We start from the raw sequence: 109104 nt of genomic DNA, 5'->3' as shown, positions 1-109104 counted from the left end.
CCCATATCCATTCGTGTCAATTTGAAGTCTCACTATCTTATCGCTTTCTCTTGTTTTCGCCCACTCTCTCAATTTCATCTTTCGCAATCTAACATCTCCGTAAGAAAAAGGCATTGTCTTCGTTGCCCTTTGCGCTCCTGTCCGTCGCCTTGAGCAGCATCGCTCGTCATCCATAGCCAGCGTGTGCGTGCTGTTGGAAATCCTTGATATCATCTAATGACATACACGCAACGAAAATACAATCAAGGATAAGATCTAGATTTATAATTACACTAATGTGCACTACTAAGATATCCACATGTATGTAGACTCGATGCAGGAGCAATTTTCAGTGCACGACTCAATCTCCGATTGAATACTATAAGTATTTTCTCTCTTGTGTTTTCACGTGTCTGACAAAAGAAATATATTCATATATTTATAGGAATAAAACCGCCTCTAACTAATTAATAGACCGGTCGGATTATTCTTTTGTCTCCAATTAATTAATTCAATAGTTCGACTGCTTACTAATTAATTATATCTTATTAGAATATATCAAATATATCCTAATCTAATCTATAATATAAAAAATGAAGGGTAATGTTTCGATTTTTAGATTTTCTTTTCATGAGAGTTTGTTGTGTCCCTCATCCGTTTTCTCTTACTTTAATTTCTTCATCAAAATTATCTCCACTTCTTCTTTCATACTTTTTTTTCTTATTTCTTCAAGCTAATCTCAACCGCCAACCCTAAAACCAAACATCTGAATCTCTTTCCACATCCATCGAAGTTTCATGTGAGGGCTCATCATTTTGCCACAATTAGAAGTGCTGATATTTTTTGTCTTTTATGGCCGTATGGTTCTTACTCAAGTAAACTAATTGAAGTTCTCATGTACTAGCTTGTCACAAAAAATCCAAACAAATAAAATCCTTAATATCCTTCCCTTCATCCTCTTCCCTTAATATCACAGAGCCACTTAGTTTTTTCTCATTTCTTCGTCTTTAACTCTTGTCATCGTAGTTTTGAGTGGTGCTGATGATTGCAATAGTATAATACTGGCGGAGATGACAATGAGCAACCATGAATCCATGATTGCCTTTTCATTGCGAATTTCATCATATTTATAGAGCCTCCAAACGTGGAGGCTACGCCTGCTTGTTCTCTAAGAACAAATCATAAAGTGACCATAGAGATTAACATATTACAATTTATCCAATAAATTTTCAAGGTTTTTACTACTTATTTGAAAGGTAGTATATTCTTAATGAGCAAGTTTTGAATGGAGAGCTTAAGGAGGTTGGTAATCCAGTCGATAATACGATGATTGATTAAATGATTGACTATTAATCTGGGATTCATATTACACATTGGACAAATGATGATGATTGATTGAATATTAATTAGTGGGTTTCATAGTATAAATTTATAACAATATGATCTATTTGGGCCTAGCAAAAAAAAAGATTTATTTGGGCCTAACAAATACAGTAATAGTAGTAGTATGAATCTGTGATTGAGAGCGTCATGGTGACATACTGGGTTCCCTCGAGATGCGGATTGCAACTCAACGGCTCTCGGCGTGGTCGGCTGCGGCATTCAATGTGTGGGCCGACGGGGCGTTAATGGCTCAGCCAGCCGTCGTCATCGGTGGAGTGGGTCCCACTCTGTACGCTGCTGTCAACTTTACGTGCTGTGCTGTGATTCACGACACGTGGACTCTAACAGCTAGGTCAACGCCAGTCGTTACACGCCGAGTGCTTGACTTGTGCTTCCGTCTCTTCTCGCCAACTTTTCAGTAGTCTCTCTTCATTTAGGAGACGTTCGATTTTTGAATCAAATAGTACTCCCTCCGTCCCATGAAGCGTGACCCATTTCTTTTCGACACGGGAATTAAGAAATTGATATTTTGTGTGTTAAGTGTGGTAGGTGAAAAAGTGAATAAAGGGTAAATTTTTTGCTATTTTTAGACAAGGTCAGCTTTCGTGGGGACAACCCAAAAAGGAAAGTGGATCACGCTTTGCGGGACGGAGAGAATAGAATTTAAAGATAATTAAATAATTTATTTGAGTTTCAAATAATTATTAATTATTTATATATATTACTATTAACTAATTTATTTTGTTGAGTTTTTTGTTTTAACCAATTTATCAAGTTTAGTTGGATAATTTATTCTGTGAGATGAGTTTTATTGAATATTATATACACAGATTATATTCGTTGTATGTATGAATAATTAATGTTCACGCTAGCTACTAGCTAGGGTCGAACTCAAATAAATAATCATTAGATCGTGTTAGTAAAATGATAGTACTTTAATTACTAATTATTATTATACTCTAATTTTTTTTATTAATAATAATAATAATAATAATAGAACACTGATTAACAAGTTTGTAACTAAATTTCTAAACCAAAAAAAAATCAGAAAAATAAGAAATCAAACATGAAATGGTAAACAAGTGGATTTAAAAAAAATATGCTTCATTTGTTCCATCAAAAATATATTTTCAAACAAGTGGATTTAAAAACAAGTTTCTTAATTTGTGTGAATAACGAAAACAAACTACTCCATTAAAAAGAGAAAGAGTAACTTAATTATACCTGCATGTTAATATGTTATTGCCATTGGAACATGAATCTTTTAATTGAGAAAGTTGTACTTGTAGATGCAACTGACTAGTGTATACTATTTTTTTTTTCTTATTATGGCGGAGCCCCTCCCAAATTTTGAGGCTTTTTTGTTTTTTTTTTTTGTTTTTTTTTTTAATAAAGTATATATATGTCTATACTTATTAGTATAACTGAATTTTTGTCATATAAAAAGTTGATTTATTTGTTACATCCCCTCATATATATTTAATTTAATTTTAATTGTGTTATTTAAAACTATATAATCTATAAAAATGTTATTCACTATTATTACTATTATGTTTTTCTTTTAATAAAAAATGCCTAAAATGTACGGAATGCCCCCAAAAAATTATAATGTATTGAAACTATATAATTTGTGAAAATGTTGTGCGTTATTATTACTATTATGCTTGTCTTTTAATAAAAAATACCTAAAATGAACGAAATGTCCAAAAAAAAAAAAAATCCAAGGCTATCGCCCCCGAACCCCATACAACTTCAGTCCCCCTGAACTAAATTTTCGGCTCCGCCACTGGTTAAGAAAGCATCCTTATTTTAGATACTACTATATTAAGAGATAATCCTAGCTAGTTTACGCTTTTAGATAACTTGAACTAAATATAAAATTCAGAAATCTGAACATTACAAAAAAAGTTTCTACTAGTGACATGAGATTTGGTAGCTATTATGCATGTCATAAAAATTAGTGACATTTGAAAATGTAACTATTAGTGATTAGCTACACCATCAAATGCCACTAATTTTTATGACACGCATAATAGCTACCAAACCTTATGTCACTAGTGGAAACTTTTTTTGTAGTGGAACCATGTAAAATTTATTGGAGATCTTCTTAATACTATATAATAGTGTTTGGAAAAATAAAAATAAAGCTATCGTTGGAAATCGTCTAATATAAAATATGAGTAATTGTCTCTAATTGCACGATGATTCATCAAAATTTTGTGTATATAAATTAAAGATGACATTTAAATTATACATTACCTAGATTTGCCATTCGCACGAAAAATATATTATATTTTTAAAATTTTAAATTATATTTATATAAAAATATATGAAGGGTGTGTGTAAGGAACTTAAAATTATATGAATAGTATAAATGTGTAATCGTGTAAGACATCTAAAATTATAAATTTTTTGAATTTTGATAGAAAATCTTTATATATATACTAATCAACTTATTGAATCTATTAAAAATTTACCAATCTTTAATTTTATAATTTTTGGCTAAATACATGGAAATATGTAAAATGAAGGCTTAGTACTAGGGCTGTCTAATTGGTTATCGGGTTTTGGATAATCCGTTAATCGAACCGAAATTTACGAGTTTGGGTATCCAATAACCAAATTTTTTGGTTATCGGTTCGGTTTCGGGTATCATTTTTAGAAAAATTTCGGGTATCGGTTAACCCAATAATCGAAACGGGTTAACCGAAATAACTGAAAATTATTTAATAAATTATTTAATGTATATATTATATATATTTTAATTATTAATTCATTAATTAATTTTTTTTTAATCGAGTCTTAGCTAAAATAAAATTATGATATATTACAAGCTTTAGTCAAGTGGATAATTTGCTTTGTGTATTTTCTAAAGACTAAGATTCAAATCCTCTATCTAACAAATTATTTAAATTTAATTTTTCAAATGGGTATTTCGGATACCCAAATAACCGAATTGGGTAACCGAACACCTAAAACAGTTCGGGAACGGTTAGTGAAATATGGCAATTTCGGGTTCGGGTAATCGAAAATTCGGGTATGGGTAACCGAACCCGAACCGATCGACAGCCCATACTTAGTACATAGTAGCAATCACCTATAAAAAAATTAACGGTTGTGGCCACTAATGAACGGTTATTTGTTTACATAATTAATAATTAATGAATGATATTAATAATAAATTTTATTAATGTAGTTATTTGAATTTTACATAAATTATAACTATAATTTCTTCATAATTTACAAAATTGTCGTCTAAATCAATTTAAATCAATTTCAAATTGTAAACTCCCTTTTTAATATAGTATAAATTTTCAATCATTTTTATTTTTCATGTGATTGCCAATTGCTTCCAAAAATACTAATATGAACGCTTGAAATGTCTATATAACTTAAATTGTCGATGTATTAAACAATACAGTTAGGATAAATTTATTTTAGTTGTAAAAAAATTATTGAAAATTGATGGATAAGAAAAGATGAAAAAATATTACATATCTTGTTATCATTTTTTTTATCATATATTTATTTTAGAGATGAAAAAATAGGAATATATATATATATATATTTTTTGACTTGGGGGTAGGGATGGCAATGGGCCGGATCTGGACCGGATCCTGCTTGGTCCAGATCCAGATCCGAATTTTCTTACTTAGGTCCAGATCCGGTCCAGATCCATTGGATCCAAAAAAATAAGATCCAGACCCAGATCCATTAGATCCACAGGGTCTCGAGTCCAGATCCAGATCCATACTTTTTACTCTTTTAAAACATTTATAAATTTTGAATTAACTAAAAAAAATTGAATTTTGTCTAGAGTATCAACAATTATTTAAAAATAAATGTTAAATCATAACCTATATAAAAATATTAGTATAAAATTTCATAATAAGTAAGAATATGATATTCAAGTACTAAATAATATATTAGTAGATACACACTTATTTTAATTGTATATATAAAAAGGGATGAAAAATTAATTATCATATCATTACAATCAATTTTATCTCTATCTTCATCACAATATTCAGTAACAGTGGAACAATGTGTCTTCCATTTTTACATTGGAAAAAAAAATATTATCAATATAAATAAAAGATATAATAATAATAATAACAACAACTAAAATTTAAATTAAGATAAAATAAAATATTATTTTTAACAGAATTATATACATTATTTATGAAAATAGATGTTTAGATTAGTAATAGATCTTTAAGGTAGAGTTTGATAAAAATAAAATAATATATATATTTTTTATATATAACCGGATCCGTGGGCCGGATCTGGGTCTCAAAACTTTTGCTCCAGATCCAGATCCACAAATCTTAAGAGTAATCCAGATCCGGTCCAGATCCATTGGATCCATTTTTTACAAGGTCCAGATCCTGTAAAAAGGATCTGAACCGGGTTCAGGATCCATTGCCATCCCTACTTGGGGGAGTTGGAGAGGGGGAGCAGTGGGGTTTGAACCCGGAACCTCACTGTTCACATACAGGAGGTCGCACCGCTTGGTGTCCCTTAAAGATAAAAATAAGAAAATATTAAAAAATATTTTCACACCACTATCAAAGACAATATTGTCTAACATTAAAGAGAACTGACCCTTAGTATTTCATCATAATTAGTTTACAATAATATTAATTCATTGAAAAGTGATAATTTTTTAAAATAATCAGACTGTTAAAATATATATTTTTAAATATATGATTTTTAATTTATTTATAAAATTAAAATTCATGTAGTATAGCGCAATTACCCTATAAAATATGTCGAAACTTTTTTAATTCAACAAAGTATCTAGAAGTTGAAGAACCGTTTAGCTTTAGTGATTTTGATAAGATGATTACATAAAGCTTACGTCGGCCTGCCTATTTAGTATTTACCGAAAAAATAATTAACTTTTGAGAAAAGAAAATACACTAAGGAAAAGGACAAGTTCTTTTTCCATAAAGAGAAACAATATGGAGGAAAAAAAAAAAGGTTGACTTGGTAAAAGTTGCAACCATAAACAAACACAACTCAAGTGTAGCAAATCAAATGTGTTCATGTAGCTTCACTCCAACTAACAACCGACTCCTTTTTTCCTCTGTGTTCACAAATCACAACCAAGATTAGTGCGTGTTGATTATGTGTGTAACGCTGTGTGCTTTCACAATCACATACTAATGTCTCGAGAATTCGACTTTTGAGTCTGGCAAGCTTCCCACACACGGCACCAACAAGACTCAACCATCATTGTCTTTATCTAGAGAGAGAGAGAGAGAGAGAGAGAGAGGGTCGAAATTTACAGGAAGTGTGGGAGAAAGCTCGAATTGTGGAAAAATTAATGGAAAGCACACTTGGCGTTAAAGAAAAGGTTTTTTTTCTCATGAGTTTCTTTGACCCCATTTCTCGATAGCTTCTTCTTCTGTTCAAATACTTTGACTATTTTTTCCAATTCTTTACACCTTATTAACTATAACTAGTTTATTACAGTTTGCATTCTTCGAGATGTGTTAGAGAAGTGGGATTCTGCTGAATCAAGGTATGGTTTCTGAATTTCAATGATTTTTTTTTTATGATTGATGAGTTGATCCGTTTACACTGAAACGGGTTTTGGTTTGACTTTAAAACGGAATGAGAATTTCTTCATTTATGCATTCTTTATTGCAGTGTGAAGTTTGAATGTTTCTGTTTCGGTGTTGTATCGAAGTTTTGGTGAGTTGTTGATTTGAATATATTCGGAATAAAATTGAAGTTTCTTTTCTCCAGTACCCTTTTGAAATCTATGCATAGATTTAATGTGGTTTTAATTAGGTGCTGATTTTGCTGTTCAAACTGTGGTGGTTTTTAGATGCATAAAATCTATACAGATTAATATTTTCCAAAACTGTGGTTGTAATTGTTAAGATCTGTGATCTGTGGTTGTAATTGTGTTTTTTTATTGTAATTGAGTCGTAATATTTGGTCTGCTTTACGTGCTTCTTTCTTCTCGAGTGCTTCAAGGGCAAGAAGCCAGACGTTGTGTAGGAAATATTGTTAGATAAATCAACAAAATCTAGCTGGAGATGCTTGAGCTGTGAGCAGAATATTAATTTAATTTGCAAACTATTTATGAAGACTGTATTATCTTTCACTGAAGCCTTCCTTTAATTTTTCCTACTTCTATATGATTATGTAATTTGTGTGCTTGGTTATTTGTGGGACAGAATAGGAGACAGTGAATTTGACGATGTCGAACTACACCTTTGAATACTTGATATGATCACATTCTTTGCTGTCCTTGCTGTTCTCATAGAACACCATATTGCTAAGTTGTCAATCGAGATTTTGGTAAATTGGAATCATCAGTTTGGGATAAGGCCCTCTTGTAGTCCTGTAGTAGTATGATCTACAGTTTAGGTTTCTTGCCATCCCTTCCTGAGCTTTCAGGCTCATTTAGTGTCTGAATATGTTCTTTGCAATATGATTAAATAATTCTAGTGGCGTGCCAAATTTCAAGGAAATACTAGGAAACAACGAGTAGTTTACATAGAAGTACAACAGTTCTTATGCCCCTACTAAGTATGCCACTTCCCGTCCAACTTGCATGTGTTAAACATGCTGCCAGCATTCATCCTGAGTTAGAAGTGATCTTCCAATGAAGTTTATAGTCGGATTACTTGTAGCTTCCTTGTTTGCAGAGATTTGGATTGACCCTTCGTTCCAAGGCATTACTTGTATTCATGAATCATGAGCTTCATATTTGCTCGGAGTTTGAAATATAGCCATCCCTGCCCCCTCAAATGAGAGTTAGCTTCCACTCTACAATAATCCAGATAGTTCTCCCGGTGAAAAAACATTAGACATTCCCTCTTCGGAAACCAAGACCTTTGATGTTATTTTGAACTCAATAATTGTTTATATTGCTTATTGTGAACCCATGAAACCTTTTAGATCTCATATACCAAGTATAGAACTTTAGCCTATAGTTAGCTTAGTACCATTCAAGGATTCCAACGGACATTCAAAATTCTTGTTACGCTATTCCTTTCAACTCACATCCCTGCTTTCTAGATTAGTCGATATTGAATCAGTCAACCACACTTCTAACACCTGTTCTACTTTTGGGGAGCCATGGGTTATGCTGCCATAATCACATGGGAAGAGTACAAAACAGTTGCTAGTGGCGCCCGTTGCTGTCATTGTCTCGCCACTAGGCATTACCTTATGCATACATAATATATGTTCTTTGTTTCCAAATTCCATTACCAGTCTCCAGGTCTGATTTTTAGTATGTTTTCCTTGTATCAGAATTTGTTTTTTTGGAACTGCGATCGTTCGACTGGAGTGAAGTACCAGTGAAACATGACTACTCAAGGGAATGTACAAATTCGATTTGTTAAATGCCCGAGGTGCCGAAAGATTCTACCAGAGTTGCCAGAGCTTCGAATGTACAAGTGCGGAGGGTGTGGCATTACTCTACAAGGTAATTGTTTTACATATCTACTACACATATTTAGGTGATTCTCCTTATTTCTTACTCACATTCTTTCTGTAATTCATCCATATGCAGCTAAACAACGAAAACCAGAGACTAACCACACTGAATTACCCTCACAAGAAACAGATTCTGCAGACGAAGACCGGAAGGATAATGTTTTAGGAGAGACGGAAGACAGAAGCTCAAACGTTGAATCTTCGCCAGATGAAGGCGAGATACGGCGTCAAGATGATTGTGACGGCTCTGTGGTACTCTCTCACAACAGAGGTGCCTCTGATGGTCTTTCTGGCTCACCCGACATTACTAGTCCTAGGAGTGAAGGTTCTCCCTCAGAAGTTGAACAATCTTGTAAAAACAATGCGTTGGGCAGAAACCCTGAAACATATCGAGGCAAATCTGAAGATGAATGTGATGACTCTGTGGAACTCCCTCATTACAGAGGTGCCTCTGATGGTATTTCTGGCTGTGAAACTTCTCCCTCGGAAGTTCAAGAATCATTGGAAGACAACCCTTTAGTTGGAAGCCCTCAAAAATATCGAAGCAAATCTGATGACCATGAGGAGTGGATTGCAGGTTCGAACTCTTTGGACGAACTGCCTAGCTCGGGAGAGATCAGTCTTGAGGGTGAAGTATGTACCCCGGAAGCCAGTGAATATGTGGAGCAACACAACCCGAGCCACATGCATCTAGAACACATGGAAGACGGAGAATCACAGCGAGTGTGGCCAAAAGGTGACAACCTTGTTGATGAAGTCCAGAATTTGGCTAAACATGAAGATCAAGAGAGTGACTTGCCGGAGAGTAATGAGGCAAACAATGTTGTACCAGAAAATGAAGGAATGACTCGGACCAACTTAACCGATCAAAATGGAGATTCTAGTGGCGAAATTAAGCATGTCGGACCAATTTCACCATCTGAGATGATTTCTCATGAAATTGGCATCACATCATCAGCAGCTGATGATGGCTCCAAAGGTCTTCCTGTTTCTACAAGCCCGAGCACTGAGAAGAGCACAAGTCCAAAAGCCAGTGATTCTATTCATGCCCCTCAGAGCCCCTCAAAAGGGAGCCTCGTGTCATTCTATCTTACGTCTGATGATGAACAGCTCTTTTATTCTCCAAGGGAATTTGCTCATAAGTTTGAGAGATTTAGCTCTATGGACACACTGGGAAGTTCACATCTCGGTGAACATAGCTCCGAGCTCAACGTTACACATGGATCCACGGCTTATCATCCGAGAAGCAGGAGCTACTATGCTTATGATGGTAGTGAATCTTCTTACGATGGAAATGATGATCAAGTCCGCAAACATGTTTCACATCCCTCCAGAAAAGACAAGGATATGAGACACATCAGAACCAGAGAAGAGCTCAGAAAGAGTGGATTTAGTGGGAATAACATGGTGCAGAGTGAAGCAGAGAGGACTTATCGGGCAACAAGTCCCTTGCGTCGTGAAATGCACCGCCCTTGGAACCGAGGTAAATCTACTGAGGCCAATAGGTGCAGTGACCGGAATAGGATGAGACTCGATGCACAGGAAGATGTCTCGAGATTACCGTTCCCTTCAAGAGATCACACTGCTGGCTGCAGAACTGCAGGCGTTTCAGTTCGTCGGCTCAATTTGCTACCACCCCATCCAGCTTTCAACTTATCAGACAAGTCGTCGTACTCGGATCCGGAGAAAATCGACCTGTTGAGAACAGTACATCATCTGAAGGATCAGCTTGAGAGGATGCATTTCAATGCTCTTCCCTGCAGTCTCTTAGCAGCTGAAAGGGAAGTGTATGCAGATGTGAGTCGTTCAGGTCCATGTAACCGACGACACGAGCATGCCAAAGGCTATGGTGAAAGATACAACGAGCGAAGAATGGCTTTTTCCGGAGAGGCTGCACATTTTCGACACCAAGCTAGCTGCTCTTGTGTGCACTGCAGTCCACGAGATTGGCATTACCGTAGAAATGGTCACCATGCGATCCCCTCTGATCATAATTGCTACGATAGCTCCAACTCCCTGAGTCCCCACCACTATGCAAGCTCTGAGCCCTCGCCATGGGGCCGTGAGACGAAGCCTGACACCCACAGGCTTGATGAGATGAAACGGTTACACTTAAGGGAGAAATACAGCACGGCCAAGAGACATCTCCTACCCATAGCTGGTGGAGCCCCAGTTATTGTTTGTTATCATTGTTCAGAACTGCTCCAGCTGCCACTGGACTTTCTCCTATTCAAGAAAAGGTATCATCAGCTGATGTGCAATGCTTGTAGGAAGATTTTGAAGTTCTCGCTCCTAAAGGGAACTCGTCTTGTTCCATACGTTGCTGATACTTGTGCACCTCCCCCCAGTGAGGCCGATGACTACAATGATGCTAATGGCCGAAGAAATCTGGAACCGGCATCTCACCCTAGCTCCTGCCAACATGTTGAATCTGTGTCATGCTCTGATGATTACGGGCGATCATTCTGTAGAAGCTGCTCTACGGAGGGAGATGCGCCTGCCTCCTTACCTTCACTTGGTCAAGTCAAGAGAGACTCTTACAATAGAAAGATGTCGTCTGGCAATTCTTATGTAGATGAGAAGCTGAAGGGCATCTCAAAGGAATCTGTTGGATCAGTTGGCCCTTCATCAAGAACGGTGACTTGGAGAAACGTAACTACCTCAGCCTCGGAGATAGAAGAGCTGCCGCCATTATCAAATTCTCCACTACATCGACTAATGGGGTATTCGACACCTAGCCAAGTGTTCAAGAGATGATCCCAAAACAAGAAGTGGTCATCCAAACTCAGCACGACGAAGGACTCCTTGAATTCTTGGCCGTGTTTCTTTGAGTGAACGAAGCAGAAACGACGTATACAGCAAGAATACGAAGCACGAGCTAGGGGTACCAATGATTTGGTAGGAATTAAGAGCAAATGGTGAGTATGAGCTGCAGTGCTGGTGACTGAGAGAACATCGTGTGTATTGTTTCTTGTAATCTGTATTGTGTCTGTACGGTTTCCTGCAGCTATATAGTAGTATAGTGTGTTTGAGTCATAGTATAGATATAAAGCTGGAGGGATTTTATGTGTACATATTTGTCTCTAATAGCATATTGCATTATTTATTTATTTATTTCTCTCATAGATATATGGATTTATAGATGATGAAATAAAACTTTTGTTTTTAGTATATATGCATACAAGGCACATAGATTTATAGGGTATTTGGCTGAAATTATAAGCTTTTTGAGAAGTTTTCTTTTGCAAAATAAACTTCTAAATACTTTATAACTTCTGAAAATAAGCTGACATTTTATAAGCTCCTTAAATTATAAGCTCTTAAATTGAATAACTTATTTACTTAAAATACATCTAAGTATCATTTTATTTATTTTATATGAGAAAATTCAATTGAAGAACCTATTTATTTCAAAAACATATATACTTTTATTTAGGTTTTCAAATATTGAAATCTAATTACAACTTTTTAAGATTTTGAATTATGAAGTTTAATATAAATTTAATTTGAAAAACTATTGCAAATATAGAAAAATGTGAAAAATTATGAAAAAATATTTACTTTTATTTGAGCCAATGAAAAACTATTTATTTAAAATATATACTACTATAAGTAGTTTTTTTATCTAGATATTGCCACGATAAAATTTAATAGAATATCAATGTGAAAATGATATATGAGCTAATCTATATGTGTATAAAAGTACAATCACTTACATAATAGTAAGTTATATTTTCTCGCGAAAATCACTTTATTATTTTAGAAATAACTTTGTGGTGATAATGATGGTTATGTTGGTGATAATGATGGTTATGTAAATATAGGAATTAGGAATGTAACAAATGTTGGTGATATTGGTTAAATCATTTGAAGTTCAAATAAAAGACAATATTTCAAACACTTACATGTCCTACTTTAACAACATCCACGATAATTTTTATTTGAAAGAACTGACAATAATTGTTCCTACCAAAAAATTGTACAAAAAAAATATTTTAAAATTCATATAATTTTTTAAAATAATATAAAATCCATATAACATTAATAAATAATTGAATTTCAAATATAAAATATATTTTAAAATAATATTTATTGTTAAAAAAATAATGTCTCTCGTGCATAGCACGGGAGCAAAACTAATGTATGCATAAAGATTGAATCTTTTATTTAGATTATGAATTGTGAAGTTTAATATGTAGGATATGTCACCTAGGATTGGAAATGGATATAGTATTTTCGATATATATATATATATATATATATATATATATATATAATTAATTAATTAATAGATGCTAATCAATAACGTGTGCCAAACATCGAAAATTATCCTTTAGAAAATAATTTTAGCATCTATAAAAAAAAATAGCATCAAAAGGAAATTACCCAAATTAAAAATGGAACTGAAATCACCTTTTTTTTTTTTAAAAGGAAATGAAAATTTTGAGAATTTGATTTTAGTATTGGGTACCACAACCGACACAGCCACCGTCGACTGTCGTAGCGAAAGTAAAAGAAGAGATTTGATTCCTCCCACAAATATTACCCAAATTAACGAACTCTTCATAAATTCTAGGTTTCACTCAAACAACCCTTTCTTCCACACACACAGTTTGTGCATGTATATCATGAATTCCTGAATGCTCACACCATGTACTTATTAAAAAGAGTAGAAAATTGGATACTTGTTGGAATTCATTACTAAACTGAATTGCTTGTTCCACGCATCGCATTATTAAAGCTGCTGTTTTTATGTTGTTGAGTTAGTGATAGAGTGTTTTTTCTTTTTGGCTGTGTAGTCATGGGTAGGAGGAAGCAAATTCGGCCACGTAGAACTGGGAGAACGGTAGAAGGGCTGACATCTGAATCAGAATTCAACAAAGATGGCGTTGCACATCACGGAAAAGATGGATTGGTCGCAGTTGAAGAACCGTTTTTTGTCGAAATTGATAAGTCTAGTTGGGTTTGTGAGGAGCATTATGATATCTCTGAAATTGTTCTGAGGAATTTGACGGTGAGTGAGGAGTTTTGCGGCTACAACTTGTCTGAGGAGTTTTACAGTGATTCTAGTTGCTTCTTGAGGTTCAAATTGAGCAATGTGAATGAGCATCTCGTTCGTATGAAATTAGGTAATTGGCCGGTTTTGCCGGAGAGTGATATATGCCTGCAGTTCGTTATGAAATGCTCGGTTGAGGAAGCGGAGAGGGATGTGGTAATGGTGTCTGGAACTGTTGATGGGAGTGATGAAGGAGTTACTGGGCTTGTGCATTTGGCTAGTTTGAGATACTTGACTGTTAGGCCCATTTCAGGAATCAAGTTTTTGAAGGGCATGTCATCTGTATCTATCCGGGTTGAGATTCTAGGGAGTGTGTTTGATGAGTGTGAATCCCTCCTTGATAATACAAGGCAGCTTTGGAAGAAAAGTATGATGAATGTTATGGCGTGGCTGCGACCAGAAGTTATGACTTCGGAAGCTAGATATGGATATAATGGTTTTACAAATGTGGAAGTTGATGAACTTCTTGTTGCTGATGATGATCCTTATGCATCAAGACAACAAATGAAGTTTGAAGTCTCCAGCTTTTATGAAGCTATTAAGCCATCAAAGTAAGTAGTTATTGATAGTTGGACTTTCTTTTATGATGGTTTTAGTACATCTCTTCTGAAGTTGACCTGATTCATTTTCTTGCGACAGGGACTTACCAATGCTGGAGGATCACCTTCCAGACTTGCTTCCCTGAACTACGACCATACCAGCGTCGTGCAGCTTATTGGATGGTCAAGAGAGAAAAAGGTGATTTTGAGCATTTAGGGTGGCAACGAAAGAAGTCAGATTATTACTCCTCTATGTATGCCTGTAAATTTGATCGACACATCTAGAAGAATTTATTACAATCCTTTTAGGTATGTTCCTCAGTTCCTCAAAGAACTTCATTTTCTGTTTTGATGCCAACAATAACAAAACCTCTTGATTTCGAATTTTGGGTAACTGGTTTAGTATTACTCTGAAAGTTTTGTCTCAGTTATCTGGTCTGTATAATATATATAACACAGGACTTGACTTGCCACAATTATTACGTTCTGCTAAATTGTTTGCATGTGATTATTGTTATTATTGTTATTATTATTATTATTAATTATTAATTTGCTGAGACTTAGTAACTAATTGGGTGTGATTTGGGGGGGGGGGGGGTGGAGGACTTGATGCTACATGCTACATTCTTGTAGTCTGAATCAATCTGCTTCTCAAATATCATACCACTTACAGACCTTGTTCATGTGGCTTTTGTGTACTCAATACTCTAAAAATGAATATCCTTATAGAAACATCTAGAAGGAATCAGTGCATAGTAACATCTATATTCAGAACTGAAAGTTCTACTCTACTTTGCAACCTTGATTGTGCAAATCTTATTCGAACCTGACTACGTCATCAATGTGTATGATTCATGGAACACATTTTGACAACTGGATTTGATCCTTTTAGATTCATATTTCAAGCCATTTTTTCAAAACTAAACAAGTAAGATGTTTTAAAACTAACGCAGAAAGGCAGTTAAACTGAGAAAATTGGCTTACTGTTCATAATCATTGATATGTGAATGCTTAGATAAGTTATAATCATTACTTTAAACTGATGAAACAAATCATTGCAATTGAGATTGAGAAACATGGTATCTAAATTCAGTTAAATGCTTCATTTCTGAATATGTCGTATTTATGATATAAATTGAGTTAAATTTAGATTAAAACTTTCAATTGGGGAAGAAGCTGGATTAGAAATTGGGTTCGTTGCAATATAATTCTAAATGTGGTTTTTGAACCATGGACCTCGGTATAGAGTTAAGTATGATTTTGTTTATACAGTATGTCAATTGTCCTGAAAAGACTCATTTGAAGAATTGTAAAGTCGGTAATTTGGCAACCATTTTGTGCAAAAGTGTAAATTTAGTGGTTTGTGTTTTTCCAATCTTTGTAATAACAAAATGCCATAGACTTTAAGGTTTTTAAAACGTTTGATGCATGCGATCTCTATGTTTACCTTTCTTTTTCGTGCTAATGTACCTCGCGAGTAATGAATGAGAGCTGCTATATTATGCAGTGGAAACATTTCATTACACGCTACCTGCTCGGCATCATATGTTTCTGGTGGGATTCTCGCTGGTATGTTAACATTCTAAAATTGTATAGTCACAAATGAGCTAATACTTATTTACTTCAGTCATGGTCTTTTTTCTTTCTTTTTTTTTTTTGTTTTCTGCGAATCTTTAGGTTTTGCAATAGGAATACAAGCATGCACCTAAAGAATCATACCTATAACTTTGATGAGTTGTCTTTTTGTAAAAAGTTCCCTCTGTACATCCAGAATTTAAATCCTTTTGCAATTCTCCTTCTCTACAGAATCATATTCTTTTTCTTCATTTTCATAATCGGAAGGTTCCTGTACCCAGGTATCTGTAAGTCTTTTCATGGATGGTGCTTTCTACATGCTTCTCTTTTTCCTAATTGGGGCATCTTGTATAGAAAGCAGTCTGAATATGCACCTTTTTATTTTTTATTTTTTATTTTTTTGTACTGCACATTCTCATTGTTTATGGCACAGATTGATGATAGATTTGGGCTTATTTAGTTATATTAGATCTTTATGTTTAGTTAACAGTCTGTTTTTGACAAACCCTTCAGGATCATTATAAAAAAGGGTCGGCTTATTTTTTTTTTTTGGTGGAGGGGTGAGGGTTGTTGTACCAAATTTTGTTGGTTTCTTTGCCTTGAAAAGAAGTTCTTAGACGAGGTTTAGGATAAGGTTAAGGGTTGATTGGTGGGCATCAAGCTTATTTTAAAGAGCTTATAAGCTCTTGGAGCTTATAAGATGTTTTAAGAGCTTATAAGATGTAGTTTCTTAAGATCTTATAAGTTGTCAAAGTGTTTGAATAATTGAGCTTATAAGCTAGAAAGAGAATTTTGAGTTAGAGAGAGAAAATCGAAAAGAGATGAAATTAGAATGATATATAATGAAAATAAAAAATCATAGTTGAGTTATTTTTGTAAAATGAGTATTGCTTATTAGAAAATGAGAAAATAAGTTGGGGCAGAGGAACTTATTTTTTGGGGAGCTTTTACACCTTATAAGCTCTTTAGTAGCTTATTTTGCCAAACACTTTGAAGGAGCTTATAAGCTCCTAAACAGCTTATAAGCTCAGCCAAACACCCTCTAGTGATTATAGGTATGTTAATAGGGTGGTTCTCAATATTCAACTCATGAACAGTTTCCCCTCTTCTAATGCAATTTTTATGTTTATAATTAAAAAAGAATTAAACTCTTTAACTAGCATTTTAGTGTTCAATTTAAAAGATGTACATTTGATGGAAAATAAGAATGACTAATGGGTCTGCGGTCGTTGTTGCTAATCCCAAAATATAGATGAGATGGGCCTTGGGAAAACTATTGAGGTGCTCTCTTGTATTTTCGCTCACCGGATGCCATCATCTGAAGCTGCTCCTAGTTCTGATAATCAAATGCAAGTTGAAAGATCTCAAAATTGTAACTTGAAAAGACTTAAAAGGGAGCGGGTCGAGTGCTTATGCGGTGCTGTTACCGAGAGCTACAAGTATAAAGGCATGTGGGTGCAGTGTGACCTTTGTGATGCCTGGCAACATGCAGATTGTGTAGGGTATTCAGTTAAAAGAAAAAATTCAAAATCTCCGGGAGCTGATGGAGGAGCGGAATGTGAGGAGGTCTCAATTGGAAACTCAAGGAAGAGTAGGAAAAGAAAGAAGGAATGCTGAAGTAGTTGAGATGGATGAAGAGCACATATGTCAGACATGCTCTTCCCTGATGCAGGCCATAGAATCTCCAATTGCTGCAGGTGCAACTCTTATCGTTTGTCCAACTCCAATATTGCTCCAGTGGCATGCTGAAATTCTTCGGTAACTGTTTTGTTCTTTTGCCCATGCATGTATTTGAAGTTTGTGTAATATAACTGCAATTTGTGGGATTATAACATAATGATGTGTGTTTACATCACACGTTTGTTCTGAAAATGATGTGTTTTACCTTAACTTAATTTGTTGAAACACTCAAACACTCTTTACAAGATGTATCAAAGAGTAGTTATTCATATTAATTTTTAGTTGCTCTTGGTGCATAGGATGGGACATTCTCTCGTGTTGAAAAGCTGCTTAATGTTTTCCTGTCCGGCTTTTCCTCGGATATGGTTTATGAAAAACGTCTTTATTTCTATGTTTATCATCCAGTGTTTTGAGCAGTTTTTGTGCTTTCTTCCAGATAAAATCTATTTATTAATTTATTAGTCAAAACTAACTAAGACATTGCACTGTGTGTTGATTCTGCATTTTATTTGTGACTCAATTTGAAGAATTCATCATACATTCCTAATTAAAAAAGACTTGTTTTTAATCTTGTCTTTCTCACTCTCTAATTTATATTTATATTCATTCAAGTATGCTAAATGTGTGTTTTTTGGGCCTCTTTAACCTTGCTCAACATTTAGCTTTGACATGTTGTTTTGAGTTTTTCCATCATAATATTGCTTTAAATTTAGGTGAGTGCTTTTAAAGACACTTAGTTTAATCTACACTGACTGGAATATATACTCCACAACAGAATGTGATTTGATTGAACTATGGCCTTTTACCCTTGCTAGAATCAAGAGTATCCCATACACTGAGATTGCCTGAATTATTACTCTAATAATTACTGAAAAACTTAAATTATTATTGCTCAGTCTGTCTGCTATACCAAAAATCTCCTTGGAGCCTGGTCTTCTTCAAAAGGTAATACTATGTGTTGAAAGATTGGGCATGTCATTTTACTCTGCAAAGAATCTGAGTCAGATGAAGATGTTCTGTCATAATATAAGCCATAAATTTCTCAATATTACCTTATTCCTAATCAATTATAGAATGGTTCTATGATCGAATCACTTCAGCTGTAGATGGAATACATGTCTTCCTCTTTGACGTTCATGGAGTTTTAGGATGGTGTATTACTTTTACTCAGCTGTAACATAACTTTATTTTTCTTCGAACAATTGACTGATAATTTGATTTTATTTTGCTTTCTCTTTGTTGCTTATGTTCTATTTTGTTGTCTTCCATTGCCTGAACAGACATACAAATCCTGGATCTTTGAGAATATGCATCTATGGAGGAGTTAAGCAGACTTCTTTCTCCAATGAACCTGTTATTGGTATAGGTGAACTTCTTAGCGCTGACATTGTCTTGACAACTTATGATGTTCTAAAAGAGGATTTGCCGCATGATTCTGAGAGACATGAAGGGGACCGACGCTTTATGAGATACAAGAAGAGGTAATTTCTGGCACAACATGAAGTAGTATTCTCTAGGTAGATTGGACGTTAAAAGGCCTAGCTTCTGCGTCCACCACCTATAAAAATATGCTCCGAGCAGTTCATTAACTTGAGCTGCATAATAAATCAGTTGTCTGGAAGTGACATTGTGAATCTTACGTTGAATATCTTATAGGATGATATTTCAGTTGCTCTTATTTGCCATTTCGGAGGACATTCGGTTCCCATATCTTCACTGAGAGTTTTCTTCATCTAGTCACATAATTCTTGTAGATTTTTTTACTGCATTTGTGCTTGTGTTTTCACATGATAGTCGTGTCCCACTTCTTTCTTTGTTCTTGCTGCTTACTTTTCTTAGCATTATTGAATGTACATTGTTTCAATGAATAGAATATCTAAAAGACCATATCAAATGACGTCGGTCTTGCATTCTGCTAACGCTACATGTACGTTAATGCAAATGTTCAAAAGATAAAGCCATCCGTTCACACCCCTTATTTCCAGATAAGATGTGAAAGTGGAGTGGTGCTCTGATGACATGATTACATGTTAGAGGCAATTATCTGATAAAATTTTAGCAATGTAACATGATTTCACATTTTCTGCTAGCAGAACTGTTAAAGACAATCATCTTTGTTTCCATAACTCTTGTGAGCACCATAGCTGAGGCATTGCCTAGTCAACCATAGATAATTATTTTTTAATTAAAAAGAAAAATATATAAAAAACACTCTTCTATGGTATCATATCAACATTTGAGAGTTTGTCTTAGAAATAAACTTCCTAGTAAATAAATAAGAGATGCTCTCGTCAGTTCCAAAATGTATAAATCCCAGTTGACCAGCCTGAATGACCTATTAGGATTGATGATATCATCTTGTGGCTTAAAGCTTTTATTGATTGTGACGGCTTTCCTTCTCAGAATCTCAGTACATCCTAGCCTCGGAAAAATATATTTTCTAGTACTCGTATATTTGCAAGAGCGTGCTATTAATCTTTTGCTTTTGGTAGATAATCCACCATCCAAGGTTCCACCTTGGCCTTCAATATCTTCTCTCTTCCTATTATTATTATTTTTTTATCTAAGGGCCCAATATTAATTGTTATCTCTCTCTCTCTTGCTTGCCCGCTCGCTCTTTTAGTTTTTAGTACGACCTGCATTTTCTTTTCTCTATTTAAGATTCTCTGGCATTGGCATCGCGATTTTGTTGGTTACATTATTTGCTGGGTTTCTTTCGCAGATACCCAGTTAGTTCCAACTCTTCTAACCAGAGTTTTATGGTGGAGAATATGTTTGGATGAAGCTCAAATGGTGGAGGGCAATGCTGCTGCAGCAACAGAGCTGGCATTGCGTCTACATGCAAAACATCGTTGGTGTATAACAGGGACTCCCATACAACGGAAACTTGACGATCTATATGGGCTTTTGAGATTCCTTGGATCAAGTCCTTTTGATGTTCTCCGATGGTGGACTGATGTTATTTCTAATCCATATGAGGTATGAAACACAATATGATAATGACTCTTCTCAATGAAAATTGTTGATATGCTTGACAGTAATGCTTTTCACAAGTGGCAACACACTATTGGCACACCTTACTAAAAATTACTTTTAGATATCAAGCGTATGGATTTTTTTTTTATCACATTAGTAATGCACATTTTTGTTTGATGTGTGGGCCTTGTATTGTGCTTGTTTGTGAATATCTCATGGTGATTGTTGTTGCCAAATTTTGTGATTTATAGTTTTGTTCTTATATTGCAGATGGGAGATGCTGGAGCTATAGCTTTCACCCACAGCTTCTTCAAACAACTCATGTGGAGGTCCTCGAAAGTGCATGTTTGGGATGAATTACAACTTCCTCCTCAGGAGGAATGTGTCTCTTGGCTCTCTTTCTCACCAATTGAAGAGCATTTCTACCAGAGGCAACATGAAACTTGTGTGGATGATGCCCGTGAAGTTGTTGAAAGCTTCAAGGATGATGTTGGAAAGAAAACAAGTAAGTAATTCTCTTGTAGATTATGTTATATGAATGAAGACTTGTGAAGCATTAGGTTGTGAAGTAAACTTTAGTTCTTCACATATTTTCCCACCCTTTCTAGTTTCAACCAACTCGATTCTAATGATATTCCTGTCCAGATTCCATGTCATCTGATGCTTCAGTTGAACGTTATATCACCAATGTGGAAGCTTCCAAGCTGTTTAACTCACTCCTAAAGCTTCGTCAAGCTTGCTGTCATCCTCAAGTCGGAAGTTCAGGTCTACGCTCTTTGCAGAAGTCTCCCATGACCATGGAAGAGATACTGTCGGTGGGTTTAATATGAGCACAAATTATCGTTTTATCTAAGGGCCCCTGCCTTATTACTATTTACTTTTAGTCTATTAGTTCTTTTCTTTTTCCTTTTTTTTCCCCACAGGTTCTTATTGGAAAGACAAAGGTAGAAGGTGAGGAAGCCCTCAGGAAACTAGTTGTTGCATTGAATGGACTTGCCGGCATATCGATGATCAAGAAAGATTTTCCTCAAGCTGTATTATTGTATAAAGAGGCGCTGGATTTAGTTAAAGAGCACTGTGACGATTTCCGCTTGGATCCTCTGTTGAATATTCACATTCATTATAACCTTGCTGAAGCATTACCGCTCACTGATAATAGCTCACAGGAGAAGTCTGTTTCACAAAACTGTGAGAAAGTACTAAAACCTGGTGTTGAAGAGAAAGATAAGGATATTACTGAAATGGAAGAAACGAGTAGATGTAATCCCAGTTTGGGAGTAGTATCTGATGATTTACTTAATGTTCCATCAAGCTTATTGAGAAATGGTGAAACAAATCCTGAAATTCAGCCTCATGTATCACTACATATCCAACGGTTGAGAATAGCGTGCGAGGATCTAAAACATAAATTCTTGTCATTATTTACTTCGAAGTTAACGCTAGCTACAACAAGAGTTCAAGCGGTCATATGAACAGGTCTGTATTCAAGATATCTTATTTCTACAAGCTGATATTAAACAAATTTCATTCTGGGAACTTTGAGGCAGGGGCAGCCATTGTTGTGCAGCGGTGGGTCGGGATGGGTGGGTGGGTGGTGGTGTATTGTTGTATATCTCATCGATGATGGCTTGGTGCATTTCCATTTCCTATTATATTTTGGTCACCATATGTGATATCACGTGCTGTGTACCATTCATTTTTCTCCTTGCTGACTATCCTTTTCCCTATCTGCTGAAGGTCTGTGAAGCTTTTACAAAAAGGAAACATCAGCATGCCACCTGGTGGCTAGATGCCTTGCATCACATTGAACAAAATAAGGATTTATCTAGTATGCTGATCCAGAAAATAGGAGAAGCGCTTTCTGGGAATTTGAACAAGAAATCAAGGATTCCAGCCTGGTTAGTGATGGTTCCTCTTCCTGGTTGGTTCTACATACTTTCTCTATAGCCTATTTAACCAAGAAATTTTTGTTGCTCGGGATACTAGATTAGCTGGAACAATGTTTACCATGAATAGGTAGTTTTCTTCAGGTTGTTAAGAATTTTAAATTAAGCAGGTTGCACTGACATACATCTGTGCTTGTCTTTTTGAGATTATTAATCAAGTGGTTGGATTCTTCCATTGAAGCAAGATTCTAGCTCTGCTTAAAGTAGAAAATGGAGATTTTGTTGCAAAATCCAGGCATAGAACTGCCATTGTCTGTGGCATAGAAAATTTCAATGTATTAGGAGTCATTAGAATGACTAGGATCTTACAAGAGTTGCTGCTCTGGAACCTAGAATGTGACCTGGCATGAGATAAAGGAAGTTGCCATAATTTTTAATTAGAGCTCATCGCTCAAGTAGTTGCTGAACAGGCTTTAAGTGATATTGATGTGACGGGTGGGAATCCAATAATTATAATATTAATAAAATGTTAGTTGACATTCCACATTTGCATCTCTCTTTTCTTTTTTTAATAATAATCAGCTGCCTTTCTCCCTCAAATGAAGAATTTATTGGAAGAACATACAAAAATACTGAAGCTAATTTTGATGACACCTTCCCTTAATTCCCAGTTTCAGCTTTGGCTTGTGATTTGGTAACCTTTGCAAAAGTGAGTTTGGTTTCACCCCACCTTATAGTTTTTGTCACTGAATAGCATTGGCTGTGTGCGCACCCTCGCGGGCAAGTGGTTGTTCTACCCCATAGTTTCAATTAACAACTGATACACTTATTGGAAGTCACATAGCAGGAACACCTTAGATAAAACAAGGAATAAAATACAACCAAATAAAGAAATTAACGGGGCATATAGAAGTACATTCAAATAGAATACTGAATACTCCAAGAACTTGGAACATAAATTCATGCATCTATAGTTGAAAGTTAAACTCCTCTAGCATTAGTATGAATTAATTGTTTTATCAGAAGTTTGTTTTGGGTAGATAGCTTATCCACTAGTTGAATAACAGTGCTTGCATGCAACTAGAGAACATGTCAAAATTTGCATTTTCTAATTTCAGTTTTGCCTTCCGATTGCATTTGGAGTTGAAAAAATTTCTCCATTTGAACATGTGCGAGTATTTACGTGAAAAACAAAATTTGCTAGTGGTCTTTCATAAACTGGAGATAAACCAAGAGTTTCCTAACTCTGATACAGGTTGAATTCATATCACTAATATCCATATTGTGTTTCCAACAGCTTCCACAGCATAACAACTCTAAAATATTACATCCAAACTGGTTTGGATGCATTGGAAGAGTCAAGAAAGACTTTACTTGATAGACTCTTGGAAATTGACCAAACAATGGAAAATCCAAGAGAAGAGGACATTGCACGGGTGAGATACTGTAAGAAGTGCAATTCTAACTTTGATGGTCCTGCATGCACACATTGCGAGTTGGATGAAATATTTCAGGTCTGTAATTTGAATAACTTGCCTCATTTCACTAAAATATTATGGCATGCATTGCCTTGTTACTTATTTCATAATTTCATATAATTGCTTCTATCAGGTTTATGAAGCTAGGCTTTTCCGCCTTAACAAAAGTAATAACGGGGAGGTGATTACATCTGTAGAAGAGGCAGTGAATATGCAAAAAAAGCAATCTGCTCTAAATCAGTTCTACTGGAACTTGTCACGAGAAGACAGGAGTTCTGATTACCAAGATAATGGAAAGAAAAGGGAAATGATGGAGAAAGTGACGGTTCGTTGTTGCATTACTTAGTTTGTCAAATTTTTGTCTGACATTAAATATATGATATATGAAAAATAAATGCCTTTCAAAAAGACTCACGTGAATCCTTTTCCTATTATGTAGTCTTAGCTCCTTTCTGTCCCTTGCGGTAGCTAAGTAAACCTCACTTGTTGAAGCACTGTTGCGTGCTAAGTGCTTGGGTTGGAAATTTTTGTAAGAAATAAGGCCAAAAATTCATTCAAACTCGATTGGAATTCTTGGACTACTACTCTGTCTTCATAAATGAAACAGCTCCAACTTCACTTCGTAATGAACGGTGGTGCAGCTTGTTAAAAAAACTACACTTTTTTGTAAGAAATAAGGCCAAAAATTCACTCAGACTCAATTGAAATTCTCGGACTACTCTATGGTTATAAATGAAACAGCTCCAACTTCACTTCATTAGGTGGTTCAGCTTTTTAGAAAAGTTACACTTTGTCCTCTAGAATATTCTAGACTTCTAGTGGAATATTTACAATGGAGAGTTGTAGAACCTGTTCAAGAATCTCTCTACACAAATCTTAGGAAGTTCTATCTACTAGTGGGCAATGAATTTGGCTCGAGTACTTGGGCTGCTATGGGGCATTGGACTAGGCTAAGTGCATGACATGGTGGTTGCTGAGTGTGGAAGGGGTTTCAAGGTAAAAGAAACAATATCACTACTCTCTGCAGAAAAGGTTTTCTAATCTCCTTTTTGTTTTTGAAAAGAACATTACACCAATTACTCCTCTGGTGTCCTGTTTTTCTTGTCTTTTCTTACAATCACATTAGTTGAGAAATGATCAATTGTAAGAAAGCACCGGTATATACTCATGATACCACCTTTTTCTGACATCTTTCAGATTTGTTACAATTTATGTATGTAGGCACAGGCCATGAGTCGCATCATATATTGATATATTGCTTCACTGATGGTTTACATGGATGCCATGATTTTGATTCAAGTACTATATCAGCATGGAGACAACTCTTCCATTAAATTCGTCATAATTTTTTTCTTGCAGGTCTCTAAGTCACCTTCCGATACGGAGATTGCACTGACAATAATTAGAAACAACTCCAGGGGATTCTTAGAAAGAGACAACATTTCAGCAGCCAGAAAGCAGCTTGATCTTCTTGAAGTATGTCATGCGTACCTCAGTTGTCTATTTAATCTGCATGATATAAACCATGATTAAGGGTGGTAGGACTGTATGATATACCTTACTAAATTTTTCATACCTTAAATCATACCTTTACCTTCGGTTGGAAGAAATCTCATACCTTTACCTCCTTAAATAATTACGGTATGAAGAATATGCAATACCTTTACAGTACACTTGTTTCGGTATACTGCACTTTCCTGGTATACCAAAGTAATTGGTAATACCGAAATTGTCAATTTTATACCGAAATTGTAGTATTCTCGATTTAGAAGATCTAATTGAAGTTTGGGATGTTGTGAGTTTGTGTGTGCATCTCTCTGTGTGTATAGTGTGTGTTCGTGAAGAAGAAAGGTATTGCATACAAGAGAGAATGTATATATAGGTAAATAGAAGTGGTGGGGAAAAAGAAAAAAAGCTGATTCTTTATTACTCCCTCCGTCCCTGAAAAAGTGAAAATTGTGACTTTGTTACTATATTGGTATGTCCCTGAAAATTATGACTTTTCTTTATTTGGAAATGACCCCACCAACTTCCCCACTTCAATATTTACAAAAAAGTGTGGGACCCAATCTCCACTTAAACACAATTATCACACTTTTTCTTAAATTTGTGCCATCTCCATTGGGTCACAATTTTAGGGACAGAGGGAGTATAATTTTGATAATAGTCCTAAAAGGGGACGGCACGAGTTTTAATGAAAATGGTTTAGTTTATTGTGAGTGAAAAAGGGGTCCACTTAGAAGGTAGTGCTAATAATGATAATTAATTTTATTGTGAGTGGAGAATAGAGCCCCCCATGTGATAAATAGTTTTCAAAAATAGAAAGAGATTAATTCTTGTGGACATCCCAAAATGGCAAAAAGGGACTAATTTTTGTGGACGGATGGAGTATTATTTATGAATATATTTATCCTTTGCAAATTAATGAAAGGTTATTTCAGTAAGTTTGTTGCTTAATCTTGATTTTAAACTTGTTTACCAAACAACCCTTCTATACTATTTACTCCCTTCGTCCCACTTATCTTGACACATTTGCTTTGGGCACGTAGATTAAGAATAAGTTGTTAAGAGTGTAAAGTGGGTAGGGACTACTTATTTAATGTGTATAGAGAAGGTAGGGACCACATACTATTTTTGAAAAGTGCCATTATAAATGGGACAAACTAAAAATGAAAGTGTGCCAAGATAAGTGGGACGGAGGGATTATATTTTATATCTCTTCTACCATACACATGAATACAATACCGATCTTACTTTATCTACAATCCATATCTTAGGTTTTATCTATATTGGCTTATCCTAACACGGCTACCATACATACCCTAAAGGTATATACCGATATGTACCGGTATATACAGAAAATTGCGGTATTTGATGGTATATACCGAAATACAGTATGTACCATAATATCGATAAATATCGTTGATGCGGTATATATAGGTAAACCGGTACATACCTTGTTCTGGTATATACCGGTACATACCTTGTTCTGGTATGTACCAGTATATACCTTTGGTATATACCTTTATTGCGGTATTTATTGATTTTTTCGGTATATAATGCAGTAACGGTGTACACCGGTATATGAAAATCCTATACCTTTATCTTACCAAAATCTTCGGTACGGTATTATACCTCACCGAAAAGTTTGGTATTTTTCCGATACGGTAAGGACAATATACCGGGTTTTCGGTATATCTCCTCAGCCATACCCATGCTATAGTTGAAAATTCTTCACTCAGCTTTGATGTTTGGAGAGCTTTATCTAGATATTGCTGCATGTTCTTAAACTACCATCCCTTTGTGATGGTGGCATTTCTCTCGCATAATGCACACAATATGAACTTTATTTGGATGCATATTAATATGCTTTGTCTTATCATGGTTAGGAAACTCATATGGTTTTCTCTCTCAAAACTTTCTTTTCATCTGCCTTCTCAGTTACTACGCAAAGAGTATGCCCTAGCAAGGTCTTTGGCTGTCTCTCAGGCACATGTTTTGCGTGCTCATGATGAAATAAAGATGGCTACCTCAAGGTTGCGCCTTAGAGAAAATGAGGATGATAAATCTATTGAGGCTTTAACTCTAGAAGAGCTGGATACAGCAAGTGTTGAAAATTCTGGTGAAAAATTTCTAGCTATGGATTCATTGTCGCGTATAAAAGGACAGCTTAGGTATTTAAAGGTACCTACGAAGCCTTGTTTTCTGGCAGCATATTCAGTTGTAGTTTTTTCTCCTAGTTCCTACTTTGATAATCAACTTCCTAAAACAAACTGTTGTGTTTATGATTTCCTTATTAACATATCGATGCTATCCAAAATTGAGTCTAAAGCATCATATAGTGAACAACACAAGTTCAAATTATAATTTTATGGTTTAGAGGACTGCAGAAAGATTTTACAGGTTATCTTCCAGTAAAAGTTCCTTCAAATTATTTCGATGGTGAGAGCACTGATACTTCGGTAGATTATCCAATCCAGGAAGTACCTAGTGCAATTTCTGCATGCTACATGTCCTACTAGAGTTGGATATTCCTCTATATTTGGAGTCTCTACCTTCAGGAGTTCTGTTAATAACCGATGTTTCAAAAATTGATTGCTGGATTAGTTCAAGTGGTAACAGAAGAATAGTTCGATTATGAGTCATTGTGCAATGAGTTGGTGACTTTGATTATGCAGATTAATGATTCTAATGGTGTGTGACGATTTATAACCATGAGCATCGGAGCAAAAACATATACTTGATATAGCTGTCACATTTACCATAAGCAAACATATGCCAAACTCATTGTGCCATATTGGAGTTCTTATTGATAGAAAGCTGATATGTATACATTTGCTATTTGCTTGATAGGGTTTGGTACAATCTACGCAGAGCATCAAACCAGAATGCTTTAATGCTTCAACTGTAGCTGAAGTCATAATACCTTCAGAAAATGGATTCACTAGAGAGTCGTGCCCAGTTTGTCAAGAGCAGCTTGGTAGTCAGAAAATGGTTTTTCAATGTGGTCATGTCACTTGTTGTAAATGTAAGTCTGCATCAACCATATTCCTCTTCGGTTGCGTAAACATTGTTCAAGCAAGAATGATGCTTGCCTTTTCTCATCTTCATAAACTTTATATAGAAGAGCTAGAATAGTAAGTATTTTATGATCGGCATATATAGATAGTTAAATCAAGTATAAGTCTCAATCAGCTCTTTTTCTCTGTTCACAAAAATTCTGCATGATAAGAATGTCCTTGTCAAGTATTACTCTCTTTTTTCATAATCTGGGACATGTTTATAACAGGAAGCACTCTAACTATCTCATGACAAATAAATGAGTTCAATGCAGCTACTCATAAGCGTGTGCCAAAACTAAAGCAGCAGTAGTGCTGAGTTTCTTAGCACTAAAGAAAATTGAAGAACTGAAGGAATGTAAGACCTAATAGTATGTAATACTACAAGTGGAACTTTACTATCAATAGACAACCATTTGTTATACTGCTCCAGTCATGAAAATATGTATGCTGTGCAGTTCTGTAGGAATAGCAGACTTGTTAACTCTTAAATTAGTTTTCTGATATATATTAGTATTACGGGGACTCACAGTAAAAGGGTTTGAAAAATGACATTGAACTGAAAAGCGGATGTAATTAGACTTCATCTAATTGCATGTGCTTGTGTTGGAACCAGGGACTGCATGGCCCAAGTACCATTAGATCCCAAATCATATACAAACTCATATCCTAAAACAAGTTAAAACGTTTTCCTAAATATCAAGATCTTTTTCACATGACTGAGGATAAATACTTTGCTGATAGCCAAGTGCAGCACAAGTGGAATAAGTTAAACGGTATAAGATTTAGTATGGGTGGAAGTACTGGTTCTTAGTAGATTTTTGCATTTTACATTAGTTTATAGTTAGCTCACATTATTTCTCATTTTTCATTGGGAGAACTTGTTTTTCTCATTATAATCTTCCTCGAACATAATTGACTGCTAAGGTATGAGTACATTTTCTGATGTGAAAATTCTGGATGTGAAGTAATTGTTTAAGAATAATGTGGGACTCTCTGGTACAGGAAAGAGAAAAATAACACTGAAAAGATTGTTGGTTGGTTGAGAAAGATTGCATTCTGATTATACAACCGTTGTTGGTGCACCTTATAATGATGATAATATTAAATTCATCCCAGGTTTATTTGTGATGACGGAGAGAAGGCTGATTTCACCTGGAAAATTTCATCATGGTGATAGGGTAATATGCCCAACATGCCGGCGTGCCACTGATTTTGGAAATATTGCATTTGCTGATGATAGACAGGATGTAAAACGTCAAACTTATGACAAAGCTGAAGCTTCTATGACTGTCCAAGGTTCATACAGTACAAAGGTAAATGTCATTTATAACCACCTTGATTGATATCAAACATGCCTGTCAAGCTTGTGCTTGATTTGGCCTTGTAGTTGCAAAATTTGTTTGGCTTTCTATTTTGTTCTGTTTGGTAATTTCTTTCAAATTTGTTTTTTGCCTGGCAATGCACCACTGTCTTTCGAAGATTGAAGCAGTGACAAGGAGAATTTTATGGATCAGCTCTACTGATCCCTGGGCAAAGTTCCTTGTTTTTTCCAGTTGGAATGACGTCCTTGATGTGTTACAGCATGCCTTTGCTGCCAACAACATAAGCTTTGTCAGGATGAAAGGAGGAAGGTAGATGCTTCTCCATGTGCTTTTTTGGTCAAAGCTGTTTTTGGCAATTCAAGCTATTTGATACTACGCACCTGATTTGTCATTTGGTAAACCTATAGTCCGGTCGTATTTAATCTTTGTTTTTTTTTGGGGTATCTTTTGCATGGCTAAAATTGCATTAAGTGAATAAGAGTTTTATCACATCAATTTCGTGTCTGATATGCAGTGTGTCAAGTAATTGCTAATGAGCAATGCAAGTCATATTAGAGGATCTAGTCAACATTAAATGCACATTGATGCTTGATTTCAGAACAAAGCATCTTAACTTATTATGGTTTGTGTTGCCTAATACAGAAGTATCTAACTAATCTTTATAATATTTATATTTCTTTTCTATTGACAAGTCATTTAAAAATCATATCTGTCAATTTCATCTCTATAATGCATATAATTCGTTTGGAACACAAGTGAAAATCCCATAATTGATTTCTAGAATGTCTTGTAATTCTCATACATGAGTATCAAGTTCCCATGGGGATGCTCGACATGAAAATGTCACTTTTTTCGGTATCTCATTTAGTGTCTCCCTATCTTGGCAAGAAATTTGGTTTTAATTGAATAAATTGGTATTAGTTGGACTAAAAACATAAGAAACAATTCATATTGGATTTTTGATATATATGGCAGCTTGGAAAATCCTAAAGAAATTTAGATAAAGTTCTTATCTCATGTCCAAGATGATGATTTCTTAAAGTTTATAAAATGTGTATAAAAGCAAGAAAATCACTTGATTATGGTTCACTTGATTACTTTCTCATTTTAATTTATCTTGGTATGACTCTCTAGGAAATCACAAATTGCTGTCAGAAACTTCACGGGACAGAAGAGCAAAGCTATAGAAAGCAATAAGGAGGCTGGAGATAATACAGATACCAAATCCCCCAAAGTGCTACTGCTCTTAATCCAACATGGAGCGAACGGGCTGAATCTTTTGGAAGCTCAGCATGTAATTCTGGTAGAGCCGCTGCTGAATCCAGCAGCTGAAGCACAAGCAGTTGGTAGAGTACACCGGATCGGACAGGAGCATAAAACACTCGTGCATCGTTTTATCGTATGTATTATCTGCTCTTATACTCGATAATTACAAAAGACATGCCTATTTGCTCTATTGCTGGTCCTTGTGGTGTCGCTTTGTGTAACATTATCTCAATTATACTCATGGGGAGATCTCTATCTGATTGCTTCAAACTGCGAGTGCTTATAATATATTTCATGAGTGGACAAATTATCTCCTCGTGTTTGCCAATGGCCCCAGGATTTTGATACAATACTCGCATAGCTGCTTGTGCTTGATATGAAACTGAAAGTGAACCTCCTGTCAAACTTAGACCCTTCTTTAGGTTAAGTTAATTATTGGCAAGGCTATATTATGTGGTATTAGGGTTTTCTTCTTTGCCTCTGAATTCTCATTTTTGTCTATATGAAGACAGAATTGCAGAAAGCAGAATGCCATTCAATATTTAATTTGTGCAGTTGATGAACTTCTTGTGGATATGATATTAGAAAAAATCTACTCCATAAAATATCTGTTGTCAATTTTCTGAAAGAGATTCTCTATGTGCATCTAACCCTTCTTGTTTACTTATGGACAGGTTAAAGACACTGTCGAGGAAAGCATATATAAATTAAATAAGAGCAGGAATACGAGTTCGTTTATCAGTGGGAATCGAAGGAACCAAGATCAGCCTTGTTTGACACTCAAGGACGTGGAGTCCCTGTTCAGAGTAGCACCCGCTGCTAAAAAAGAAGATCGGACGCCGTCTGGAAGCTTGAGTGATCTTCCAGCTTCAGTTGCTGCTGCCATTGCTGCCGAAAGAAGATTAATGGAGGCAGAAAGATAGCAGCTGTGATTTATACAGGTATTCAATCCCAATTGTTCAGATCACCTGTGTAGATAACAAAGATATGATGCCAGACAGTGCTAAGTTTAGTGTGTAAATATGGTAGACATATATGGATTTTTAACATATTGTAGGAAAGGTCATATTAATGTTAGAATAGACTTAGTCGTAACTGTAGATTTGTACAAATACATGATAACATACTTTAGCTATATAGCGCCCGTTTTAATATAAATGTAAAACGTTAATGATTATTCAAGATTTCGTCATGAAAAATATTTCTTGGAAGATCTTGGACAATTAATGGTTACCCACCAAAAATATTTGATGAACTATTCTTTGTTTTTTACATGTTTGTTTTCAGAATTGCTATTAGGGAATTCCTTTTCACTCATTCTTGTTTTTTCATTTCCATAGAAATAGTAATCTTTGTTAGAATTACGGATTGATTTATTTTACTTAAAGCGATGTTTATTTTTATCGTATGTATTTATGTTACACAACATAAATTCCTAATTTATTTATTGTTGTGACCATAATCGTAGTATAAAAATCAAGACAAGAGAATTAAGATTATGGATAATAATTCAATATTAAGTTCGTGATGAATTTATTTAAAGTATGTGATCTTTAATTAAAGCATCACCGGTTTCAAAATAAAAATAAAAATTAAAGCATCACCAATGCGACCCCCAAGAACTTCTGAATGTGACCGTTTGATCTGGACTATCGATGTATAGACGTAGGGTGATGCTATTCATAGTTTTCAATTCATTTTCATTCACTGTAATCTTCTATATAAAATAATAATAAGAAAATAAAATTTATTATTTTACATTATAGTCCATAGCTCCTGAACTAAATGCGATTTTTCCTAATTAAATTTTTTTACTTTTGTATAATCCTCGACCACATGCAAATGCAACTCAACAATATAAATTATTCTTAACTATTTTTATAGCCAAATAAAATTCTAAATTTTATATAGCCTCCAACCATATAATGCAATCGAACTTTGCAAGAGCTTGACTTTCATATATAATGCAATGAGATTAGTTTGGCACCAAGTTATGACAGACAAGCAAATTACATATATACAGCAAGGCAAGCAATAAGTTCAGTGAGTGAGGAGATGCATGCTTGTAAGAATGTGCAAGAGAAAATATACCGAAGTACAACATTGCTATAGATAAAAGCAATAGTAATACACAATGTTTTTTGCCTTGAGATTACCTCAATATATGATACCAGTTGTTGGGGTATGACTATACTGACAGATTCTCGTCTAAGTTACTTGAGGTTGACAGATGGAATCAGCATAAAAGATATTTAAGACCTAACCTCAAGGGAGATGATTGGTATGATGGAATGGAATAAGGGTGGAATGGAATGAGGTTAGGAATGGAATGAAGGGGGGAAAGGAATGGCAAACCTTGATCATTCCTATGCTTGGTATACATAAGGAAAACAAGAGGAATGGAATTGTAATTCCTTGTTTGATTCCATTCCTATGATTGGTAGCTAAAAATAAAGTCTTTGAATGGAATGAAATTATTTTATTTTACTAAATTACCCTTTACATCATAATAGATCAAATTTGTATTATTTTTTGTGTTATGTTTGTAGATACCTAAAAATTATGCAAATTTAAAATTATGCAAATTTTCCTCTCTCTCTCTCTCTCTCTCTCTCTCTCTCTCTCTCTCTCTCTCTCTCTCGAAAGTATCATTATCTACATGTATGTTTAAATTATAACCCTTGCTCCTAAACAAACTTTTCTTGATGTAATGCCTCAAACATATTCCTAGATGAATTAGAAGTGAACTTGCGATTTTTTAACATTAAATCACACTTCTAATCCTAGATAAATACATATAAAAATCAATAGAAAATACATATAAAAATCAGTAGCTAAATTAGAAGTGTGATTTTTTAAAACTTACGAACATAGGAGATACATATAAAAGTCAGTAGCTAAATTGATATAATCAAAATCACTAGCAAGGAATTAACCACTTCAAAATAGTTTAACATTAACGACAATGTAAGTCATTCTCAATCATAATATCCATCTAGCATACGAGTAAATTAATCTCCAAACTACCAAGTATAAAAGATGATAACAATGCATATAAAAAACTACTCAAACTTCACCATTTAATATAGCTCTAACCAACTGCTCTTTATTTTCTTCTTCCATGCTGAAAAATACATCAATCAACTCGGGATGACTTGCAATATGACATACTGCTTTGATGGCTTCCCCAACAGTGAGATTCGGGATCTTTTTTATCTCAGAATTTATCTTCTTTCTTTTTTCAGAAATTTCAGCATCAACACCAATAGCTTTACTAAAAAGTTGACTAGCTTTGGCAATTTCACTTGCAATAACTGAAGCCGCTTCTTTTATATCTGCTGTCATTGGCTCACCAACTTTTCTCTTCTTCTTTTGATGGCTAGTTCCTTCACTTCTTGTAGAGTGCATAGAAGAAAACGAAAAGGAAGTATCTGAATCTTCACCTATATCAATACTATCCTCTTCATTAGTGTTGAACTTCTCTCTTTGTATCTCTTCCATTATATCAGTTGGATTTTCAGCATTACTCCCTGTTGCACGATCTTTTCCAAAAATAATAACCAAATCATCGTAAAAAGGGAACATCTTGTTTCTCCAAGCTGAATGAGAAGGGTGACTCTACAAAATAAGGATAAAAAAGAAATACATATAAGTAAGCATGAAAACTCATGTAATGACCCAACAGAAAATGCAACTGATAAATCCAGCAAGTTGGCAATATCTGACTTATCAAGGTAAATGAAATTCAGAAGGCAGTTCATAGGAATTGACATATTAATCTGGCAGTAATATCAGATTCAAACCTTTCCTATTTTCCAAGTGCATGTTTCTCAACTCCAACATACTAGTTAATATCTTTCCTTTGTTAAAACATAAAATCTGAAGGTTAAATTTCATATAGACATAATAGTGAGGATAATTAAATGAGTGAATTATGGTATGGGAAATGGGTACAGCGTGTTGCAATGTGGAGTCATTTCATGTAAAAGTAAAGTCGCGAGAATCAGAGAATGAGAACTACAAGAGGGGAAAAAGTGCAGTAGCTGGTGAAACAGTTGGTCAAATTTTTCATACTAATTCCTCAACCTAAATTCAATACCAAAGAAATATGACAGTAAAGAAACTTGCAACTTTTCAATACCTGAATATAAGCATCCCACACATCCTTTTCAGCAGTAACACATTTCTTATCAGCGTCGTATCCAAAACCACTTGTATTGTTGCCATTCACCATGTCATAAACAATGTGGAAATCTTTCTTTAATGTCTTGATTCTCGATTCAATATGAGGCTTGGCCTTCAAACCAGAGTTAGGTAAAGAAACTTGCAACTTTTCCTCAATGAAAGATAAATAGCCGGGTTTGAATCCATTGTCAGCCTTATATGCTCCAATGTTCACCATATCAAGAAGTGCCTCAACAAGTTTAGAATCTTCAAAATGATTCCATTTTCGTTTATTTCTACCCGGACCTCTTGCATCTTGACTTTGAAAATCCATTCTTTTCAAGACGACCATATAACAAACAAAATATATATAGTCAGGTGCAAAAATCAGCATATTCATAGAGTGCTCAACTTAAGATTCAAAATATTAACAGACCTTAACCATTACAATTAAGAAACAACAGCTAATAAATATATTAAAAGTTGAACATTCTAAATCAAAACTCTACACTTTATCTACTATTTCTTTGTGATCTCCAAGTATTGAACATGTTAACAGCAAGATTTTTCCTAAAATTCATCCATTCATTAGAGGGTTCAACAGAAGTAATGGATTCTCCATCATCATCTTCATTGTGGTCTTCTCCTTCAAGTGGGATCTCATCCTCATCATCCATTTGATAGCCACCCATTTCATTCTTTATAAAATTATGAAGTACACAACATGTGAGGATGATCCGATTGTGAAACTTTATTGGATAGAATGAAGGACTTCTAAGGATACCCCAACGGTTCTTTAATAAGCCAAACACTCTTTCTATCACATTTCTAGCTGAAGAATGCTTCATATTAAATAATTCTTCAGCAGTTGTAGGTTGGTGTCTATCACTCCAATCATTCAAATGGTATCTTTGACCTCGAAATGGTGCAAGAAATCCTTCACCATTTGTGTATCCAGCATCCACCAAATAATATGAACCTTATCAATCATAGTCATGTGTTAGTTTTGATTATTTTTTGCAGAATGCTTTTACATTTTTTAAAGTGTAATCATAATCTTACCACGAGGAACGACTAAACCATTTCTCCTAGTGATTGCATCTCTTAACACTCTCCCATCAGCCGCTGATCCTTCCCATCCAGATAAAACATAGATAAACTGCATATCCGGGGAGCATACTCCTAACACATTGGTAGCAATTTCATTTTTTCGTGTTCGATATCTAGGCTTGTCTTCTCTAGGGACACGAACCTTGATATGGGTACCATCTAGTGCTCCTAAGCACCCCTACCAAAATTCATTATATAAGTATATTGATTTTACATATAAGCTAATTTAGAAATTAAAAGTAAATGCATACCTTAAACCATTTCCATCTCTCGTCTGTACAACCATCAAGTATTGGTTCGGGTTTTTTAAGCAACTCTCCTTGAAGTGAAATTATAGAGTTTATCACTTGTCTAAAATTTCTAGAAATTGTTTCCCCAGAACGCTCAAAATTAACTCCTATTGTTCTTTGCTTTTGGTGATGAGCTAAAATATGTAAAGTTATAGCAACTTGTTCATCAACCAACATATTTTTGGTACGACGTACTATACCAGTGGCTTCAAGTCTTGAGCATAAACGAACAAATGTTCGCCTGTTCATCCTAGTAATACTTTTGCATACACTATCACTAACATAGATAATCTTATTCATATATTTTCTTCTCTCAAAAAAATTATATTGATATCTATCTCTTAAGCTAATTCGTCTGGCATGATTTTCTAGGTGCTTGAAAACAATCCAAAACCAATTAACCAATTGCATTATGCTCAACCATAATGAGCACATTGCAATATATCTCTTTCTCCTCAGCGATACATTTAATCTTGCCATCGCTGCAAACAAATTAAGAAACCATCACTAATCTCAAAACTAAGATCAAAATTATTTTAACTATAACTATAGGCAGACTCAGGATGCCACCATTAAAGCCAAGCAAAACTCACCCCCCCCCCCCCATAAATCACATCCTGCCATCACATCACCCCCTACCCTCCCACCACCCCAAGCAAATCCAACCCCATCAAAACACTTCTGCAATAAAACAGCAAAATATATGCTACTAAAACAGCAATCTTTATCTTGACATCAATAAATATATGGTACTAAAACAGCAAAATATAGTGCTAGTCATTCTTAGTACCCCCATCATTAATGCTACTGCTACATGCTTACATTCATGAAACAGAAAGAGATACAGATACACATATACAAAATCTCTAGATACACATGTCCAGAAACAAAGTATACTAAAAATCTCAGTGCACCCACTGAATTCCCATAACCCTTTAATTAATTTTACAGGAATAATTAAATTCTAACAGCAAATTTTAACAGGAATAATTAGGAGTACAATTTTACACTGAATTGTAAACAGATAAAGAATTCTTCTCCTCTGCCTCAATCTAGATATATAATGAATATTGGAGGGGGAGAGAGGGGAGAGAGAGAGTATATACCTGCCAACTAAGAAATCTGGAATTATAGACTGCACAACGATCGGTCGTCACTCTAAAGCGCCACAGCTTGCCCTGAACGCTAACACAAAATTTCGAAGAAAATTAGGGCACCATATCTCATAAGCTCACTACCAGGATTCATACCTAACTTCAAACACATAAAATCGTTCATATTTTATACGAACATGAGGAAGATAAAAACAAATTGAGATTGTCGTGGGCAGTGAAATCTAATTTCAGAAGCCACAAATGTAAATTGGTTTCAGCTAGTTTAAGAAACAAAGTTCCAAAAGCCACAAATGTAAATCTAATATAGACATCAATCGGTACACAAACGAATTTCACTTCTTTTATTTCCTCATCAATCCCAGATTTCAAATAGAAAATACAAAAATTCACCGTAAGGTTCAAAAGAAATTCTAACCTATGCAGCAACGACAAGGGGATCCAAAGAGAAGACGATGATGGAGGCGGAAGTGAGAGAAATGGACGATAGTGAGAGAAGAGTGTCTGAGTTTACAATCCCTAGCAAGAGATAGTGAGAGAAGGGAAGAGTGTCTGCGTTTACAATTGCTAGCAAGAGATAGGGAGAGAAGGGGTAATTTTGTCAAAACCTAAATTTAGGGGAATTAAAATTGGAATGGAATGGGTAATACCATGTTGGAGGGGAAGAATGGTGATTCCCATGTGTATGGGAATGGTGATTCCCTTGAGAATGGTGATTCCTAAATGAAAGTTATACCAATCAAAGGAATGGAATGGAGGTAGGAATCACCATTCCATTCCTACCCCCATTCCATCATACCAATCATGTCCTAGCAGTCATTGAACCTTTTGTATTGATGGATCAAAGACCTTGATCTGTTGACATCCTTTGTTTGTGTGGTCTTGATACCATTTTCACCATTCACATTCTGGAAGGAACTGTGTTTGTGTCGAGCATTTTCTCTACTTAGACCAGCTTTGAGTTGAGCTTTGGCAATCTCTGTTTCGTGATAGATGTCACGGTATTTGTCAACAAGCTTGTTCTGACTTTTCTCCTTGTCGCTACTGATCTTGTAGTACAGCTTGATCTTGTACTTCAATTCAGAGTTTGCTTCCATGAGCTCTTTGATTTCATCAATATGGCTGTCTTAGTTTGTTGAACTTTTCATTCGGATAGTCAATCTCATGTTGAGCTTGATTGAGTAGATTGAGCGTGTCCTCAAGATCTATATTGATTTGCTCAATCTTCTCATTTTAGGGATAATTCTCCCTAAGTCTGCTTCCTGTTCAGAGACAATAACAGTTTTAGATTTAAACTTAAAATCTTAAACTGAAGTTCGGATGTTACCTCTGGCTCATTTAGTCTGTGATCAAGATCAGTGAAGTTGCTGTCTTGATTACTGATTCATTTGTCATTGGCTTTGTTGGTAAAGAGGTTGTTGCCTTCATCATCTGAGCTTGATAATTCATCGGTAGCCTTGCTGATCCTCAAGGGTTACAATTTTCTTAATGGAAACTCTTGTATTTTTTGAGTTTCAATTTCATCTTCTCAAATCGCTTGACCATGAGAGTGTATATCTTTGTCTGCGTCTCAGCAAGTTCCTAGTACGACAGTTTATTCATAAAGCTTTCAGCTTCCTATTTAGCGTTTATGTCGGATATCGTTTGAGCTTTCTCTTCAGTTGATGAACTTTTGATTGAGTGTTTCTGATCATCATTCACCTAGAGGAGGTTTTATTTTCTGCATGGCAACAATGAATTCATGATCACAGTTTATGCACTAATGGATGAATGAGAAATCTTTTGTAAAGGAAATTTTCAAGAAGACTTTGAGTGCAAAATCAATTTTATGATGAAAAAGTTTGAACTCTAGTTTTGAAAAGTTTTTGTTAGATCAGTTTTGAAAATACCTAAAACTCAGAAGCAGTGGTCTTTAGAATCTCTGTTATGACTGATCTCAACAGAGTTAATTTTGAAAAGCACGTTTTGAGCATAAGCTTAATAAGTTTGAGAATTGATTATAAAAGTAATTGCTTTAGGAGATTCACTGCTAGCGGAGAACTGGGTCTGATCGTCTTGTTTGGTCTTCTCGCTGTGATGTCCCTTGCTTTTGTTCTTCCCTTCATCTGTGATGGTTGGATCTTTTGCTCCTGGGTTAGGTTGGTGCTTGTTTTGAGGTTGTGCCCCTCTGGAGTTCAACCTGTACTGAAGTTTGTTTGGTGGCCAGTTTGTCTTGTTTGGTTGGGTCTTCCCTCGATGGGCTGGGGCTCGTTTTGTGGTGCTGTCCCCTCTTTTTCCTTTTCTGTGTTTGTTTGCTCTTTTTTGCTGTTTCGGTTTCCTCTTCCGTCGGTTGTTGATTTTTGGCAGATCTGCGCTTTTTCCCGTTTGCGCTGATGCGGCGTCTCCAGTGGTTCCGGAGGTGACCAGAGCAGGGAAGATTCATGATGCGTTCGATGGGCATCCTGTGCTGCCCGCTCGGCTTGGTCCGGCCACTGCAGATTTCTCTGGATGGCCAGTGCTGCCCCCTCGGGTTTTGTTGTTGGCTCTTTTGTGCTTGAGCTGTGTTTCTTCCGGCTTAGGGGGACGACTCGCCGATGGGTTTTGGTTTGGCCGTAATCTGTGGCGGCGAATTTCCCGTCCCCCTGAACTGTGGTTTTGTTTTTTGGTTTTTCGTTAGGTCGTGTTGCGCCTTACATTGGTCCCTTGCTGTACTGCTTTTCGTTACACCGGTTTTGTAACAACTTTTCTTTCTTTCTTTTCAATAAAATTTTTATTTCAGCAGAATCTCTGTTATGACACTAGTGGCTGGCATCAACATGTAAAGTTCTATCGAGCTAAAGCTCAGCTAGGGCTGGCAATTTTCGACACGACATGAAAACACGACACAAAATCGCACGAAATTAATGGGTTAGTAACACGCACGATAAGGTTTGGGTCCTTATCGGGTCGACCTGATAAGGACCTGATAATTTCGGGTCAGGTTCGGGTTGGGTTCGGGTCGGATTCAGGTAACCCGATAGTGATATTATTATTTTTATTAAATATTTATTTTAATTTTTTAATTTTTGATTTCTAATTTTTTATCTTCACTTCAGTTTAGGGTTTCAATATCTTCCATTCTTCCAACTTCCGCCGCACACCCAAGTTTATCTTCACTTTTGTTTAGTTTAAGGTTTCAATATCTTCCATTTTTTAACTATTGTTTCTTTTATTATACTTTTATACCTCATTCTAAATTCCTCTTATGTCGATTGGATTTGTTGAGCATATGTGACGAATCTTGTATTTTTATTATTATTATTATTATTGTTGTGAATGAAACAAATTAAATTTGTGTTGTTATCAGGTCGTAATCGGATCGTGTCGTTATTTTATCGTGTCAACCCGATTCAAATCGTGTTGTTATCAGGTCGTTATCAGATCGTGTTGCTATCGTGTCGTGTCAACTCAGTTCAAATCGTGTTGATATCGGGTTCGTGTCGGGTTCGGGTTTAGGTGTATCAGGTCGGGTTCGGGTTGGGTTCGAGCATTCCCTTATCAGGTCGGGTTCGGGTTTGGCCTTATCAGGTCGGGTCGATATCAGGTCGACCCGATAACGACCCGACCCGCACGATTTGCCAGCCCTAAGCTCAACTACCTTTATTGGTCCCGGGGTAAGTATGTACTAGTGTATGGCGGGGGGAGTACACCAGTTAGCAAAATTATAATCATTTTGCGCTTTTACAACTTAAGTGTTTTAAGGCATGTGCACTGAGAATGAATCAATCTGAAAGATGCAGATCGGCTTACTAAGGTATGTTGACTGATATTTTGAGAAACTCCCGCCTAACATGTAAGTGGACTAAGAATAATCAGTTTCAAAGATTCAGATCAACTTAATTACTGAGATATGCTGACTGATGTTTTGAGAAACTCCTGCCTAACAGAGAATTAGTTGTCTATTCTGCTGACTACTCATCATCAAGTCAATTAGAGTAGAAACTTAAGCGTGTGTGGAATATGGTGGTATGTTTTAACTCGCTTCGAAAATCTTTAATTTATCTTATCTTTTCAGCTAATGCAGAGTTCAGTTTAAATATTAATAACTTGAGTTATACTAATAAAACATTAAAGATCAGCTTCATGCATATGCTGAGTGCCAATGCAGGTGGTCAATGTGCTGAAGGATATGTCAAGTACAACAGCATTGAACTAAAATACAAAATACAGATCATAAAAACACAATCAGTTTGTTTGTTTGAAGGTCTTCAGATTGTTGAGGAATCTGTAAAGCAGTTTATACAAAAAAAACAAAATTGAGTAAAAACATAATGTACAACACGCAAATATTTTAACGTGGTTCGGAAAAACTCCTCCTATATCCATGATCCTGATAAATAGGAGAATCTCTTAACCTTGGATTTCTTGTTTTATAACTGCAAGTCATCTGACCAGTCAGTTTACCTTAGACTGATCAAATGGGTTTCACAACCATAACCATTGAGCAATTTATACGGTTACAATACTGTACCGATAATTTACACGGTTTGTCACCGTACTATTTCCTGGTAGCACTCATTGCTTCACCTACTTTCAGACTTCACACTTGAAGCTTACTTGCCGATTTCTCTTTACTTCTACACCTATCTTTTACAATGAGTGAGAGTTACCGATGGGAATTTCTCCAACTAAATGAACACACTGTTACAATGAACAACAATTGAAAGGATTCAGTGTGTTCTAATCTAGGCCTATGATGTTTACAATGAAGAACGCCTAGTTTAGGAACTTTTAATGTATTTTCAAGTTTGAATTTGAAATTTTACAGTGAAGAACAAGTTCCTTTATGGGGTCATTGCTATTTTAAAAGAGTAACCATGATGGTATAAACATGAAGAACACAACAATGCCGGAGAGCCTCCCACAACGTATCTTGAGCTTCCCGTTGTAATAAGGAATGATTATGATAGCTGGATTTGCACATCTGTACATTAATGTTGATATTCAGTAGACATCCTTGTACTTTTTTCTGAAAAGCGAAATTCACATTTAATGTGAACTTTGTAGCATTAAATGTGTGGAAGTTGACTTTACTTTACTCGGAATGGCTTGATATGGTTTAAAGATTGACTTTAGGACTGACGTGGCATCAGTGAGTCTAAACAGGTGCCATCTTCGGTTCCTTCAGTCAATCAGCTTGAGTAGACCGATGCTTTTCATGTTTTAGTACAACAAATTTTTCGTGTTAGTGGACTGCCCCAAACTTGATAAGCTTAGTTGTCTACTGATCCTTCATACTGGTATTACTTCATCAATCTGGTTCTCCTTCAGCTGGATCGTCTACTGAATTTTTTTGGCGGATTTATCTTTACATGAGATTTTAGCACCCTTGACTTTTTTATAGAATTTCTCTTTATCTTTTTTTAGACTTAAAATTCATCATTTGTATTTTAGTCAGAAATTTCCTTATCTTTCAATTAATTTTGATAATCACCAAGATTCATGTCGATGAGTTTTGACATTGATCAAAGTATTAATTTTATGCGACATATACTAACAACACTACTATTTTATTATTTGAATACTTGGCATCACCTACTATGTACTCGTCGCCTAACTTATTTTCAATGAACCGATTTTGTTGAAATTTCAATATGGGCAAGCTTCCATAATAGATTTAGGACCAATTTTGTTAGAATTTTAATTTATCCTGTTGAAAAAAAAAAATGAGACAAAAAGATTGGGATGGAAGGAGTAACATTTATTGTCATCCGATAAAGATATGGAAGAAAATTGTTACAAATTCCAATTAGAGGACCAGAATCTTCTGGAATGCGTAGCTGAATTGAATTAGCTTTCTACTAAAGTGCAGAAGAATCTTGCAAGCAACAAATAAAAATACAAAAGTCAAGTCTCGCCCTATACGTCACGCATCAAAATCCGAATCGATCCTTTGAAACATGAAAGCAACGTGTTACCTACACCCTGGGGCCACGCGGCGCCAAACCACCCCACCCCAAATCCCATAGCTATAAATATCCAGACCTGGGGTTTCAATTTTGTAACTGAGCTAGGTCAAATTCATCACTTCCTATTTGCAGAAAAAAAAACAACCATGGAAGCTGCAATTTCTCAGTCCAGAATAACAGCGCATCAGTTTTGTGGCTTCTCGCCCAAAATTGGGGCGGTTGGCCCTAGTGTTTTGTCGTTCCCGGTTCGGATCAATGATTCCCTGAATGGACAAGTTCTGAAATGCGCGAAGGCGGATTCAGCTCCTGCGTGGTCGGAATTGGTGCTGGAGAACGAAGAGGAGGAATTGAGGAAATTGAACGGAAAATGCGGAGGGATTGGCGGGATAGTGGAATTGATGGAGTGTCTAGAGAGAGAAGCGATAATGGGGGAAGATGAGGGGAGAGAGCCGACTGATTACAACCGGAGAGCCCTCATTTTCGACCGGAGTTCTAGAGTGTTCCAGGCGCTCAAACAACACACGACACCACCTCCGCCGCCTCTTGTGTTTGATTAAACATGCTCTGTTTCTAGTTATAGATGAAAAATGTAGAACAAGTCGATTACACTGTGTTGAATGTAGCTTCATGAATTTCAAGTAATGTTTCGTCTTTTACCCTTTTAAACTCCATTTTAGTAAAATGTGGCCTAATATTTCAAGTTCCAAGCATCAACGCCAGAGCCTACATGGTTTACAATCTATTGGTTTATCCCGTGTGTGAGGATATTATATACTTTTGACCACGATTATTAAAAAGAAAAACAAGAGTTATTAAAGTATAAAAGTCATGAGAGGTGGTGGAATTCATGATTTTTTCGGAGATAAAATTGTTTTCTTTTTCAAAATAAAATCAAATGTGATTAGTATTGATGCATCGACAAAATTAAATACTGAGATATTGGAAGATCATACTCATGTTAAAGATAAACACGATACGAGCGAGAATACCATAATTTGCACCATTGAATACTATTACACAAATGCAAAGCGGCAGAATTCAGAATCCATAACTAAAAATGACGCAAAGTAAACATTATGGTTAAGATACAAGGACCAAAAATGTAGTCCTCCTCACAATAAGGTCGTTCGCCTCCTACAACAAATGAGCTCTGCTCTAAAAAACCAAAACCCTAAGAAATGAAACAATCTAGAGAGCTGAATGATGAGATCAGCAGAACTTCCAGTGGTTATTGCAGTTTACACAGGTCACGAACGTCGTCATGGGCTCATCGGCACTCCTCGTCTGCATCTGATAGTAGGTGCATTCCTTCTTCTTGCACCGCCCGCATCTAAACTCGTTCGTGCTAGCCTTGGGAGCAGCTGCTCGTTCGCTGTTGAACAGCGCCTTCTGCTTTATCTCTTCGTTCTCCATCTGTCTTGCATCGCTAGCCATCTGTTCAGGCGTCAGCTCTAGAATCTCGAATGGCTTGAACTCCCCAATCAGGACTTTCCTCCGGAAATCCGGGTTGTTTTGATCCTTGATGTTGAACATCACGGACCTGTATTTGAACTTGTGCGGGCCGTTAGACTTGCCCCACTTCTCAAACATGGCGCTCTCCACTTGAACAGCAACACGATTTGGATCATGTTGATCAACTCTATCTTTCAGATCGGCATCAGCCTCACCGGATACCTTGCACAGCGCTTCAGCAAGAATTTCCCGGACTTTGTCCCTCAATGGGTCTTTGCAGGATACCAAAGAAGATAGTTTTGGCGGGGCAGTAGGAGTTGACTGTGGTTTACGCACTGCAGGACTTGCTTTGACCTCTTCAGCGCCATTCTTTGTTTTCTGGACTTCGACTTTCTCAATTTTGGCGCTGGAGGAACTTCCTGACTTCATGGATTTATCAGAGTTATCGACCTTCAATTTCTTAGGCGCTGGAGAGTTTTGATCCGATTTCATTGAGTTTGTCCTTTGAAAATTCTTAGCCCCATTAGCTTCTGAACGAGGAGACTCGGTTTTCACGGAATCACTATTTTCACTATTGCCATTCTTCTTGTTTTTCATTGTTTCTTTGACAATTATGCTTTTCCAAATATCAACCACATCAGAAGCCAGTGCTTTGATCTTATCACTTCTATGTTTAGTCAATTGGCGGAGACGTTTCCCCACCTGAAATAAGTTAAATAATGGAAGGGCAATCAAACTATAATTTTAATGCCAAATAAACGATGACAAGATCGTATGGTGCTCAACAACCAGTCAATTGCAAACTGCAAAAGGAGTAATACTGCTCAATCAAAAGACTGGAACCACACGACTCAGAATCCGTAAAATCACCTACCTCACTATGATCTGCTGTGAGTATGCGTGTGTGAGCAAATGTACCAAATGCATCAAGAAGAAATTGCACAAAGAAAATAGTAAGGTCTTTGAGCATTTAAAGCATATACGTGTGCTTCAGCTTAGGCAGCCATTCAAGTGCAAACAAAATGCACAATGTCTATATTTTTTACAAATCATACTTCTTGGTTCTTAGCCAATTGTATTTGTTTTTTCTATGCAAAACAAAAATGTATTGCGTAATGTCTATACTTCCATAAATCACAATTACGCCTTATAAGGAGAAAAAAATGCAAACTTAAGGATATCAGCATTCAAAAGAAAATAAGTATTGAAACTCTTTATGTTAGGGTTCACAAGAGACAATATATGAAGGCATCTCTATTCTTTTCAGTGAATTACATAGAGCAATCAAGGACAATAAAATCATGACTTTAAAAGACATTTGTGAGGTGCGACCGTAAAACATCTCGATGTAAGGCCTCGCAAGAGGAAGGGTTCTACCTATTTTCCTTGTTCGTTATTCATTTCAAAATATATTTCTATTTTGTTCATCGTTCTTCATTTATCTCAATCACTTCACTCTATCAAAGGTAAATGTTTCTGGACCTTCAAATATTTTACCCAACTCTGAAATAATCATGGAATAAATTAGGTCACACTAGCCATTGCCACATGGAATTGAAAAGTGTTATTAATCCTTCAGTTACAAAACTTGGGTCGAAAAGTAACATAATTAACTCACACACAACAAATTGAAAGTATCTTGCCAGATTAGGTACTGAAGTAGAAAGATATCACCTTCAGAGCAATATCAGCAACTAAAGTCAAATAGATCTATTTTTCAAACATTCACAATATGAATCACGGGGAGACCTGAGGGTAACACGTTTGAATGAAGTAGGTCTAATCTGAAGACTGAATGACTGATAATAAAGGAGAGTAACCACATTTGAACCATCCAATATGTTACCCTCAACTTTTGAAAACTAACAAATATACTAACTAGCCAAGCTTCTTCTGAATAAAGCCGGCAACACGGAAAATGGTAAGTAACCCTTGCTGTGTGGTAAATGACCATTAACACTTCAATAAAAATAACATTGGAAATTCCATAAGAAATTCAGACTCAACAGATTCATAATAATGTCTTAACAAATAATGTCAAAAGGTGGAATCACATTGCCTGTAAGACTATAATTCTAACCAAAATCAGATTCTTTGGATTGAAATTGAGTTTCAAAGCGATTCAGCATGTGATCAGATTAACAACAACTCAACAGTCGGTCTAACCCATTTACATTTTAGATTAAAGAACACATGATTCTAAGCTAATATCTCTGAAACGTGAAAGATGTAATAAAATGAAAACCCACAAAGAAACGCACGCAGCAGCACAATAACTCGTGCATACAGTTCTGCATTGACAGGATCATCATAACATGAAAAACAATATTAGCCAATACATTAAAACAGTTAAAATACCTGTGTGGACACAAGGACTTGATAATTAACAGGGAACTTCTTGAGCTTCTTTAATTCATCAAGACATCGATCCTCTTCCCCAGGTGAGTTCTCAGCCTCATCTGCAGCTCTCTTCACCGACTCAAATAGCTCACTTAGCTCCTTCTCCATTATTCCTCTCTAAATGAGATGTAAAAACATAACCATATAAAGCTGTTTTCATATAAATAAACAAAAGAAAGGACCATCAAACTACAAAACAAAACAATCCAAAAGATTTATTTTTTAAAAAAATCAATACATCGAAGGGTTATGCCTCGTAATGTTAATTATTCACCGTAATTCTAATTAACAATGCATCTTCAAATTACCCTAAATAGAGCTTCCACAAATATATAAACAAGCATTTGACCGAACAAAAATCCATTCTTGCAATTGATTACATACTCCGAAATCTTCAAAACCATAAATCTGGAAATTGGTTCAAAAGAAAGATGGGAAGATTAAATCAAACAAATAAATCGCTGGGTTGTTTGCAAGAATTACACGCAAAACAGACATAAAATGCAACAAAGAAATTGAAGAAATAGATGATCGTTGTCGAACCTTTATTCAAAGGAATGCAGCATTCAGCTATGGCTTCCGACGAAGCCGAAACCCTAGTTTGGGTAATTGGCGACTGAAGTCTTATAATGTATTGTGTTTGTGTGCGCGCTATTTTGTGGATTTCGGGGAGAGATAAAACAAGGTCGTTGAGTTGTGTTTTAAGATACATATATAGACGGCTGTGTTTGGTCCAACGATCTAACGGCTAAGAATCCTTCCTTGTGTGCGTGCAATGCATTGATGCCCATTTCAGATTGTACTTCGCACGTGACTTCATAATTTGTAGTCTCATCACTTTATCACAATTACACTCCCTTCCTCTTTCAAATATCTTCATAAAAAAATGACATGAAGTTGAATAAAAATTAATTATATATTTAATAATTGAAGAATGAATCCCACAAAAAATAAAGATTGTAAAAGTAATTATTAATGAAATTGTTTTCCAGAAATAATTCAGAAAGATATTTGAGAGACGGACCAAAATGAAAAAAAAAAGTAAGATGTTTGAGGGACGGAAGAACTAAATTAGTAATACTTACTCTATCCCACTGAAATGAGCTACTTCTTTTGGACACGAAAATTTAACAAACTAGTGTTTAGTTGTTTAAATATGTTTCTAGTTGTAGTGGTTAAGTAGATATCTAAATACTGCCTTCCGTCCCATGAAGCAAGACCAAGTTCTTTTCGGCACGGGAATTAAAAAATTGATATTTTGTGTGTTAAGTGTAGTAGGTGAAAAAGTGAAAAGGTGAATAAATAGTAAATTGTTTGCTACTTTTATAAATTGGTCTTGCTTCGTGGGACAGACCAAAAATAAAACTTGGTTTTGCTTCATGGGACGGAGGAAGTAATTAGTAATTTTGAATTAAATTTAAGTCAAAATTTTAAAATAATTAATATTTTTTTAAATTTCAATTTATTAGTTTAATTAATTACTCCCTCCATCTCCCACAAAGTGAAATGTACAAATAAATTAGTTATTATTAGTGATGAAGTAGTGTCTCAAAAGGATACGAAATTATTTGAAGGACGAGAGAGTAAAGAAAGATAGAAAAAGAGGCTAAGGCATATATTTAGTGGACGGGAGAGTATTTGGTAAATTTCAACGGTTGAAGTTATAACAATACTCCTATTTGGTACATTTATAATACTCCCTCCGTCCCAAACGAAATGTCCTGTTTTCCTGTTTGGGCTGTCCCAAACGAAATGTCCTGTTTCCTTTTTTGGCAATGCACTCTCTCTATACTTAATATTTAAATAATTTCCACCAACCCACTTTATCTACTTTATACACATTTCTTAATCTCCGTGCCGAAAAGAAATATGACATTTCGTTTGGGACAGATGGAGTATATAATAGAAAAAGAGGCTAATGCATCTTAAGGCACAACTTGTGAATTGCCTATTTTACTCCTATTATATATTTTATTTTAAAATTATTTTACATATTACTCCCTCCGTCCCGTTAATCAAGTCCCCTTTCTTTTGGGCACGGGTATTTAGGAGAGTTAAAATAGATGTAAAAGTAGATGGCCCCATGTGTTTAGTGTATTATTTAATGTTATTTATACATTGATTAACTTGTTTAACTAAATGCCTTTAAAAATAAAAATTAAAACACTCTCTTCTTGGCCTTGGCCGGCTGCCACCGCACTGAACGTCGGAACAGTGAGACACCGGCTCCTCGGCCGACTGCCACCGCGCTTAACGCCGGAACAGTGAAACACCGGCGAGCCCATCGCAAAAACAAAGAGACCCAGAAATTGAGCTTGTTATGTCCATGAGTTTAAGCTTGTTATGTCCATGAGTTAATTTCCGGTTATGTCCAAAGAGACCCAAAAACAAAAAAAATAAAAAAATAGAAGTCTTTCAATTTTGAGAGAAACAGAGGAGATGCTTAATTTCCGGCGAGGCGGTGGCGGGCGGAGATAGCACGAAGTGGAATAGAGGGTTGCAGAGGCGGTGAGGGCGGAGGCGGCTCGAACGGTGGCGTCCGGAGGGCGGAGGCGAAGAGGCGAGAGGCGGAGGCGGAGGCGGTGGCGCGATAGTTCTCGGCGGATTTAGGGCTTAGATCTCGATTTACAGAGGGGGAAGGGCTTAGATCTCAGTGAAACCCTAGCTCCCTAAATCTGCCCCTCAAGCTTCGATTTCCGACGTCCGCACCGCCGTTCCTCTCTCCGCGAATCGCCGCTGCTGTGCTCGATTTCCGGCGAGGCAGCAGGAGCTTCACCTTCGTCGCTTCCCCTCGGCCAGAGAGAGAGAGAGCAGAGGGTGGGGATGAAATTGGGTGTTGAGATGGAGAGGGCGACGAGGCCTACGAATAGCCGTGAGTGTCGCCGACGGCGGAGGAGGGAGGCACGGTAGAGGCGCCGGAGACGAGATTCGCAGAGGAGAGAGAAAGGGGGAAGGGGGAGGTGGTAGAGGGAGAGAGAGAGACGAATAGTGTGTGAGGTAGATGGGGGGATTAAAAGGAATTCATGTTTAATTAGAAATTAGTTGCCCTTAAAATTTACCCAAAAAGGAAAGGGGACTTGTTACATGGGACGGCCCAAAAAGGAATAGGGGACTTGAATATTGGGACGGAGGGAGTATATATTTATAAGAATATATTAATTCATTAGATATTTCACTAAATCTATGTGATATATTTCTATAGCTATTGATAAGGCTTATAAATAAATATATCCATCCAATAAATTATCTAATAAAAATAACAAATTAATAAATTTTTTAAAATAATAAATTATTAAATTAAATAACATTAATTACACGTACAATGTCTAATTTTTTAAAAATGGATAAAATTGATAAAAATCAATAAAGGTTGGGATAGATTTTGTTGTCTCTGATCAAGGTTCGGATAGATTTAACGCCATCTCATTTAGTTGGGTGCGCTCTAATATTGCCAAAATAACTCATTTTTCCAGCTTTGAAGTGCTCGACAACATCTGCTAGTCGAAACAGTCTTAATTTTATCCCTTTTCTTCAGCCATGAGTATGAGAGCGACAAAGCTAGAATTGGAACAGATGTTAATGCATTTAGTAATAGAAGACAATAGACAACTTGATCTGAAATTGCACAACTTACTCGAAGCCATTGGCAGTATCATCAACCAAAAAATGTTTCTAGGCACTTGCCCGTTGGCCATTACTACTAATCAGAGAAAGATGTTATCCAAAACTAATTTTAAGGGTGCGTTCACTTTGAGGTGTAAGGGAGAGATAAGCTATATTTACCACCTTATACCTCGTTTACTTTGATGCATGAAAAAATTCGGGCAGGTGGTATAATTTTTCAAGCAGCCCCGTATCCCTTGGAAAATAGATAATTTTATACCTAAGAAATGGTGGTATAATCTTATACCACATATAAAGGGAGGGATAAATGTACATCATTCAAACCAAACAAGATATAAAATATGTGGTCTCCACTTGAAGGGATTAATTTATACCTCCTTATATTATCCCTCCATTTAGAGGGATAAAAAGCAAACACGCCCTAAGAGGGATGGGCATAGGCAATTGCAGCTTTGAAATCTGTATGACAAAAACAAGCTTTGGACTATCTATTCAGGCCCAAACATCTTGGCTGAGAAATGGGATATTAACACTGCCTACATATTGCCAAAAGAACTCAGGAAGTAACATAAATATATCTGCCATTATATTAGGAAAACATAAAACACCATTTCAACTACTCAGTATTGTGCTAAGGAGAGAGAGAGAGAGAGAGAGATATCAAAATCAATAAATTGTGCAAATTAATCCAAAAAACCAGTACAATGTAGCTTTTTCCTGAAAAGCATGATTACATAAAATCATTATTATTCCATAAAAGCTGGCTCAGAGTTGCATCAGAAAATCATATCAAAAAGGTTGAATGTGAGATTAAACGATTGCTCTTCACTTCTCTTCAGACTCAGGTTTCTCAAAGAATGTCTTCCTCAACCAGTCAAAAGGCTGCTCAAATCCCAAAAACCAATGAAAATAAGATTGCACTGACCAGGACTTACAATTTACAAATGCTTATGTGAAATCATATTACTTCATTCAATGAAAAAATCATATATGTAAAACATCTCATCTAGTACATGCCGGATTGATAGACAAGGACACGCATATATGGGCTGACAACGATTGCCAAAACAGATCTCCAAAACGAGAAAAGTACTTAATTCCAGCCAAAACATGATGAAATCACCATGCACATGTTAGGTGCTTGCTACTGTAAGCAGATTTAGTCCCGTGAGAACTACTTTTACCCGATTATGGTCCCATTTCTACAAGATAGAAATATAAGTTCTGAAACAGAAGTGTAAATCACATAATTTTAAATTATTTAAAGCTCAAGCTACCAAATGAAATGGAAAATAAAAAAAAAAAATCTTAAAATTAGGGAAATAAATATAAAAACACCATACTAATTTTATTAGATTCTAATTAAATAAATCTCAAATTATGTAAAGAAGGAAGGCAAAAAGATGTTAATATTTTTAAAAACCAATTAGTACATTTTCAGATTTGCCTAAATAATTTTGAGATTTTATTGAAAATATTTTACTATGTGAAAAAAACATTATTTTATTTTATTTTATTTATTTTAGATTTTGTTTTCGTAGATTTCAAATCTATTGACAAAATTTTCAATCTTATTTGTACACTACTATACTTTCAGCTTCTACTTGGAAATTTTTGTACTTATCTAAATATATTATATAAATAATTAAAAAGTTTTCAAGACTTTATTTCTAAACATTTTGAGTTATTTTGTACTTTTCTATATAAATTTTAGTATTTTCTTAATCTTATGGGACAAAAAGTGAAAAGGGGCCAAAAGTGTGATAGGGCATGTCCTGCAAAAAAAATCTCAAAAAGCAAGTACATTGATGATGTAAGACTAGATTGTCGAGAAACTTATCAGATAATGTAATGGAAGGGCGAAAAATGACTATGAGTTCTCTTATGCGGCTAATAGTTGAAACAACAGTCCCAAAAGTGTAAACAAGCAAACAAACACTATCACATTAAGGTAATTTATTATAAATAACACATCACAGTGCAGATGGTTTCTTTTACATAGAAGTAAAACTAATGGAATTACTTATTGGTGAGTGTATAGAAAACCAGTTGTGATGAACAGCCCAGTAATTTTTACAAAAGTGCATCTATCAGAACTGGACTTCATATGATTCTTCTAGCATTCAAAACTTACGAATTACTAACACTATCTTGCATATCTTTCATCAATATTTCAATACATAACTAACATATATAGCCAATATTAAGCATGCAGACACTGAAATAACAGGTAACTCTGCATTTTGGTTTGCATATTCCACTTCAGATAACATCAGGCTCGTCGAAACTTACAGATCTAATCTTGACAGTAGCAATACTTTCAGATGTTAAATTAATAGACAAAGTAACTAATTAAACACTACTTTTACCACATACTATGATGACGACCGCCAAAATAAATCACCATAGCCCATAGGTACTTTTGGCAGTGACACGAAAAGATTTAAAGATGTGTAGAACTGAAATACATCTAATCATCTTGTATGACACGTTCCAGGATAGCAACACAAGAACGGATGAAACAAAAGGTAGATGAAAATTGGGAATTATCTTCAGCTTACTACATATTTTAATGGGTTATTAGCATGTAAATACACGAACTTTTTATATTTTCTGAAATTTAACATGACTTTTATTTTTAGCCCACAAATACACGAACTTGGCATTTTTTCTGATTTTTGACATCGACAAGAAAAAATTCTAATTTACTATTAACGTGAAGGTCGGTATACCATGTCATCCACTCTCTAATCAAAATAATGAATCAAATTACTCTATTCAAGTGCATATTTCGTAGTCCACGTCATGTGTTCCGACCTCCACCTCAACAATAAATAGAGTTTTTTCAAGTCGATGTCAAAAATCAGAAAAAATACTAAGTTCGTGTATTTGTGGGCTAAAAATAAAAGTCATGTTAAATTTTAGAAAATATAAAAAGTTCGTGTATTTACAGGCTAATAACCCTATTTTAATTGAGTTAATAAAGGCCTCACGATGATAATTGCCCAAAAGAGTCTTCTCATATTTAATGCTCTATATTTACAAAAATAAAAATCAGTCTATTTGCATCTCTCTTTCTTATTATTTGCATATATCCGTGATCACATTTCATTTTTGCATCTTAAATGAACAATGGCTAAGAACTCGTAAATTTTGGACCCCATAGCATCTTTCTATTTTCTGTCTGTGTGGGGAGAAAAAGAGAGAATGTCAATTTATGCATCCACGGAGATGAGCAGATGTAAAGTGTTAGGCTCGAGATCTACTTCAAACAAAAAATAACACACATGACTATATACTAACACGCGATTACAGCTTCTCAAACAAAATAACACGCCATTACAGAATCAAATTATATAAATGTTCAAACAAGACAGGCACCAACCGCAGATCGTAAACCACCAATAAATAAATAAAAATGGTGGGAAAGGGAGATATAGGTACCTGAACAAGGTAGATAGCGGCGGTGCCAGCGGCGCCGCCCCACAGAGCGGCGGCCTGTATGTTGGTGAACTGGGGGCGGAGGCGGGCGGCGAGACCGGATCGTGCTGCAGCAGGTGGCGCCATAATTGAAGAAGAAGAAAACCCTAAGATCGATAGAATTATGAAATAGAGGAAAATGGTGTAGCGGAAAAAGGACAATTAAAAATGGGATTGTTCAATAGAATAAACAAGGTCGTCGCTGAAGCACTTGCCGAAAAAAATGATATACTATTGAAGTGCTGCGTTTTTATTGTTTTGCCCTTGTCACCATTACTTTTGATTAATGGGATAATAATAGTTCTAATTTGTAAATTTGTTCTCGCCTACTTTAAGTAGTTATTAGATTTTAATCACAACTTTAGATTTATAACAATACATATTATGGGGTGTTTTGTACCCTACGGAATTTTAGTAAAGATATTTCTGTCTATTTCAATTCAAAGTTTTGAATATTGTAGTTTTTATCTTGCTTGAATTCATTGTTTCATTATTTCTTCTTTCTTCTTCTCGCACGTGATTACTCCATGCGATTCTTCAGTGTTTTTACCTTCAATTCTTCCACGTGATTTATAGAGGGTGTTTGACTAAGTTTATTTAAAGAGTATAAATTTTTAGAACTTACAAGATCGTTGAGTCAAAAATGATACACAAGATCGTGTCTATAATGATTATTTTCAAGAAAACAGTTGTACTCTTTCCTTCAACCAAAATTTGTTCCATTGGAGTTTTTTAGTAAGGTTTTTAACGAGACAACATTTTTTTTATACATGAATGGTCATTTAAGAATAAGTATTGTAAAAATATATTTTTATATCTCTTCTAATATAAAATGATGACCAATCCCTAAATCCTAATTTTATAACACTATAAATAAAAACATGTTGTCCTTATAATAATACACTCTTGCGAATAATTTATTCTCTTTAGGATATTCTTCCTTTTTCTCCTCTTCCCTCTACTTTGCAAAGGCATGCACAATTATTGGAAACAGAACTTTGGGTGTATTTATGGCATTAAATGATTCATAGAAGTCGACATAAATAATACGACAAAAAAATTGATGGCAACCATGCGACAAAAAAATTTAGAAAAGAGGAGTTTGGAAATAAAATCATACGAAACCGATGGTACTGAAATAAAACGATTTTTTGGCTCTAAATTCACAGTAATCTCATATTGAGCTCGACATTTGCTTGCTCTCTCTAACCTCAGTCTGAGGCGTCTTGATTGGTTTCCGGCCTTTGTGTGGACCTCCGATGATGCCGAATCTCTCGAACTGCCTCTGCCTCTGCCTCGCCCTCTCCTTCTCCTCCTCAGACTTAGAAGAGTAACAATACGGGCAGCAAACTCCGTACTCCCATTCAGGAGCTTCCATGTCCGCATCACTCACCGGTTTCTTGCATCCATAGCATAGTTTATACGTCCCCTGCACCAGCCCATGCTCCACCGACACTCTTTTATCGAACACGAAACACTCCCCCTCCCACAAGCTCTTCTCCTTGGGGACCTCCTCCAGGTATTTCAAGATCCCACCTCGTAGATGATAGACCTACAACCATTTCACCAGACTCAAAAAAACCTAGAAACCTAATTGTCTATAAGAATAGCGTTAATCATAGTTTGTGTTTCCAATTTTCAGCATTTTCTGAAAAAATGTCCTCAGCTTACGTTTTCACTTCATAAACCCTCAATTTTTGAAAAAAAATTATTAATACAGAACCCGACAACATAATGGCAAGTCACCTCGACAGATTCTTAGGTAGATTCCTAAGGTTTAGAGTTTTTTCCACAATTATATATTGAATGATACTGATTATGGCTAGGTGACTCATTATTCATCGCTGAATTCTCTAAGAACTCTTTCCAAAGTTGAGGGTTTTTGAAGTGAAAACGTATAGTTGAGAATAATATTTGGAAAACGCTGAAAGTTAGAGACAGAGATTATGAGTGACCCTTAAGAATATCCAACCTCTTTGAATCCTCGGCTCAGGAGGAAGCTCGAGGCTTTCTCACACCGGATCCCACCGGTGCAGTACATTGCCACCCGAGGCATCTTCTTTTCCATTCGCTCATCTCTGGTCTGTTCTGAATCAGCAGCCTGGCCGACCCCATCATCTGGTTCGTTTAATTTGAAACTGTCATCCACCCATGTAGGGAACTCTCTGAATGCTGTCGTACGAGGATCAACTGCCCGCTTGAACTTCCCTATTCTAGTTTCATAGTCATTGCGTACATCTATCACCACCTGACAGTGCAAATTTTACAAAAAAGATCGAATTGTTAGAGAAGCCCCATGGAAGTGACATTTAACAATGTTAAGTCAGTATGATTTTATTTATTTATTTTTATTTGTTTTCTTTCTACACATGATTTCATTGAGATTAATGAATTCACTTGGTACCATAAAAAATCCATAACCAACTTCATCTGCAACTCCTTACACAAAGAAGAAAAAACTACCTTGCTTCAACTATTAAATTCAATAGATAATACCCAGGAAGATTTGTAGATTTCAAGTTAAGTTCACACGCTTTGGTGCATATATATTGATTCTCGGACAATATGAAGTTTTGCTGATCTATACTTCCATTGCATTTCCTCCACAAAGCCCAACTTTTACATCAGTTAACAAGATTAAAAAGTTTGGACCTGAGTCGAATCTTGGAACAACTCCAAACAGAATAGGTGAAGAAACTTGGTATGCAGTCACAAAATTATATACTCTGACAAGGTAAAAAACAAATTAACCAGTAAAGATATAAGTACTGTATCTGGATCGCTGATCAAGTTGTTCCACTCCCTGGGGTTCACATAGGTACCAACTCTCTCAGTTGGTGATACAGAAGGCATTCCTAGTGTGACTATCTGCAAACGACAAGCAAAAGTTGTAGGCAGCTTCGGGTAAAATTTTAATTCCAATAACAGGCCAATATTAGCTCCAAATAGTAAAGGTACCTCTTTTTTCAGCTTGACTCTCACATGATCCCATCGGAAGGGGGCATCTTCCCCGGCAGCAAGAGGAGAACTCTCCATATGTCCGTGGTGGATAGCTTCTTCTTCAGGACTTACAGGGGACTCGATACACCTCAGCCCCTTTAACCGGTCATCAGCTTGGATGAAATTAAGCACTTCTTCCACAGAATCACAGGTTCCACATATGCTTCCGTTGATCCCTTCTGGTGCGAGGATTATGCCCCCTGACACACGCTGAGGGTATCAGCTTAGTGAGGCATGATTCATATAAGAAAGGTTCCTTCATTATAAAGGTAGTAACTTAAAAATGTCATAGCCAGAAACATTGTGTGCCTGCGTCAGGTGGGGGAAATTATGCGGGCAGAAAAGTACATGAATGATCTAACACATTGTTATAAAATCATACTCACTTTGCCTAGACGGTTCGTTGCACCAGATAGAGTGCAATCAGTCAAAACTGCAAGAGAAGATTTTCTTGAAGGCCCTCAGAGTATTCAAAGGGGAACACACATTCTTGAAATCGACTTACAATCCTAACGAAATTGATACATAGCAACACAGAGTCTTCCATTTAAACCTCGAGATAGCATTATCTCTATAGCAAGCATATGCAGTATCTTCCGAATAGAGCAGAAATTGTCCATTATTCTCAAAAATTGGATACTATACAAAGTCAGTATCTTCTCCATCTATCCTCCCTCAATTATCCGTAGCAAGGGTTTTACAAAAGTACACATTGATTAACCAAGCATTGTTATCAATTGAAGTTCAAGAGCACATGGATTACATTCAAAAACTCAAATAAGTAAGAGAGAGAGAGAGTCTACCAGCCGCTCACAGAGCTGTTTCAACGGCCTCCGTAAATCAGCATGGTCCGGAAAATCAGCAAACTTGTAAAATGAGACCACCACCAAGGGACACTCCAAGCTTTCAGCGACGGCGGCAGTCGCGCCAACTGAGATGCTTCTGGTAGCGGAGGTGCTAGAGAGAGAAAGACTCTGCGAGGCGAAAAGGGCTTGAACAGAATCGGGGAGAGGGGGAAATTTTGGACATTTGGTGGATACTTGTGTATTGGATTTTGTCATGGCGGAAGGGGGAATGGCGAGAGAGGGATTTGGGTTTATTGAGGAGGTAGAAGAAGAAGAAGATAGCATTCTGAGCGCCGCCGCAGAAGCAGTTCTTTTGTTGAGGAGGAGAGAGTAGGGATGTATCGAAACATGGTGAGCTAATAAAACCATTCTCTTGTTGGTAGATTCCAATTGGCCATGGCTTCCATCAAGATCTGCATACTACACTTCATATTGGAGGCAAGGAGAAACAATAGTCGGGTTTTGGAGTCTTCGCTTCGCGTCTGGGCCTCTGCAAAAAACCGGACCCATCGACCAAATCAATCAAATTGGTCGGTTTTTGGTTGGCTTTGAAATGGTGTTTGGTCGATTCGAAAATTTGTGATTTCACGATCGATTTAATTTTAATGAATTTAGTTGGGTCGAAAATTGAACTGATCGAATATTATTATTTAGAGTTATTATTTTTATTTTTATTAATTTTAAATTGTAAATTGTAAACACCTAATACAAACTCTAATTTCCTCGCACAAACCCTATTTTTATTTTTATTTTTATTAATTTTAATAAAAATTAATTATTTTTATTTTTATTAAATTTAGTTTATAAATTTGCAAATGGGGTGAATTTAAAAGAGACGAGGGTTGAATCTGCTAGTTGTGTGAATTTGCAGATTGATGAAGATGATGATGGATGATTGCCTAGACTAGATCAACTAACAAATTGATTAGTTCCAGTTATTCTATTGGATACTATAGCATCACTAGTGAATATTGAAAATTACATGATAACAGTGATGGAGTTGTCCAAGAATTTGTATTTTAACAGCAAATATGAATTGATCGTTGCAGTTGGGTTGTGGAACATGAAGTAGGGCAAGGAATCTTTCGTCACCAAATTAGACCATAGATGTATTTACTTCAAATGCAGGCATTTAGATAAGTGCCCCTTTAAGCTCAGTGCATCATCTCAATATGGATTCATTCGAGGTGTGTATAAATTTACGGATGAGCACACATGTGACTGCGAGATGGGTCGGGTAATGCGAATAAAGGCCCACACAAAAGTTGTTGCAACATATTTGGCACGAAAAATGCACGACGATGATGAGATCTTGAAGCAGAAGTCCATCCAGGTGGAGCTGCAAGTGAGTTCGGTGTCCACATCAAGTATGATGTGGCATTGCGTGCTCAAAATCAGGGGGATTGAGATGGTATATCGTCGACATGGTCAATCTTTCGAGATGCTGCCTAAGTATTTATACATGCTGAAGCAGTCGAACCTCGGTTCGTTGGTAGAGAGGGAAGTTGGCCCTAATAACCGTTTCCGACACTTATTTGTTGCTCTTGGAGCTGTTGTTGGTTGTTTCATGTTCAACTTACGATCAATGATTGTAATCGGTGGCACACACTTGAAGGGCAAGAATAAGGGTATTCTGTTTGGTGCAGTGACCAAGAATGACAACGAGAGTGTATTCCCACTGGCGTATGATATTGGCTCGAAAGAAAATGATGAATCGTGGATGTATTTCATGTCGCGCATCCGACGAGTTTTTGGGCAAGCCGACCCATTCTTGATTGTTTTTGATCAGCAATCTCCATTGCCAATGCTATCAGCAATGAGTTACCAGATGCCACCCACGACTTATACTACTACCATTTGCAAAATAACATTAAGCATTACGGTAAGACATCGGTTGAATTGTATCGACAAGATGCATATGCATACGACAAATCTGAGTTCACCATGGCTATGAATGCCCTAAGGGTCATGAAGATTGACGCGTACAATAAACTAATGAAGCTTAGAACAGAAAAGTAGGCTCGTTCGATGTGTCCTGTACGACGATACAGTTATTTAACGTCAAATGCTGTTAAATTTTTTAATCCAAGATTGTTGTTGGCAAGAAGACTTTCTATATGCTCAATGGTAGAGGCAATCATACTTGTTATTCTTAAATGGTTCAATGAGCGACTTGCAGCTGCACAATAAAAGTGATGAACAATTGTCCGTTGATGCTCATCGAATGGTAGTTGTTGAAGTCCAAAAATGTTTTGGAGTTATAGGTTAGAATTTGACCGGGGACAACAATTATGACATGTAATCTAATGTTTTAGTCATCCGAGATGGGGCTAAAGCTAGGTGTGAGATTGACCTAGATAGTTAGGTTCATCATAGAGTTAGTTAATATAGATTGAAGTTCATTATGATCCATCGAAATTTATAGTCCGTATGTTAGCTTTCTTTCGAGTTATTCCCCAATTGATTAACTAAGATTATTTGTTATTTTGTTTGCTTGCTTAATTTAGCTTTGTTATAGTTATCAACATCTCTTGAACTATGGTTGTCTAAATAGATTGAAAACAACTTATTAATAATATTTAGAAGTTTGAATTCATCAATCATTGTGGGATACTTGTTCCGTAGTTAAAAATAATAGCGAACAATAACGTACAAACGGGCCACAAAACCTTGAAGGTAGATCTCGACAAGAAAAAATGTGAATATCGAGCATTTCAGCTTGACCAATTGCTTGTTCTCATGCAATCACTGCAAAAAGGTGAGATCGTTCCTCTTTTAGTAAGTTCATCTAATTTTAAATATGTTTTAATATGAGCCGGATGACCAATGCATAGTCTTCGGTCGAAAAGTAGACTCGTACTCCGCACAAAAAGAACCACATCCCATCTTATGGGTCAATATGTCTCAATAACACTTGGTGCAACACCATATTGCTCTTTATGTTGGGTCTCCAATCAGTGAAATGTCTGAAACAAGACGCTCTAAACCTTCCCACCAACTGTGTACCGCCGAGGCTCATCAACGTGGCCATCAACTTCGGAAAATCCTTCTCCTTATAGTACATGCTGATCACCACATCGTAGTTAAAAGTCTCGGGACGAAAATATGGGACATCTGCCTATTCATTTACAAATTAAATAATATTAAATTCAATAAAATAGTAATAATGGATGAAAGACAAACTCTGATCTGCCCCAATAGCACACAGTCTCATGTATTACACATCCTTGAGTAGGACTTCAAATGACGAGGTTCCACCAAAGGCAATATAAGTAATAGAATAGGGACCTTTATATGTAGAACCAAAGGCCACATGAGATTATTCTCCCCTTCTTCTTTATTAATTTATAAACTTATTACATGCGAGTAATTGGATCATCAACCCATGAATCTGATCCCTTAACAGATTGGTTCACACGTATGCCAAATCCTCAAGCTGAGCCTTCTATTGTTTAGCAAAATAGTTACAACCATCATAATTACAGTCAAATGAGAACAATCATAAGTCAGTTAAAAAATCTTCACATATAATTACCATAATATAAAGCATATGCAAGTAAAAATCTAACAAAAATCCATACCAATAGCATTGTTGTCTCCAATATATTCTACCAATAAAAGTTCATCCAGAGAACTATTATTGATGAACTTGATCCAAGAACCAAAATGATGAGAAAACAATAAATGTAACTCTTACATTAAATGACAATGCTCAGAGAGTGTCTACTAGGTGCACTATATTCCTTGTCAAATTTAATAAATGAAACCAAGAGAAATACAAAGTTCCCCTTGTCAGCAATGTCTACCTACATTAGTATTAAAGGTAAATTAGGTAATGTTACTCATGTACAAAGCAACCAAATTGAGTAGAATTAAAAAGAAGAATTGAGGAGATGTTGAGATGATAATATACATTTTTTTATCTTAAAGTATTCAAATCCATAAATATCCAGGACTCCAATTTGTAGGACTCACGATATTGTCCAACAGATCTGTTAATCTTGTTAACAAGCCCGAAACAAAGATTTATTTTACCTTTAGATTAGTAGTTTTACAATCATGAAACAAAGATTTATTTTACCTTAACCTTACTAGTTTTACAATCAAGAAGGGATGGGCCGGGTGGCTTATTATAAAAAATCCACAAGAATGATTGACAAATGACAATCAATCTATTTCCAAGAGGCAAAATAAACAGAACCACATTAGTTATTAAGCAACCGAAACAATAAGAAAATGATTGTTGGGTCCCGGAGGGTTACAGAACTGGTGTATGGGGGGGGGAATACACCAGTAGGCTATTTTTCGAAATTCTTTTGATTGACTGAAAAGAGTATCACTGATACTGAAAGATGTCGATTGAAGTCCACAGTCAAAGTAAGTTTAAGTTAAAACCGAGGTGTAGACTGATACTGAAATAGCTTCAGTATTTTGACTTCAGTTAGGCACAGAGCTTTAACTAATAATCCACGAAAGGTTCAGTCTAGTATATGAAATCAGATAAGTGTTATGAATCTTACTGACTATCCAATGATTGATCAGTTAGACTAATAACACCAGCAGCGGAAAATTAAACTTAAGAAATAGCCCTTTTTATTAACACTTTGTTAGATTTAAATTTCGCTTTTCAGTTTGTCAGTTTCAATGTAAAAAAGAGGTTGTGCACAACAAGGAAGGTAAATACTGAAAGTCACAAACAACACGAGATTTTTACGTGGTTTGGAAACAAGTTCCTACGTCCACAGTCAGTTGATCACACTAACAATCACTCTGGGCTTGTGCTTACGGGTGCACAACAAACCTTCAACTAAAACAAGGTTTCAATGCTAATACACTGGATTGGACTTCTCGTCTCCTACTCAGCTCGCAGTTGCAAAGACTACACTCGCCTTGCTTGCGGAGGCTAAGAACTTTTGAGTTCAGACTATTGTCTCGAACTCTCTCTCTCAAGCTCTCTTTTCGCTCAGTTGAAAAGGATTCGATATACCAACTAGATTACAGAGAACATGCTCTTTGTAATCGAGAACTTAGGCTAGAGATTTTACAAGGAATTTGCCTAAGGATGTAAGAAAATATATGTAATCAGTGAACTGGTTTGGACTTTGAGTATTCTCTTCTTCGATTCAAACTTTGAAGACAGTAACTTTGAAGACAGTAAATAAGTTGAGTCGCAATTTTGGCAGATGTTCAGCTTAGAGCAACTCCAATGCTTGTGTCTTAGAGGGGTGTCTTAGGAGTGGGCCCCACCTAAGACACACCCCTCTCCAATGCATTGTGTCTTAGGTGGGTGCTTAGATCCTCATTTCCACAAAATTCATATTTCTACACTTTTATTTTTAAAATTCAAATTTTATTAAAATTAAAATCCTACATTACAATAATTTAAAGACATAATTTAAATACAATAATAATAAAAAAATTACAATAATTTTCTAGGGCTCAATCGGACCAAAACGAGACCAAATGTGCTCCTTCAAGTCCAATTTTAAAATAAAATCCCCAATTCTACACTTTAATTTTAAAATTTCAAATTTTTATTAAAAATAAAATTCAAACATTACAATAAAAAAATATTACATAATTTAAATAATAAATTAAAATTAAAATCAAAATCAAAATCAAAAAAGAAAATTTTAAAAGCCCTACCCCACCCAGCCGACATCCCCTCTTCTTCCCCAACCCACCCTCTTTTTTTCTCATCTTTCCCCCCATAGTTGCACTGCTTCGTTTCCTTTCTTTCTTTTTTTTCGCACTCTTCATTTTTTTTTATTAAATTGGCGCGTGTAGCGCACGATTTCGTCAAAATCTACCAATGACCCGCGTCTTGCCTTCGACGCCGCCTCGCATCACGCCGCGTCTCTAGTGCGGCAGCTCCCTCTTCGCCCCGCGTCGACCCAGCGCTCGACACGAGCGCTGGAGATGCTCTTAGTGTGTACGTGGGTTCCTTTTAACTTAAGGTTCAGTCTGATGAAGAATGTCAACTAATACTTGACATGTGTATCAGTCCGCTAATTCCACGTGGCCAACATTAGTTGTTCAGCCATAACTGAAACTTCAGTGAAGTCTTCGTCGAATTAAATACTTCAGTATTTGACTTTAGTCTTTTCAGTTGCGGTCTTCAGTCAAGCGGTCTTCAGTCTAGCTAGTTAACTTAACTCTAACACTTGAGTTCAAAAGGATCTAGTCTACTTGAAAATAAAATCTAAGGTGATGGCTGGTATGCAGGAATGGAATTATAAGTGAATGGAATGGATTTTGGAATGAAATGACAATGAGAATGGAATGGAATGAAATATAGGATTCCCATGGTTGGTATTTATAAGGAATGAATGGATCAGATGACATAAAATTAGCATAATAATAATAATAATAATAATAATAATAATAATAATAATAATAATAATAAAATAATAATAATAATAATAATAATAATAATAATAAAATATAGCAAATAATAATGATTATTTGTTATATTTTATTATTATTATTATTATTAATTTATTTTACTATATTATATTATTATTAAAATTATATTATTTTTTTATAATTATTATTATTTATTATTTATTTATTTTATTATATTATATTATTATTAAAATTATATTATTTATTTATTTATTATTGCATAATCTCACAATAATAATAATAATAATAATAATAATAATAATAATAATAATAACAATAATAATAATAATAATAACAATAATTATTACTCCCTCCGTCCACGAAATGAGTACCCATTTGTGGACGGCACGGGTTTTAAGAAATGTATGGAGTGTAGTGTGAATAGTTTAAGGGTCTCACTTTTTTAGTGTATTAATTAAAGAGATGTGTGGGGTACACTTGCCAAAAAGGGAAATGTGTACTCATTTCGTGGACGGATGAAAAATGAAATATGGATACTCATTTCGTGGACGGAGGGAGTATTATTTATTTATTTTTTACATTTTATTATTATTATTATTATTATTATTATTATTATTATTATTATTTTATATTTTATTATTATTATCATTATTTAATTATATTACTACTTTTATTTATTATTTTTTATTATATTATATTATTATTATTTAATATATTAATAAAATTAATTTTTTATTATTATTTAATTAAAAACAAATAAACTTTTATTTTTTAGTAATATCATATCCGTGGGAATACATAATACCATGGGGGAGGGGAGGAATGTCTAATCCCATATGCATGGGAATAGGCATTCCATCGGGAATGACGATTCCCATCTCAAATACCGTACCAACCATAGGATTGGGAATGGACGCAGGAATCACCATTCCATTCCCATTCCATTCCTGCATACCAGCCATGCCCTAAGAGTTTTTGTATCATCAAAACTAGGGCAAGGATATTTCATTAATTTTTCAACAATGATCGAAATTCTTCAAACACTTAAAGAAGATATCAAATTTCACAGAATCTGATACAAAATCTTGTTTCACAATTTCTAGTCTTGGATGAAGCAGAAAGAGTAGTGGACATTAAATTTCAATAAGAATTAAGAGTTATCTTTCAGTGCTTACCTTGAATTAGAGGGCGGCGGGCGACGGCGCGACGAGTGAATTGATTCGACGTGGATGCAGCAGCCAAGCATGGGGTGGTAGCAGTGATAACAGCCAAGCAGGGGGTGGCAGCAGTGCGACGACTGAATCAGTAAGACATAGAACTCGTTCGTCTGTATGTCGCGGCGCGGTGACAACGGCGAGAGGGAGGCGCGGTGACTAACGGAGGAGAAAAGGTGGGTGAGGCCGTGAGGGAGAGAGAGGTTAGGATTAGAAAGTGTGTGAGAGAGCGTCTGTGTGTCGCGGCGCGGTGACAACGGCGAAAGAGAAGCGCGGTGACTAACAGAGGAGAAAATATGGGTGAGGCCGTGAGGGGGAGAGAGGTTAGGGTTAGAGAGTATGTGAGAGAGCGTCTGATATAATATAATTTAATGAGTTCTCTCATAGTAGTTTTTTTTTTTTTAAAGGTTGCAATTTCATTATTCTTTCATTAGTTTTTTTTTTTAAATAACATCATACATATAACCATGGACTATTAAGTCCAGTGTTATAGATTATTTTTAACCTCCCACTCATAACAACAGACACATAAGTCCAGTGTCTATTAGCGTATTTTTATGCTAAAATACCACAGACAAACATAAAACCACAGATAAAACACATACGACCACAAACTTTGACAAAAACCAGTGTCGTATGTGTGATGTGGTATCCCATTTTTCTTATAGTGAGAATACAAGTTAATGCAGATTCCTTTTTGTAAAGAATGCAAGTTAATGGAGACTTAGTTTACTACATAAATGAAGAACCTTTTGAATTCTGACACATACCAAGCTATGCACACTGCACGGAGCACACATCAACTATGCAGCCACACAGAGCACATACCAATAAATGCAACCACATAGAGGCTTAAAGGCATCAACAAATAATGTAGCCACACAGGGCACATACCAACACATGCAACCACATGATAGCTTAAAGGCACCAACACATGGCCTATACCAACAAACATCTCATACAAATAAGGTAATCATAGATGTGTAATGCAGCCACACACAGGGCCAATAAACATTCACAAGGCCGCACAGAGCCTATACTAACAAACATCTCATACAAATACGGTAATCATAGATGTGTCAAAAAACCAAGCACCTACTGAGCACAATTCTATGATCTCAAAACAAATTATACATTGCCCACATAACTCAAGCATATTCATTCACATGTACAGTAGCAAAAAACAGAGACTAAAAAGAAAGATATCACCAAAAACAAAGTCGACAACATGGTCTTCATCAATGCAATATGACTCGGTGAATAACCCCTCAAGCCCGAACATATACCGGATTTGCCTCCACATCGTGAAATTTAACCACGTCATCCTAATTTTCCTCACATAAAATGAAGAAGGAACATAGTTAGTTACATAATTCGCAATATAAATAAATGACTCAATACTTCTAAAATAGTGTGTACGGGGGCGGAGATAGATTGGAGTTAGGCCCGAGGGTAAAGCTCAGCCTCGTGGACACTCACACATAGCTTCGATTTCCTCGACGTCGATCGACGCATCATTTACCTTCGAGAAAGTGGCTGACCAAGGAAAATACACCTCCGGCGGTGGCTCTCAATTGGACATTGAGTCTTCAGAGTCAGGAACATACTCTCCACTCAGGTAACCCTCTTAACTGGAGTTCATCACGGTAGTGGAGACGGATTGAAAGGATTTAGGGTTTAGATCCGTGATTTATAAGATCTGGGAGAGGCAAGCAAGGGCGAAGCCGTGCGTGTGATAGGTAACAAGATGGTGCGAGCAAATTGACAACAAATAGGTCACGATGGCGAGAGGAGAGAGCAGCAGACCCTCTGTCTCACACCTCGATGGTGGATGAGGCACAAGCGTGAGAGACAACAGATGTGTCACGACGGCGATGAGAGAGAGCCGATAGGAGATAGGGCGGCGCCGCTAAGAGAGCCCAAAATTAGGGTTTTTGGAGAAGATTGAGAGAAAGAACGGCACGAGGAGAGAGCATAGTGGAGTGGGGCGTGTGTTAGGTTAGGGTAGGATTTATGGACTTTATAGGTAAGATTAGTAAATACTTCCTCCGTCCCCCAAATAACTTCCTATAGTTATTTTTTGGGATGTCTCTCAAACAACTACCTATCCATTTTGGGACATTACTCCACCACTAATAATACTTTATGTATTCTTACTTTTCAACCTTTCACTATTTCAATACTAATTATAATATATTTCCACTACTTTCAATATATACTACTCCCTTCGTCCCAATATTCAAGTCTCCTTGCTTTTGGGCACGGGTATTAAGGAGAGTTAAAGTAGATGTAACAGTAGTAGGGACCACATAATTAGTGTTTTATTTAATGTTATTTTATTAACTAATTACATTGACTAATACAATGCCTTTTACATTAAAAATAAAATATGCGTACTACCTATTTTTAATAGAAGCACTTAAATTATTAGACTTATGTATGAAATAACATTAAACTAAAGCAATACATGAAAAATCTGCGGCAGACCACAATAGTCTCCTTTTAATGCATGAAATAAATAAAGCAATACCTTAAATTATTAGACTTATGCACTTAGCTAAAATCTGCACAAAATGTAAAAAATGGCAAACCACTTAATAAAAAAAAGCCGGCAGAACTAAAAATTGGCTCCAAACTTTTGCATTTCATTCCCAAAAATTTCAAAACACATCAAAATTCGTGATTCCTACAGCTATTAAAAGGGAGCTAATATTTGCTCACAATTCTTACATAGTCAAGTGACCAAAAGAGAATAAAAAAAGGGAAACATGAGAAGAAAAGATTTAACGACAGAGGAGAGGTCTTCTATGCTTCAATTCCTTCTTCTTGAAAGAAGAAATGGAAAGCCACCAAGAGGGAAAATGAAAGCTATGGGGGAAAAGTTCAACGTCTGTCGGCGGACTGTTTCTGTTAGGTCCTGAGGGTCTCGAATAGGTGTATGGGGGGGGAGGGAATACACCTATAGGTTATTTTTGCACAATCTACTGACCTCAATCAGAGGGATCTCAGTCAGAGATCAAAATGAAACTTTGCACGCAAACAAGGACTCCTGTTTTACTGAAATCAGTTTTGACCAACAGGGTTGACGACTGATACTGAAAGCTCTTCAATAATGAGTTATCAGTTAAGTTGCTGGAACTTAACTGATGCAAATAAGGGCTTCAGTCGTGTTTGCTAGGATAGAGATGATATCACTCTTCCTGACTATCAGAGGATAGTTCAGTCAGATCGATATCATGCGCAACGGAAATTAAACTTAGTTTCGTAATAGCCTCGGTGGAGCAGGTTGTTGGATTAAGGTTTCTCTTTGCTGTTAGTCAGTGTTCAGTTTTATCAATTGAAATAGCACAAGTAAGAATGTAAAACTGAAAGCTGTAAATAACACAGAGACTTTTACGTGGTTCGAAAAAACCCTTTTCTACATCCACGGTTGGTTGATCAGACCAACAATCCACTCCGCAAGTGCTTCACTGGTGCACTGCAAACCGTACCCGTGTGCTTGCCTGGTGCACACAACCGTAAACTGAAGAAAACCCTTCTTCAGCACCCACACAACCTCGCGTAGGATTTCCCTGCTAAGCACACCTCGTGCTCAGACTTTTCACTCAGAGTTCAGAGTACCTTCCTGAACTCTGAACCACTCAAACATTCTTATGGGGGGGAGGTTTGAACGAGTGTCAACTATACTTACAAAGAACAAGTTCTTTGAAGCAAGTTTGACCTTTGGCTTCTGGGTAAACAGATAAATGCCTAGGGTCTAAGAGAATGTATGTAATCAGCAGTGACTGATTTTGGCTTTGGAATTCTCTTCTTCGATTCAAGCTTTGGGGAGGTTAAGCTTTAGGCTGAGTAGCAATTTTGGCAGAGCTTCAGCTTATGTCGTTGAATCGGTGAATGTTGAAGTGATCCTCGAGCGCTATTTGTAGGAGAACTCTTGAATAGATCCGTTGGCGTAAATCGTCCTCAAGATTTCTTCCGTTGGAGAGCAATTCGAATTTGGGCTGAGGGTTCAATCTTCGAGGTTCCTTGTCTGTGTGGAAACGGCTCTCTTTGATGGACAGGAGATGTGACGTCTCTGAAAAGTTACCACCAGATAGGAATGACCTCTGCAAAGATAAGTTATTCTGATATCTCTGCATTTAATGCGGTTGTACTTGTGCGTACGTGGCTTCCTCTTAACGTTGGAAGATCAGTCCTATGAGGAATGTTCAACTGATACTTGACTTTAGTATCAGTCCATTGCGCGCATTAAATAATTAGTCTTCAACTGATTCTTCAACTGATACTTCAGTTGGTATCTGCAGTCTTCAGTCTTCGACACCGCAAGCTAAACTAGAAACGAACTCTAACACTTGAGTTCAAAACGATTCTAGTCTATTACATTTAAGTCCTATGAATTTTGGTATCATCAAAACAAGGGTTAGGATATTCCACAAGGTTCCCAACAGTTTCGCGCATTTGGGCTGATGCAAAACAACAACAAAGAGAAGGTCAAGGTATAAACTCAACAAGTAAGAAGATATCAAGACCAAGGAGAAAAAGAGTTCAAATAGACATAGAGCTAATTGCAAGTTTAGAGTTAACAAAGAGGTCCACCGTAAGAAGACTAGCTAGTGGCATAAATTGCAGCAAGAGCACCGTAGGTCGGTGGATAGATCAAGGTTTGATCAAAGCTCACACGAGTGCACTAAAACCTGAGATCAGAACGGAGGAGTCGGACTCCGATCTACCACATACTCTCCGAGCTCCTCGCTCTCTGACGCGCCTAGACCAAACTCCTCGGGCAACGTCTCCAACATGGAAAATGGGAAGTACACCAACGACGGATCACCCCACAATGGGCGATCATCTTCAGTGTCGGGCATCACTTCATCGCTCAAATACTCCTTCCAACCATACGAAGGGTTCATCACGGAGGAGGAGAAGAATGGAGAAATGCGGCGGACTAAAAGCTATGGAGGAAGACGGCAAGCCTTAGGGTTTTTCCCTTTAGGAGGGCGACACTTGATTTAGAGAGAAAAGGCGAAGAGAGAGAGTGATAGATTCGATAATAGGCTAGGGTTAGAAATAGAAAGAGAGAGAGAGAGAATTGTTAGTAATTAAATCCACTAATTGTCTCCTAATTTATACTAAAAAGGGAAATGAGACTAGTTATATGGGACGGCTCAAAAAGGAATACGAGACTTGAATATTGGGACGAAGGGAGTACTTTTTCTTCACTACCAACACACTTAACAATTTTTTCTTAAAACTCGTATCGTTTCCTATTAAAAAGTTATTTAGAGGATGGAGGGAATATTATATAAATCCTAATTAAAGTTTAAAATAAAAATTAAATTGAGACAACTCAAAAAGAAAAATAGATCAAGATTATTGGCATGGGGACGGGGGAGTAATAAAAAATAAGTACTCCCTCCGTCCCAATAATCTTGTCCCACTTTTCTTTTTGGTTTGTCCCAATAATCTTATTTCATTTCCTTTTTAGGTAAATTTTAAGGGCTCATTAATTTTTAATTAAACTCAACTTAACAAATTCCCCTTTATTAGAGGGAATCATATGTCTCTCTCTCTCTCTACCCCCTTCCCCCCACCTTCCCCCTCTGTAAATCCACCTCCCCATTTCCCTCTGTTTCGCTGTCACTGACGTCGGCGCCGCCTCCCCCTTCCCCCTCTGTTCCGCCGGCGCCGCCTCTCCCATTCACCAGGTACCGCCTGTACCGCCTCCTTCACCTCCAACAGGGACCGCCTGTACTGCCTCCTCCAAAATTTAGTGAGGTGAGGTTTGAATAAGTTTAGGAGAAAGTTTCAAAATTGTTTGCTGGAATCTGAAGAAATTTACAGAGTTTCAGAATTGCTTGCTAGAATTTGCTGGAATTTTCAGATTTGATGAAGAGGAAGTCGTATTGTTGAGGGAATTTGCAGAATTTTGAAGATAGATGATGAAATTTGACTACTTTAATTTTGAAGACGATGAAGCTTTTAAATTGCTACGTTTCTATTGTTGCTTTAATTGTTGCCTCAATTTTCTCTTGTTGAAGATGATGAATAATTTGTTGAAGACGATGAACAATTATGTTTGTTCCACCGAAAGTCTCCTTTAATTTACTTGATTTATTTTTGCTAAACAAGTTCTTAAATAAGTGGGCCATCACCTTTATATTCCTCTAATCTAGTAACACTCTTTTTCCTCTAACTAGTATACGCCCATTCGTGCAATGCACGAATCGACATCGAAATTAAACGATAAATTTAAACAAATAAATTTAAACAATAAAAAAATTAAATATAAACAAATACAAAATATATTTTAATAAAATATAATAGTTCACACCAATTACTCAATAAAATCCTGAATTTAAAACTGTAAATATTCAATTTATACAAAGTGTAATGATAATTAAAGTTATTAAATAAATTTAAAAATTATTCGATATTGAAAATTTGCACTATGCATATATTATTCATCATAATAAATATTTTTATACAAACGTAAATAAAAAGTTATAAATTTTTAATGAAGAGAAAGAAAATAAAATATTTTAATATTTTCATAACTTATTCATTTTTGATGATTTTTATACTATATTAAATGTAAGATACATATTATTTTTTTTTCATGATCAAATTTGATGATGTTTAGAAAATAATTACAAAATATAATAAGTAAAAAAAATAATAATGAAAATTTTGGTGGAAGAAGAGAGAGAAAAAATAGAGGGAAAAAATAGAGGGAAAAAACTCCTCTTTTATATATTATATAGATTTCACACTTCTTCATCTCTGTACTCAGGGCCTGTTTGATATGGGTTTATAGGTAGGATAAATTAAATTAATACAAATTAGTGTGATGTTTGATATCATGTGCAGTTAATATGGTCAACTCCTACTTAATCCTACTTCTCCATGTTATTTCGTGGGATTAACCTATACTAATAATCCGCCCACCCCCCCTCGGATAAATTTAATACTGAGAAGTTGGATAAAAATTCTGCTACCCTTCCTCACGCATATCGATGCAAATGCCCAAGTAATGATGGACACACATGATATTTTTAAAATTATGTGAGGATAATTTTGGTATTAGATAATATAATCCAACATAATCCTATGGATATCAAACATAATATAGGATTAAGTAGCCATGATATCAAACACCCATGAAATAATATAAATCCACACTAATCCACACTAATTTCTCAAGATAATTTTAATCCTAATCAATCCTAAACTGCAAATCAAACGGACCCTCAAAAGAAAGAGGACAATATTATTGGAAGGGAGGGAGTAATTCAAATGTTCGATGGAATCTTGATGTTGAGAGCTGGAAATATTTGAAATGTAAATGGAACGAAAAATACGATGACGATAAGATCCAGTGCAGAAAAAATGAAAAGGAAAAAAGGATGATCCACCAGCAAGTAATTTCTTAGTGCATTATTGGTAGCATACAAATATAGTACAGTTTTATATCGCAGATCTAGAAAACTGGTCCACCAATACCCACACGCCGTTGATCCGTTTCCCACAGCTGCACTCAACGGTCACGATCGACGGACTTGGAACTGCCAATCCCAAACCCGGAAAAACAGATCACCTCCAAAGCAACGTCCGCACGTGACGTCGGATACCTCACGTCACCGATTCCTTGTCTTTTTATTTTTTTCCTTCTCCCATTTTATTTATATCCCAAACCCTTGAAAACTTGGAGCGTTTTTTCCATCTGCTTTCCTCTCTCCTTCCTTCCTCCAAAACCAGAACCCCTCTTTTAAAGCCTTCCTACACACCACCAAAATAACACGCACTGTGCGTGTTTTCCATATACTATATTGAAAATGGGGAGCTTGAGTTTCGATAATTTTCATGCAAGGAAGAAAAAAGCTATGGTGGAGCTGGTGAAGGGCAAGGAAATCGCAGTCCAGCTGCAAACCCTACTCCACAAACCAGTTTCGGATCGCGGTCCGGTTTCGCCCAAGCAACTCGCCGTCCTAATCTACAGATCCTTCTCCGATACTCTCTCGGAGCTCAGCTCCTGCACTACCCCGCCCGACTCGGACCAGATCCCGGCCGCTGAAGGCTCCTCCGCCTGCTCCGCCGAGAGCCCCAAGAAGAAGCGCGGGGTCAAAGATCGGAGGGGTTGCTACAAGCGGAGGTGAGCTTAATTATAATAATTTAATATATTAATGGCTTATAATTATTTTCTTTTTAACTTCTAGTTTTTATTACTCCGGGACTACATTAGGTTAGGGCTGAGATTTAAATGGAACAATTTTTTTTTTTTTTTTTTTGAGTGACTATAATTAATGAATATCATAATCTTTTTTTTTTTTCTTAACTCGACATGAATAACAGTGATTTATCTGGAAAAAGTAATCCAACTATATATTGATGTGATCTACACATTTGATTTAGTATTTAGTTGTGTCACGTTGATTGTGTAAACTGGAGGAATCATCAAGTTGATGAGAGTAAGTCATGATGAATGAGCAAGTAGATAGAGTAGAACAAAACAAGGGGTCGCTTTTTGTTTTTTCCTTTTATATATATTACACTTTTTCACTAGATTTTTTACCCTGTACTGAGTACTAACAAGAAAAGTTGTTGTTTTGCACTCATAATGTAATATTTTCATACTTTTTTGGAAGAGTAGGACATGTTGTTACCAATTTCGGTATGCTTGCCTTTTGCTGTTTCAATCCTGAAATAAATTTGTAAATCTTTAGGTTTTTTGCTTCTTTTCTTTTATGATAATATGCTCCATATTGGATTCAGAAGGACCTCAGATTCATGGGTAACTCGATCTCCAACTATCGAAGATAATTATGCTTGGAGGAAATATGGACAGAAGACCATCATGAATTCCGAATATCCCAGGTACGTAACTCTCTTCAAATTATTTTTTAATATATATATATCCTCATTTAATCATCAAGACTAATTAAGAAATAGCTTTCATATATAATCGTGCAATCCTATTTGTCTATATCTCAACTTCATTCAACATTATACATGCCTGCTAGCTTCTTTCCAGCATCAATTGATTTATTTATTCTGCTACTTTCTTTCCATCATCCATTCATGATTTATTTATTGTTTTGGGAAAACAAATAAAGGATTATAATTAATTAATTAATTAATACATTTAATGAGATAAGAAGTTGACAATAATTGAGGATTGAAAAAATTCTTTAAGATTAATTAGTTTCCATCACATGACTTTATTATATATCAACATTCTCAACACAATTACTTGATTCTTAACATACATGGCTCTATTAATGCAAACAATTAACACAAATTTCTCTTTCTTCCACAACTATATATATATATATATATAGTTGATTAATTCTATGTTTGTTGGTATTGTATCAGAAGCTACTTTAGGTGCACCCACAAGCAAGAAGGCTGCAAGGCTCTTAAACAAGTGCAAAGAATCAAAGGAGATGAAATCATGTACCAAACCACATACTTGAATCACCATTCGTGCAAAGAGACACTAAGGCCTCCACCACTCCTCGTAAATTCAGACCCTATTGACCCCAACCTAATCAGCTTTCAGACACCCAAACAAGATCAAATTCAATCCTCAAAAAAACTCACGGTGAAATGTGAGGAATGTGTGAGCGAAGGCGCGTCCAATGAGGCCAAATCGACGTTGGAGGACCCATGGCACGACATCACCGGCCTCGACCCGTTGGGGTACAAGCCCCTGTGGTTTCCCTACCAAGATGAAGTCGAATCTGCTAGCTTGCATGGGCTTGATATGGAGGTTAATCAGCTTTTCGACATACAGAATTTCCACTATTTTGATTAATTAGATGTATTAGCATATGATCTTGTTATCTCCTTCACTTGATTTTTTTTTTCCCTAGTGTAAGTACAAACTAAATATTACAGTACATTGTTGTGTAATAATTAATGTTGGCTTCCTCAAATGGAAGTTCTGTGCGCTAGCAGTATTTTTGTACAGTTTTAGATTTTGATAATGTAAGTGCTTCACTTTAGTAGTACGTCATGGGGAATAAATTAACTGATTTTTGATAACACTATATATAGTAATAGTAGTAATATATATCTTATCTAAGTTTATAAGTCAATTCGATGACATGTTTGAGTCCATTTTAAATCTGATTTTTAAGTAGCTGCTCTTTAAAATTACTACAGAACTTTAACAAATAAATGTGTGTGGTTTTCTTTTTCTTCTTTTTTACTTCTTTTTCCTGACCTAGACGCACAGATAAACTAAGTCCAATACATAATTAAACTTTAATATGTAGCTTATTATAAGCGAATTGAAGATCAGTACTAATAATACTAAGTGAATATATATGGAGATTATTCGTATATATGTATTAATACATATATAGTAATATATGTTTACTTTTGAGAATTAGCTCAGATAAAAAAAAGAGAATAGATTAATTTATTTGTTTATTAAGATAGATTTAAATTTTAGAATACAAAGCTCTTGAAAAATTTTATCAATTTAATTAATTTTACTTGCATCGATCCTATCTCATTTAGAAAATAAAGTTGAAGAAATCCTAATTAATTATACAAATAAAAATATTCAACTATAATCTTATCCATTATAAAAAGAGAAAAACTGTCATCGTATCCCTAAACATAGATGTAGTAGACAAAACCGTGCCTACTACATATAATGAATGTTAATATGAATGATAGCTCTAACAATCAATAAAAAAAACTACAAGTATTACACTAGTACTGTACAACTGTTTTCTGTTTGGATCGTTATTATTGGAACTAGTATGTAGCCCGTCGAAACCACTTTATATTATAATTATTATTATACATTACTTTTTTATTATAACATATGAAATGATCTTTATATAAATTATTTTTAAATTTTAATTTTATTTGATCAAAATAAATTGTTGGTACAGTTTAAGCATTTTTGTTTGTTAGAATACGTTTACTTTGATGGATAAATTTATCAATGAAAAAAATGGATAACAAAAATTTATGTCTTTAAATATCTCATATTTCTTTTCCCACGTTTTACATAAAAGATAGCGCATCATTTTTTCTTCCTTATTTTCACTTCAAAGATGAATAACATTATCACACCAAAAATGGAGGGATAATATTATCCATCCTTGAAGTGAAAATAAGGAAGGAAAAATAGTGAACTGATCTTTTGTGTAAAATGTGGGAGAATAAAGGAGACATTTAAAGACATAAATTTTTGTGATCCATCTTTTTCCATGGATAAATTCATCCATCAAAGTAAACGCACCCTTATATGTTAGTTTTTTGTTGAAAATTAAAATAGATTGCATTTTTATATAAATTTTTATTTGATGAAATTTTCGTAAAAAGTTGATGTGAGGTTGGAGATTTTAGAAAAGTAATAAGAAAAAAATTTAGCTTTATTTGACATAGAATATAATGAAGGATTGACACATCATATTTTTTGTTAATCGTATAGGAAAGATTTACTAATTTTATAGGAGTGTAATTTTTATAAATTGATAGACAAAATTTAAGATCACATTTTATATATGAACATCATCTCATCTGAATCTTACAAGACTTTTGAGCATCATCTTGTCTATAGCTTGAAATATCACATTTAACTTTTGTACGTCGAACTTTAATCATTATCTTATCTGAAGCTTGTTATATGAGATTTGGCCTATGAATATCATTTCATCTGCAACTTGAAAAGATAAAACTTGACTTGTAAGCATCATCTCATTTGGAGCTCGTAAGACCATAACAGAGTTGTGAGAATCATCTCGTGTGAAATTTGAAAGACCATAACTGACTTGTGAGCATCATCTCGATTGTGTGGAGCTTGAAAGACCATAACTGACTTGTGAGCATCATCTCAATCGTGTGGAGCTTGAAAGACCATAACTGACTTGTGAGCATCATCTCGTGTGGAGCTTGAAAGACCATAACTGATTTGTGAGCATCATATCGTCTATAGTTTGATAGACCACAGCTGAGTTCTAAGCATCACTGATTTGGAGCTTGAAAGACTGGAGCTGAGTGCTAAGAATTATCTCATTTAAAGTTTCAAAAGTCATAATTAAGTCATGAACATCATTTTATTTGGAACATGACAAACCACATCTAATTTGTGACCATCATATTGTTTGGAGCCAAAATACTCGTAAGACCATAACTGACTTATGAGCATCATTTCGTATAGAGTTTGAAAGACTATAATTGACTTGTAAGCATCATCTCATCAATAGTCTGATAGATCGGAGTTGAGTTCTAATCATCATTCATTTGGAGTTTGAAAGACCGCAAATGAATGCTAAACATTATCTTTGATTAATTGAATTAATAATAATTATTTAAAACATTAAATGTAAGCAAAGAGAATACATAATACTTGTAGAATTCAAAGAGTGTAAAATAAAGAATTATGAGAGTGCCACATAGGATAGAGAAAGATTGTGAACTCTTTAACATGTATCTGTTTTATATATTAATAGATTATGAATTCAAGAGAAATGGCGTGTATTTTAGTTAGGAACAAATATCATGATTTTGTAACATAACTCTTGTGTAACTGGTTGATCACAAACAATCGTGAGTGTGAGTGTGAGTGTGAGTGTGAGTGTGTTTATATAATATACAGTACATAGTTGCCTGTACATCAAAAAACTAAAATGAATGAATAAATAAAAGAATAAAGAAAAAAAAGTATACTTTTATAAAAAAAAATATTTATGCTTTACTCCAATGATTTTATCTTTTCCTCACTTTTTTCATTTTGATAACTTAACCATTAAACAAAGAAATTTAAAGATTATGCTACGATAAATTTGAAGTTAAGATTTTTAATTTTAGACATTAATTAACTCCTCTATCGCAAGGTCAATGTAATCACTATTTTCATCAACTTTAAAGCAAACACTAGTTTGCAAACGGATAAAATCTTCAAAAACCAATAATTGCAATTCCAAAAGTTTCATTTTAAAGAAAATCTTAAATAGGCAAAATTATAAAAATAGTTAATACATCAAAATAATCCCTTTCATATTTTAAAGATTAAAAGAATATCCAAAATTTGGCCTAAAGTACGATTTTGTCATTAATTGACAAATTAAAGACTAACACAACCAAAATTATTCTGGGTAATTAATAATTTTGGTCGTAAATTATCCAGATTATGTTTTAAGGGACAATTCACAATGAAGAATACATTTAATCGTTAACTAACCATTAAATTAATAAGACGATTAAGGACTGAACTTATTTTAAATTGTGAGTTGTCCTAATAAGAACAATTTACAACATAACCTATTCCAACTACCTTATTAGAAATAAAGACTATTTTTATCTATGTTATATTAATAATTAATTTCTATTTTTATTACTCTAATAATTTTTTTAGCAGTATTATTCTATAATAATTATTTTGTTAAGTAGCACCCACCAACGCCTCTTGTGTTTTCCTTAAAAAGTGCACGCTCTTCCACTTGTGCAACTTGGATCTCAGTCGGCAACCTAACCACGTGCGAATAATATATAGTACTAGTATTAATCTTTCGGGTAAATTGTATTGTAACTTTTTTTGTTAATTTAATATCATTAATGCAATTTATAGTCAAGTTAATGCTGTGATACTTATGAAACATAAATATATATATTAACACGAAAATCATGAAAAAAAAAATACTATAGTATTAATTTGAAACAAATGTGAGGAGCTCAGATTTTTTTTTTTTTAGGTAGAACGAGAAACTATATTAAATCACGAGAAGCAATATCTGTGAGCCAAGCAGGAAAGCTTGACTTCTAGATCATTACACCAGAAGAAGAAGCGGCAAAGTTCGCCAAACAGTGTGCCGCCCGGTTAGCTTCTCTCCGGGCATGGCAAAAATCAAGGACAATGTGGTGTTTCGCATGAGCGAACGCCGCAAAAAGGTCGTCGCAAAGAGAATCAGTTCCTCCTCGATCCTCATGAACCACGTGCACAGCAAGAAGGGAGTCGGTGAAGACCAGCAGCGGACCAAGCTCATTCTCCAAACAAAACCCAATGCCAAGCAACAAAGCATGGAGTTCTCCCATCAGTACGGTCTCCGTCCTCCCCACACGGTGAGCAGCCGCTGCAACAATCCTCCCAACCGAATCCCGAACAATAAAGCCAACACCCATAGCCTCCCCATTCCCATGGATCGAAACATCTGAATCCAACCGGAGCACACCAGCAGGGGAAAGTTTCCAGCGCCTCTCACCTTCAAAGGGCAGCAGCCCACCTTGTGACAGCACGCTTCCACGAGCCTCAAGAAAAGAGCTCAAGAAATCCGAGCAACCTGCTCCCAAATCCAACTCCAGATTGCAATCCGAATTGTGTTTGATTTTGCAAAGCCAACACCATGTCCACCACATCGACACACAAAACAGATCAAAACCCGCCGCGTCGGAACTCTCTATCACCGCCCGACAAATATCATCAAGAGGAAGAAGCTTTTTGTCTTTAAGAACTAACCACCTCTGTGTTTTCTTCCAAGCTTTTCTAGTTTTATCACAAAAAAAGAGACAATGAGCCGAGGATCCCCAATTCTTAAAGCACCACGAGCAGATTCCCGAAGTCGAGATATGTCGCCGGAAGAGATTTAAATCCGTAGCGATCAAATCTTGGGAAGCCCTCCACAAAAAGATCCTCACTTTAGGAGGGATGTTTGTAGCCCAGATGTAATTCCACCATTTTTTTGACTGTTGGAAGAGGTCGAAACGTGCTCGGAAAAGAACCCCACCTCCAAAAGATAGCCAGATTTGACCGAATAACGGCCTTTCTCGTCGAACTTCCAGAAACGCTCGTCCCGGTCCCCCGATTTTTTCCTATCAATTGTCAAGATCGCAGCAACTTCATGGGGGAGAAAGGAGGAGGCCAACTTCGTGGTGTCCCAGCCCCGCCCCTCCTTGAGAAAGTCGACAACGACCACCGGAGAATCTCCCACCAACTCCCTACCAGTCGACTGCCCAGAGACTGTAGGAATCCAAGAATCACCAAACGCTCTAACCGCAAGCCCATTCCCAATCTTCCACCTTAAACCTCCCTTTAGCAGCCCGCTGCCCCAACAAATAGATCTCCAAGCAAAAGACGCATTACAAGAAATCTTCGCTTCCAAAACATCACCTTCCTTAAAGTACCGTCCCTTCAAAACCCTTGCGATGAGAGAGTTAGGGAATTTGATGAGCCTCCAGGCTTGTTTAGCGAGAAGAGCCCGATTAAAAGCAACAAGACGCCTGAACCCCATGCCCCCCTTGGATTTCTGAATACAGAGCTTCTTCCAGGACATCCAATGCATGGAGTTCTTGTCACCTGAACTGCCCCACCAAAACTTACAACAGTCCCTTTCAATATCCTGACAAATCGCTTGGGGAACGCGGAAACAGCTCATTGCATACGTGGGCATTGCTTGGATAACGGATTTCAAAAGAATTTCCTTCCCTCCAGCCGAAAAAAACGAATTTTAAAAGAATTTCCTTCCCTCCAGCTCAGATTAATTGGGATAACGAAAACTTTTAAATTGTGGAGAAAAGTATAAGGTAATGAGTATATATGTACGGACTATGGAGTAGTCATCTACTTGACTACTTCCATAAACCAATCACGAAACATTGGGCAGATTGTCTTAATTAGTGCTTAACCAGTCTCATTAATACAGCTAATCCTTTCCACAACTTGTTAGTTATAGCTAGTTTATAGAAATGCTAGTGGCATTAATGCCTTCAAAAAACATTGAAAAGATAATATAAAATATACATATTCCACATCATTGCTCAATCAATGGAAATCATTTTCTTAATTTTTAAAAAATAGATATACTGTACTATTCTTGGTACAATGTCTCGAGTGGTTTTTGTTTCTCTTTTCAAATAGATTATGTTACTTTAATAATTACCCAAACTATATAATAAGCTATAGAATATTTAAATGTGAGCAATCACTTAAAAATAAACCTATTTTTCAGTCGCTAGAAAATGTTGGACATATCTATATTACCATAAGTTGAAAAATGATAGCTTTCTAGCAAGCATGTCCAAAACTGAAATCGTGTCAAAATTGGTGATTTTTTTAGCAACTAACCAATTTAAAAATTAATTATTTGTATATAACGCGAAGTAAGGGTTTAATTTATTTTCTTCTTATCTATTACTTAAAATATTCGCTCAATAAGGTTTTGTAAAACAAATTTGAATTTATAATTTTTTATTATCCAATATATGTAAATATACTTGCTAAATAATGTTGTAGGGTGTGTTCTTTTGATTGAAAAGGGTGAAAAACCTATATGTTCACCCTTTTTCACTATTTTTACATTGTTTCTATGGTGGATAATTTTTCCCAAGCAGCAAGGATTTTTATTTTTTTTTCATAGCCCATTTTTCATCATTTTTAACTCCAATTCATGATAATATTATCATGAATATATTGTAGTGATAATATTTTTTCCCATATATCCTACAAGACATGAGATAAAAGATATGTGGTGAGATAAAAAAATCATCTTTTCTTATTCCTCGTTTTTTTATGATAAATTTGCAACCAAAGATAATACACTTACAATAAAAATCATATTTCTACTACAATCAAAATTAAAGAAATTTAACTCTTACAATATTATAATTGTTTTAAAGTATAATATGTTAATTTATACATTTTTTTTAAACTGGAACCCCCCAAACATAGTGTGGTCTTTTTTATCATTTTAGTATTTCCGTAATAAGTTTCTGGTACACATATCCTTTTATTTTCAATCACATTTACATTCATTATTATAAAATTTCATCTTAGAAATTATATATTAATTAACTAACAAATCAATTTCTATAAATTTCTTTTTTTACTTTATACACATATTTCAACCCTTTATTATAAGTTAAAATCAAACCACGTAACACTTTTGATAGACCGATGTAATATAATTTAGTATTTAGATACATGTTTACAACTTTTTGATTATATAAATCAATAACTTTAGTGTTATCTAAAATCACAAGTTATTTAGATGGAGATAAGTTTAACAAAACTGATTAATAAAGTTTATTACGCATATAAAACTAAAATAATGGCAATATTTATAAAAATATCATTTTTCCTCCCAAAGGCACTCAACTCATACTTATCCAATGACTTTTCATTACCATTGTCCAATAAACATTCAATTGGTTATCATACATTATTATTCTCACTATTCATATTGCATTGATAATTAATATTTCCTTCTTTCATAAAAAATATGACAATTTTACCACTGTTAGCGTCCACAAAAACTAAAATAATTTTCTTTTTAGTATATAGCACCACATTTTTTTCTTATCTTTTACTCTTATAAATACCCTTTATTAAAAAAAAAGTAGACTTACACTTAATTCAACCTCAACCACTCATTTCATATAATGGTGTGACCATTTATCCACTACATAGAAATCATCAAATATTGCAGTAAAACTTGCGCCCACCAAAGTTGCCCTACTTTTCATGGATGGAGAGAGTATGTTACTCCCTCCGGCCACCAAGATTTTAACACATTACTCGTTTGAGCATCCACAAAGAGTGTAACACTTTCTTATTGAAAAATGACCTCATTTTCTCCTTTTAACTACAACCATTCACTTCACTTTAGCACACATCTAGCAATTATTTTCTTAAAACTCGTATCCACCAAATGTGTTACACCCTTGGAGGGAGTAATATTTATATATCAAGTAAAGATGAACAAACATTTACAAATTTAAAATTTTATTATATAGTACATATAGTTTTTTATATAGTTATATGTAATAAGAATTTTATAATGATGAGAATTTTATATAGTACACTTTAGGACTTACAAATTGTCACCGTCTACTATTTCTCGGTAGCACTTGTTACTTTGCCAAGCTTCAGACTTTCACTTGAAGCTTACTTGCTGACTTCTCTTCATTTTTACACTTATCTTTTAAAATGAGTGAGACTTTCACAGGGGGTTCTCCAACTAAGTGAACACACTGTTACAATTAAGAATAGTTGGGTATGATCAGTGTGTTCGAATATAGGCTTAGGATGTTTACAATGAAAAATGGCTAGTCTAGGAACTGTTGATTTATTCACAAGTATTAACATTGAATTTTTACATTGAGGAATATAAGTTCCCTTTTAGGACTATTGTTGTAGTTTAAAGGTTTAACCGCAAGGGTTGAATTATGAAGAACACAACAATGTTGGAGTTCCACCACACTTATCTTGAGCTTCCGTCATATATATAGATATGATATTGAATAGAGCCGTTGGATAGAGCTTTCTTCAAAATCCAATATGTTGTTGAAATCTTCTCGTTGTATCAAGGAATAGTTGTGATAGTTGGATCTGCACATCCATACGCTGATGTTGACATTCTACAGACATCTTTGTATGTTTTTTTGAAAACTAAGATTCACATTTAATGCAAACTTTGTAGCATTAAATGACCGGAATTGCTTGACAAAATTTAAAGTTGACTACGTTTTAGGCTTGTTGACTTCAGGACTGACGTGGCATAAGTGAGACTGAACATGTGTCAGCTTTGGATCCTTCAGTAGATCAGCTTGAGTAGACATCTTCAGCTTGGTGGTGGCCTGACACGAATTTGATCAGCTTGGCTGTCTGCTGATCTTTCAGACTGGAATCTCTTCATCAGTCTGGTTATTCTCGTTAGTTGGATCGTATGTTGGTTTTCCTTCGCAGATAGATCTTCAGCCTGAATTTCAGCAGCTTTTGACTTCTTCATAGAATTTCTCTAAGTCATGGTTTCCCGATCCTTCAGCTGATTTTGGTCATCATCGGAGTTTACATCATTAGATTTTAGCATTTCAAAACATAGAATTTTCACAACAATTTCTCCATTTTTGATGATGCTAAAATATGAACCCAAATTGATGTGACTAATTGAGATTTGATACCAAAAGTTAGAATCAACAACTTGTCTGTTCAGTTTGAAGACCAAGGGTTCTGTCAGTTGCTTACTATGAATAATAGAGCTTTGTGCAAGGAGTTTGTGATTGTGAGTTTGAAGTATTGCATTAACAAAAAAGTTTTCATTGATCAGAGTATATCGGCCAAAGATATAAAACAAAAGTAGATTGAGACTTTGTTCTATATTTATTCTACTGAGTATCTTCACTTGATCTTCCCAATCAGTTTCTTCAACACTTCAAACTATTTCTTTATTCCATAATTGCTTAGAGCTTCTTCTCCCGACGTCAGTTGCTTTTGTTGTTCATACTCTGAGACCAGCTTTTCCTCATTATCAGCATAGATCGATCAGAGCATGTTGTTGATGCATGGGCTGAACTTTAATTAGTTGTTCCTTCGATCGTTGATCTCCTCCTTAGTTTCTCATTTCCCATTTTTGGTATTTATCAAAAGGAAGTTCAACGATGGCGATCATGAGGGGAGAGGAGATGAGACCACAACTGCTTCATCATGCTGATCACATGGATGATTAACATGGTCATTTGCTCGCTCTAGGTATTTAGCTTTCCTGAGCAAGGGGACTAATGGTGGGATGAAGAGATAAAGTATTGGAATTTCAGATAGCACAAGAAATAATGCTAGACACAAACTGAGTGCAATCCTCAACACAATGTATCTTTACTCTCCATTTGGGACCATATTAGGATATCTTCCAACGCAATAGTAGAGGAGGATGAATAATCTTTTATCCATCTATTGCACGACTAGCTATTGCATTGCATCATCGTCCTTTTCCACTGGGGGTGCTCGGGGCTCATGTTGGTCTCGGGGCGAGTATGTACTGGTGTATGGGGGAAGAATACACCAATTAGCAATTTTTTGATATTTTTGCTCTATTTCAACTTGAGTGTTCTAAAACAGGTTAGTTGATAATAAGTCAGCCTAAAGGATACAAATCAACGTACTAAAGTATGCTGGTTGTTGTGCATAAAAACTCCTGCCTAACAGATGATCGGTTATCTCCTCTACTGATTACTTGTCATCAAGTCAGCTAGAATAAAGTCTGAAGCGTGTGCAGAATAATGGTGGTAAGTTTTTAACTCCCAAAAAAAAAATCTTTTGTCTTTTAATTTAAGCTCATACAGAGTTTAGTTTAAGTATCAATAACTTGAGTCATACTGATAAAATATTAAGATCAGTTTCATGCTAATGCTATGTGCAATGCAAGTGGTCACTGTGTACTGAAAGGGTTAGGCAGTTAAAGCAACACTTATCCAAAACATTATAAAAGCACAATCAATTTGCTTGGTTTGAAGGTGTTCAATTTGTAGATGTGTTTGAAAAGCAGCTTGAGCAATAACAACAAAACTGAAGGAAAAATATAAAATACAATACACAAGCAATTTAACTATTGTTCAGAAAAACTCATGCTTAACAGATGAATCTACTCTACTGATTACTCGTCAGCAAGGCAGTTAAAATAGGAACTGAAGCATGCGTAGAATAATGGTGGTAAGTTTCTAAATCGCAAATAAAATCTCTTGACTTTTCATTTAAGCTCACAACTGATCTGATTTTTATTGAAACTTACAGCTCTGAATATAAAGATTTCTTAAAATTGGAGACAGATTTGTGGAGTAATTTGGTAAGGAAAAGTTGAAAGCCTGCGAATATATGAATATATCATGTTATTAATTTGCCTTTTGAAATATATTGAATATTGAATATTGAATATTACCGTTGGATTTTGAATCTGTTAAGCTCCCATTAGTTAGTAAACAGAATTGGTTAGGGAATTAGTTAGCTGAGTAAGTTATCCTGTGTAAACTGGTGTACAAACACCAACTTGTAAAACTTGTATAAATAGGAGAATGCGATGAAATGAAAGATGGTTTTTCTGATTCAATCTCTCTCTATTATGACGTCTTTCTTAAGCAAATCCCTTTATGGATTGAGACAAGCCCCCCGGGCGCTACAAGAAAAAATGCCTATTGCTACACCTCTATGAAGGCATAAAACGTTCAATGTCATAATAAGAACTTTATTGAGGCATTAACCTTTTGATGGTGATGTGATCAACGTTGCTATAGGACTATCATGACACAAAGGAAAGAGTGGCGCCATACGTGCCTTAATAAGGCACCACATAATGTCTCCAAAAATTATGAATCATAAGACTAATTAAAGACTTATTTTAAAGAAAAAATAGTAATTAAATTAATTATTTAGTAGTAAAGCTTTGAATCTTTTTTTAGTAATTAATGCGGTTCCAAAACAACAAAATTAGTTATAGAAAAAATAAGGGTAAATATCATATTAAACCTTAAACTATACCCGCTTTATCAAAAATATCCTGAAACTTTCGAAATGCTCTCAAAACCTCAAAGTATCAGGATTTTATCAAATATATCCCGCATCTCTTTTCCGGTCACCAGAAATATGACGTGGCTCGTCGGATGCCACAGTGTAATTTAAATTCTATTTTTTTAAATCCATGTCATTTTTCTATTCTTTTTTTTTAATCCATGTCATTCTTTTATTCTCATTTTTTTATTCTCTTTTTTACGGTTTTACCAAACTCACCCACACACCCAGTGCGGAGCTCATCTCCTTCCCTTCTCTCGGTTCTGCCGCCGCCGCCTGAGGCCGGCGAATGCTCGGCGCGAACCGGCGCCGTCCGCCTCCACGCCGGCGTCTCTCTGCTTGAGCCGACGCCCTTTCTTCTTCTCCATCGCTGAAACACACCCACACACATCTCTCGTCTCTCTCGCTCTCGATCGCTGTCGCGCCGCGCTACCACGCCTGGAACCACCGTCACCCCGACGTCGCCGCTGCTGAAGCAACGCCGCCGCCCGGATCTGCTGCTGCTTCGCCCGGAGTCGAGGTCGCCGCTGCTGAAGCAACGCCGCGCCGCCCGGATCTGCTGCTGCTTCGCCCGGAGTCGAGGTCGCCGCTGCTGAAGCAACGCCGTCGCCCGGATCTGCTGCTGCTTCGCCCGGAGTCGAGGTCGCCGCTGCTGAAGCAACGTCGCCGCCCGGATCTGCTGCTGCTTCGCCCGGAGTCGAGGTCGCCGCTGCTGAAGCAACGCCGTCGCCCGGATCTGCTGCTGCTTCGCCCGGAGTCGAGGTCGCCGTTGCTGAAGCAACGCCGTCGCCCGGATCTGCTGCTGCTTCGCCCGGAGTCGAGGTCGCCGCTGCTGAAGCAACGCCGCCGCCCGGATCTGCTGCTGCTTCGCCCGGAGTCGAGGTCGCCGCTGCTGAAGCAACGCCGTCGCCCGGATCTGCTGCTGCTTCGCCCGGAGTCGAGGTCGCCGCCCCCTGAAACCTCGCGTGGGGCTGCTACCGTTTCGCGATTTCGATTGATTAGAATAAAAGAGAATATAAAAGAATGACATGGATTAAGAAAAGAGAATAAAAAAATGACATGGATTTAAAAAAATAGAATTTAAATTACACTGTGGCATCCGGCGAGCCACGTCATATTTCTGATGACCGGAAAAGAGATGCAGGATATATTTGATAAAATCCTGATACTTTAAGGGTTTTGAGAGCATTTCGAAAGTTTCAGGGTATTTTTGATAAAGCGGGTATAGTTTAAGGTTTAATATGATATTTACCCAAAAAATAATATTATATTAGCTATTAATAACCCTTCAATCAACCCAATACATATTTTCTTTAAAGCTATCTTATATCAGTTTTTTTAATATATAAAAAACATGGAAAATTTCCTTCACATTGGAGGAAACCCACGCAACACATATTTTCTTCTCGCGCTACTCAACGGCAGATTCTATTTTTTAGGGAAAAGGGTCCGCATATTCCAATTTTGAGCAGCGGTTATCACAATAAGAAGAACTCAAGGTGAATTAGAAATTTAATCTACAGCTCTATTATTGTTCAGATTTCAAAGCTATTGTAGAATTCAAGTGAATGATAATTCAGCCATTGTCGTTCAGACTTCAGAGCTACTGCCGATTTTCGGTAAGGTGTTTCTCTAGTATTAGTCACTCTTAATCTTGTTTATTCATTTCTCTGTTGGTGATTTGTGTTTATCATTACATCTCACTTGAGTGGGGTTTTTTTTTTAATAATTATAGGGACCGTGAATTCTATGACTATGAGGAGCAAGGTACAAAAGGGCTCAATTAATTTAAGTTTTATGTGAACTTCACATTGAATGTGTAGACTACAAATTTATGATTGAATTTGAAGAACCCGTTACTTGGTTTCATGAATCAATTAAGGTTATATGCGAGTAAAGATCTTCAAGGATTATACATGAATTATGTGTTTGCCATGAACCTGTTATGCTAGTTGTCTCGTTTCTTCTTTAATTGTTGGTTATTGAAAATAAAATAAGGAGAACCCAGTTGATTTTCCATGATATTTGATTATTCCATGATATTTTGGTAAGCGTATCAGTGGTAGCAGACGGTTCCTTTAAGCGACAGTTAAGTGTTGCCGAACACTTAATTGGACCAGGCAACACCATTTTTTTTTTATGTGTCAAGAGGCTAATCAGAAGAAGGGAAGTAAATTGAATTGTTTCTGGAAAGTTTATGCATATTAATTAGTATTAAACTAAAGATATTTGTTGGTTGTTTTTTGGCAGGGGATTTGCAATTTGAATTCTTCCTCTCTTGATAGGTATGGTTATTAGATAAATATTGAAAATTATAGTTCAAGGTGCAATTTCCCAAATGCAGTTTGATCCAATATTTGCAAAATCAAAAGTTGAAATACTCTTTGAGTTTGTAAATTTGTAATCACATAACTGCAACTAGGAGTTCTATGTTGTATTCACGTTTTTTATTTATTGCTACTCTTTCTCCACCAGGAGTGTTTAGAGCAAAGTTAGCTTCTTCTTGAGAATCGTTTACTTTTCTTGGAGGATTCACGAGCCCTTTCATATTCGCTTCATTATTCACGGTAAGAGAACTTACTGTTTTTGAATACCATATATATTATATGATAATGGTATTGATGATACAACACTTAATATATGCCACTTATACTTGGTGTTTGCTAAACATATTCCTAGTATATCTTTTGCTCATATATATTGCATGCAATACGTTGTGCAATTAAATATATTATATTGCTTAAGGAAGGTTTTAATTAACTGTTAACTACTTTTGTGACAAATAACTTAAAATATTATTCCTTACTTTGCCCTCTCTTAGGCTAAGCCAAACTAATACTAATATGTTATTGTATATGTTATACCTTTTACTTGGATGTTTCATCTCCAGTTCGTTGAAAATGTTCAAGAAACAATTGGTATCAAAGCAAGGCGCAAAACTTGTGAGTTTCACTATTCTTATTAATATCTAAACTTGCATAAATTCTAGTATTAGTTAGATACTTTTCCCTTTCTGTTTGGGAAGAAGTATTGCTTTTGATTAGATGTGGTTATAAGGGTGGATCCAAATTATTGAAAGCAGATTATACTTGATTGCTTAATGCCTAATTATTAAACGTGAATATTGTAATAGTTTTAGTACTCTTAAGTTGTAGTATTCAAAAAATTTAGGCTCATATTTATCTGTTTGATTGTCTTATTGTATTATTCTCTTTGTTGACTTCTAATGACTTTCTGATTTTGTTGTTAAGTAATGATTTGATTTTGTGGATTGGTGTGAGGTAACTTCACATATATAACATATTCTGATGTTCTTCTGAAGGTAAATTTATAATTATTGTTCATGTTGTCACCTTATCAAAACTTCATAAATATTTTAGAGTCTTGACACTTTTACTTATTAGATTTGAATTGATTGATGGATGCAGTGAAGTGGGTACTAATAGAATGCACAAGAAATGAATTTTGGAGGTGTATAAAGCAGAACTACTTACAGCTATGAAAGAACACCCATTTATCAATTACTTTTAGGAGCATTATACTTGTATCTTAATTATAGTTTGTCATTTTTTAATACTTTTTGTAAGGTTGATGCTACTCCAAAGGAATAAGCTTATAGATTTTGTATATGTTTTCCTTGTTTCTTGACCATGGAGACTGTTATTAAAGTAATTTAATCAGAATTATTGTTATTTGTCTTGCAATTATTATTATTTTTATATTTCCATTTATATATAGCACTACAATAAAAATTCACAATAAAATTGCTTAATATAAATAATTTAAAAATAAATATTGTTAAAACCTTTTGAATCGGTTCCCAAAAGCATTAAAATGGTCAATAAAAACAAATTTTTTAATTACATATAAATTCAAATAAAACGACATGTAATTGTGCCATATTAGCTTATCTATTGTGACACGCCTTACGGCCTTAGTGTACGTATAGATCCCTTTTGCATCACCTTACATTGTCTCTATATCTTTGCATGCTTTAGCTACACTGATACACGCGACACCTTTAATCAATGTGGAGATATGTCAAATGTTGCAATAAGTGGTTTATTAGAACATTTTTACGTGTCATTTTAAGCAATTTTTTTTGTAGCTGTGGTTTTAAGCGCTCTACTTCCGATCATTCTTTGTTCTTCATGCGTAAAGATGGCAAACTCATGATTCTGTTGGTCTATGTTGATGATATCCTCCTTACTGGAGAAGATTCTACTCAAATTTCTCAGTTCATACAGACTTTATCCCAGAAGTTTGCACTCAAAACTCTTGGCACGGTGAATTTCTTCCTCGGTATCCATGTCTTCAAAACCCGCAACAACTCCTATCTTCTCAATCAATCAAAGTATATCCATGACCTTCTCTCCAAAACAAAGCTACTTAACTGCAAATCTCAACCCTCACCCTATGATATAAGCTCTAAACTATCCAAACATGATAGCCCCTCTTTTTCTAATCCCACTCTGTATCAAAGCACCATCGGTGCACTTCAATATCTCACCTTAACCCGACCTGACATTTCCTATAGTGTGAACAAACTAAGCCAATTTCTCAAAGAACCCACTGAAAATCACTGGAAAGCGTGCAAGAGATTGTTGCGCTATCTTAAAGGCACCATCAACAAATCTCTTATCTTTACTTCATCATCCTTACTACATCTTCAAGTGTTTTCTGATGCAGATTGGGCCGGCTCAATCGATGACCGGAAATCCACAGGTGGTCATTGTGTGTTTCTTGGGCCAAATCTCCTCTCCTGGAGCTCCAAGAAACAGAGCGTCGTGTCTCGCAGCTCGACTGAGTCTGAGTATCGGTCACTAGCAGATGCAGCAGCCGAAGTAGTGTGGATCAAATCCCTTATTCATGAGCTGGGGTTTTCTATCTCACACACTCCTGTTCTTTGGTGTGATAACCAAAGCACCGCCGCCATTGCTTCAAACCCGGTGCTTCACGCGCGGACGAAGCATATAGAAATCGACACTCATTTCGTGCGTGACAAAGTTCTAAACAAAGAGCTCGATGTTCGCTACGTTCCCTCCGAAGATCAGCTCGCGGATGTTCTGACCAAACCTTTGTCCATCTCGCGCTTTCAATTTCTTGTGGACAAGTATCCTCTTGAAAACGGCTAGTTCAGGTTCAGTCAGGGGTGTATTGAATATTGAATATTACCGTTGGATTTTGAATCTGTTAAGCTCCCATTAGTTAGTAAACAAAATTGGTTAGGGAATTAGTTAGCTGAGTAAGTTATCCTGTGTAAACTGGTGTACAAACACCAACTTGTAAAACTTGTATAAATAGGAGAATGCGATGAAATGAAAGATGGTTTTTCTGATTCAATCTCTCTCTCTATTATGAAGTCTTTCTTATATTTCAACAAAATACATAAATACTAGCCATTTATTTTGGGAAGAACTAGCTAGAAGCCACGAACAAGCGATTTATATTTGAAATATGTAATCCACAATTGCTGAAAGAATACAACAAATAATTTCTCCATTATTGCCTTAATTTGAAAGACAAATTATAAAACTGAATAAATCAAATCAAATTATACAAAATTACAATGAGGATAAAAGACAACTTTTTTTTTAGAGAATACAAGACAAATATTTAGGTAAACTGAGCTGTGACCAAAGTCCAAAATAATCAAAGGTTAATTCATCAGAGAAAGTAAACTCTAACGAGAAATAATCTTTTTTGGTAAATCAACAATTCCGCTGATTTCCATTAAAATTAGCCCAAATTAATTAATCTTTCTTCACCTCCGAATCCCACTTTTCATCCATGGAGGAGAAGATGAGATCCATGCTGCTACTGCTGCTGCCGGAGTTAAACATGGCGTCGGCCATGTCCGCCACGGGAAGCGGGCAGTCGGGGAAGCGGGGGGCGGTGCTGCTCCCCGCTGCCCCTTGGATGATGTGCATGGAGAGCCAGTGGCTGGTGGCGGGGAGTGATGGCGGCGGGAGGGTATGCTCCGGCGGCGGAGGGGCGGGGGCGGGGGCGGTGGAAGACATGTGGCAGGTGTGGGTGCCGCGATAGGTGAGCTCGAAGGTGAAGGGGTCGTTGTCCAAGCGCTGGACTTGCTTCTTGGCTGGGCAATCGTAGAATTTTTGGTGGGTGCATCTGTAGTAACTCCTGCACCCATGCATGGGATTTCAACCCAATCCCCAATTAATTTCATTCCTTGCACTCTTAAAAAATCTGAATATCTAATTTAAAATCAATTCAGTGGCTGAAAATTAATTTAGATATTCATGACTTCGATCTTATTGGGTATCCCTAAAAAAAATGAAGTACAGCTCAATTAATCTTCTTTTATTTAAATGAAAAAATATACTATATTATAAATAAGAAAGATTCAAACCCGTGCTTGAAAAGTCAGATCAATGAGATTTCCTGTATATTCATAATATGTAGGAAAATTTTAGTAACCTTAAAGACTTCTTCATGTTTCGGTTTCATTTGTTAAATCTAGCATACATGGGCCCTCAATTTTGGTTTGAATTATCAAAGTCAATTTGAGAGCATTGAATTCAACAAGCAAAAGATCTTTCATGTTGAAATTGAAACTTGGGTTTTCCTACTATTCCACTTAATTTGAATCGTATGCATGCACCACCACGACTTCGACCTTTTCTCATACAAGAAGAGGTCTGATCAGTCTCACTACCTAGAAAACGGGCTTCATGCTCCCATTTGACACTTTCAATCATTATGCAACGTATACACACAATATCATCATTTGTTTTCAGAGGTGAATATATATATCAATAGATCAGTTATCATTTAGATTACGATTTTTTTACTCTATTTGTGATTTTGATTTAAATTTTAAAATTTAGTAAATGAGTATCAAATTTAATACCTTTTCTATATTACTCCCTCAAAATTTCTAGCAACCTAAACTTTTAAATTTTCGTTGTTCAAGACCTTGATTCGAGAAATCAAAGGCGATGTTAAATGAGCACGTACCAAGATATAGGAACATTTGACATGGTGGCGTCGAATTTCAGTGCCTAGTCTAATGGCAAGTGCTAAAATTTATGTGACGAAATTTGTAATTGATCCATGTTTCACAATGTTCATCTAGCTCAAAATACAGTCTTTGATTTTCTTGAATCAAGATATCAAAAAACACGAATTTCAAAATTTGGGTTGGCTAGAGAATTTGTAAAGTTTTAACTTTTTTGAAAAGTTAAATATTGAGTACTTGTTTACTACGTTAAAAAAAAAGTTAAATAAAACATTTCCCCCTAAAGTAGTCAAATCAAAATTAAATTGGATACAAGTTAGTTAATTAAATTGTATTCCCTCCGTCCCCATGAAGCAAGATCAAGTTTCCTTTTTGGTCTGTCCCACAAAGCAAGACCAGTTTCTAAAAGTAGCAAAAAATTTACTCTTTATTCATATTTTCACCTACCACACTTAACGCACAAAATACCAATTTCTTAATTCTCGTGCCGAAAAGAACTTGGTCTTGCTTCATGGGACGGAGAGAGTAATATTATATAAATTGGCACATGATCACATTTCATTTTCTGAAATTAGAACTTATTAATTAGTTAAAGATGAGATATATATAATCACACGTATTTAAATTTGAATAGTATGATTTTAAAATCAAAAAAGAAAATAGTGCATGCATAAATAAATATACATCACACCTTTATCGACTAAGAATTAAAATAAATTTGGTGATTGTGAAAATTGATATATAAATATGTACCTAGGATATTTGGATCCGAGGATTTCCTTTTGACCATATTTTCGCCAAGTAAAACCATCTTCTGGTGGAATATCCAGATTTCCCATTTGAGGAGCCGCCACCGTCGTCACGTATTTACCACCTTCTTCATTTCTACTTCATTTCATTAATTAACAAATTATCACTTCTCATCTTCCCTAAATATGTTTTACAAATATGCATGATAGATACAAATCGATAGCTTAGTGTTACGCATTGATCACTTAAATAAATACAATCTATATGAAGCATATATATAATATACTATTATCGTGAAAAAATGAGTTTAAGCAATGCATGTGGAATATATTACTGAAATAGCTCGCAGGTAATTTGAGCTGTCATGCTGTAAAAATAATGCTGAAACATATTATAGCAACAAATTAGCTATATATCATGCGTGTTGTAAAATTAAGATTTGAAGTATCTCTACCTAATTTAAATTATGATATCGTATTAGTGGTGTCATGCCCAGCTTTTTAAGAGTTATAGTACTATATATTTAGGTATTTATTGATAATACAAAACTACTCATTTGGTAGAATACAAGGCACTCGTACATTACATTTATTGTGTTATATATGTTCTCATTTCATAGAAACTACAAGAAAAATACGTATATATATGAACATGCATCATATTTAAATTTCTTGTGTTTCCATTCAAAACTATGTCTCTAGTATACTAAGTTGATTACTATACATGTGAAATAACAAAAATTACTTAAACACCAAATCAAATATATACGTTCCCATCTCATTAGGGTGTGTTTGCTTTAAGGTATAAGGGAGGGATAAACTATATTTACCACCTTATACTTTGTTTGATTTGATGTATAAAAAAATTCGGACAGGTTGTATAACTTTTCGGGCAGCCCCTTATCCCTTGGGAAATGGATAATTTTATATCTAAGATAAGAAGTGGATAAATATATTATCCTTCAAACCAAATAAGATATAATAAATGTGGTCCCCACTTTAAGTGATAAGTTTATACCTCATTATATTATCCCTCCATTTAAAGATATAAAAAGCAAACACACCCTCATAGTAAACACAAATATATATATACATATATGCATCATGCATATAAGAAACTCTTACCTCCTCCTCTGATGCCGTGGAGGTGAAGTTTTGATGAAATCCGGTGCATTTGTCTTAGGATGGACCTCATCAATTGCGCCAACCCTACTGATGTCCCTTTCACCACCTCGCATAAAATCCAGACCCGACGATGACTGCTGCTGCTCGAGCAGCAGTCCTTTCATCTTAGCAGCATCGTGGAAGTTGGTCTGGTCACGAAGCATCGCCTGCGCACTGAGCAAGTCCATGGGCTCTGGAGCCACGCTAGTAGTAGCACTAGTAGCCGGCGTCAAACTGCCGCTAGCAGTTCTGAGCCATTCTTGGATCCCAGCGCCGCCCCTGCCGTGAAAACTCATCATATTCCCTTGAGACACGATCAGTCTCTCTTTAACGTTATTAAATATGGTAATAATTTCTTCGCAGGATGCCAGAAGAGCTTCGGGCTGGTTGGCCAGCATTGGAAGATTCTGTTCCATCTCTTTTGCTAATTTACACCCATATAATATAAGATCTTCCTCCATTTTCTTTTCTCTGTTTTTGGGGTTTCTATATATTTTTCAAAAAATATTAATGTAATTTTTATTTTTTTTTCTGGTGGGATTTTGGTGGAAGTGTGTGTAGGGTATATATATTTAAGTATGGGAAAGAAGAAGGAAATCAAGGATATGGAAAATCAAGTTATTCAAAGTATTTATGCATGTGTTGAACACGCAGAGTAGAAGAAACTTCAGAAAATTAATGACTTAGTCGCAGTCTAAATTCTTGGTAAAAAATTCATGTTTAATTCTACAAGTCCACGAGAAGACTTGGCCTCGTTGAAACCAAAATTTGTGGACCGTGAATAATTTTCCCTATGTTTGAAGCTCTGACTGTTTAAAGCTTAAAGTAAATTCCACGACATTAGTTTACTTATTATTAAACTATATTTGGGTTGGTCTAATAATTCTAGAAATGGATACATAATAGTTTCATTTTATTGGTAATTATGCTAAATGGAGTGTTTACTGAGATTGGTAGTTGTATGTGGCATAAGAATTGAATTGCATTTTCTAATTAGTTAGCTGGTTGCGTCACACTCCTATCCTGTAGGATTAGGAATGACAATCGGCCCAATTTTATTAGGTTTAATTGAGATTCAAGAAAATTTGTTTGGGTCCATATCTGGTTTAGATTCAAGAAAATTTGTTTGGATCCATGTCTAGTTTAGACTCATCGAGTTCAAAAAAATTGAGATTTTTTTTATAAATAAAACTATATATACGAACTAAAAATCCACAAAAACGCCTCAATAATCATCTTACCAATCCTCTTTGAATTAATGTGATTAGCAAGAAAGATTCTAAAAACTATAAGGGCAGCCGCTATGGGGTGCGGAAGCCAGGCACCGCCTCCCCCCGCGCCTAGCTCCCCTCTCCACACCCGGTGCACGATGAAATTTGATTGGACGTGTGTTATACACGGCTCAATAAAAAAATTAGAGACATTAAAAAAGTAAAATTAAAATTTTTATCGTTGGCACGCCTTCAGCAACAACAACTTTCGGTGTTTTTTTTTTTGTTAATTGTAGATTTTTTTTATTTTTTTTAATTTAAAGTAATTTAGGACTTTATTTTTATTGTAATGCAATTTTTATTTTCAATCAATATAGTGTTAAATTTTAATTTCAATGAAATTTAAGTTGTTAAATTTAATGTTAATTTTAGTTCAAAATAATATTAAAAATAAACATAAAATCAAAATCAAAATTTAAGAATTGGGGTGTTGGCTTGGCTCTCCCATAGTGAAGGGTGGGCTCTTAACTGGTGGGGACCACTTTTAAGAGCCCACCTTAGCTCTCTATAGTAGATATCCTAAGAGCATCCACAGCGCGCGTCCTTTGTCCCGGGTCGATCCGCGTCGTCGTCGCCTCGCCTGCGCTGGAGACACGCCCTGTGTCGACACCGGGTCTCTACGGCGCAATGGGTTGATGGCATAAGTTGAGAGATCTGTGCGCTACACGCGCACGATTTAATTAAAAAAAATGAAACAAACCTTTTTTATTTATGAAATCAGTTCCAGAGAAACAAAACTTGGGAAAAAAAACGAAACTTGAGAGAGGAAAAAATTTGGGGAAGAAATCAGTTGCAGAGAAACGAAACTTGAGAGGGAGGAAAAAATTTGGGGGAGAAAGAGATATAACTTTTTTTTTTAGTTTTTAATTATTTTATTTTTTTCGCCTAACTTTTAATTATTGTAATATTTATAATTTAAAATCATATATTTTATTTTAATTATTGTAATGTTGAATTTTAATTTTAATGAAAATTTAGAATTTTAAAATAAAAGTATAGAATTGGGGATTTTGTGGAAATGAAGATTTAAGCATCAAGCTAAGACACAAAGGCTGTGGAGAGTTGGTGCTTAGGTAGGGACCATCATTCAAGCATCAACCTAAGACACAAGGGCTGTGAATGCTCTAAGGGGAATATACAAAAGTTGAAACAAGTTGCACATGATTTTGCATAAAATTAATCTAGTAGTAATAATTTTCAGTAACATTTAACCTTGCCATTAGGTTAAAGTGGTATTTTTTTAATACTTGCCATCCAATCCTGCTTAAGTTCTCAATTCCAACATTGGGGAGACTCTTCCTATATTTTACCCCTAGATCCAGTGTAGTATCAAATTTTGACCATTAATAATAAAAATTTGGATGATTCAAATGCATTTCATGCAAATCTTAATTTTAATTTTTTAAAACCTGATAGGGTATATCATAAAAGTGCATACCTATAAATTTACTTTATACATATTTGTTCAACATTCACTACAAGAAAATTTATCGACATCGTTGAAATTACAGACCACAGCTGACTCATTGTCGTTCACCAACGAAACGTCAACTGACAAAAAATTATATGAATTTTATTCCAACGGCACAACCAACGGGCAATGCCACGAATTTTTGGCAGGTGGATTACTGACGAATACACTAACAGATTATCGTCGAATAAGCCACCGATGGATGTCGTCCGTTGGTAAATTTTATATTTTTAATCTTTTTCTTTTTTATTTTTGTCGATGGAATGCCAGCAGATGTTTTAAAGACAGACTGGTACTTGACATGACATCTAAAGCGACATTTCATGGAGCACAATATTATGAAGATTTCAACTACTATCAACTACTGAAGATTGAAGATGTTCTCTCCAATAGAACTATTTTATCTAAGTAGTATAAATACTCTACATCTTCCAACGGAAAAACTATCAGAAACGCTGCACAATTAATCTCTCAAGCATTCAAGTCTTTATACTCAGTATGAAAGAACTTAGCATATTTTTGAAGGAAAGCACTTGTAGTTTACAAGCCTCTCTTGAAACTTCTCGATCATATTTTTAAGAGTTAACATACGAGCATTTCCTTAAATATCTAGATATATTCTTATTTTAATCTCAAGCCTATATCTTGAGCACAATGAAATAGTTCACTGTAATAGTGTGTACATATAGGGTCTTTTTTTTTTTGGAGAACAAACACCCAAGGGGTGAGTGGTTGGGCAGACCCCCAACATGTAAATAAATCTTTCATATAGTTAAAACCAAGTACTTCAAAACCCTCTCACCCTTGTAACATATAAGCGTTAGAATAAATTCACAAATAAGCTACAAATGAGTAATCTAAAAACTAAAAGTTAAGTGAAGTCGGACGCAACCGTGTAAATTACTTTAACGGTCATGACCGCGTAACCTGTGGATCAACTTAACAAAACTAGCTGATTGGCTGACTTGCAGCTTAAAAACAAGGAATTCGACTGTAGCGGATTATCCTGTTCAACAAGAGCGTGGACATAGGAGCAATTGGCTTTAAACCACGTATAACCTCTCTGTGTACTTACATTTAATATTTACTTTATGCTCTTTTTACTCTACTTGTTTATCTGCACACTGATCATATATTCATCGCATCACATTTGATACTTATTGTAGAAATTGAGTAAGTTGAAAAGATAATAGATTTTGTAAAAGCGAGTATCCTAACACCACATTCTGCACAAGTCAGTTACCGGTCCAATTGATCAACTTACGAGCAATCAATATGATTGGTAACTGATAACTTAGCTTGGACAGACTTATTTGGAGCCTTGTCAGTCTACCTAGCTAGCTTATTAGAATCAACATCAGCTGACTCATTATAAGCTGAACATATTCTATGGACACATATTTGAAAAGCTACAAAAAAGTTGTAATTTATATATCCCCTTATATACTAATAATACACACTCGATCAGCCTCAATGTTAATTTATCCAAATTTATCCCGGAAAGGAAAAATAACGAATAAACGAATATAAATCTACGAACAACTAAATACGACTATTCGTACGTTACTTTAATTTATTCGTTATTTTTATTTTTCACGAAATAACATGTTTACCGAATCCCATAATTTATGAGAAAATGAAATCACGGCACCTCATCCTAAGCTCATAATTTGGAGTCAACAATTTGGGGCACACTTTTTTTTTTGTACTTTCAATTTGGGGCACACTTAAAAGAAGGTTTGATCAGTGCAATATTTTTGACATGGTTAAAAATGAAACTTACTATCCATGTATGTCCTAATATATATCAAACTGAAATTGAAGATCGAGGTAAATGAGATAAATAAGATATATAGATTCTTGAAATTTGAAATGTAATTTTTTTTATAAATTAATAGTATTAAAAAAAATTTATAAATAAGATATATAGATTCTTGAAATTTGAAATGTAATTTTTTTTTATAAATTAATAGTATTAAAAAAAAAATTAAAGACCGCGTTACATGGGATTTGAACCTAAGACCTTTGCCTTAGACATTAACCCCTTACTGCTTGGCCAACACACACACACAAATGTAATTTAATAATAATAATAATAACTAGTGTATAACCCGTCGAAATTCGACGGGACTTTAAATTATGATTTAAATTATTTATATTATTTTTGTATAATATAATTATCTTCCAATTAATTTAACATGATGTAATAGAGTTTACATTATACTAATCTCAATTATATTCGTCAATTAAATATTAATTTTTTTGCTAAAATAATAAACATATCCTTTTACATAAATTTTGTACTCCCTCCGTCCGCCAAGATTATGTAAAAATTACTATATTTGGCGTCCGCCAAGATTATGTCACTTTCCTTTTATAGCAATGGTCCCACCATCCTCTTTAATATTTTATCCTTACTAACACTCTTTATTTACAAAAAACCCACTCAAAATTCAATCTCAACCACACATCTCATAAAGTGGTGGGACCCTTTCTCCACTACATAAAAATCATCACCAATTTTATTAAATCCCGTGCCCAAGCAATTTTACATAATTTTGACGGACGGAGGGAGTATAATTTTTCTATATTGACGAATAAGAATTAATTTAAAATCTCATTTGTCATCTAAGCATATCTCATCTCAAGTCTGTAAGACCAGATGATCATCAAGAATTCGAAAAATGATATCTGACTTTTGAATGTCAAACTTTTGAGCATTATCTCATCTGGACCCTAAAATACTATATATGACTTAATGCGTCAATCGTTTGAACATCACTATTTGATGCTTTAAATATCATAACTCACTTCTAAACATCATTTTCATTAGGAGCTTGAACCAGGGTTGACTTATGAGATTATACAATCTAAAGCTTGTGAGACCATAACTAACTTCTAAATATCATCTTGTATGGAGCTTAAAAAATCATAACAGACTTTTGTGCATCATCTCATTTAGAGCTTAAAATATCATAACTGAGTTTCAAGCATCATTTCGTTCGAAGTTTGAAAGAATAAAACTGGCTCGTGAGCACCATCTTGTTTGAAGTTTGAAAGACCATAACTAAGTTGTGAGTATCATCTCGTCGCTTGAGAAAGTTGATGTGATATTCAAATTATATCATATCAATTTATTTAGTATTTCAATTGGTAATTTTTCATAAAAAATCAATATGTAATAATATATATATATATATATATATATATATATATATATATATATGCAAAATATCTTATTTTATGACCAAATTAAAATGAAGAAATAATTTATTTAATCACAAGTATTTATTTTTAAAAATAAAATTAAATAAAACTAAATAAATTTGATAAACTTTTATTGACAAAACAATTTAAATTGCATTAATCTCAATCACTCAACCAATTAAATGTGGGTTTTTGGTTTGGAGAGTAAGAACATTCTTTTATATAGATTTTATTTTGGTGAAATCTCATAAAAAATCAATGTGGGATGAGAATATTTAGATAAATAAGAATGAATAAATATGAAAATATTTGGAGAATTACTATAAATAAAAAGGCCAAAAATATGCTAATGGCACATAGGAGTATTCCATATTTCTATTAGATATGTGATGATTTTAATACATATTTTCATCCTAAATCCATATAATAATACCAACTAATTTCTCGAATTTGTTTAAATTTATAAAATATGTATGTAAACAAATAAAATATCAAACAATAACTGGTTAATAATCTCGATAAAATTTCAAACAATAAGAACCTATTTGTTTTAAATATATTTTTATTATTTTTTCAAAGTTAAGTATCTTTTTATTTAGATTTTTAAATGGTAAAGTTTAATAATCATTCTATTTAAATTTTGAATTGTGAGATTTAATATAGATTCAATATATATGAGATGTTTTAGATCAATTCGAGAATGATAACTTATTTGAAATTATTTGTCATGCTCAAATTAAATTGAAGAATTTATTTATTTTAAATGCATCTCAAAAGTATCCTTTTATTTACTTTTTTTCATGGTGAAGTTCAATAAAGATCAATGTGGGAACGATGATAAGCTAATATATGAATGAAAATTAAGCCTTTTATTTAGATATATCATTATGAGATTAATGTGGGAATAAACATTTATTTCAAATTATTTTACATAGAAAATTAAATTGAATTTATTTATTTCATATATATCTTAGTATCATTTTCTTTATTTTATATGACCAAATTAAATTGAATAACTTATTTATTTAAAATACATTGAAATATTGTTTTATGTATTTTATATGACCAAATTCATTGAAGAACATATTCATTTCAAAAACATCTATACTTTTATTTAGATTTGCAAATATTGAAATTTAATTACAATTTTTTAGACTTTGAATTGTGAAGTTTAATATAAATTTAATGTGAAAAACTACTGCAACTATAAAAAATGTGAAAAACTATTTATTTGAAATACATATTATAAGTATTTCTTTATCTAGATTTTCCAATCAATGTGGGAAAGACAGATGAGCTAATGTATTAAATTGAGCCTTTTATTTAGGTTATGAATTGATGAAGTTTAGTATAAAGTCAATGTGAAATATATGGAAACAAATGTAAAAATGTCATATAGTATATATAGAATTGAGAGAAACAAATGCTAAATTGTTAGAATGTCACATAAGATAGAGAATAGTGGAGAGCTCTCCAATATGTAACTCTTTTTTTTTTAGGGGAAAAAAAGAAAAAAATAATTCCAATATGTAATATATATAATATATATCGAAACCTTATCGAAATCACAAATCCATACCCGCAATCATTTGAAAACAAAAAATATATATATTTTACTATACGTTTTGATTTGGGACCAATTTATATTAATACTCACCATTACTCAATCTTATTTAAACTTATAAAATATCTAGATAATCAAATATAATCTGCTACATTAATTGATTATTCATTTCAACCAGAATTCGAACAATACAAAAATAAGTATTTATTATAAATGTATAAATAATAAAGGATTAAAAATGATGACAAATTCAAATAGAAATATCAACTGACATGATATTACAGACTCTTGAATGCATATGCTAAAAAGTTAAAATAAAATTTTCTATTCTATTTTTTTTTTTCAATTCTTTGAATTTTTTTTTGTTAGAATTTATAAAAACTACAATTTCTAATACAAAGTATCTCAAACGAATATATTCTTTTGCGAAATTATAAATTCATACCCGTAATCATTTAAAAACACACACACACACACACATGTACACACACACACACACACACACACATATATATATATATATATATTACTATACGTTTTGATTTCGGACCAATTTATAGTAATACTCATCATTACTCATCTTATTTAAACTTATAAAATATTTAGATAATCAAATATAATCTGCTTCCTTAATTGAGTATTCATCTCAACCAAAATAAATAATACAAAATAAATATTTAATATAAATATATAAATAATAAAGGATTAAAAATAATGAGAAATTCAAATAGAAATATAAACTGACATGATACTACAAACTCTTGAATGCATATGCTAAAAAGTTTAAATAAAATTTTCTATTCTATTTTTTTTTTAATTCTTTGATTTTTTGTCTATAATTTATAAAAACTACAATTTCTAATACAAAGTATCTCAAACAAATATATTCTCTTGTGAAATCGAAGTTGAATTTTATTGTTCTTTTGTTTAAGTTTTCTAAATGATTATGTCTACTAAAAGTTTGACGTGGGACCTAAATTTTTTGATGAATAAAAATATTTTTTTTTATAAATTTTATTGTGACGTAATTTCACCTTTGTAATTATTTTTTTATTATATATATTTTAAATGTGTCATTTTTAGTTATTAAATTTATATTTTGCAACAATTTAATTTATTTTCTCATATTTTATATTATGGATGTATTATAATGAAAGTCATAGTTATGTGACAAACATACAATTTCAACTCACTTGGTGAATACAAAAATGTATATTTTGTAATAATTCAAATTTTCCCCATGATAAAGTTTAATATAATACCAATGCTGAAATGAAAATTTATTGAGAAAAAAAAACGAAAAGCAAAAACAATAAAAACGTCGATAAAAAATCCGTTGAAGACACCTTATCGCAAACAAAGGGCTACGAAAAACATAACAGAAAATCAACAGTCAAGAGCATCATCTTCAGAAGATCAGTACCCATGATGTCCCCCTAATGTGTTGAGAAGAGACCACCGTCATCGCAAGACCGGAAACATCCCCGGAGCGGAGATTGTAAAAGTGTTGAGAAGAAAACCTTTGGCTGCAGCTCTTGGATCTTACTCTGAAAAACTGATATATCCGAAGGCAAACTAACAGCGGAGCTCTGAATAGCTGGATGCCGTAGCCAGTGCTTTATAGAAGTATCAGAAACCCCCATATTCCCAGATTTTTTAATAGTGCCCTTAGGACGCCCTCGGCCGCGCTTGACATCAATCAAAGGAACTGATGTATCAAGCACAATAGATGCTGAGTCCGAAGCTGGGCGAGCCTGATCAATCTCCGAAGCAGGAGGCGTCTCTTCCGAAGACTCACGCTGCTCATGTGTGTCAATCTCGGAGTCGAGAATGACCGCCCCATCAATCGGCGACAGACGAAAAGAGACTCACGGATTGTCAGCCTTTTTCCTAGCGCCAGCAGTCTAGTTCTGGTCGGAGACAGCAGGCATAGAAACATCCTTAATAACCTGCCCAGGAGGTGTTTGTATAATAGCCGCAGAGGTCAGCGGTTGATCCGTATGAATGCCCAAGGAAGAGGCCGAAGGTAGGTGAGTCTTGATAAGATTAGGTGAAATATTCTCCATGTCCTCAACTTCCCTTCCGATCACACTCTCCACATTCTCCTCGGCCGCAAGAACAGAGAAGGAATTAGCAGTCGTGGTGCCGACTTCTTGAACTGAAGGTGAGCCAGTGCGGGACCGGGACTCTCCCTCATTCAAGTTATCCTCAAGAATACCATAAACAGACGTCAGGGGAGCCTTATCCGAGGGGCACGAACCTTTGCAACCATGGGAGGGACCGGACGCCAAAAATCAGCAGTACAACCTCTGTGTTTCTTGCTGGTAAGATTCTAATCTTAGTTCTTGGGATTTTTGGGCGGAGAAAAGGGCTCCACTTCAGAACAATTCTTCCTGCATTCGTTAATAGTATGGCCAACGACAGAGCAAATACTGCAGAAATATGGCAGATTTTCATAACCAAAGTCAATCTCAAAGATTTCACCAACACATTTCACATCCAAAAAGTCAGAAATCGCCAAAGCAACATTCATTTCCACAAGCACTCTCGCAAAATAACCAACAGATGCTCTAGCAGAAATACCATCAACAATAATAGGGGTGCCTACTTGTCTTGCAATGCCAGTGAGGACCTCAGGATGCCAATACTCATGCGGGAGGTTATAGATACGAAGCCAAACCTGAGCCATAGAAATTGGGGACCCAAGCCTGGAGGTGGAGAATTCCAGTACGCAAGCGCTAAGAAACCTTAGAAAAGGAAATCACATAATCTTCTTGAGATAAGAACTTCAATGTGAAGTAACCTTTGCCAGGGGAGTGAAGGTTTCCATAAGCGAATAAAGATCGACAGCAAATCTCGGCGCATCTCCTTTACGAAGAAAAAGACGTCCTTGCACGGCATATTGAAATGAACGAACCTGTCTCTGGTGAAAGACTGTAGAGAGAGTAAGGCACGGGCGATCATCCTCCACTGTTGGCTTGAGAACCGCAAAGTCATGGGCGGGAATATCGGCCGGTCATCCCACCCTAGACTTGAACGTATCTGCAAAAGACCTAGGCGGCGGCAGGTCACGCCTAGCAAAGGGGTTAGTTGTCGGAAGCACTGTGGTTTCAAGGAAGAGGATGCCAGCGGTCATGTTATATAGGTCGAGGCAGCAAGGTTCGACGGAAAAACCCGTCCCTCCGCCATGGTCATGTTAGGGCTATCCGCAAGCGTCCGCAGCGGAGCCTCCACGGATTTTGAAGGTAGCGGCGGTGCTGGAGCGTGCAAAATAATCGCCGAAGTCTCTGCAGTCGGCGACAAGCTGTCGCGGTCACCGACGATGGGACGGGAATCCTTAGCGAGGGGGGCCGTAGGAACGCTCGCCGCGATGCAGGTGGTTGTGACGTACGTGTAAAATTACAACGGCTGTGAAAACCCTAATAGGGGTAGCGTGATGAGGTAGGACAACAATCTCCGGGAACAACACATCGTCGATCGCGGCGGAATCACAGCGATCGACGTGATGAAGAGCAGCATCGGTTGAAGGAGGGATTGGCAGCCGTGAGAAGTTAGACGGCATGGTGGGAAAGTCCGAGAGCAGCGGGCTTGAATCCATGCCGGGCCGATGAAATCCAACCCGACCGGCGAGATGTGACGGAGGAGACCCCTACTGTCGCCGTGGCGGCGGGATAGGGATGGGGTGGCTCTCACGCATAGGGTTTTCGTTCGTTTAATATAATACCAATGTAGAAATAATGAATGTCTAATGTAGGAATGATGAATAACCTTTTATTTAGGTAATGAATTGCTAAAGTTTAATATGTTTTCAATGTGAGATAAATGATTTAAGATAGCAAAGAATAGTGAATGAAGAAGATGCCACCTAGGATTGAGGATAAGTGTAGTGTCTTCAATATGTAACCTATTACTCCCTCCGTCCCACTCCAATTGGCTCACTTCTTTTGACACGGAGATTAAGAAAACTTACTTTTTAGTAGAAAAGTGGTAGAAAAATGGTGTGGTCCCAAAAAGGAAAATGAGTCTATTAGAGTGGGACATCCCAAAAAGAAAAATGAGCCTATTGGAGTGAGACGGAGGGAATATATAATACGGAGTAATAATATTAAGGGTTAGAATTGAAATCTATCTATTATACTAAAGGAGAGTTGTATCCCAAAATTTTCCCGCCAAAAATATATATGTAAAATAATAAGTTATTTATTTTTCTCTGCATCAATTTATTGCATAGTGGAGCCATCTATTATTTCACAAACCCAATACGTCCTTTCCCATTCCCAATATCCTCTTCCCAAGAAAGGTAATGCAATCTCTCTCTCTCTCTCTATATTAATTTCTTCCTTCCTAGAGATCCTCTCCATATATCAGCTGCCCTCTCTCCTTCAAACAGCACCACCGTCCACCATCTTCTCCCTTTCCTTTGTTCCCTTGGCCGGATGGTCAACGTGCCTCCCTATTTTCTCTTTTCCCTCTCTGTAAACAACCATGGATTGTTGTTGCACATGTAGCGCTGAAGTCCCCCGTTTCTTCTTGGCTTGGACTGCATCGGATCCCATTTCTCGACAGCCTCAATTACTTCTCTCTTAAATAAATCCGGCGGCAACAATAACGTCCTACCGTCTTCGCCTCCAATCTCGCTCCATTTTTTGTGAACCGTTAGCAAGCAGCTATCAGCTGCAGCGGTCTGTCCTCTCCCACCGGACAACCGAATCCCACGACCGTCGAAGTCACCATCTCAAAACATGCAACAACAATTGATTTCTTATTTTTCTTACCTATTTGCTTTTCTATTTCAACAAAAGTGATGTTCATTGTCTCAGTACACATCCATAAATTCACAAACAGAGCTCCAGTTGATTTTATCAAATTACGAAAATTATATGTATTATTTTTTTACACATGTATGGGTGTGTCTTCTGTTTGTATTTTCTGTAAGTAAAATTTTGTATGTGATGAATGATTATGTAATTAAGTGCATGTGTGTGAGGAATTGAACGCTAGCTTTTTAACTTAAATGTGAAGTAGGAGTTTGGAAGGAAAATGGAAGTCAATCTCGATGAAGATGACTCATGTAAATTCTGATTGATATCTCTGATTTCACATTGCTCACAGTTTGATGTTGGTACATATTTGAATTGAGATCTTGTGAATTATTTAGATTATGCTATCATAAAGCAAAGAAAATTATGTTGCCTTTTGCCATTGGTCAATTGCGAAAACGTCTAGATGTGAAAAGCCATCTTAAATATGAGCTTCTTGAATT

At 35.4% G+C, this 109104-nt stretch overlaps 9 protein-coding genes and 2 long non-coding RNA genes across 23 annotated transcripts; 6 read left to right on the top strand and 5 right to left on the bottom strand.

The window, feature by feature from the left end:
• The first annotated feature begins 6343 nt into the window (after positions 1-6343).
• On the top strand, positions 6344-11933 carry LOC130997227 (protein ENHANCED DISEASE RESISTANCE 4-like). 2 transcript variants are annotated; one of them, XM_057922485.1, is made up of 4 exons: positions 6344-6721; positions 6841-6889; positions 8638-8812; positions 8900-11933. In XM_057922485.1, exons 3-4 carry the CDS (start codon positions 8692-8694, stop codon positions 11578-11580), a joined length of 2802 nt encoding a protein of 933 aa, XP_057778468.1. In that variant the 5' UTR covers positions 6344-6721; positions 6841-6889; positions 8638-8691; the 3' UTR covers positions 11581-11933. The 2 variants fall into 2 exon arrangements, with proteins under 2 accessions (XP_057778468.1, XP_057778469.1); XM_057922486.1 differs by lacking the exons at positions 6344-6721; positions 6841-6889 and adding an exon at positions 7023-7062.
• Positions 11934-13537: 1604 nt separating this feature from the next.
• On the top strand, positions 13538-32374 carry LOC130997226 (uncharacterized). Its single transcript, XM_057922484.1, is given in 23 exon segments — positions 13538-14430; positions 14519-14558; positions 14560-14633; positions 14635-14727; positions 15926-15987; positions 17246-17604; positions 17606-17751; positions 18954-19157; positions 20400-20652; positions 20920-21154; positions 21295-21464; positions 21573-22094; positions 22096-22125; positions 22387-22547; positions 23833-24049; positions 24147-24338; positions 25373-25489; positions 27455-27697; positions 28367-28541; positions 29692-29888; positions 30055-30206; positions 31032-31296; positions 31838-32374. Coding segments are annotated over 23 exon segments (4962 nt in total). The 5' UTR covers positions 13538-13624; the 3' UTR covers positions 32087-32374.
• A 1720-nt stretch (positions 32375-34094) lies between these two features.
• LOC130997224 (uncharacterized protein At2g29880-like) lies at positions 34095-38650 on the bottom strand. 7 transcript variants are annotated; one of them, XM_057922482.1, is made up of 6 exons: positions 38258-38628; positions 37834-37912; positions 36689-37209; positions 36390-36615; positions 35305-36306; positions 34095-34781 (listed from the first exon to the last, which is right to left on the bottom strand). In XM_057922482.1, the coding sequence occupies exons 5-6, from the start codon at positions 35725-35727 to the stop codon at positions 34230-34232; spliced, it is 975 nt and encodes a 324-aa protein (XP_057778465.1). In that variant the 5' UTR covers positions 35728-36306; positions 36390-36615; positions 36689-37209; positions 37834-37912; positions 38258-38628; the 3' UTR covers positions 34095-34229. The 7 variants fall into 7 exon arrangements, with proteins under 7 accessions (XP_057778465.1, XP_057778466.1, XP_057778462.1 ...); XM_057922477.1 differs by lacking the exon at positions 34095-34781 and having other exon boundaries at positions 35707-36306; positions 38258-38639; XM_057922478.1 differs by lacking the exon at positions 34095-34781 and having other exon boundaries at positions 35707-36306; positions 37834-37905; positions 38258-38639.
• A 5048-nt stretch (positions 38651-43698) lies between these two features.
• Positions 43699-44432, top strand: LOC130997223 (uncharacterized). Its single transcript, XM_057922476.1, has one exon. The coding sequence runs from the start codon at positions 43913-43915 to the stop codon at positions 44321-44323; it is 411 nt and encodes a 136-aa protein (XP_057778459.1). The 5' UTR covers positions 43699-43912; the 3' UTR covers positions 44324-44432.
• Positions 44433-44752: 320 nt separating this feature from the next.
• Positions 44753-48408, bottom strand: LOC130997221 (transcription elongation factor TFIIS). Of its 3 annotated transcripts, none has more exons than XM_057922473.1 (3): positions 48162-48408; positions 47577-47735; positions 44753-45920 (listed from the first exon to the last, which is right to left on the bottom strand). In XM_057922473.1, exons 2-3 carry the CDS (start codon positions 47724-47726, stop codon positions 44976-44978), a joined length of 1095 nt encoding a protein of 364 aa, XP_057778456.1. In that variant the 5' UTR covers positions 47727-47735; positions 48162-48408; the 3' UTR covers positions 44753-44975. The 3 variants fall into 3 exon arrangements, with proteins under 3 accessions (XP_057778456.1, XP_057778458.1, XP_057778457.1); XM_057922475.1 differs by having other exon boundaries at positions 47577-48026; positions 48162-48320; XM_057922474.1 differs by having other exon boundaries at positions 47577-47768; positions 48162-48320.
• Positions 48409-51900: 3492 nt separating this feature from the next.
• LOC130997220 (uncharacterized) lies at positions 51901-55195 on the bottom strand. The gene is made up of 2 exons (XR_009093016.1): positions 54687-55195; positions 51901-52124 (listed from the first exon to the last, which is right to left on the bottom strand). It is a non-coding gene; the product is annotated as an uncharacterized LOC130997220 (long non-coding RNA).
• Positions 55196-55706: 511 nt separating this feature from the next.
• Positions 55707-59161, bottom strand: LOC130997219 (rhodanese-like domain-containing protein 7). 2 transcript variants are annotated; one of them, XM_057922472.1, is made up of 5 exons: positions 58526-59161; positions 57681-57932; positions 57492-57590; positions 56695-56970; positions 55707-56274 (listed from the first exon to the last, which is right to left on the bottom strand). In XM_057922472.1, the coding sequence occupies exons 1-5, from the start codon at positions 58934-58936 to the stop codon at positions 55897-55899; spliced, it is 1416 nt and encodes a 471-aa protein (XP_057778455.1). In that variant the 5' UTR covers positions 58937-59161; the 3' UTR covers positions 55707-55896. The 2 variants fall into 2 exon arrangements, with proteins under 2 accessions (XP_057778455.1, XP_057778454.1); XM_057922471.1 differs by having other exon boundaries at positions 57474-57590; positions 58526-59133.
• Positions 59162-73526: 14365 nt separating this feature from the next.
• Positions 73527-76154, top strand: LOC130997218 (WRKY DNA-binding transcription factor 70). 2 transcript variants are annotated; one of them, XM_057922468.1, is made up of 3 exons: positions 73527-74296; positions 74917-75018; positions 75517-76154. In XM_057922468.1, the coding sequence occupies exons 1-3, from the start codon at positions 73980-73982 to the stop codon at positions 75956-75958; spliced, it is 861 nt and encodes a 286-aa protein (XP_057778451.1). In that variant the 5' UTR covers positions 73527-73979; the 3' UTR covers positions 75959-76154. The 2 variants fall into 2 exon arrangements, with proteins under 2 accessions (XP_057778451.1, XP_057778452.1); XM_057922469.1 differs by having other exon boundaries at positions 73562-74296; positions 74920-75018.
• Positions 76155-88829: 12675 nt separating this feature from the next.
• On the top strand, positions 88830-91084 carry LOC130997217 (uncharacterized). The gene is made up of 3 exons (XR_009093014.1): positions 88830-89721; positions 89912-90003; positions 90327-91084. It is a non-coding gene; the product is annotated as an uncharacterized LOC130997217 (long non-coding RNA).
• Positions 91085-91587: 503 nt separating this feature from the next.
• Positions 91588-92571, top strand: LOC130998236 (uncharacterized mitochondrial protein AtMg00810-like). Its single transcript, XM_057923668.1, has one exon. It carries the CDS (start codon positions 91588-91590, stop codon positions 92569-92571), a length of 984 nt encoding a protein of 327 aa, XP_057779651.1.
• Positions 92572-92750: 179 nt separating this feature from the next.
• Positions 92751-96934, bottom strand: LOC130997215 (WRKY transcription factor 55). 2 transcript variants are annotated; one of them, XM_057922466.1, is made up of 3 exons: positions 96290-96934; positions 95169-95303; positions 92751-93577 (listed from the first exon to the last, which is right to left on the bottom strand). In XM_057922466.1, exons 1-3 carry the CDS (start codon positions 96787-96789, stop codon positions 93190-93192), a joined length of 1023 nt encoding a protein of 340 aa, XP_057778449.1. In that variant the 5' UTR covers positions 96790-96934; the 3' UTR covers positions 92751-93189. The 2 variants fall into 2 exon arrangements, with proteins under 2 accessions (XP_057778449.1, XP_057778450.1); XM_057922467.1 differs by having other exon boundaries at positions 95169-95300; positions 96290-96933.
• Positions 96935-109104: the final 12170 nt, after the last annotated feature.

The sequence above is a fragment of the Salvia miltiorrhiza genome, chromosome 8, assembly GCF_028751815.1.
Source record: "Salvia miltiorrhiza cultivar Shanhuang (shh) chromosome 8, IMPLAD_Smil_shh, whole genome shotgun sequence".
Lineage (NCBI taxonomy): Eukaryota > Viridiplantae > Streptophyta > Magnoliopsida > Lamiales > Lamiaceae > Salvia > Salvia miltiorrhiza.
This window is presented reverse-complemented; position numbering and strand designations above follow the sequence as displayed.

Bases quoted from the DNA above. Each gene is read 5' to 3' on its own strand.
- LOC130997215 (XM_057922466.1), bottom strand. From the start codon at position 96,789: ATGGAGGAAGATCTTATATTATATGGGTGTAAATTAGCAAAAGAGATG. The intron at 95,304-96,289 runs GTAAGAGTTTCT...AATGAAATGAAG, and splicing joins CCACGGCATCAGAGGAGGAG to TAGAAATGAAGAAGGTGGTA. The intron at 93,578-95,168 runs GTACATATTTAT...GCATGGGTGCAG, and splicing joins CTCGGATCCAAATATCCTAG to GAGTTACTACAGATGCACCC.
- LOC130998236 (XM_057923668.1), top strand. From the start codon at position 91,588: ATGCGTAAAGATGGCAAACTCATGATTCTGTTGGTCTATGTTGATGAT.
- LOC130997218 (XM_057922468.1), top strand. From the start codon at position 73,980: ATGGGGAGCTTGAGTTTCGATAATTTTCATGCAAGGAAGAAAAAAGCT. The intron at 74,297-74,916 runs GTGAGCTTAATT...TATTGGATTCAG, and splicing joins AGGGGTTGCTACAAGCGGAG to AAGGACCTCAGATTCATGGG. The intron at 75,019-75,516 runs GTACGTAACTCT...GTATTGTATCAG, and splicing joins ATGAATTCCGAATATCCCAG to AAGCTACTTTAGGTGCACCC.
- LOC130997221 (XM_057922473.1), bottom strand. From the start codon at position 47,726: ATGGAGAAGGAGCTAAGTGAGCTATTTGAGTCGGTGAAGAGAGCTGCA. The intron at 45,921-47,576 runs GTATTTTAACTG...AACTTATTTCAG, and splicing joins AAGTCCTTGTGTCCACACAG to GTGGGGAAACGTCTCCGCCA.
- LOC130997224 (XM_057922477.1), bottom strand. From the start codon at position 37,207: ATGGCAAGATTAAATGTATCGCTGAGGAGAAAGAGATATATTGCAATG. The intron at 36,616-36,688 runs GTATGCATTTAC...GAATTTTGGTAG, and splicing joins AGAGATGGAAATGGTTTAAG to GGGTGCTTAGGAGCACTAGA. The intron at 36,307-36,389 runs GTAAGATTATGA...ATGATTGATAAG, and splicing joins TGGTTTAGTCGTTCCTCGTG to GTTCATATTATTTGGTGGAT.
- LOC130997219 (XM_057922471.1), bottom strand. From the start codon at position 58,936: ATGGTTTTATTAGCTCACCATGTTTCGATACATCCCTACTCTCTCCTC. The intron at 57,933-58,525 runs GTAGACTCTCTC...TGATACCCTCAG, and splicing joins AACAGCTCTGTGAGCGGCTG to CGTGTGTCAGGGGGCATAAT. The intron at 56,275-56,694 runs GTTGGATATTCT...AAATGGTTGTAG, and splicing joins TGAGCCGAGGATTCAAAGAG to GTCTATCATCTACGAGGTGG.
- LOC130997227 (XM_057922485.1), top strand. From the start codon at position 8,692: ATGACTACTCAAGGGAATGTACAAATTCGATTTGTTAAATGCCCGAGG. The intron at 8,813-8,899 runs GTAATTGTTTTA...ATCCATATGCAG, and splicing joins GTGTGGCATTACTCTACAAG to CTAAACAACGAAAACCAGAG.
- LOC130997223 (XM_057922476.1), top strand. From the start codon at position 43,913: ATGGAAGCTGCAATTTCTCAGTCCAGAATAACAGCGCATCAGTTTTGT.